Genomic DNA, 144,179 nt, shown 5'->3' on the forward strand with positions numbered 1-144,179 from the left:
AGCAATAGGCATTATTGTTTAGATCCAGAGCCAAATGGGATGAAAGACTCCAGGGTGGCAGATACTGGGAAAGCCTCTGGTGGAAGCATGCTCTCCAAGGAAATTAATGCCACAGTCATTTTGGTTTAGAATCTGCAGCTGGAGTCCAGTTATCCAGATGGGAAGATTCCAGAGCCACAGAAAGGGGAGAGTTCCTTCCCCAAACTGGTGAAGAAAACATGTTGGGAGAAGTCTAGGGAAATAAGCAAGGGGTGAAGTAGGGTCACAATGTTGAATCTATAGGTTGGTGGTCTCAGAAGTTCACCTAGTCTAACTACAGAGTTTGGAGTCTACCACTGGGTCTGTCAGGCTTCCCAGGCTTCCTCTTCAGAGGTAAAGAATCCGCCTACTAATGCAGGTGATGCGGGTTCAATCCTTGGGTCAGGAAGATCCCCTGGAAAATGAAATGGCAACCCACTCCAATATCCTTGCCTTGGAAATCCCACGGACAGAGGAGCCTGGCGGGCTACAGTCCCTGGGGTTGCAAAGAGTCAGACATGACTGAGCGACTAAGCACCCACATGCGAACTGGGTCTGTCATTTAGGGACATCTCTTCTGGCTATTTCCTCCTTGCGAATTCCCCACTGTGGGTGTGGGTGTGGGTGTCGTTTGCCTGGATTCCAAGTGGGGCACCCTGCCTCTCCCTCCTCAACCATTATCATCAACCATGATGCCTGCCTGGCAATGACTTTGAGATTTGGAAAATACTAGGTTGGGGATGGGGTGTTTTGGGAGTGTTTTGAGATTTAAAGAATTGTGGTCTATGCACAGTTGTTATTAATCACTAGAGACGGCTATGCCTGTTTCCTTGCCTGCAAGTTTAAATAAATGCAACATACCATTTTCAAGAAATTATAATAAAGTTGGATTCCCCCAGATGATTTTAGAACACTAGGCAAAGGCTTAATTTCCAATACCAAGCAGAAATGTCCATGACCTGGTGGGTGTCCAGCCCTGTAGAAGTGGGTCAAGGAGGGTGAGAACTGCTGAGCCCCAAGATCTTTGTGTGTGTGGCTGGAGCCAGAAGACACAGTAGAAAGCAATGCAAAACAAAGCTATAAATAAACCTCAAACCTGCCCTGGTTTTGTATTTTTTGGTTGTTTTTGTGGGGTTTTGTTTTGTTTTTGCCTAAAGCCTGCCATTAGCTGTGAGGCAGCGGGACTTGTGTGGGCTGGTGGATTGAATGTCGTGTGTGAAATTCCTCCAGGACCCTCCCTCATCTAGTGCACCAGAGAGTCCTAAGCAATATTAAGGAGTAGGAAAGGTTTGCAGAGAAGCCTAGAGCTTCTTCTGTTTGTTAAGAGTAGCCCGCCCACTGGGGTGAAATCCCACTTGCGCCTCCTCTCCCCATCGCTCTGCCCAACTCATGATCATGTTTCAAAATGAAATTTTTAGAGCGCAGACCACCTTTTGCTTTGCAGCTCATCTGCAGGCATCTGAAGCCCAAGGGGAGAGGTCCTGTTCCCCCTGGAATCTTGCTTCTTGACGGTATCCTCACTGAACGAGGGAAAAAGCAGGTCATAGAGAAAGAGCCCTGTTATCTCCTAGTGTGCACGTTCCTAGTCTGGTGTGGCACTGAATTATTTTGCACCGAAGTCAGATGTTATGGGAGTTCTTTTCTCCTGCAATAAACAAACATAGGGTTGAGGGATATGAGGCCAAGTGCAGCCCAGAATCTGAAAATGATTAGTTAATTGAGGTTGTTTTTCTTTCTTTGAAAAACACCTTTAGGTGAAGGTATTGTTATGGCTGTGATGTTATTTTGCAACTGAATCCCATCTTTTATAATCAGCACATACAGTTTTTTTTGACAAGTTTGGTCATTCACTTAGAGAAAAAAATGAACTCAGTATATGACCTCAAAGGGTTTTCTTTGCCCAGCAATGTGCTGGCAAGTGGTGTTGCCCAGAGTAGGTCGCACCGTGCATAGCTTGTTGACTGAATACACAATCGCATCCAAACGCTGGGGCAATATATCATCTCCTTTGGAGGAGCACAGCAATCTCAGTGATGTTGTGTGAGGCAAGGAACTAGTAGTGGGCCACATTGATGCATATATTCAGCAGCAGGTTAAAATCCCAAGGGAGCATCAATTACCAAGTTAAGTGAAGTTTCTTTTTCAAGCTAAAGATTGCAAAGCAGTGGGATAATGCCACACGCCTTCGAAGGAAACTAGTGTTAATTGATCAACCTGTGGTCCTTGAAACCAAATAAGCCCTGTTCTTATTCTGCCTGAACTTTTCCACGTCTTATCTTGCAGCAGGGAACCTAATTCTAAATCAACCCAAGAGTGTAAGAGAGGGTATGTCATGGGATGGTGCGGCCACATCAGTGGCGCTCCTTCTAGGGACCTAATCCTAACAAGAGGCTTCGTGTAAATCCTCTAACTGCTCTAGTTCAAAATGAGGGATTTGTTTGAGTAATTATCATGCCCCATGCCCTGGACCTCACTTTAAAAATTCTGCTGTGTCGTTCAGCTACTTAGGAAATAACCTTGGAAGCTAAGCTAACTACCCTCCAGTCTGTGCTCTCAAAATGTAGAAATCATAAAAAGTGAGGGCTTGAAATGATTCCGGAGAGCCTCACTTGTTGCAGATGGCTTCTGCTCCAGAGAGAGAAGCGTTTCAGGTGTCCCACGTGGTCCCAGACCCTGCAGGGTCCTTCTCCTCTCACTCGGCCTCGAGCACAGAACACAGATATCCCGTTTGGGAGTGGAGGGGCAGTTGGGGGAGACGGAAGGGGATGTTCTAGGTGAAGGTGTATATCCCCCGCCTCACCCACAGTGGGCAGCCAGCTGAGATGGATGAAGGGACTGTATTTTTCCCTCAGACATCCTCACCTGTCAACAGAATCGCTCACTGTTGGACCATTTAGAGCACAGGCACTGATGTCACCATTGTCCCTATGAAAGAAAGTGAATGTGTCAGTTACTCAATCATGTCCAACTCTGTGCAACCCCATGAACTGTAACCCGCCAGGCTCCTGTGTCCATGGAATTTTCCAGGCAAGAACAGTGGAGTGTGTTGCCATTTCCTTCTCCTGGGGATCTTCCTGACCCAGGGATCGAACCTGGGTCTCCTGCATGGCAGGCAGATTTTTTAGCTTCTGAGCCACCAGGGAAGCCGCTATGCTTACTTTTAATTCCTCAAAACAGTATTGTTTCTCTCTCTTCTAATAAATCTTCAACTGCTTGTATCAATACCTTGTTCCACCCCCATGGATAAGTTGCATAATAAGCAGTTGTTTACAAACCTGTAAGATAAATAATCACACTGTTTCAATGTGATGTATGAGTTTTTAAAGAGGCATTTAGCATGATACGTGTGAGTTTTTTAAATTATAATTTCACTGAAAATAAAATCTGCCTTTCCCTAGATTATATGTACTATCCAATGACTGATAGACTATGAACTTGCTAGATCCCATAGAGTGAGTTTGAGTCTTAACAAAATAAAATACCCATTAAGTGGAAAACTAAACAAGTACATTGAATATGCCTAATGACTCTGGTCTGTGTTATGCTGCAGATTTGACTTGGGAAACCTCATTAAAATATGAAGATGGCTTTTATCACATTAAACCTGAATTTAATTTTGAAACTGAACATAGATCATTTATTAGTATATATAAACAAACTATTTCAAATCCTAAAAGATGATGCTGTTAAAGTGCTGCACTAAATATGCCAGCAAATTTGGAAAACTCAGCAGTGGCCACAGGACTGGAAAAGGTCAGTTTTCATTCCAATTCCAAAGAAAGGCAATGCCAAAGACTGCTCAAACTACCACATAGTTGCACTCATCTCACATGCTAGCAAAGTACTGCTCAAAATTCTCCAAGCCAGGCTTCAACAGTATGTGAACCGAGAACTTCCAGATATTTAAGCTGGATTTAGAAAAGGCAGAGGAGCCAGAGATCAAATTGCCAACATCTGTTGGATAATAGAAAAAGCGAGCGAGTTCCATAAAAACATCTATTTCTGCTTTATTGACTACGCCAAAGCCTTTGACTGTGTGCATCACAATAAACTGTGGAAAATTCTGAAAGAGATGGGAATACCAGACCACCTTACCTGCCTCCTGAGAAATCTACATGCAAGTCAAAAAGCAACAGTTAGAATCAAACATGGGACAGCAGACTGGTTCCAAGTTGGGAAAGGAGTATGTCAAGGCTGTATATTGTCACCCTGCTTATTTAACTTATATGCAGAGTACATCATGAGAAATGCTGGGCTGAATGAAGCACAAGCTGGAATCAAGATTGCTGAGAGGAATATCAATAACCTCAGATATGCATATGACACCACCCTTATGATAGAAAGCTAAGAAGAACTAAAGAGCCTTTTGATAAAAGTGAAAGAGGAGAGTGAAAAAGTTGGCTTAAAACTCAACATTCAAAAAAGTAAGACCATGGCATCTGGTCTCATCACTTCATAACAAATAGATGGGATAAGAGTGGAAACAGTGACAGACTTTATTTCCTTGGGCTCCAAAGTCACTGCAGATGGTGATTGCAGCCATGAAATTAAAAGATTCTTGCTCCTTGGAAGAAAAGTTATGACCAACCTAGACAACATATTAATAAGAAGAGACATTACTTTGCCAACAAAGATCTGTCTAGTCGAAGCTATGGTTTTCCAGTTGTCATGTATGGATGTGAGAGTTGGACTGTAAAGTAAGCTGAGCACCGAAGAATTGATGCTTTTGAACTGTGGTGTTGAAGAAGACTCTTGAGAGTCCTTTGGACTGCAAGGAGATCCAACCAGTCCATCCTAAAGGAAATCACTCCTGAATATTCATTGGAAGGACTGGTGCTGAAGCTGAAACTCCATTACTTTGGCCACCTGATGAGAACTGACTCATTGGAAAAGACCCTGATGCTGGGAAAGATTGAAGGCAGGAGGAGGAGGGGACAATAGTGGATGAGATGGTTGGATGGCATCACCGACTCCATGGACATGAATTTGAGCAAGCTCCGGGAGTTGGTGATGGACAGGGAAGCCTAGTGTGCTGCAGTCCATGGGGTCGCAAAGAGTCAGACGTGACTGAGTGGCTGAACTAACTGATAAACAAAGGGAAAACTGAGATATAGTTTGTAACTCTATCCAACTATCCTGATTAGGAAGGGATGGAATGTTCTGCAGGTGATGAGCTGGTGTATTTTGTTCTACTTGATATTCCCCGCCCCGTATGACTCTAGTAGATTTGGATCATCAGCCTAAGCCACAGGCCAGCGAGATATCTGGGACCCACGACCAGATAGTTGGGCACCCCTTCAGCAAAACCTAAACTCATCAGGCACTGCCTTAATCTGCAGCCAGTCACATGGGTGCAATGGTAGTCCTGCTTTTGGAAACCCATCTCAATGAAACAGAAAAGCTAAGGACCAGTTTACACTTGGGATATTTAAAAGGACATCCAGCGTTTTTTAAACAGCAGGAAGTGAAGCAAGGAAAAAAGTCATGGTGTTGGGGTGTCTGCCTACCAAGTTGGTGACACCCTTATGTCTGAAACAGTGTGAGCTCGAGGACGTGGTCCCTGTGGTCCTCATTTGTACCGTGAAGTTACAGGGACAGCTGAGAAACTCAGCAGACACTAGCGGGGCATGACCGATCCTTCTTGGTTTGTGATTGTTTGGTAGAGGCTCCATCTTAGCCGTAGGAGACTCATTCCATCTTCTTTGGACAGCTAAGGTATGAGCAGTCTCTTGCTCTCATTCTCATCTCTCAACTTTACTTTATTGTGGCTTATAATGGACTCTACTCCTTCTGGGCAAAGAGAATTTCTTAGCTTCTATGGAGGTAAAATGCACTCTCCATAAAAGTTGTCCTTGAAGGAGGAATGTCAGTGATGCCCAGTTCCTCGGGCAATATTTAACTTCTTTTGCAATGATCAGTCAGCCATAGCTTTACCTGTGGTAACCAGTAATTTAGAATAAGAAGCTCCCATTTAGGCAGTATGAGATTTGGTTTGTGCTCACGTCTGGTTCCTCTCCATGTGGGGGATATGTCGCTATCTGAACATAGGAAAATTAATGTAGTCTAGAGCCACATTTTACATTTACTCAAATATTTATTTGAACTCATAAAAAGTTTATTGATATAATTTAGAAGGTGAAGAACTCAAATACATTCCAAATATTGACTAAAATAGTGTGGGAAGTAGCTTAGAGAACTTTCTATCAAGATCACTGTTATGCATATCGTTGTATCCTTCTCCATGAAATCATATCCCTTCTCAAAACCACACCCTCCAAGTGGTAAATTCTGGAGCTGATTTGCTCTGCAAGTTGCCAAATGTGAAGATAAAGTAAGTAGTGCAGCCAGCTAGAAGGAAGAGATATAAATGTACAAACAGGACATTTCTGCTAGAGTCTTAGGCATTCAGGAGGTACATGATCTTCATACAAATATATAAAACTTTTTAGTGAGCCATTTTTGTTTGAATCCATTCTCTTACTCTTCAATTCTTCACATCAAGTCTGCAAAGGAAAAAGAAAAGGAACTGTTAATGCCTGTGAGATATTTTTAGGGACAGCTTGTGAATCAATATGATAGGGACAGGTCAAAATTGAGAACCTCATTTTCACTTGAAAGCTTTACCTCTTGAGTCCGTGAAGGTAAAGTGAACTATGAATAGAAGCTGTGACCATCAGTTCTGGCTCTAGGGATCTGAGTGACTCCAAACTAAATGAAGATGACTTCCTTCTGAAGCCCTAGAGTATAAAGTCAGCATTAGATCCATCCTCATTGCCCTGTAACTTTTTAGTTTCCTATCATCGTGAGGAGGATGGGATTCCTCATGCCTGAGCTTGGCCACGTGACTTGCTTCAGTCAAGAGAATGACACAGAAGTGCGCTGGTTCTGAGCCTGCGCCTTGAGAGGGATCACATGTTTTGATTTGCTCTCTTGCACATCTGCCTTTGCCACCAGGAGGGTGTGCCCAGGCCCTCCTGCTGGTCCCCAGTGAAGGACGGGCAGCATGTGGAGCACAGCCCCCAGCTCACACTGATACCCAGCCTAGGTCAGTTGAGCCACAAACACATGAGCCAGAGTAATAAATGCTTTTGTTTTAGGCCAGGGGTCCCCAAGCCCCAGGATTTAATGCCTGATGAGCCTGACGTGGAGCTGATGTAATAATAATTGAAATAAAGTGCATAATCGTTTGCACTTGAATCATCCCCAAACCTTCCCCCGCACCCCTGATCTGTGGGAAAATTCTCTTCCATGAAACTGCTCCGTGGTGCCAGAAAGGTGGGGGACCTCTGGTTTAAGCCATTAGATTTGGAGATGGTTGGTGATGCAGCCATAGCTAACTGATACAATGCCCTTTCTCTTTTTTTTTTTTTTTTTTCTTTTTCTTTTTTTTTTTATTTTTCAGTGGGTTTTGTCATACATTGATGTGAATCAGTCATAGAGTTACACGTATTCCCCATCCCGATCCCCCCTCCCACCTCCCTCTCCACCCGACTCCTCTGGGTCTTCCCAGCCCACCAGGCCCGAGCACTTGACTCATGCCTCCCACCTGGGCTGGTGGTCTGTTTCACCACAGATAATACACATGCTGTTCTCTCGAAATGCCCTTTCTCTTTAAAGGCACTTGCAGTGCCAGGATGGTTGAACATTATTCACCCCTTTGTTTTCCATTATTCTTTGCTGCCATTTCTTGCATGTTTCACTTATGTGGATAGGCTGAATCTTTTCTAAAAAATAGAATCTTTATAGTTTTATTTTGTTGTTTTTTTTTTTTTGTTTGTTTGTTTTTTTGCCAGTGGCTGTGGGAGGATCACCCCACTCCTACTACACCTGCTGTGGCAGTCACTATGGCTTGGTTCTCTCCGTGTCCATTCACAATCCCCTTCTCCTTTGCTTTTCTCTGCTACAAACACTGGTGGCCAAATACTCCCTTTCCCCGTCTCTCTTACAGCTTGGGGCAGCTGTGGAACCCAGCTGTGGCCAGTGAACCCCGAGGAGAATTCTGCAGCGGAGGTCTTTTAGAAAGCTTTGCTTTCCTGTGTATTTCTATAGAGATGACAGAGCCTGTGGCATCATTTTAACATTTATGTAGTGTGGCTGTGATGCAGGTTGTATTATACTCATTGTTGGGATGAAACACCTAGAAGTTCAAAGAGCCAAGTGAGTAGCTCAAAGTCTCACAGCTGTTAAAGAGAAAAGCTGGGATTTGAATTCCAGTGTCCTGGCTCTGGGCCCCTTCCACTCCCTTAAAGGGAAGGTTTGGATGGTTCTTGAACTGGAGGGGAAGGTAGGAACACGTCATTGACTACAGAACTGAAAACGGTACTCCCACTGGCTCCTGTATTTTTTATTATAGCATTTATTTCCTTTTCATAGAAATTCAGTTTTCAGTGTAGGTCACTCACCAGGAGAAAACAAAATGCTTCCTCTTTCCCAGTCCATGATTTCCTGGCTGAAATGTACTTTGTTGACCAGCAGCTTCCCAGTTTCACCTGGGGCCCCCATGCCAGTCTGGGTCTCCCTTGCACACCCTGCACTGAGTTTGTTGCCACTTACTGCTCACATAACACGATTCAAGCCTTCAGGCCTCTCCCTCTTAACTGAAGTTAAGTGGCTAATAACTTAACTGAAGTCCTCCCACTCCCGCATGGCTCTCCACGTCAGAGGTTGCATTGCAGTGAGTTGCCTATACATCCTCTCTCTCCCCTCATCTCATTCCCGCCATAGCCGTCCTGCAGGCTGTGACCTTCTGAAGGACATGTCTTTCCATACCCTTCCCTGTCCTGGTACCTGACACAGAGCGGAAGCCTAGGGACCGGCAAGTTGGAGCACTGGAGGGCTGAGAGCAGGAGAAGAAGTGGCATTGGAATGCCTGCCAGGCAGCGGGAGTGAGCGAGGGGCCACAGAGGCGGGACATCAGCAGTGCTGACGGGCTGCAGTGCGTCCCCACTCTGCTCACACCTGTCCTGGGCCCCAGTCAGAGCTGCGTCATGGCCGGTGTGTGCCCAAGCCGTGTTACTGCTGTGGTCACTGTGCTCGGCGACATACGGCCGGTCTCTCTGGCCAAGGGAGAGGCCTGTCACAAGCTGCCCTTGAAACCAAGGCATTCATTCCTTGAGCTTCTCTGAGCAGCATGGAAAAGGTGATGATTCATAGCAAATTGTCACCGAAGCTTGTTCTATGAGGTGACATTTCTCTCCAACAAGTGTCCAGACTATAAAACCTCATCTGCAGCTGTTTCTGTGACAGGCTTAAGGTGGACTTTGACCCCCACACATCTGTCTCACAGGGCTAGAATTATAGCTATCCTGAGAAACAGGAAGAGCCATTTGCAGCGACCCTTCAGCAACTGTTTTCTTAAAAGCCCTAAGGTGCCCCTCATGACTGGGTTCAGCTTGTGGACATCTCTGACTTTAAGACAGTTCTGGAAACATAAGGAAACCTTGACGCAGTTTGCCCAGACCACTGTGGCCACTGAGATTTAAGAAAAGCAAACTGTACTTCATAAGGGGATGCAGGAATCACTGACTTGACACATCTCATCTCATCTTCATCTCATCTACAAAGTGAGCCCGGGTCTTCCTTGTAGAAGGAGCTGGCAGGAGGCAGCAGATGGAGCAGAAGAGTCACTGGAGTTGCCATTCTACAGACCACCCTACCCTCCCTCAGATTCTGCTCTACTTCCCCAGCCCCAGTAGAGTCTGAGATGGCCCAGCGGCCCTGGACATAGGACATTGCTGATGGCCAAGGTCACAATGGTCCTTCCAAGAGTGCAGGGCCCCCAGAGGACCAGTGTCTCCATCCTTGGCCTGGTGGGATGCCGAGTGTTCTCAGAATGCCTTTATGTGACCAGAATCCAAGAATTCAGAGACCTGGGTCAGGGCTCACATTTAAAGTTGAGAACAATGGGAAGGGATCCAGAGCTAAAATTGCCCCTTCTGTAAAGCACACTTGTTTGTCGGGGTGCTGGAATGCAAGGGTGTTGGGCGATATCCCGGGCCACACCGCTTTGCTGCCTAGACAACAGCTGTCAGCTATTCTCCTGTGTCCTGTTCCCCTGTCAGGGACATGGGTGAGAACGATGGGGAATGCAAGGCCCCCTGTGGGAAATGTCACTCTCCAGCTACCCGGCATCCCTTTTCTACCCTAAGCAAAAAACGTTCACATTGAGAAAGGCACACCTTGGCTGTGGCAGGGGTGATACCCCAGACAGCTCCCATGTGTCACTCTAAGTCCAGGCTGAGGGCATGTGATGTTTACGCCTTGCCATGACCCATTTATAGCCGTGTTACTCATACTTGCCACGGTCCCACATACATCATTTAGGAAATGGAGTCCACTCAACACTACTCTGCATTTGGTTCCTTACCCAGACACCTGGGGGCGGTGCAATGATAACTTCCTCCTGCGTGGTGCTAAATCATAGAGCCATAAACACAGTGACACTCAAATGTCGTCAAGAGAAAGGCCGTGCCTCATGTTCCATCCAGTTCCACATGGAGTGGCCGACCAGGCTCCCAGAGCACACTGGTTGAAGCTTTGGAGTTTGTTAGAGGGCATTGGTGGAGTCCTCTAGAGTTTGCAAAGCACGTTCATGTGCATTGCCCCACGTGACCATCATGACCACACAGAGATGAAGGCGGTGCCAGCTACAAACACAACTCTTAGCGCACCTCCACACCAAGGTCAGGGACAAAGGAAGCACGCTGTGTGAAACTGCGCCAGCGTCACTCCAAACCCAGAACTTTATTTTATCTCCGACCAGCCACTCATAAAGTAAAAGAAACAAAACTCTAGGTAGAAACTTTTAAAACTTTTTCCTTAAGCTGCAAAATAGCCACACCAATTGGCTTTGGTACATCATGAAGCCTTTGGTGGCTAAGGTAAAAACTGAAATGTTCCTACTAATTACTAGTTTAAAAAAAGGGAGATGAGAAAGACACAAAGAGCAGGACATTTGAGGATTTGGGGGGTATAATTCTATACCTAAAATCCAAAGTCAAGCAGTGTTACATGCTGGGTGTGAAGAATTTGAGTGACGCTAAGAAGGCAAATTGCATGTCCAGGTCAAATTCATTAAAAATAAGTTTAAAAAGGTTTGTTTTTTTTTAAATCCTATTGTATTGAGAGTTTGTTGTCTTTGATATCAAGTCAGGAACCGGCAGCTGAGATGATATTGAACTTATTTGTAGAGATCTTTGTGAAATCAGGGGCATAATCCAAGACTAGTTACCACTGGTGGCTCCTGGCTTTGCCGTCAGTGTCTCCATCTGTCAGAGCACAGACCTCCCTGTTTCTAAAGAGGCCACAGATTTTACTGGAAAAACACTGGCCCAAGACTTCCTAGTAGAGCAGGGATTAGTAACGCACAGAGGAAGACACAGTGATGAAAAAACCGAGTAGGCTGCTGTCTTAAGAGGTTCTCAAGTTTCCAAAGATGGCAAAACCTTCTATGTTGTTTAGACCTGAGCATTTGAGACCTAGGGACAATGGCACTTTCATCAGAAATACCCAGTATCCTCTTTGAACTGTCTGGCATGGTCTCTGGCAGGCAGAGGTCCTGGGACATCCAAATGGAAAAGCAATTTCTTGACATAGAGTGAACAGAACATGTGAAACAAATGTAGGCCTCCCTCACTGTCTCCAGTAAAGCATCCTGGGAAGCACACTGTCATGGAGATCCCCTTAGAGCTCACTGACACTTTGTTTTGTTTGTTTTTACAGTAACGATGGTAGCTCACGGTCCATAGTCTTAGTATTAAATAAAAACCTGGATATTGGTACACCATCAAGCAAAGGTATAGCTATAAAGTTTTGCAATCTTCCAAAATAGTAAACCTATTTTCAAAGATGAATGAAACTTGAGTTTTCTTATTCATCCTCATTTTAGAAATTAGGAAATTAAAATCCAGAGGGCTTGAATCACTTGTCCAAGGTTACACAGCTAGTTAATGGCTGGTCCAAGATTAAATGCTTATCTGGAGCTCCTAGCCCCTACAATCAGTCTGTACGTGTTGATGGTATTAGAGGCACCTCAAATGAATAGCTGATATGTATAAGTGTACTTGTAGTGTAAAAATAATTTGACTTAACATTCTGGTATTTGTCCTAATGAATACCTAATTTTCAATTTAAAAAATATTTTTGCCTACTCTGAATGTAGTACTGTTAATATTTTCATAGAGTAAAATGCACAAATCTTAAGTGAACAACTTAATGAATTTTTTCCATATGTATATACCCATGTGTGGCTTTTATTTTTGCATAGCTCTTAATACTACCATATATGCTAGTATATCATTAAGGTTTTCTTCGTTTGAGAAATACTAGTTCCAAGAGACAATAAAGCAAGTTTCACCTTTGAAAGAAAGGGAAGGAAGGGAAAAAAATTTCCATGGTCAGAAAAATTGAGATTACTGGATCAAGCACAGATAAACCATTTTCTTAGCATTAGGGTGCCTTGGAACTTTAAATGTACAAATATATATTGTGTATATTGGGTGTGAAGACGATATCATGTAGCATTTCAGAATTTGATTACTGAATCATTTGTCCAGTTTTCTACTGTTTGTATTCTTTTTTTAATTTATCATTCATTATATCATAGATGGTGGCTTCCCTGTGGCTCAGACACTAAAAAATCTGCCTGCAATGCAGGAGACCCAGGTTTGATCCCTGGGTTGGGAAGATCCCCAGGAGAAGGGAATGGCAACCCACTCCAATATTCTTGCCTGGGGAATCCCATGGACACAGGAGCCTGGCAGGCTACAGTCCATGGGATTGCAAAGAGTCTGACACGACTGAGCGACTGACACTTTCACTTTCACATCACAGATAGTATGTGTACTGTTCCATCAGGTGGGTATACAAGGGCTGACTTAACCATATTGGACACTTAGGTTCTTAATGAATTTTGCTATCATAAGTAAACAAAACTTTTGCCACATATTCTCTTTAGGATGGCTTCCATCAAGGTCTAATTGGGTTGGAGGACATAATAATCCACAATGGCTGGAACTTTCTTCATTTACTAAGGTCCACACCCTCATCATCTAGGCTGGCCTAGCACTTGTTCTACAGAAGACTATCTGTTGAAGGAATGAACAAGCCCCTGTTTCATGATCATTTTCCCATTAATTTTTGTGAATATTACAAGTAACTTTTTTCATTGAATATCCCTTTAATTACTAAGGAGACTCATTTTCTCATGGATTCTCTATTAATTCTGGATCTGCTTTTGTGAATTGTGAGTTCAGTTCCTTTATTTATCTATTAAGGGAGTAATATTTTGCTTCCCAATTTGCATGGGCTCTTTATACAATTGTACATTTCATGGGAAACAGTTTTCTTGATAGTGTTTGCCATTTAATGTTTGGGTTTTCTTTTTCAAGTACAGAATTGTTTTTTAGTTAGCAAGATTTTGAGGGATGTTTTGGTGACTCTTCTTTAAAAAGCTCTCTGAGCAAGCTTAAATTAATGCCTTCATTCCCTCCCCCCACCCCGAATCATTCCAACCATTACTTTTAAAGTTATAGTCAAATCCTACCTTTTGAAGTCATCATTAAAGGTCCTTAATTTATCACCTTAAAAGTGACAAGAGGTCAAAAACGGATGTTCATGAGAAGAAAAGCATTTCTTTGGAGATACGGGGTCTTATTTAGAAGCTTTGGTAAATCACTCCCAAAGTTGGGGAGGGATGAATTTCTTTAAATCCCCCAGGAGAAGAGCTCAAATTTGGCTGTACATTGGAATCACCTGGGGAATTATTAAAAATTCCAAGGTCCAGGCTGTCCCACAGCAATGACATAAGCATCTCTGGGGGTGGGATCTCCTGGGCCTCTGATGTGCAGCCAAGGTTGAGAACTGCTGGCCTAGAAGCACTTCTCAGATGTTAATGTCCAGAGGAAGCACTTGAGGATCCTGTTAAGTTGCAGATTCTGACTCAGGAAACCTGGGTGGGTGCCAGGGGCTGTCTATTTCTAGCATCCTCACAGGGGATGCTGTTGCTGTTGGTCCATGGAGCACACTTTGAGAATCAAGGGTTTTATGCAGTAGTTCTCAGTGAAAGGGATGGCATTTTGCCCCCGGGGGACTTTTGGCACTATTTGAAGACATTTTTGGCTATTACAACCAGGAGGAGGGAGTGTCACTGACATCTAGTGGGTAGAGGGATGTGCTAAAAAGCCTGCAGGGCCCAGGACAATCCCCATTCCAAAGAGTTATCTGGCCCAAATGTCAATAGTGTTGAATGTGAGAAACCATACTCTAGAGAGAGCTGTTTCTGTGACAGAAAATGATCCCAAACCTGAGCTGGAAGACTGTATGCTCTGGTGGAGTGAGTGGTCCCTTCTAGGAAGCATTTCTGATAAAACCTATGAGTGATTTTCTTCTGATCAACTTTAATGAGATTAAGAGCCCCCTCTGGGAGATGAGATTTACCTGCCTCTCTAGCTTAGCCTTGTGACAGAGCTTAAAGATCACCTGTACCCAGTGTAACAATGTTATCTAACCACACTTGTTTCTATTCCAAGTTTTTGAACTGGCTCTTTGAAGCCTCTTTAAGCAACTTTGAAATAAAGCTTTGACATGAGCTGGCAATGAATTCATCAGAGAAATTGCTTCAAAACCCTTCACCTTGGCAGCCTCCAGGCTACTTGCTGGGTGAACCTTGTCTCTAAATTCAACTGTTTACCAAGTGCCTACTGTGAAGACACTGTAGTGCAGACTCTGCTTTCAGGTCCCAGCCATCCTGCTTTCTAGCTGTGTCACCTTGGGCAAGTGTTCTTCTCAAGTACAGGAAAGTAACAGTTTTATACTCGTAGAGTGGTTGTGAGGATAACATATTAAAGCATTCAGCAGAGTGCTTCCCACATAGTAAATGCTCAATAAATGTGTACTGTTACTATTATTCTGAGCTGAAGACCCAAAAAAGCTTATAAATCAACACATCCCCTGCCTTGCTCCTTCACTAAGCAAGATGAAGTCTCTGTCATCTTGGCATCAAGCTCTTTGTGGTGCTGATGGTCGGTGGAGGTCTAAATGAGTGGAGAGGAGTATTGGAAGCAGTGAACTGAGTTGAAATTACAGGAAAATAAAAAGGACCGGGGCAATTAGTGGACTCTGGGGAAAGAATGAAGAGAGAGTCTGTGAAAAAGTTTCCTAGAGAAGGAATCATAGACTAATAATGGGTCAAGAATTTTTAGGTCACTTTACAATGTTAATCTTAGGTGAAGGTTTGCATTCCTTTTTGAGGCCACTTCTGGTGATCAATTTATGTTTCTTTTGGAGGAGACTGTACTTAAACGGTATTAAAGGAGGAAACCAGATGCCTGACTTTATCTTGGTTACATTATATGCCAGAAAATGTATTAGGTAGGCACTGTGGACACACCAATGGGTAGGTTATACCCCTTCATGGCACTGATCATCTAGAAGGAAAATCAGATAATAAAATGAGTGATGGCAGTCCATTCCTCCATGGTGCAGCCATGAGGGGACCAAGACAGAAAACTGTACATGCTTTATCAGTTTAAGGGGTTATGGAAAGGCTTTTCCCAAATCGTATTTAAACTGAGACCTGAATGATGGGTAAGAGTTAGCCTGCCCATGGGAAGGGAAAGAGAGAGAAATTGGAAAATAATACGCTGAGGATGTATAAAAGCCTAGACTCAGCATGGCACCTCCATGAGCTGACTTGGAGCAAGGGATGCCCCGGGTGGGCAGAAATGCCTGTTGGGAGGTCTTGGTGAGCCTGAGTCAGTGTAGGCCCTGCGAGCGGTAGGTCACTAAGGGCTGTTTGTCAGGATGACCTGTTTATCGCTTTTGTGTTTTTACTTTTTAAAATAATCCTGTTTGCTGCAGGGCTCTGGTGATGAAAAACCAGGGAGAAAGGCTTTAGGGAATGAAAGGCACAGGTCACTCTGAGAGCTGTGGGCCATTAATGCTCTGATTGCTCAGGGAGGTCACGTGCGTGGCAGCAACAAGCATGGTGGGTGAATGGAGTTCGCAAACCTTCTTTCAAGGTGACAACAAGGGTCAGACATCTAAGAAACTCACGGCGCTTGTCCAAGGACTCTTGCTGAGGATTTAGAAAGGCGGCCCAGTGAAAGCCCAGGGGCTCCCCACTGAAGCATCTCCGCTCCAGTCTCCAGCAGGGGCTTAGGAAGGTTCCCAAGGGCCTCCCCCTTTACTCAGAGAACAAAATATGAGACAAATCACAAATGACCACAGACTGCCGGACAGGCTCCCACCTGTCAATGCCCCAGTAGTTTGTGGGCTAGGAAGAATCTGAGCTTAAATAAAGCAGAAATGGACAGTCTTCCGATCTCATGGCTTAATTTATTGAACAGGAAATAACCCTTAGGAGGGAAACGGACCTGTTCCTAATGATTTAACCATTAATACAGCCCTGCTATAAATGGAACTCAGAAGAAAAGGTGGCTTGTCAGAGGGTGAAAGAGTAGACCCCATTAGACAAAATAGGTCAGGCAGAGAGAAAGTCGTCCTGTGTCCTGACTAGTTATGTTGATCTGACATGACAGGCCTTGTTGTTTTTTAACTGTTCGAAAAGGGAGAGAGATTATAGAAGCGGTTTCTTTCTGGTTGCCGTCCTTTTTAGAAGATGGCTGTTTCAAAGAGGATCCTGAAAACAAAAGAGCTGATAGCATTTATCGCAGTTCTGAGTTTTGTGCTTAAAAACGTGTGTATGTCTGTGTGTGTGTGTGTGTGTGTGTGTGTTTTCAGAAACAAATTTTTACAGAAGAAAAATTCTGTGCTTCTTCTAGGGAGTCTTCTCTGGTTGATCACTGCCTTTCATCTTGGATTAATGAGACAGTAACTCCTAAGGAGGATCACCCTTCCATCAGTCTGATTTCTGGTGTTACTCTCTGCTTTTTTCTTGTTTTTGTTTTCACCCTCCCAAATCGAAAGAGAATAGGAACACGATCACAATATGAGAACAAACCGAGGAGAGGGGGCAGTACACAAGCTGATTTGTCCCTTCAACCTTGACTTTTTAGCTTATTTCTGAATCTGCCCTACCTAAGAGTTTCTGCTTTCTCCTCCCTCCATTTGGAGCGCCTCCTCCCTAATGACTCAGGGAAGTGAAGAGAAACCTTCCCCTAGTGCTCAGAGTTTGTGCTTTGCTTGTATGTTATCTGGTTTATGAAAGCGTCTGCTGTTAAAAACATCAGGGAAACTGGCTTCACATTTGGAAGTAAGCTTTCTAATATCCCCAAAGATAAACAACATTTGGTGTTTTAAATAAATATAAGAAATTGTGAATGATGGGGATCAGTAGGGTTGAAAGAAAAGCAAACACTGAGATGTTAAGGCTAGTGACGTTGGACAAAACCTCACTTCTCCAGACCTCAGGTCTGTCAAATGTTAAAAAAAGAAAAGAGGGGTAGGGGTTAGGTTGCTGGGGTAGGCATCCTCCCAGGTGACCCCTCAGTGAGTCTTGCCACCTGGTATTCATATACCCTTGTCCAGCACGGAGTAGGGCTGACTTGTGTAATCAGTAGCATATTACAGAAATGACAGGGTGTGACTTCCAAGACTGGGTCTTAAAAATCACTGCAGCTTCCACCTTGCTCTCTTTTGGATCATTGGGTCTGAGGGAAGCCCGCTGCCATGTTGTGAGGGCACTCAAGCAGCCCAATGGTACCAAGACCTCCTGATAACCGTCAGCCTCAATCAGCCAGTGGTAAGAGTACACCATCTTAAAAGAGGATCTTCTAGTCTTAGTCAAGGGTTTAGATGACTACAGTCCCAGCCAATATGTTGACTGCAACATCATCAGGGATGCCAGAACCACACAGCTCAGCCACTTGTGAACTCCTGACCCACAGAAACTCTGAGATAGTATTATTGCTTTAAGCTGCTAGGTTTGGGGTAATTTGTTATACAGCTGCTGCTGCTGCTGCCAAGTTGCTTCAGTCGTTCAGTCTGTGTGACCCCGTAGATGGCAGCCCACCAGGCTCCGCTGTCCCTGGGATTCTCCAGGCAAGAACACTGGAGTGGGTTGCCATTTCCTTCTCCAATGCATGCATGCATGTTTAGTCACTTCAGTCATGTCCGACTCTGTGCAACCCTATGGACTGTAGCCCACCAGGCTCCTCCGTCCACAGAATTCTCTAGGCAAGAATACTGGAGTGGGTTGCCATTTCCTTCTCCATGTTATGCAACAATATAAAACTAATACAGTTGCCTTGGGCCAAGTCCAGCTCTTATATTTTATATGTCAGTGAGTAGGGGTTATTAACAAGAATCTCAAAGTTGGCATTTTGTTTATCTCAAAAACCAGATCCTAGCTGCAGGATAAGACCATATTGCTTTGGGCATTTCTAAAAAGGCTAACAGCCAGTCTCTAAAGACTTGCCATCCTAAGAACTCATGGATTCCCTTTTCTGGAAGCAGGCCAACACAGCCGGCTGGCCTTGAACCAAAGCTTACAGTGCCATAGTTCAGCAAGCAGCAATTAGTCCTTAGCACATCATACAAAAAACATACCCCACTTACATTGTGTTTACATCTAGACACTCACCTTCTTAAAACAAACTTCAGTGGAATGGGGAATTACTTGGGCTCTGCTCTTAATGAGTCATTCCAAAGGGTGCAACTGGAGGAAAACAGCACCCCTAGCAGTTTTTAGTCTGAGATGAATTGGGAGAGGGGTTCAAAGTTGCTGAGTTAATAGTTAAACTCAAGTGACTCTCCAGGGCGTGGGACATATCTGGAAAGCAGGCCCTTTGCATCGGCCTGGACCTTGGTTAGACTGAGAGACATTGATGGCACCCTTACCTGTGATGATATGACTCCATGTGTCTTGGAATAGACACACAGCGCTAACAAGGCATATCGAACACTCACTAGTGGGAACTACCGCATCTTCAGCCCCTTCTAAACCCAACATGGCTATTGTTCTGAACTCACGCGATAGGCTGGATACCTCAGTATCTCTTCCCCATGCCCTGGGGAAGTTGTGGCTCACCACGGATCACCCTCTGAATAAATGGATATAGATGCTGCATGGCTTTCCAACAATGTGTGGCTATTTTCCACATTTAGGAGACTTTCACCGCAACCATCTTCACATTCAACAAAAGAAATACTTTTCCGAACAAGACATATTTCAGTTTGGTTTGTCCATGGAGGATCTGAGAAACATTCTCTAACCCAGTCCTTCTGATGCAAGTTGCATGTTAGAATCACCTGGGGGTCTTGTGAAGCATACCCCTCCCTCATTGATTGGGATGGGGCTTAGGCAGGTCCAGGTGATCCTAGTGTGCTGTCAGCACTGAGGATGGTCTAACTGTACCCAGCAACTTGCTGCTGCCTGACCCCAAAACTAAAGTAACTAGAATAAAAATAAGTCAGTTGTTCAGAAACTAGCTTCAGTTCTTATGTCATAATGTTTGAGAAAAGCTATACAGCTGCCCATCAATCAGCCAGGTAGCTGGGATCCTGGGCCTGTTTTGTATTGGACTTGAAAGATGTTCAAATTTAGAACATCTTCTGTGTTTTATTCTCACTGCCTGGACATCCATAGCAGTATGCTTGAATGAAGATGATCATACCTGGCTTTTTGGTCTCTGCATATACTTGAAATTTGGCAAGACCTTCCTTAGAATATTTCTATAGAGATTGGAAAAGTGACTCCCCTTATTTCTTGCCAGCACCGCATTCAGAGATCTCTGTATTATTTGTTACAACTGCACGCAAGTCTAAGATTATCTCAAAATTTAGAGTTTAAATTGAAAATCAGATAATGGGCTACATTTGTCCCCTGGACCCTGGTTTGCCAACCCTTGGACTATAGCAGGCTTAGAACTTAAGAGTTACAGAAATGAATATTGTATCAATGAGATTAAGTGACTGGTAGGTAAGTTGATGCCACGAACAGAATTCCTCATGCTTTATGATTATCTCTCGTAATTTACACAGTGTATTCCACCCCAGTGGAACTTACTCTGTCTGCCACATGGAGAATCAGTCTGGAACAATGGTTAGGAGTCAGACAGCTTGCATTTGAATTCTGGCTGCCCCACTCTCTAGCTGTGCCACCTTAGACAAGTTATGTAGCTTCTCTGTGCCTCAGTTTCCTCACCTGTAAAATGCAGCTCTTATGTATAGTAACTCATTTAAGAATTACGAGGTAGAGTACTTGGGGCAGTGCCTGACCCTTGGAAGCACTATTGTAAGGAATAATGACTGTTGCTTCATCAACGCATCATGTTATCTGAATTTCAGCAAGGAAATGTGGCCAAGTTGCTTTCTGTACCTTTGGATACTAGCTATAAAACTGTGGACCAGATAATGGAATAGTTAGGGAATTTGGAATGTCCAGACCTAAACAATCTAGATTCATGGCTCTAGGTCAGTGGTTCTCAAAGTGTGGCCCCCAGACCACCAGCAGCAGCAGCCCATGGGAACATATTAGAAATACAAATTCTGAGGCCCACCCCAGACCTACAGAATCAGAAAGTCTGGAGGTGGGGTCCAGCATTCTAAGTTTCAGGAAGCCCTCCAGATGCTGCTGATGTTTGAAAAAGTTTGAGAACCACTGCTCTAGGCCATTCTGAAGAGTTTCTGTTGCCAAAGTGCACAGGATGCTGTCCTTGGTGCTGCCTCGTCCCCACTGTCCTCAAGATCTCAGTTAAATATAAGGACGAGGTTGCTTCTCAGATTGGCAGATCAGACACTCAAAGTCAGCCTGGAGAAACAACTACACTAGTGGATGCTGGAATGTGGACCTGAAATGGTCTCAGTTGGTTGGAAGTGCCAGCCAAAATTCGCAGTTGTTTTGATTTTTAATAGAGTTTTATTTTTACCTTGGAGAAGGCAATGGCACCCCACTCCAGTACTCTTGCCTGGAAAATCCCCTGGACAGAGGAGCCTGGTAGGCTACAGTCCATGGGGTTGCTAAGAGTCGGACACGACTGAGCGACTTCACTTTCACTTTCACATTTTTACCTAACACAAATTTCTAACTCAAATTTCTTTGAGTTAGGCTAGGCATTTGAACTCCTACATGTCCAGTGAGGTTGTCAGCAGTGATGTGGGCATCCGGGCACTGTATTTCTAGTTAGCATCGTGGCCAAGATTGCACGATTGTGGCAGGTTGCCCCTGAGTACAGGACTGAAGCCTTGCCCATCACCTCTTGGCATTTTATGACTTCATCACCTAGTGAGGAAGGGTATCACCCAGGAGAAAACAGAATCTACAGTTAGTTATGAAGGAATGGCAGTGAGATGGTGAGGTGGTTCAGGGGTCATTCTGATGCAGCTTCATATGCCATCTGTTCTGGTTTCTGGGCATTATCAGCTGTTTTGTCTTATCCAGGCCATGTGATCTTCCCATGCACTGGGACTCCCTGCCAGCCAGGGGCTCTAAGACCAGCTCAGTTGGTGGTGTAGCCTAGTCCTGGCGATGGAAGCAGGTCTATAATTGGCCCTTAATTGGATTGGATTTGGCTCAGAATGACTCCCAGGCTCTCTGTCCCCTGACAGATAACCAGCAGTGAATGTTGTATATAATCCTGTAGGGAATCTGGGATGCCATTTCTTGGCTGTTGCTGACAATGGAGAGCTTTCCAGAAGAGTTGACCTTCAGGATGATGATCTGGGAGTATCTTAAACAGAAGTTTTCCCCAGGTCCATTTTTTTGCCACCTGGTCTTTCTTAAATTAAGACATCCCAACCTGATTTTCAAATTCCAGAATCAAATATATGTGTGTGCATTGTATACACACACACACACACACACACATACATGGAAATGATACAGTATGTTTTAATTAGGCAGCAAGAAAACAGTAAACAGAAATGGAAATTGAGATAGTACTTTTCCTTTGAAACATATCTATAGATATAAGTGGGTAACTTAATCCTAGCTCTCTTTCTCTGTCCATGAGAAAAGTCCCTCTGGGTATAGGCAGAGCCATCATCTGTCCTGTTCTGGCCCATTGCATGGGTTGTAACTAACCCCACCCACCCCCGGCACCTGCTGCACCCTGAATGGTGGTCCTACTTTTTTTATATATTTGAAATGAAAAGTACTATCTCAACCCATGCAATGGACCATAACAGGACAGATAATGGTTCTGCCTATACCCAGAGCTTTTCTCACTGACAGAGAAAAAGAGCTAGGATTAAGTTACCCACTTATATCTATGACAGAGTTAACTACACTTAATCAAAAATTAGTCTTAAACTCTCTTGATGATACATCCCACAGTCTTCTACCCTGAGTGAAGCTGGAAGTCACATAAGAGTGAACTGCAAATTCAATTCCTGCCCTGTCTGTCTCATGGAACTGTTGTGAGCCTCAGAAGAGAATAAACACAGAAGTAGGCTGGAATTTTTAAAATCAAGTACAAGAACTTGTTAATATTATTACTGCAAGTAGCTTCCAGTTCAAAGATGGGATTTAAAACTTGCCATAAAACTCCAAATGAGCCTTTATTTCCTCATTTCCTGGTTCTTGACACCCCCTAAATTAGCCATTTCATAGAGTCTCCAAACTGCCATGTTATGTGGCAGTTGTATTTAGTACTGACTGCCTACGTGTTTCACTCTTATTGCAAAGCAGAAATGATTCAGTTGTCAAATTTAGTATCATCAGAAAGAGGGAGAAAACACCCCTGGAGAATACTAAGAGGAGGAGATTGGATGTGAATGGGGCATAAGCCAGGAGAGGATGTCCTAGAGAAGACACAGGGCCGCTTCTGGATGTTTAGATCAACATGAATCTTGTTTTAGTTTCTGGACCAGACTTCAATAGTATACAGTCTGTGTACAAAAGATTACCAAAAAGATGAGATGCCTCTGTTTTTGACCATCAAGCGCATTCAAAATGCTCAGTAAAATGATGTCTGAAATGCATTGTTTCCCTTTCCCTTGACAGTAAGAGAATGGCAGCTTGACTTAAATATTTCTTAAACTGATTTTCTTCAGAGAAAGATTGGAAATACAAACTGGACATATTTGGTAGTTAAAAGTGGCCGAGGAGGGTGTGGAAATCCCTTGAAGTCTCCAAAAATCAAATGAAAGTGCTCAAATGAAATGTGTGTAATTTTACAGGCTTTGGAAACAGTAGCTGCTGCAGGTTTTGAAAAATGGGACTGCAGTGCCTCCTTCAGGAGAAAGATGGTACTTGCAGATTAGAGATCATCTCAGGAGGTCAGTGAGACACAAGTCCTCCCAGGGGCTTACAAGGGCCTCGGTGAGCTCAGATTAGTCACAAACAATTAATGGGGTTTCTTTTTCAGTGAGCTTTTTCATATTCCCTGGGGAAATATGCAGAACTCCTCTTTAGAGAGTATTTCATGTAAAAACCAACCAACCAACACTTGGCCTTGGAGGAAAGGGAGGGGGAGCAGAGGGCATGGGCAATTTGTGGGGGCAAAAAAGGGAATGACATTTTCGGGATGCTGATTTGTGCCGGGTGCCCAATCTGAGTCAACTCACTCTCTTTATGTTTGCCTCTCATGATCGAGATAATCACTCCTATTTATAGACGTGGCTCCGAATGGTCAGGAACTTGCCCAAGGTCACAGACTTACTCCGTGACACAGCAGGAATGTGAGTGTGAAGCACAAATGTGTCCCACTCTATCCAGCACGTCCAGTGCTCAGTGTCTTAAATTAAGTCCCTTCTCATGGTAGCATGCTGTCATAATAATAGCTGCTACTGTGTACGCACTCTGTATGCAACCTAGTGTCTCTCGGCCTCAACACTCCTGAAGTTTCTTGTGGGGGGGTGTTTGGTGGCATCCCTGGTCTCTACCCACTAGATGGCAATGGTACCCACCCTGTATTGTGACATCCAAAAAAGTCTCCAAACATTGCTCAGTGACCTTTAGGGTGGTGAGAAAACTTGCCCCTATGAGATAGGTATTACTCTCATTTTTCAGAAAAAGAAACCGTGATGAGACAAATCACAGATCAAGAGAATAGCAAAGCCAGGGCATGAACCTGTGCCTGCAGCACCTCTAAAGCATCTGCTCTTCAACCTTCTTTCAATAGAATATCTGTTTTCTAACATCCTGTCTGGAATCTCTGTCACTTGTATTCAAAGGCCACGACTTGTTTCTTTCTTCCTTCTGCAGCCATTATGTGTTAAAGTCCACTTTTACATTCGTACCCAACTAGACTGGGAGTCCCTCAGGGGACATTGTCTTTTATCACCTACCATTAGTGTCATAGTGCCTGGCATATAGTAGATGCTCAAATGTTCACTTACTAAAGGAGTGAATTCATTCCAATCCTTTAATCCTTCCCTCCCATTCAAATCCAGCTCATGGTATTAATGTGCTTTATGAAGAAAAAGGTTAATTTGGCTAAAGTAAATTCCAGGTAACCTATATACAGATGATTCAGAAATGAAAATTAGCTTCAATCTGAATAAATGGATGTTTGAACACGCAGAATTGAATAACCTTGTTTAGTAAGGTTTCAGGATCTGTTGCCTCCGGAACAAAAGGGCAGCCATGACTCCTATCATTTGTATCTAAAATCAGGGGTCAGGCAAAAGCAAGGCAGAAAAATGTGTATTATGTGTTGAGGATTCAGTTGTGCCTCTGACACTTCAAGGCAGGTCTTCTGGGGTGGAAAGAAGTGCCACTGTCCTTTCTAGAGGCTTCCAGTGACTTCTGGGTGATAAGAAAGGCTTGCTTTCTGCTGTTTTCCTAGCAGTCAAGATGAAATTGTTCTGAGCTGCCTTTGTGCCACCTGCCTAGTCAAAAGCGACTCCAATCTGTCTGCAGCTTAATAGAAATGTCCCTCGGTGAGAAGCCAATTGACTGACCTGCCTGGGATTAAAGCAGCCACCACCTCGCCCTACACATAAAGCTCTAAACCGGAGGGTGTGGACTGATCAGTCCCCGGGCAGGGAGAGGAGGCGCGAAGTACAAGTTAAATGTACAGGTCTCGATATGCTCGTCGTGACTCCTTCTCCTTCTCAAATGCCACAACGTGTCGGGGGAGTTAAAGCGAGCAGCGTTGTCACGATGCAGCCAAGCCTGATGAGACAGCCCGGAATTCACTTCCCCAGTTTTCTGCGTGGGCTGCACACAGCGTGAGAAGGAATGAGAGAGAAAGGGCCTCATGGGTAGGAGACTGCCTCTTGATGACACACAGATGCCTGCCAAGCCCTCGCTCAGCCCAGGAGCAAAGGCGGGCTCTGCAAAGGCCTGGCCTTCCTCGGACTGGCCGCAGCTTTGTCAGCACTGGGCCAGGGCCACAGCCTCCCAGGCACAGCCCCTACCACCCCTCTCCTTCCTCCTCCCCTCCTCCCTTCCTTTCCTTTCGCCTCCTTGGCCTTTCTCTCACGCTTGCTCTGATATTTACAGACATTAAGGAACCCTTCCTGTTTTCCACAACCCTTAAAGAGAGCAAACAATTCATGCTTCCAGGCAATATTCTGCCCATTCACCTGACCCCGGCTAGACTCCCTGATCCGTATTTGAATCCCCAAAGCTGATATCCTCAGCACCTGGTGCAGGCTTTATGCTCAATAAATGCTTGTTGACTGACTGACTGAATTCATGCATGAATGGATGGATGAACAAGCAAACAAATGAATGAATAAATAAACCAACATGTCAAAGTTGTGGTGTCACCTCTTTGTGTAGATGACAGTTTCTGCAGCCTTTTTAAGCCTTTGCTTGTTCTTCCTGCAACCTAACACAGTGAAATAGTGGCAAAACCCAGAAGACCACAACTAAAAGAACATTTTTAAAGAATGCAGTGGGTGCTAGTGATTAAAAGAACTGGCTATGGAGTGTGATATCTGACCTCTGTGACTTACAAGCTGTAGGACTTTGGTCAAGTTATACAAACCATCACAGCCTTCTTCCCCCCACATAAATGAAACGGGCATCACAGCATATACTCTGTATAGTCAGCACAAGGAGGAAGGAAATAATGTATGTGAAGTACAGGACACAGTGTCAGGCATATCACGAGTATATAATAAATGCAATGATGACAATAAAAATGATGACACTGATGTTAGTGCTGGTGATTACTAATGCTTAATGCTTAGCATTCATATTTTAAAAGACTTGATGAGCTGCTGAGATAACCTACTGCTTTCTGATACATCTGAGAGGAAAAAGTAACGTACCCAAAATGGTCGTGTTTAAGGCCAAATACTGTAATTCAGGAATATGCCATGTATACCATAAATATACTTAGTTTATCAATTAACAAAAGAATCATATTTAAGAATGCTTGATGCCTAAGTCTCTGATTAATGTGAATTGATTATAAATATTGGGCCATTAATTACTATTCTCTTTTTATTAATGTTTTCATTTCTGTAAAATGCATTGCATTGATTGCTTGGAAAAGAATGTTTGCAAGATGGTCCTGACGTCAGTCTTTGAAGTAGATCAAGCAGGGTTACTGACACTCAGCACAACTAACGTTTAAGATTGGATAATTCTTTGTTGGGGAGCGGGGCTGTCCTGAGCATCGTGGAACATTGGCCAGCATCCCTGGCATGTCCCCACTAGATGACAGTGGCAGCCCATACCTCTCTGAAGTTGTGACCAATCAGACTCTCTCTAGACGCTGCTCTCTATCCTCAGAACCACTGGAGATAGAGTAATGAGTTCCATTGCACTGGGAGTAGGGCAAGTGCCAGTGGTAACTGTCCTTTAGCCCAAGGAAATCTACATGCCAGATTACAAGGGTCTACAAAATTGGGTCCTGAGTCACCTCTGCCTTCTAGCGAGCTGGCCAGAGCAGATGTGCCAGATCTCAGGGCTCAGATCTGTTTTCACCAATTCCAAATCCCTCCCGAGAATCCACACATTAGGCTTTCCAGATCTCTGTTTTAATAGAAAACCATCCAGGTAGCTTCTGTGTGTTTGCTGTAGAGAGGCTCTTAAAGCAACTGTCACGATCAGCTCAAAGGCTCCTCACGTTCACCCTCAAGAGTACTTTACACCCACACAGGCTGTAACAGGGTCTAGAACAAAAGCTTTACCAGGCAGTTTAACAAATGAATAAAACTTTGCAGTTTGGAACCATTGCAAACTCATCTTTATCCTAAGCAATTGGGGAGCAGGAAAAAAAAAAAAGAGCATCACAAATCAAAAGAAATGTGGCTCCACTAGAGAGTGAAAAATCTCAGCATAAAACTATTTCCTTCAAACAAAGTGAATAGAGCATCTGTAATTGGGTCAAAGCAGGGAACATTTCAAAATTGAGGACAAAAAATTTCCAGCAAACCACAGAGAAGACATTTGGAGAAGTTGTTAGGTTTGTTTTTGTTTTTGTTTTAAGTATCATTCTATGTAAAACAATAAATCAGTCCTCTGTCTTCTGGCAGAGGAAAAAGGTTATGAAACCATGATTAAGTCAGACTATGAAAAATAAATCATCTTAATTCCAAAAGCTACAAGCACCACAAAATATTTTTATGATAGAAAAAGACAGATACTATACAATCTCACTTATATGTAGAACCTAAAACATACATTCTCATAGAAAAAGAGGTCAGACATGTTGTTACCAGAGGCAGAAGGTGGAAGGAATAATTAGAGGAAGGTGGCCAAAGGTACAAATTATCGGCTATAAGATAAATATTGGACCGGCCAAAATTTTCATTTGGATTTTTCTGTAACGTCTTATGAAAAAACCTGGACAACGTTTTTGGCAAACCCAATAAATACTAGAGATATAACATACAACATGATGACGATAATTAACAGTGCTGTATGGTATTTAGGAAAGTTGTTAAGAGAGTAAATTGTGAGGTCTCATCACAAGGAGAAAAAATGGTTTTTTTTTTTGTCTTCTTTATTTTCATCATATCTGTATGAGATAATGTGAGCTGAGCCTATTTCTATATCATTTTGCAATATATGTAAATCAAACCATAAAGATGTATGCCTTAAACTTGGCCAGTGATGTATGTCAATTTTTTCTCAGTAAAACTGGAAAAACATTCTTTTGAGAAAATGTGAAGTGGGAAAAGATTCAAAACCATACATATGCTATGAATGATGCTACTTGAGAAAAAAAATTGAAGGAAAACTAGTTCCCATTTATGTATAATTACCCCATCCCAGTTGCTGTGTCTGGATATGCTTTTTAAAATACACCTTCCTAATCCTTCACATCTCCCTAATCCTAAACCCTATGAGGATGGTGCCATTTTCTGCTTTTTATGAAACCAGGAAATAGAGACACAGAGCTCAAAGTTGCAAAAGTAGAAGGTAGTTACCCCAAATCCCATATTGTTAGCAGCTTTAGTTATATTGTATCTCCTATGTAAACCCAGGGGGAAAACTGGAAGGGAAGATATCAATGTGAGTACTATGCTGAATGATAATTTTTTTGGTGAGTACTTTTTATTTCCAAGCTTCTATTATGTTGTGACAGTGTTTATACAAATAGATTTTTTAAATGTATTACATTTTATCATTTGAAATGGCTGATATTTCCATTCAGACATCAGTTGAATAATCTGCCATTTATGTTGATATGGGGTAAGCTTACTCTAAGATGATAAAGGGCATGGTTCTCAAATATGGAGCTGCTAGTATTGATTTGATTGGCTGGTCATTAATTTGAGATCTTTGTTCTTTTTTTTTTTTTAATTAGTTGGAAGCTAATTACTTCACAACATTGCAGTGAGTTTTGTCATACATTGACATGAATCAGCCATAGAGTTACACGTATTCCCCATCCCGGTCCCCCCTCCCACCTCCCTCTCCACCCGATTCCTCTGGGTCTTCCCAGTGCCCCAGGCCCGAGCACTTGTCTCATGCATCTCACCTGGGCTGGTGATCTGTTTCACCATAGATAATATACATGCTGTTCTTTTGAAACATCCCACCCTCACCTTCTCCCACAGAGTTCAAAAGTCTGTTCTGTACTTCTGTGTCTCTTTTTCTGTTTTGCATATAGGGTTATCGTTACCATCTTTCTAAATTCCATATATATGTGTTAGTATGCTTTAATGTTCTTTATCTTTCTGGCTTACTTCACTCTGTATAATGGGCTCCAGTTTCATCCATCTCAATAGAACTGATTCAAATGAATTCTTTTTAACGGCTGAGTAATATTCCATGGTGTATATGTACCACAGCTTCCTTATCCATTCATCTGCTGATGGGCATCTAGGTTGCTCCCATGTCCTGGCTATTATAAACAGTGCTGCGATGAACATTGGGGTGCACATGTCTCTTTCAGATCTGGTTTCCTCGGTGTGTATGCCCAGAAGTGGTATTGCTGGATCGAGATCTTTGTTCTTTTTTTAATGTAGGCATTTACAGCTATTAAATGTAATAGCTCTGATTCGAAGAGCTGACTCATTTGAAAAGACCCTGATGTTGGGAAAGATTGAAGGCAAGAGAAGAGGACGACAGAGGATGAGATGGTTAGATGGCATTACCGACTCAATGGACATGAGTTTGGGTAAACTCTGGGAGTTGGTGATGGACAAGGAGGCTTGATGTACTGCGGTTCATGGGGTCACAAACAGTCAGACATGACTGAGCGACTGAACTGAACTGAACAGCTATTAATTTCCTCTAAACACTGCTTTTGCTGCATGCCACAGTTTGGTGTCTGTTATTTTCATTATCAATTGTCTCAAAGTGTTTTCTAATTTCTCTTGTGATTTCTTCTTTGACTCATTGGTTATTTAAGAGTGTGTTGTTTAAGTTGTACACCTTGTGAATGTCCCAAATTTCCTTCTGTTATTGACTTCTAATTTCATTCCACTGTAGTCTGAGAACATATTTGCCATGATCTCAGTCCTTTCAAATTTACTGATAGTTGTTTTATGGCCTAACATGAAACAAGTCCTGGACATTATGCCATATGTGTGCCTGAAAAGAATATGTACTCTGATGTTGAGGGGGGTGTTCCACTAGTTAGTTTATAGCGTTACTCACATCTTCTATTTCTGCTATAGACTGAATGTCTGTGTCCTCTTGCCCCAAAGTCATATTTTGAAGCATAATCCACTGTATGATATTAGGAGGTGGGGGCTTTGGGAGGTGAAAAAAGTCATGAGGGTGGAGCCCTCATGAATGGAATTAGTGCCCTTATGAAAGAAACCACAGAAAGCTTCCTTGCCCCTTCTACTGTGTGAGAACGCAGGGAGATGGCCATCTGTGAAACAGGAAGCAATTTCTCACCAGATACCACATCTGCTTGTGCCTTGATCTTTGACTTCCCACCCTCTAGAACTGTGAGAAATGAATTTCTATTGTTTATAAAGCACCCAGCCTATGGTATTCTTATATACCGGCCCAAACAAACTGACACAATTTCCTTGTTGATCTTCTGTCTAGTTGTTCTATCCATTGTTGAAAGTAGAGTACTGAAGTTGCATGCTGTTATTGTTCAGTTGTCTACTTCTCCCTTCAATTCTGTTAGTTTTTGTTTCATGTATTTTGTGGGTCTGTTGTTAGGTGCTAAACACACTTCATCAAGTGTCTGAGTACATCAATTTGCCCTTCTGCCAACACTCTCAGAATTAGCCTTTGAATCAGCAAGAATAATTGTGATATGTAATGCTTAACATTTAGGAGTAATGAACGCCTTATGTTCTCCTCCATCAGAGATGGCATCTTTCCGGATGACTGGTTGGTGAATATGTCTTATCTGGACATAGATGTTCTTTGAAAAATAAATACAAAGAACTCTTGAAAATTAAATTATTTTCTTCTGGATTTACATATTTTTCTCCCCCTTTGAGGAAAACGAGCCAATCTTGACATTTTTCCTAATTTTTTTTCAGTTTCCCAGAGGAATAAAATTATAATCAATAAACTAAAGTCAAATTTCTGAGACCTTTACTGATTGTGGACAACAATATTACGTTCAGTCCTTGACAGAAAAGTTAGTCTTACTTTTAAGTAGTAATCTCCCAGAGAGTGCACAGACCTGGAAGGTCTGTAAGAACACATTTCTACAGACTTGCTGTGGTCAGGGCACCAGTAATGAGGCATGTATGCTCAAGATGTATCCAGTGTGCCCCGGCCTTTGAAAAGCTATATCCTAGCATAATAAGATTTAAAAAAATAAAATGAATAGTTTGATAAGGATTGTGACAGCATAAACAGGTGATACCAGAGTTGGGACAAAGTGCTGAATGGAGAAGACGTGCCTCCCCAACAGGGCATGATAATGGCTCTTTTCAAAACTCTAGAATCAAGGCTGGTTGGTCAATGTTGGGTACAGCATAGAGACTAACTTGACACCACGGGGCTGCACGTGGGTGTGCAGGAGTTACAGATCATTCCAATTGACTCCCACTCACTGCCCTACAGCAGTGTTTCTTAAAGTATGGTTCGATGCCCGCTGGGTGACTTTGAAAGACTCCCTGATTCCCAAATGCAAGTGCTTCCCTCAGTTCAGGCCAACTTCCCAAGTGGCTCAGACGGTAAAGAGTCTGCCTACAGTGAGGGAGACCAGAGTTTGATCCCTGGGTCGGGAAGATGCCCTAGAGAAGGGAATGGCAGCCCACTGCAGTATTCTTGCCTGGAGAATCCCCTGGATGGAGGAGCCTGGCGGGCTATAGCCCATGGGGTCGCAAAGAGCCAGACACGACTGAGTGACTTCACTTTCTTTCTTTCTTTCTCTCAGTTCTCACAGGAAAATGGAGATTCATTCCATAGACTTTCAGTTATATGCATGGCCAAAAACTAAGCGGGTTATTAAGAATCACTAAAATTTTGCATTTTTCTAAAACCCTGGTTTTGTCTGCTGTCATCAGAACTGGCTGTCGCACACCACATGGCCATGCTACAATGTCCAACAGAGACGAGGAGTTCCTGCCACTTCAGAAGGACAATTTCTTTCTAGTGCTTCATGGCTCCCAGGGCTTTCAATTGCTGCTATCTTTGTGTTCATTAACATAATTGTAGAACTCTTCTTAGGGTTTATCTTTGTTAATCTTTCTTTTCCTAATTGCTACATTGCTGCTACTTTGATACTTATTTTGTTCCTCTCTAATTCTTTGTTATCACTGAGTTCTTTAACTGCTGGAAAAAGAGAAGAGATGATGTGGGTGGGCTGTAGGACCTTGTTTTGCTCTGCCCTGAAAGTCTAAGAAGTATTGCCCTAGAAGAACTCTTTTGTCTCAGCAGGCTGGCCCACTAATGATGCTCTGGACAACCCCTACACTCAAGAAATTATCTCTGAGCCTCTGTTTAAATCGTTCCATTCCCACCACCTCCTTTCAGTTGTCCCTGATGCCAAATCATTGTGAGTCTCTCCCTCTCGTGAGTCATAACCTCGCTTTGCTCTACTGACTACTAGTCATAGGGGGTCATAAAGCCACCGGATATCTTGAATCACTGAGAGGCTATCTAATTCTTGAATTGTTACCTATCTTTTGAAGTATTTTGTATTTATCTTTCCATTAAAATAAAAGTATCCTGAGAGTACTGACCAAGTTTGACATCTATAGATCTTGTAGAGCAGAATGAAGTGCCCACAGTACAGAAGCTAGTTACAGAGGTTCTTTACTGGGCTCCTGTGGTCTGATCTGAGGGTTGGGAAGGAGCAGAAGTGGACACAGAGTCTATTGGACAACAGCCCTCAGCAATCCTCCAGGTTCCCAGACCCCTATTCGTGAAGTCTGAGGTGGCATCTGCTTCAGCTACAGACAGAAGGCTGACAGTGGCTTTTGACAGTGGACATGGGGTTGGAGATTCCTGATCATGCAACAAACAAGCAGGCATGTGAGCATGAGAGGGCCCTTGGTTTTCAGGCATAGCTGCTGCTCCTTTCTCTTCATCTAACTCCTAGGCTTGCTTAAATCGCTTTCTGGCCACCTTGAATAGCAGCCAGGAAACTCCTGAGATGTACAGAAATGAATATCTGCCTTCCCCTGCCCCAGTCTGTTCCAGTGCGGGTTAGGGCCCCATTTGGGATTCTCCTGTCTTTCTTGGCCTTGACTCAGTATGTGTTGTCCCTTTGTTGCCTGGTTCTGGTTTCTGAGGAGGTTCAGGCCCTAAGTCCTTTGCCATAAGCTGTGATTACTGATCTCTAAATGGCTAGTCACTGGCCTTTATGATTCTTATCCTAAGTGTTTTTTTTAATCAATATTCATGAATAATTCTAGCCATGACACAGGACATGGAAAGAGTCTGAAATCTCACTTAAAAGAAATGCTGATCTTAGCTAGAAGGAGGTGCTCCTCTGTCTTATGTCTAGAATATTATAATAGTTATACCCTAGACTTTGAGCCTTGTGGTTTTCATAGCTTGGCTGTTGTTGTTTTAGTTACTGAGTTGTGTCCAACCCTTTGCGACCCCATGAACTGTAGCCCACCAGGCTCCTCTGTCCATGGGGTTTCCCAGGCAAGAATACTAGTGTGGGTTGCCATTTCCTTCTCTGTGGGATCTTCCAGACCTAAGGATCAAGCCCTTATCTCCTGTAGTGGTAGGCAGATTCTTTACCACTGAGCCACCTGGGAGCCCTCATAGTTTGGTACTGTGGACTTACTCAGTTTTCAGACAATGACCTGTTAGATTAAATCACTGAACAATAATACACAGTGAGGGTAGGTGATGAAGGGGTGGCCCAAAAAGGAGGAAATCAAATCCAACCAGTGAGGAGCTAGATGATGGCTGGTCCAGGGTATTTACTTCTTATGATTCCAGCGAATCAATCAATGTTAAGAAATCCTCTCCCTCCGTGACCATAAACCATGACCATGGAAGTCTCAAAATCTGACAGATTTGCAGAAGAATTGATGAGTCAAAATCAAAACAGCCTACTACCTCTCCTACAAAAATAAAGATCACTCCTTGGCTCAAAACAGTGACTGTCTTCATCAGGGATTCAGATCAACTACCTGGACAGTTTCAGTTTTTATATTCCTAGACAAGTGGGCTTCTCTGAGTGATTTTGCATTATTAGAAATTGTTCAGGAGGGAAGAATCATTAAATCTTCTCTGAGATAATGAAGTAACAAAAAAATGTATCCTGGCTATTGTGGTATGGTTTTGATATTTTATTGAGTTGCTATTGTTCTCCATTACCGTAACCACAGATTCAAGGCTACAGAATCAATCTCACTACTGAATAACACCGCAGGATCCTCTCTGAACTAATTTTAAAACACATTCGTTTGAATCTTCAAAACCAAATTCTTCTGCAACTGGAACTGGGGTTAAATTTAGGTCGACAAGAATTTCATAAAAGCAAAAAACCCTTTAAAGTTTGCATTAAAAATTCACGTGTCTAACTGAACAGCCTTAGTTGGGTGATGATAATAAGTATTACCAAAAGTTCGTTTCACTTCTGGGGGCTTTCTCACAAGAAACTTCTGTTGCTTCATCCCAGACATATTGGAATATTTTATCTCAGCTTGGCAATGGAAGCAGTATTGAGTAAAATGACACTCAGTCATCAGTTCATTTCATCCTGTCGTAGTGAATACCGAGTGTGTATGGCTTCAGATCAGTTCCTGCTTATGTCACTTTCTCCTCATCCAGGTTCCTGGATTTACTGTATGGTCATAGAATCTGTTGTGTTTTGTTCTCACTCCTTTATTCTTTCATATAACTATGCTGAAAACACTGGATACTGTTCTGTTCTTTTGACTTGAAACAGCTCCTCTCTCTCCACTATAAAGGAACCTTATCAGCAGAAGTTACTTGTAAATGCCCTGGTAAGTCAGCATCAGTGAGACACAGTAGCATTGCCATCATCACGTGCGGGACTGTCTCACTAAGAAGGTGACTAGGAAAGGGAAGGCAGGCAAACATCCTCAGTGGCCGTCTGACTGGTCTGGGAATAAGACAGGCCTCAAAGCTTGGTTTACATACCAGAAAACCTTTGTGCCAGAAGCACTGGTCTAACGTGAGAGTGCCAATACTTAGTAAACACTTCTGGAATTCCAGATTTCTTCCGTGGGAGGGTTTCATAAACCATTTTTATAGTGGTCTTTTTGAGACAAAGGAAATAGGTTTTCACTCACTTTTTTCTTCCAACTACTGTTCAGCTTTGGGGACATACTTCAGTTCACTTTTAATGTTCTGGATCTCCGATAGGTTGACCGCAGGTCCTGGAAGTTTCTTAGCTCCTGGAATTGGCTTCTTCTCCTCTTCCAAAGCGGGAGGAGCACCCTAAAGAAAAAATAAAAAGAGAAAGATTTAGCTCACTGAAGAAGACATATGGTCTCTCTGGGTCATGGACATGAAGCTGAAAAAAATTAAAGCAAAAATAACATCAGTGTAATTCTAGCAGACTGACTTTTTCTTGTGCTGTTGTGATCCCCTCAGAGTTTCAAGAAGATCTCGTGCAATTTATAGAGGAATAAAGCTGGAAGAAAAACACAAGTAATTTCCCCATGACTTAGAAAATACGAGAGTACTGTGTCTGATACAGTGTCTGATAACTCATAAAAATTACCACTAGTGAAAAGGATTTATGTTTCCAAGAGAAGCGTCTTACAAAACCAAATTTTATCTAGTGGGAAAGAAACCACCTTGCTGGGGAAAATTGAAGGCAGAAGGAAAAAAGGCAACAGAGGATGAGATGGTTGGATGGCATCACCAATTCAATGTATGTGAACTTGCACAAACTCTGGGAGATGCTGAGGGACAGAAAGCCCGGTGTGCTGCAGTCCATGGGCTCGTGAAGAGTCAGACAGGACTGAGCAACTGAGCGACAGCGAAGAATCCACCTGCCAATGCGGGAGACACAATAGACTCAGATTCAGTCACTGGGTCAGAAGATCCCTTGGAGTAGGAAATGGCAACCCACTCCAGTAATTCTTGCCTGGAGAATCTCATGGATAGAGGAGCCTGGTGGGCTACAATCCATAGGTTCGCAAAGAGTCAGACACAGCTGAGCCACTGAGCATACAGGCACACACACACACACACACACACACACACGTCATAATATCAGAAGATGCTTGAAAGGCAGAGTTTGTAGACTGTTAGTACACAGTCACCTCTAACAATGACTTGGTCCAGGAGTTTTCTGTTTTTTTTTTTGGGGGGGGGGGCACATTGGCTGCCAGCCTTTGTTCCAATGATGTTTCTGGGGTACAGAAACAAACTGAAACTGACATAAGCAAAACCTCTTTACATCTGGATGGGAGAGGATGCAGTGGCAGAGGAGGGCTCTCCCCTCCTACTTTGGAAAGTATTTTACATTTTCTGTTTTTCTGTTGTGGCTTTAGATCAGGAGCAAATTCTATACTTGTTTTGGTGGCTCCTCCAACTACTGGTAGGGCTTCCCTGATAGCTCACTTAGTAAAGAATCCACCAGCAATGCAGGAGACCCCAGTTCGATTCCTGGGTTGGGAAGATTGACTGGAGAAGGGATAGGCTACCCACTCCAGTATTCTTGGGCTTCCCTTGTGGCTCAGCTGGTAAAGAATCAGCCTGCAATGTGGGAGACCTGGGCTCGATCCCTGGGATGGGAAGATCCCCTGGAGAAGGGAAAGACTACCCACTCCAGTATTCTGGCCTGGAGAATTCCATGGACTGTATAATCTATGGGGTCGCGAAGAATTGGACACGACTGTGTGACGTTCACTTTCACCAGTTACTGGTACAGAAGCTCACAGGCACACTTGTGGATAGCTGTTTAGCTGATTAATCCCGAAAATGTCCCATCGTGACAAATCTATGCCTCTTTGTACATACACCAAACATACAGATTAACAGGGGCTGTGAAGCAGTAAGATCCATTGCTGCTCGTCGCTCCTAGGACCCCGACCAAGTAGTGCAGGTGGTTGCTGGTTAGCTCCTTCCTCCTATTTGCTAGCGGTGAGGTGCCTAGTCTCCGGGGCCCTGGACTGGAGGTGTTGGAGGAACATTTGATCTCTGTGGCAGCCACGAGAGCACGCCTCTCGGATCAGTTTCCTGCAGGGAGGATAATTGAATGACAGCCCCAGCTGCTTTGCCCTGAGACCCGCCCATCACCGTGCTGAGGTCACACTTCCCACGGCTGCTCATGGCCAATTGCTGAGCGTCATAGGATCCGAAGGCGGGCTTGCTTCTGGGAGACCTGGGCCTCCTCTGGGAAGGACTCGAGAATTTTCCTGAGAACAGCACTGTTGCCTAGGTCACTTCAGCCCCACTCTCCGCCCCACGAATCTTCATCTGCATCACGGTCTCAAGTTTCTCACGACCGTCTCATGTTTCCTGACAAGTGTTTTCCCCAGTAAATATTTTGCCCGTCAAATCTCCTCTTTGGGTCTGCTTCTTGGAGGACCAGACTAACACAGGCTCTCTGTGAGCCTGGCAGAGCTCCACCTGCTGGGCCAGCAACTGAGTGAACCGGTTCAGTTATGGGGAAAAGAATAAGAAAGTGCATGCTTGTCTCAGGTTCCAGCCCTGCGCCGTACGTGTGCCAGCCACGGATCCACAAGTGTGCCAGTCCTGTAACTCGGGTAGTAAAGCCCATGCTGCACTTTAGCCCCCATCGGGCTCCTACATCTGGTTCTCGAATGGTCTGAACCCTAAAGGGAAAGAGAAGAAAGCTTCCCAGACTTCAGCCACTTACGTGGTGCATGTACAGAAACGCTTTTAAATTGTTTATTTAAAGGGCTGAGTAGAAATATAAAATAGTGAGGTGCTTGTCTTCTCCTATAGGCTAGTGGTTTTTCCTCTGGTCATTTTTTTGGATTCTGGCACAGTGCTAATGAAATAGCTAACGTTTCACCCATACGAAATGATAGAGTCATGCAACATCAACTCTACCTTTGTAAATACCTGCAGAATGTTGTTTCCCCGAGTCTTTGGACAGAGCCATAGGCTCAGCTTCCTTGTATCCTTTGCACACATCCATCATTTATAAATGCAGATTTAGAAGCAGTAGATAAAACTGTTAAAGCTCCACCTGGAGGACAAGGTATTCTGAAACCTTCTTCCTTAGGCTTTTGAAAAGAACTTTTTAACAAGACTGTAAGGTGTTCTTTTTAGAAAATATATGTGTAGTGGTGAGATGAAAAATGTCTCCTCACTTATAAACATTCCCATGGTTGTTAGGTGGATAGAGCTTAATACAGAAGCATGAAGGAGAAAAATATTTCTAATTCCTTCTGTTAAGTTCTCAGATGAGTCACACTTTCTAATTTCAAAATGTGCTATATTACCACAATTAACACCTAAAGCCGATGTGTTCAGTTATGTGTCTGGGTGCAAAGATTTATTGTGTGAACATACACAGTTAAAGGATGAAAATATTGGACATTAGGCATTTTCCTGTAAATTTATTAAAACCTCAGTGCACTGTGATTTTTATTTATCAAGGTAAAACTTTTAGCTCTTGATTTGGTAGGCTCACAAACAATGGAAAGTTATAAGTGGATATATTTAAGAAGTAGGTTTTAAGACACTGACTCAGGAAGGGGTTAGTAGTGGAAGTTGAATCTTCTCTCATCTTTTAAAAAATAATGCGAGTCAGATTCCATTTTTTTCTATGAATTTGTTATCATAAGAATTATAATACATTAAGGCATGAACAGGCAGGGTCCAGATGGCGCCATTTGGCTGAGTACGCTCTCTTTTCTTTCGTAAGTAGATATTTGAATTGAGAAAGAACATGGAAGACATTCTTTGGTTTTAGATAAAACTTGAGAGACAGCTTATCAACCTCCATGCCAGTCCCAGTTTCAGGAATGGCTATTGTCAAACAGAAATGTCCCTTTTGGGGGTAACAGAGTATTTGTAAAATCAAGCAAAATGATGAACCATCTTCCAGCTATCTCACCTTCCTCTTCCTCTTTACTGCCAGATGCCCTAACTGAGTTTTCCCCTAAATTCTCTTCTGTACAACACTACAGTCGGATGTGCTCATTACGCTCAACCACTGAAGACCGAATAATAACGGCAAGCACACTACTAACACATTGAAGCCTCACGTCAATCTTCAATCCACAACCATTATTATCCCTGCTCTGCAGTTGAGGAAACTGAGGCACAAGACTGGGGGGAGGGGTAAGAAACTTGCCCATGGCCTCACAGCTAGAAAGTAGTGAGACCAGAATTCAATAGTGTGTCTGCATCTTGTAAAGAGACCAGGTGGAGGGGGAAATAATGAACAGAAAATCCCAATATGCTACTTTGTGGCTTGATAATGATGGAATTTGAGTCAAAAGTAAGATTTGGGAGACAGAGTAGGGGCTTGTCAGTATCCTTCAGATCACTTTAATCAAGCAGCTGCATTGTCTTAGGCAAAAGACCAGCCCAGCTTCTTAAGATCTGGTTGTAAAGCTTCTGTGTCAGGCACACGCCAAGCTCTGGCTTCCTGCTAGGGTCCCTCCTCTTCTTTACATCTGAGGTGGTGGCAGGATTGAGATGGGGGAGTTCCTGGCTGTGACCGAGGTGGCCTGTTCTGTTCAGGGATAGTATATTATGCCCTCGACTTTAGACAGTAGTTATCTTAATGCAAAGCTAGGCAATGAATCCCAAATCTAAGAAAGTGAGCAATTCCAAGGCTTTAAACTGGATAGTAGTAGAAAAAGCGGGGCTGTACAGGCTAGTTGAATTCAGATTCCATCATCCCATTCAAACTATGTGACAAAAGGTGGCTCGGGCCTTGTAGCCAAGCCAAGCACCTAACTGTTCCCCTGCAATACTGTTTTCATGAGACCCTTACTCCAATGTTCAGCCCAGATACCACCCCTCCCGAAGATCCCACAAGCTCTTACAATAAGGGATACCACCCTTCGCCAGCCTCCCGATCCATGAGCCCCACGAAAAAGATGTAGCTCAACTCAGGAAACATTCCTGGGGTCTCCGGATCTCTGTGGATACCTCGCTCCCTCTATCCCACAAAGCATGTCAGTTGGTCATTTGTTTATATGGTTGGTCATAAAATAGGTTTTCACAACCCAGGCTGTTATCAGGCTTTAGCTATTTCGGAATGTGCTGGAACCATCAGACTGGATACAAGGCAAGAGTAAAAGCAGATTTCCTAACTGGGACACTCATGTGGAGAGAGTACCAGCTGTAAAGGAGTGAGGGCCATGTCTACCACAGAGGAAGATGAGGGGCAAGCCTCCAAAACAGTCATATCAGTCAATTTAGTGAGAAAAGAGAGTCAAGCTACCTTACAACTGATCGCCAGACACAGTGACAGACACAGCTTAGGAGGAAGCACAGGAAGAAAACCGAATTAATTAAGAAATTAAGAAAAACGGATGAATGGAGATGTGGGAAGAATGCCTTTCTACCCTCCCTTCCACCTCCCTGGGCTATTTTCTTACAACATGCAAAATAATAGGCCCAGGAGTCCTTCATAAAAATTGGATAATTCAGCCAGTCAGTGAACAGTCATTTACTGAATACCTGCTAGGTTATGCCATATCCATTGTATCACTGACTCTTTCCTCAGAGACCCTTGGAGAAATGCGGGGGATCGTATTTTGCAAACAGAGGTTCAAAAGGAGAGTTCACAATCATAAGCATTAGCAGCAGCAGAGCTCGAAATTATCTACCATTAAATCAGAGTAGGGCTGGATTTTTTCAGCTTTTATGTTCAAAATGTTACTCATCAAGGGTGACTGAAATTCCAGAACTTAGTGATGTCACTCAAAGATTCTATCTCCTTTCAAAAATTATCTTTCTCTTTATAGGGGGCTGGAACCACTAACTTAGGACCACATCAGTAATTATTTATGAGAAAGAAAAAGGTTAAATGCAGGATAACCAAAGTTTTATTAAGAAATTTTGAAATGCTGATTCTTTTGGACCAAATACTAAAAAGGTCACCTACAAAAGTTTAAAGAAGTCTTTTCATTTTTTAAAAAATAAAATACAGTTTTCAGTGTTCTGTGACTTTATTTATTGCTCCAAGACCTTAACTTTTTTTCAGACTCAGACCTTCCAAGTTTCATCAGTAGAGTCACAATTGAGGAAAGATATAAACATTTGGATGGGGAACTATTCTCTATTATTTGTACCCATGATGCATTTTAGCCTCCATTTTAGAAGACTGCGTATTTGAATTTGGAGGAAAGGTAAAGAATTGGAGGGGGGGGGAAGTACAGAAATTGATAGACTCCTTTGCAAATTTCTTTTTTCAAAGGAAGTATCCAGGGATTGGGGCTTTCTGTTTGAATCCACAAGTAATTTAATGTGCTTATTACCTGCATTCCCATTGGGGTTCATCGCTCATCAGAAGCTGTACTAAGTGTATCCTGCTCAATTCAGTAAAAGCTTTGGAGTGAAAACTTACCAAGCTCGTGACTACTACTGAACCAAGAGCATCTGAGAGGTTCCACTTCCCCCTACATATACACATACACAGACACACACACACACACAAGCAGACACACAAGCTGACATACACAATGAATAAATAAACTAGATGCCAAACTCAGCATCTTCAAGTACCTGGGCCAGGCACTTAGAGTCAGCTGAAGGGAAGTGAGGGGCAGTGTGTTTCAGTGGCGGACTCCTCCTCCTCCTGGAAAGTGGCCCTCGCCTTGCCCCTGGGCCCTGGCTAGTCAGGATATTGGAGGAGAAAGATGGTACTGAGTTGCCAGCTCAATTTTCCTCACCTCCTCCATTTCCGGAGTACATTCTTTTCTTCTGGGGGGTTGCCCAGCTCCTGGCCGAAAGGCTCCCATTGGGATATTGATATTTGCCTAAAAGAGAAAGCAGGGAAGATTTCGCTTAAGAGAAATAAGAAACGGCAATAACATTCTGAGACGGTAATCATTGTCAGGCAAAACAAATCTGAAAAGTACATCTTTAAAGCTTTTCACCTCCAGAAAATTGCTATAATGACAGTACAAAAATATGCAAAGGATAATTTGACTTCCATTTATTCCACATTTGTGGTACTCATCCTTAGGTCTGTGCAGTGATTTCATAGCTCCCTACTGGCTGAAAGAATTGGAAGACAGTTTGTTCTGGCTGTTGCCCTCCTGTGGTGCTTAATATTTTCTGCTCTCTGGGATGAGGAAGGAACACATAATTCTAGGAGAGGAGGCAATGGCATTTGCACAAACCATCCCACACCTTAGTCCTCCTTCAGCTGCCTTCAGATTTACCACAGGAGGAGGGCAATGACACCTCCTAAACCACCTCCTCCTTCCCATAACGTCCTATGGCTATTCTCACACTTCCTTAGGTCTCTGTAATTGACACTCTTTTACCTTCTCCCTGACACACCACTGTGTGGATCATGAGGAAAGTCCTGGAAAGTCAAGTTCATTGGTATCACAGTTCATAGATTCTTCTCCTTCAAGATGACATACTAATTTCCATCCATTAGTAAAAATAAAATACCTTCTAGAACACACTAAATATGCTAAACATTAAATTATGTAAGGAAAATAAATGACTCAGTAATTCAGACTTGGGAAAAAGAATATGTAAATTTGAATTTTGTGCATATTTCATCTGTTATCAAAAGGCAAGAATGTTTAATGTAGACCAAAAACATCTTTACCCAGGAGTATCACTCATATAAAACAAGCATTAAGACTCTTCTTTAAGGCAGAATGTATTTTTTTCCACTTGAGATAAAAGTGTTGCCTTATGAGTAATTGGATATGTGGGCTTGAAAAATTGAAGTTGCACTTTGATGTTATGAATGAAAATGATGCCTGAGCAAAGGGACCAAAATATTTTGTTACCTTATGATTCAATTTAGACAATTTTGGTACCACAGCAAACAGAGTCATTAGGAAGTGTGGTATTTGAAACTACCTGATATGAGTTCTGTTGCCAGGGAAATGTTTAACTCAAGACACAGAAAGTATCCAATGTCCATGTTCATGCAACATGGAGGATCTGTATTCTGTTCTGTGTGACTTTTTCCACATAGAGGCTTTACAACTTTCTTCCCTACTAGAATAAGGATGATCCCACAGAAAAGAAACAGATTAAAAGTGTTTGTGGTACATATCCAGGGAGGTCCATCACCTTTCCTAGGGCAAAAACATGCCAAGAAATATTTGGAGTCAGTATGTATCAAATATGTTCAAATATAATCACAACACAATTTTAGAGGGAAGCATTTTGCAAATACTAAGGCTGAGCCTTCTATGCTATTTCTCTGATTACTGGAAACATCGGGTGACCTTAAGAGGGAGGAGGGGGAGCATAAGACAAGGGGGAAAGTATGTCTTATATGGTGGCAAATATGGTAGCATACTTCATGAATTCCAAAATGCACCTCTTTTAATATCTCTGAAATCAGAGTGCCTTACAGGCAATGGTATCTTAATTTTTAATAGGTGCATTGGTTTTATTTCTTAGCAAGACATAAAATACTGGTGTTTTACAATAGACAGTGTCTTAGATTGGTTGAAATATCATTATGGTCCTGAAATAAGATCAAAACAATGTAAACAAGACTCACTGCGAATGATATATATTGAACCAATAACTTTCCATTACTATAGTTTGGGTGAAACAGGGGAAAAGTTGATATAGGGGTTATTTGGAAAAAAGTTAACTGGCTAAAAGTTTAATTAGATCACCACCATCCTTACCCATTTATTAAGCATCTACAGAGGGCATATTCCTAATAGGAAGTTCAAGTTAGCATATTGTTTCTGAAATATAAGATTAGTAAGCTAACCCATTTAATCAAGTGTGTATACTCTACGGTAGGTTGTGGTTTTCAGTAACGGAACATGTAAAAATCATCCAGGATAATGCATTTAGTAAAGCACATGGTCAGGAAATGCCACCTTTTCTTGCTCAAAGGTTGATTTTAGCAATGCATGTGGCCTCTCCATGGTCCATGGGTGGCCTATGGTAGTAAAAAAGAGCTCACTGCTAGGAGTGGCTACAGCTACTCTCTGCTTGGAAAAGTGACAACTGCTCTGAGTCACATCTTTCCCATTTGTTTAATATGAATATTAGGCTTCATTGATAGTGAAAGAAAGTGAAGTCGTTCAGTCATGTCCAACTCTTTCAACCCGGTGGACTGTAGCCCACCAGGCTCCTCCGTCCATGGGATTTTCCAGGCAAGAGTACTGGAGTGGGTTGCCATTTCCTTCCTCAGGAGATCTTCCCAACCCAGGGATTGAACCTGGGTCTCTCGCATTGTAGGCAGACGCTTTACTGTCTGAGCCACTTTTCAAACCTCTTGTTCATGGAAACCTTCTTTTAAGAAAAGCATGGTGAGACTATCTAAAATGCAGACTCAGTGGAGATGGACCTGCTCTGGCCAAGGTGATGGGGCGCCCAGATCCCACCTCCTTCCCCCAAGCCCTGGGCCATGAGCAGTTCCAAGGAACTTGGGGCCCAATCTGACAACCATTGAAAGAGATCATCCTTCAGTGGATGAGTGTTGATGTACATTTAAAGTGTTCACTCTGCCCATGGTTAAGATGTCTGTAATTTACTTTTAACCACTTTAGCATAGACAGTGTGATATTTTATATACACAGATTGATTTAAACTGCAGTTGTAGGGAACTCCATTGCTCTAACTGGGAGTTCATCTTCCTGGGGTGGTTAGGTGATAAAATATCACTAAGACCGCATTCTTCAGACTGCTGCTTCAAGTGTTTTCTGTTAGCCTCATCTCCACCAATGCCTGAGACTTTAATGTTTGCAGAAAAAATAGGTGAGATAATGAAATGAATGTTAGAAATGGCTTCTCTTGATGAAGGTGGAGGAGGTTAAGATATGTAGAGGGGTTAAAATATTTGCGAGAACTTTCCCACACTGCTGAACAGAGTGTAAGAATCTGATGCCTATAGCTTGGCATCTTCAGATTCAGAGCTCAGAAGGATGATCCCCAGATGGGCCTGTCTCCAGCCATTGATAATGAGGAATTCCAGCTTACAGCTGCCAGCCTGGGGCAACAGAATCCCCACAGGAATCTTTTATGCAAACTGGCAGTCACCCAGAGCACTTAAAGGGACAAGAGGTGAGGCTTCATCCAGCTCACAGACAGACTCTGCAGATGGTTTCTGCTTGTTTGCTAACAAATATGTGTTAACAAAGTGGCAGAGTTGGGTTGGGACTAACTTTCACCTTAACCTGGTGGTGATATTGTGGAACAGTGACTGCCTCTCCCCCCACCTCCACCAACTGCCATGTTCACCCCAAACCCCAAGATTTAGCCTAGGTTGTCGCCACACTTTCATCCTTACCACAAACTTCTGAGGTTCAGGCTGTCATCTTCATTTTATTCACAAAGAAACTGAGCCTCACAGAGGTTAGGTGACATACTCAGTGTCACTCAAACAATTCAAAGAAAAGCCAAGATTCCAGATCCACATTCCCTGACCTTAGGGACAGACTTTTTCACTCTATCAAACTCCTCTCCAAAGAGCTCTTTTCACTTGACCAAAGTTAACTCTAACCACTCTCACTTTCTCTAAACCGGCTCTAAAACTGCAAACTCACATCTTGAGAATGGCCTTGGAAAAGGGGCACACAAATGGATAATTCTAGAATAGGTGTCAAAAGAACACTGAAAAATGAGCCATTAATTAACTGGCTTGATGCTTTTTCATCTTTAAGGCGTCACTCAAAAAACCAGGAACCTAAATGGGTTTTTTGACAGGAAATATTGACAGAGATCCACAGCAGCCTATGAACATGACAAGTATCCAGTTGTTAACATACACACAAAGGGAATGTCGACAGAGTGCTTTGTAAATGATTAGAGATGATTCATTAATATAATTGTAGGGCGGTGATATCTGAGTGACAAATTATAGACTAAATTAGAGCCATAGGAAAATTCCTTATAATTTTAATTTCATAGAAATGTATAGACCTCTAGCTCTGTTTTTATTCCATCGGTGGGAGAATTGTGTCATGTTCCCATTTCTTTCAGTGTCCTGCTCTGTTTGAACACAAACAAAAAACCTTCTCAATGATTTGATTTTTCCATCTGCAAATCGAGCATCGTATTTACTACTCAAAATGAGTTTGGAATATGAGCTACATTTTTATGAAAGAGTAAATAAACACAGAAATCAATGACCTTGGGTTGATATATATAAGGTTGGACTTCCTTCTTTATATAGATTCTGCATAAGTGTAAAGGAAGTGGGCTTTTATTTTTCTTTTGTAACACATTCTCTAGCATTTTTTCCGTCCTTGAGATGCATTCATCTTAGATATTTTTAAATATGCCTCTGACGCAGCAGACCCAGTGCATCACTTTCCCAAGCTATACATAATTTGTTACATCCTCAAAGTTGGGAATGGAAAAAATCTACTAGATCATCTTTTGCCAGAATAGGATACAGTTCCCTGATAATAGACCTATCTGATGTGAAATGAATACTACACTTGAGCTCACCAGGTAAAGAAAAGCAGAAAGAATTCCCTGTAAGTTAATTCCACCAGTCCCTTAATTATTTGTATTGTTCTCCTGCTTGGCTCTGGGCTTTGAGCCCGAGAATTCTGGAAACAATATTCCCTCCAAAGCCACTCCTGTGTGACTTACAATGCAATGACATCTTTACCCAGTGGGTTGGGTTCTGATCGCTGCCAGCCACTGAGTACTGACAATCCCACTCCACTTTGCTTTCCAGAGCCATTGTCCTCTGATATCCCCCTCCTTTTGGTCCCCACTCCATTTCTCTTTTTAGTGTTCAGGATTTTGGAGTTTCCTCCCATTGCATATTTGTTTCAGATGACTCCCTATGGGTTCTATCTTTCATTTTCAGAAGTTTCCAGCAGCTCCTGCCAGAATCTATAGCATCCCCCATGCCTTTCTCCCATCCCGCGTGTAGAAGAACCCCTACAGGGTTGCATTTTGCAGTATTTCTTCCTGCGCTTTCCTATTCTTACATCCTAGTCTTTCTCTGAATGGAGCAGGGTATGGCATTTTGAGATTTCTAGCATCTTCACAGAAGAATTTCAGAGAGTTGTGTTTTTCCTATATCTAACTAAAAACTAAGATTTCTTATTTAATATATTAGCCCAGATTAGGAAGACAGACACACACACACACACACACACACCAACTAAAATATATTCAACCTGTTTTAAAATAAAATTCTATATCACTGGAATACATAACTTCTTTGTCTGTAGGGATTCTTGAAATGTGAAATGGCTTCAGAATACACAAAACTTTCCCACTCAACACCATTTTGAGAAACTCCCACTCAGCCCCAGTTCTTCACCCATGATGTTTCATATTGAAAGGTTTTTTTTTCCCCCTCTGTTCTCAACACTTTTTGTTCTCTTCAATAATTTCCTGAGTGACTCAACCGTAGTCTTGTCATCCAGGGAAAAGCAGATTTCAAGAATGTACTGTACAGCTATTAAGATAATGTGTACAATTGGTTGGAGGTAGGTTGTTTCTGATGTACTTGTGAATGTCAACCTCAAAAAATGACATCTTTTAGTCAGGATATGGCTGCTTGCCTCATGTCACCAATATGGAACCCTGGGCAGAGCAGCAAAGATCACCAGCTGGAAGTAGCTCTAGAGTCAAATTGCTCCATTTCAAGTTCTGACTGCACTTCAAAGAAACCAGCATTGGAAATCATAAACAATAGATTACAGTGGTTTACAAAAGAAAGAAACAGTAGATCCAAGGTCAAAAGAAAAATGTGGTAAAAGAAAATTCATTTTTTCTCTTTTACAATTTTAAATAAAATAGTAAAGAAAGATGTGTATCATCATTATTATTTTTAGCTTTCATAAATGTATTTGATTAACTGACAAACCATGGGTGATGATAGTCTCTTCCTTTGTACCAAGGACTGTCATATACCTGAAATCTTTTTTTAAACTGAAAATTGTAAATGGGATTAGAGTCCCTAACACCTGTCTGTAATTATTTTTGTCGGGCTGTTTTCTTCTTCCATGGAGCCCTTATGCCCTGGGCAATGGAGAGTGGAAGAACAATGGTAACAGATGGGGAAAGAAAAGAAGTGCTAAAACTAGGGGCATCAAGATATTCTGTTCTACACATGGATTGGGTGACAATGGAAACTTCCCATGGTAAGAGGCCACACACTAACTAATGATGCAAGGCTTATATAATCATTCCTCTAAATTGTATGATAAAGAAGTTAGGTCTAGTTTCACAAGCAGCTTGATTAAATCAGTTAAGCAGAGCGGTGGGATTCAGTGGCCATGGTCATTTGTATTTCCAGACCACGTTTGTCACTGAGTCACTATACTTTGTACTTTTCACTCCTAGCCAACTTACATGTAAGGTGACTTTAATCAGTGTAAACTGCTAGCTGTTTCTGCTGAAATGCTGACAGCCGTTCTGCATGTCAGCTGAGGGCTTTAAAAGGGAGGCTTCAGCATCTATAAAATGATAATTCTCTCTCAAGTAGCCTTGGTCAGTATGATTACCCTTTAGATGGTCTGCTCCCACTCCTCCACCCTTATTCCGTGTACCGAGGTGGAGATGGTAAGCAGTGAGACTGGACAGTTTTGCAAGGTGGTTCCTGACACGGGCTTTGGGATCAAGCAAGTGGGGTTCAGCTCCTGACTCTTCTACTCACGTGCTGTGTGATCCTGAGTGAGTTCTTTTGCTTCTCCAAACCTTTCATTATAATCCATGGAAATCCCATTGCATTGTGCCAAGTCCATAGTAAACCCAGAAGAAACTGTGACTATTATTATCATCCTAATAATAAACCTTAGAAATTAGTCTCAAGAAGTTCATAGATCATATGGTAGTTCTATTTTTAGTTTTTTGAGGAACCTCCATACTGTCCTTTTAATAATTGAAATATCTGTAATGTTATCCTTTATGGTATCTGTAACAGTCAAGATCAAATTGTGAAAGGTAATAGTTATTGCTATTTTAAGCTAATAGGTTTTTCAGTGTTTTTATGTAGTAATGATTAACCTGTAAGTGTGACTTCCAAACTTAATTTAAGGCAGACTGGCATACAACAAAGGGATATAAGTAAATTCGACCAAAGTGAAAAGTTTGTAGACTGTTAGAGGCTGGACAGAGGCTTACAGGTCATTTAATGCAGCATCATTCCCACCCAGCCCCCATGCCCTTTGCAGCTTATAAGGAACATGGGGGCATGAAGTCACAGAGCACAGCTATGACTGGGACACAGGACTCTTTTCCGTCCAACCATGAAACTCTCAGATCTCGTGGGAAAGGACAATAATACTCCACTCACTTTGATCATCAATGGAGAAAAAGGGCCATTGATGACCCAGAGAACATTGACTCTCAGTGGGCTGGGGCCCCGGGGAGGCCCCGTGATGCCTTCCAAAGGGGGTGTGTTCAGGAGGCAGGGGAAGGACAGGCAGGTGCTGCCAGTGGTCATTGTCACTTGGTCTCATTAGACTCAGTGAACAGATCGCTGATGGGGTTAGATTTCCCGGCAGCTCTAGCTTGCCCCACCACCTGTCACGTCAGATTCTTTCATCTGAAGGTATCAGATCCACCGTGCCTAGTGTGCTGAGGTTACCTTGGTTGCAACTCCACTCCCATCAACAGTGGGGTTTAAGAAGCAGACTACAGAGTACAGAACCAGGGTCAGCAAACGACAGCCCATGGGCCAAATCCACCCTGCCACCTGTTTTTGTAAATAAATTTTCACTGACACACAGCCATCCCCATTCACTTGTATGTTGCCTATGGCTGCCTTTGTGCTGTCCCAGTAGAGCTGAGTAGTGCTACAGAGACCCAGTGATCTGTAAATCTTGAAGTATTCACTATTTGGTCCTTTACCGAAGAGGTGGGCCGACATCTAATCCAGAGCCTTATCAGCTGCTTGGAAGACTAAGGCCCTCTCCAGGCTATGGAAGGATTAACTGATTTCTTCAGGATATTTTTATGCCCCTGGCATAAGTGCGATTTCATTAATACAATTGAAAAGAAATTTAGACTTAGATAGAATCTTCTTATAATTCAAAGGCAGTCTCTTCTTCAATGTGAATGTGAAAGACAACTATCCTTGTCCTCTAAGGGTGGGTCTCATTCTGGCCTCCCTCTTGCTCTGGGGCAGGGAGGAGATGGAAGCAGCTGAAGAGAAAGCAAGGGCATTCCATGCATTACTTGGATAATTAGAAGAGCCATCTCTTAAGGACTATGTGTGCTGTAAACCAGGCACTTGTCATACATTATTTTGTGTATTCATTATAACAATCCTGTTGAGTAGTATGATTGTCCTTATTTTACAGAAGGATAAACTAAGGATGAACTAAGGACACAGAGTGAGTGAATGGCCAGGTAGAGATCTGTAAACTTTTCATTTCATGGTGTCTAAAGCACATAGGTACAGTAATTCAATTACCTATGCCTGACTGCTAGAAGTATGGTTGACAGTGGCTTCAATTTGCTCAGTCCAGACAAAATAGAGATCTAGCCATTACTTCTAGAAGTTTGCACTGAAAAATACTATCCTACAAGATACTCATTTCAAAGGTCCAGTATGTTTAAAAAGTATTGCATATGTCACCACCTCTTGGAAATTACGAAGTCATTAGCAAGTTATGGATTCTGAGAAATCCTACAGTAAGGATCCTATTCAACTTTGCTTAATGCAGTGTTTCCAAACACTTTTTCATGGAACTCTTTAATTAACATCCCATAAAACAACTCTTCTAAAAGACATACATTGGGAACCACATGATTACAATGATGATGAATGATAATAACATCTAATATTTATTGAGCAGTTACAGTAAGCCATGGATTGACCTAGGCATTTACACATATGGATTCATTTAACCCTCGCAACAACCCTATGAGCTCACATGTGATGAATTCCCCACTTGACAGATGAGGAAACCGAGGCACAAAAAGGATGAAATAAGTTGCCCAGTCACATAGTCCTGGAGACCATGAGCCCCTCAAACTCCAGGATCAGGTTTCAATTCATCTTTGCATAGCTGACACTTAGTATGGTGACTGGAACAAAGCATGAGCCCAGAATATGACAGCTGAACTGGATTAGAAATAAGATCCTAGTAAAAAGAAGTGGCTAGAGTGTGTTGAATAGAATATTTAAGATCTTTAGTATTTATACAACGAGGGCACTCCCTCATCAGTTGAGGTTTCTATTTGTTCTGCACAAGACCATACCCTAGATAATGTTCCTACAATAAAGCATTTTGTACTGTGTAACCATTTTCATATTTTATTTAATAGATGCTACTTTAGGTTAATGTGAGATGATAGGAGAATATCAGGCAGTGCAGATCCTATTTAACCACAAGAAATAAAATTTCATTTGAAGCGGCATTAAATTAGGCTTTCTGTCTGCCATAAAATACATTGAAAGAGGTGTTACCACATCCATAAGGAAGTACTGTATCTCCTTTGTTTGTAGAGTAGATGGATTTTTTAAATTTTTATTTTTATTTTTTTAACACAAAAAACATTTTGTATTGGAGTATAGCTGATTAACAGTGTTGTGATAGCTTCAGGTGAACAGGGAAGGGACTCAGACATACTTATACATGTATCCTAGATGGGTTTTTAAAAAATGCAGTATAACAACAGCTATTATGAACAGTCAATGGGAGTTTTTTTTTAAATATTACAGACCTAAAAATATATCAAGGTCAAAATTAATAGACAGAATACTGATGAGTTTTCATTGTAGATTTGAGGGAGGCCAGGAAGCACTAAGGAAGAAAAATCAACACATTTTCAGCTGTAAAAGGAAGAGAAGAAAAGGCAGACTGAGAGACTATGTTTTTATGTTCTGCAAAATAAAAAGGAAATTTTATGTTTAGCACTTCAAGAGCTTAGAATGCAGTGATTAATGGTATTAATTTTTTGTCACTTTAACATAGAGCATAGAGCATTCCTGAATGATTATTATAATAACAAATTGACCCTTAATGAGGGCTTACTGTACTGTTTTAAGCATCTTCTGTGTGCAGCCTAGGAGGTGAGTGCTGTTCCCTTTTTACAGATGTGGAAACAGTATGAAATGGATTAAGGATTCAAGCTCCAGTAATCTCTGGCTTCACAGCACCACTAAGAGCTATACACACTGGGTAACACAGACGGTTCAAAGGCTCAAGGATGCCTATAGGCCTGGGAGGCAAAATGAAGTCCACTACCAGTGTCAGGTACATCAGAGACTCATTAGGTGTACACCAGAGGGCAAACATGGCAATGCAAAGTTGATTCCTGGCTGATAGGCCCTTCCTGGGTGGTTTGTCCTATGACAGATTTTCTTAGGCTATTATACATCTTGCCACTTAAGGACCCCCTCCACTTAAGGCTATGCATTATCATGACAGGTAAAGATACATCCCTCCACCCACTTCCACCACCTGTATGTATTAGGATCCTTCACCTCACAACCTGACCATATACATGTCCCTTCAACATACAGTCAGTTGCTTATGAATAGGTGTATGTGTGATGGTGCATCAGACCCCAAGTATTCAGGAGCTGCCATATGCTCTGCAGTATTCATGAAAGTCCAGGATAAAAAAGTTTAAAAGTTCCATTAGAGAAAGTACAGATAGCTCCAATTTGATGGAAAGAAAAGATGGAATTTTATAATAAAGCATTGTGCCCAGCATCTCAGGGTGGGAGCCATTTGAGAGTTAAACACTGAGCTCTTAAGAGAAATAATAAATTTAGTATTGAGTCAAAACAAATACTAAAAGCTTTCTCTGTAATTGTGTTTGTGCTCCAAAATGCCTGCTTCCCCCTCCCCTTATTGTAGGTAACACTTAAGTCTGTTGAAACAACCGAAGAATTTGTTTGCTGGGAGGGCATGAGGAGACATAATAGAATACAGACTTTAAAAGATAAACACCCAAGCCTTGGGAAGAACACTTGACAAGAAAAGGATGTTTTTCAAGAACCATGTATTCTAAACAGATGAGTCAACAAACTCAATTGGATCTAAAAATGAAAATGGAATTTTAAAATTTCTATCAATGAGCATATCAAAAACTTACACATCAAAAAACATCAAAAACATGTGTACTACGTTTTTGTAGAAGGCCATTTAATTCTCATTCATCAACTTTGAGTCCCTTACAATTATGCATATTTACACAGAAACAGCTTCTCCCTTCTCAGCTGTATATTACCAGCCTTTTTTCTTCCTGAATTGTACCTTATACAAGTCTTTCTTCTCTCTTTGAAGTTGGATGAACTGTGATCATCAGGTGGGTGAACGATCACAGAAAGTCTGATTTATTAAGCAAACAGGCTGGAAGTTGCTGATGCGAACACATAAATGTGTCTACTCACCTGGATGGCTCTGACATTGGAAACTGGCTGTTTCGACATATTGACGCGGTCTTATCCCTAAAAAAACAAGTAAGAAACTGTTAGAGGTGGTGGCATTCAGATTCTCAGGAGTGATAAATTTGAATTTAACTCATGATTCAACTGGGCGATCACCCCTTTCACTGGCCATATATTCTTTCAGTCTCAGTTTCCGGTTACTTAGAGACTCCTTCCTCAGGCCTCAGGGAGAGGGAACACTAGAGCACTGGATAAATCATTCAGGAGGAGAAATGCTGAGATGCCTCGCCCCTGATGCTCCTGATAGGCAATCAGAAACTTGAAAGGCGCTATCATCTCCTTCCCTGCCCTCCTGCCCTCCTGCCCTCCTGCCCAGAACGGCAAAGCAAAGAGGCTGTGGGAATAAAACACCTTTGTCTGGGGCCTCGGAAGCTTTCTGCTTGAAACTGAACTTTTGATCTGAACGGAGTTGTTGCCAGGGCTGTGCAGTCAGCCCATGGGGAGCGCCTCCCCTCCGTCAAACACCCGAGGAGGAACGGCCCGTACTTCGTTCCTATTACTGCGATGCTGTCTGCTCGCTGGGCACATGCCTGTTCCACCCAGAGACCTGGGGGCTGCATCTCCCTGCTCGGTGCGTCCAGAGCCTGGACTCTGTAAACCCGGCAGCTCGCAAGCAAGCTTCACCTCTGTCTTCTTTGCTTTTAATGAAACACTCTCCGGAAGCACATAGGACTTACATGATGGTGTCAGATCCCCGAGGTGTAGCAGTGCTTCCTTCTGAAAGGACCTTTGCTTTCTTTCCGTTGAAGACCTGACTTTGAGCCCAGTGACTAGTGGTCGTGGGATACTGGGGCTCAGGGAGCAGGGAACAGCCCGGCCTTGTACTTGTATTGTTTTAGCTTGGTCTATTAAATATGACAGGGTGAAGTGGTAAAGTTTGAAATTCAGTGAATTAAAAACATGCTGCTTTTTAAACCCAAAACTGTAAACTGGGTTATTTAGCGTTTCCTCAGTTGACTGGTGTCAGTGTGTGGGTTACTGGTGAGTAATTGAACACAGCAGTGTCTGCATTTGCCACAAGTCCAATGTCACCTGGACTATGTCAGTCACCATCTTGAGGCCCATTTCCTCTTCTTTAAATTTTACCTTCTTCACAGTTTGTGGTAAGAATCAAAATGACATAAGGGCCCTGACAATGCCTTGTGAAGTATATAAAGCATGATGCAAGTATTTATTGTTTTATTGCCATTGCTTTTAGCTGGAGACCTTTAGTTCTTTACTGCTATACAGTTTTAATACAGAGTTAAGAATTGCGATAGTGATGCCCCACAACACTTTAGAAATAAAAGATCTGAGAACTCTGAAAAAATCTTCAAAGTGTTAGGCTCTATTATATGAAGTTAAATCATTACATAATTTTTTAAACTCTCGTAAATAGTACATCTAACTATATGGTCTTTGGAATCACATACCTGAAAACAATGTTTTTTGTTGTTTTTTTTTAAGTTCTACCTGAATGTTTTGGTAATATACAGATATAGCCACCATGCATAAGGGTCTAGGTAGAATTATTTTCAATATGGTTAAAAAAATTAAAGAGCTATCACAAGTCGAACAATCAGGAATGCATTTTGCTCTGTGATAGGTTTCAGATAGATTGCTGTCTTTTCTGCAGTGTAAAAAAGTCAATGAAGGATTTTTAATTTTTGGATCTAGGACACAAAGCTCAATTTCAAAAAGAAAAGCTTTGTAGTTTAATATTTAATGTTTCTATTCCTCAAAAGCTATTAGAAGTCACGCAAAGCAATAATTCTCACAGGACTTTAAATATCTCATCCTATAGCATTCTCTATAGGTGTACAATTAAAGTTTAACTATTAAGACTTGAGAACTTTTAAAAATGTATGTCAATTTGAAATGTGGGGATTAGGAACTTCTTTATGTTATTACAATAGCAAGTTGAAATGTGAAAAAAATAAGGCAATGAATGACTGCATTTGTACTGCATGGATTTTTTTTAATTAGACTGATTTTGTTTTTTGCTAAACTGGATTCGTTGTATGTTGTGGACCCCTCAGCCTAACGGATGGTTATTCCTCGGGCCTTGTCTCCAATATAGCTTTGGTATAACCTTATTTGCATACAGATTCCTTCTCAACATATATGTCAGTCTGGGAGAGAGATATCTCTAGAAAGTTGGTCAGATCCCAGTTCTCATTCCTTGCAAACAGGCTAGAAAATGTTCGTGTAAATCAGTTCTGCAGCCCATCCTGCTGTCCTCATTATTCTCAGAGAAATCAGGGCAAAGCACACGGATGAATAAAAATAGACAGTGTTCCCTGGCTCTTTCATGGCCCTGCATTCACCTGCGTTAGGGATGCAGGGTGTAGAATGCACCTTCCTTCTGTTTCTGCATGCTTCATCCTGGGCCCCCAAAAAGAAATCTATGCCTTAGATGTACAGATCCACTCACATCGGGACCACAGCTTTGCATCCAAGGAGATACTCTTTAGAGTACCTCTATTACTGCGTCTCCTAGTTCTGGCTTCAGTTGGAGAACACAGACAGTTTGACCAAGAGTGTATGGACTTTTACAAAGCCTATATTATCATGGAAATGCTTGCCAGCTTAGCACGGTTGAATTTTCCTGGCACTTGTGCAAGTCTGTGGGGATCTTTAATGGTCTATACGCTGAGTCATGAACAGTATTTCTCTGCTGGTATTTGATTGGACAGCATCTAATATCTGACTTCTAAGTAAGACTCTTCCACGTTCTAAACATTTGTCAACATTAATAGCACTAATTTAAGAAGAAGGGAGTCAGAGGAAAATAAATCAATATATGGAGAGAGGGGGCTTTGTTTGTTCTTTTTAAAGGTCAATTAAGTGGCTACAGCTCAGTCTCACAGGGAATTATCTTCTGTCCTGCAGCTAAAAATAATTCCCAAGAAGGGTGCAGAAAGATGTTCAGCTGTCCACACTAACTCTTTATTCAACTCTGCATGAGATGTGCCGAGAGGGAAGAGGCAGTCCGCGTGCCACGTTATCAGCCTCTGGTGCCCACACAGAGAGAAAAGGTGGCTGCCCTCTCCTCTGCTGGGTCTGGGGAACGCTGTGATCGAAGGGGGGCTTTCAGATCGAAGGGGTCTGGAGTATTAACAGCTCTATAAGTTGATACAACTTTATCACTGAGGTCAGCCTGGCACTTAGGGAGAAGAGAAAAGCGTTTTAAACTTGCAATGAGTTAACAGCTCTGGCAATGATTTGTGTTCAGGTAAACCGAAGTTTTTCTCTGCCCTCAGTTCTCCTGATTATTTCTAGGCTTACAGCTTGAGTCGGGTCTGCAGCCGATCGACTGCAACCCTGACCATAAGAATCAAAATGACATAATGACATAATGAATGACAAAATGACATAATTCAGGGTCAGAGTCATCTTAGCTGGACTGTGGAAATTTTCTTCAAGTCACTATCAATGAAAACTACTTTAGTTCAATATTCTTTCAACCTCCCCACCCTCCAAACAATTTAGAAAACAGAAGCAGCAACATCACCAATGGAGAGTGAATTTATAAGGAAGCTACACCCTCTAGTTACAAACCTACAAAGTTAAAAGTAGCCACTTCAAGTTAGGTAGCCAGGGAATTTCTTTCAGAAAACCCGGTTGCCCAAGGTGAGTCCTCCTGCTTACCTGCTTTATGTACTTGTTTTCTGCCTGAGGAAAGTCCCAGGCAGCCAGGTACAAGGATACAAGGCTCCTCAGAGAGCGGAAGGGACGCCGGGTGTCCTCTGAGCTGTGATCTCGGTTCCGATGCTTTTCATGTGGCTGAAATAGCTCAAGCGATCTGTGCTTCACCCGGTACTGAGAGCTGCTCCCGGCTCGGGGCTGGAGGGGAACTCAGTTTAAGGATAAGTGTTAAAGAGAATTCCTGTCATAGTTCACAGTTGTTCTTCCTAAATATAGAGTTTGATACAAGCCATACACTGCCTCCAAAAGGCTTGACCGTGCTGAAAGCAGGGCTCAAATGTCAGCCGGAAGGTGGCTCTGGAATCTTACTGCCCTCCTCATCTTCCAGAAGATGCTGGCTGCGTTTTCTCACAAATTCTGAGGGGGCACAGGCAAGTTTGAAAAGTAGGAAAAGTTTCTATCTTTAGCTTTATTACCCAGAGGCCAGAAGACCGGGAGTATTGAATAAAAAATTGGAAAGAGGCAGCACAAGCACCAAGCAGTGTTTGAGTCCTCGCTTGGTCACTGAGGAGCTGAGAAAGTTGCTTCAGAATCAGCACTCAGTCTGATTACAATGAACTATAAGACACCGTCCTTTTTGTAGGTCAAAAATGGTCACAGACTGACCAACTCGTGTGCTTCCAAGGCCCGGAGTCTCTCTGCTCAACTGCCTCTACTCATGGCAATGACTATAGCCCTACAGCATGTGAGGCAACAGAACAAAACAAAAGAGAAAATATCTATTTTACGTATGATAAAGGCCAGGACCGGGTATCAGACAGGGCACTTTTTAAAGAGAACACTGCCAAATCCTAAAAAATATGCTCATTATTTTTAGCACTTCTTTTCTTTTCTTTCTTTTTCTTTTTTTTTTACTTCTCTAGTCTCTAAAATTACCTTGGAACTTCTCTGGCAGTCCAGTGGTTAAGACTCCACCTTCCAATGCAGGGGGAGTGAGTTCAATCCCTGGTTGGAAAACTAAGGTCCCAAATGCCACAGGGTGCAGCCAAAAATTTTTAAACATAATAACAAAAATAAAATTACCTTTATACAGAATTTCCCTTCAGTAGAAGGATTAAAGTGTGACTCACTTATCATTCATCCATGTATAAGTGAGGGATGTCTGAGTCCATGACAGCACAGTCAACCCACAACCATCTACTGCCTGTCTTCTCATTACATAAGATGAAGAAGCTCCAGTCTGTATGAGCCCCTAAAGTTGCATGCCTGTTCCCTGCAACTGAATGTATTCCAAATACTTGATTTCAGGTCAGTAAAGAGAAAATCAACTTTCCAGTAGCTAAAGAAGTCAGCAGATCATTGTGGATCATCTCAGTTTGGGGCTCACCAACTAACTTCTGTTCATGTGCTGTTTAAAAGAACTGTGTGTTCAAAAGTCAGTTTAGACATCGTACTTTGAGGTTTTGTGGCACCAAAAGTATATTCTTTATACACTGGGGAAGAGATTAGGGTGAAAGTGAAAGTTGCTCAGTCATGTCCAACTCTTTGTGACCCCTTGGACTATATAATCCATGGAATTCTCCAGGCCAGGATACTGAAGTGGGTAGCATTCCTCTTCTCCAGGGGATCTTCCCACCTCAGGGATCGAGCCCAGGTCTCCCACATTGCAGGCTGATTCTTTACCAGCTGAGCCACAAGGGAAGCCCAAGTATACTGGAGTGGGTAGCCTATCCCTTCTCCAGGGGATCTTCCTGACCCAGGAATCAAACCGGGGTCTCCTGCATTGCAGGCAGATTCTTTACCAACTGAGATTTCAGGGAAGCCCATGCTTCCTGAGATTAGGGTAGGCACCTTAATACTTCCCCAGATGTTTGGATGTTCCTCTGCGTTCAGAGCTCTTCCCCAGACGCTAGGTGGCGTCACTCCATGAATGAACAGCAATGAGCCATTTTTGACACCTTGCCCTGCAGTCATCCCATAAATTTTGCCCCCAGTGACCCCTCAGTAGCTCCTCCTGTTGTTGATGTGAAGGAAAGCACTCCTGGCAGCAGTGCCTTGTACACAAGGCTGACCCATCATGGACGTGGCTGCCTCTGTGGAAAGAACCGAGGTAAGCTGCATAATCGGGGCTTCTTTACTCATAAGCGACAGAAACGCAAAGTGAACTAGTGTAAGCCATGAGCAGGCGTGGCAGACACCGTTGATGTCTTTCTCAATATTGCTCTACCCACCTGAGCTCTGCAGCCGTAGACAGTCCTCAGTACACTGTCAACTTCACACCTCAAAAGCCGGGATCTCTCTGCTTCTCTGCATTGGTGCGCTCTCCATCACCACGGCAGGTTGCCTGGGTGTGCTACAGCCATGACCCAGAATTGCCGGGGAGCAGTCACCCCTAGGGACTGACCTCAGCCAATGGAGACGCCAGTTGGTGATAAATGCCCCACCTCCCCATCCTCTGGTGGAATGATGGTGAAGTGTGGTCTAGTTTCCAGAGGTCCCCAGCAGGACTGAGCCCCCATTGCCCACAGCAGCAAGTGACTCGTTCATTATTATGCTCTTATTGGCTTTTTCCTTTCCCTGTCTCACTTCTCCACTCCCTCACTTACGTTCTCTGGGATCACCACCCAAACAGACCACCAAATAGACAAGTCCAAGTCTTTGTCTCCACGTCTAGATTTGAGGCAACCCAAACCAAGACAAGGGGGTTCACTGGGAAAGCTTCATATTGTGACAGGAAGCGCAAAGTGCTTCTTTGGTGCTCATGCTTAGTTGCACCACGGCATGCGGGAAAGGCATGAGGTGCAGGTGGGCCTCAGAAATAACAGAGAAGGAATGTTTGTGCTGAATGTCCTATGCTCCTACTAAACACCAGCACTGTCCTATCCCCACCAGCCCTGGGGAGAAAACAATGAATAAGCATATGTTCCTGCCTTCAGAGCTTACAAGAGAGAGTGGGTGGTGGACAAAGCTGAGTAAACAAGTAAACAAGATAACTCCTGCTAAGTAATATGAAAACCAACAAAAGACTAAAGAAGAAAAACTGGGGCAGAGGGTGAGTGGCGGCTCTGTAATAAGAACTGAGATTGATAGGGAGAGAAAAGAACACTTTAGGCAGAGGAAACTGAATGTGCAAAGGCCCTGAGGTGGGAAAGGATGTTTCCAGAACTCGCAGTAAAACAATGCCGCCTAAACATGAAAAGTGGCATGACATGAGGTGAGAAAGAGGCAGAGGCCGGCAGGGCCTTTGTAGGCCATTTTGGCAACAGGTGCTGGTTTCTTAGTGTAGTAGGAATCCTTGGAAAGTTCTTTTTTTTCTGTTTTTGTTTTTGTTTCGGCTGTACTGGGTCTTCATTGCAGTATGTGGGTTTTTCTTATTGCGTTGCACAGGCTCTCAAATTATGGTGTGCAGGCTTAGTTGCCCTGCAGCATGTGGGCCCTTAGTTCCCCAACCAAGAATCAAATCCACATCCCTGCATTGGAAGGTGGATTCTTAACCATTGGACCACAAGGGAAGCCCCATTGGAAGATTTTAAGCAGTGGAGTTGTTTGGTTTGAGCTTTGATGAGCTCATATCACTGCTATGTGGAGAATAAACTGTAATAGAATAAGCAAGGAAGAGGGGAGAATATTTAAAAGGCTAGAGATGATGGTGGCCTGGAAAAAGGTGTTGGTGATGGAGATAAAGACAAGAAGAGAGGTTCAAAGTGCATTTTAGTAGTGGAGTCAAATGTGTCCTTGCTTATGGATTGGATGTGGGAGGATGGAGAAGAGGAATCCAGGTTTCAGACTTGGATCATGAGGCGGGAAGGAATGTGGTCAGTGGGTGAGGAGTGAAGGTAGCAGCCTCAATAATGAGATCCACATCCAAAGAGCTCGACACAGGGCCTGGCACGTAGCAAGCTCTTAAGATGGGGCATGAAGAATTGAAAGCCATTCTTGACTCAGAGAGAAGTGCTCCAATGGATTGAGGGGGCTGCTTCAAAAACCAGATCACTGCAGGTTGTAGCATGGAGGGTTGAGGTAGCAAGTGGACTCATCTCTTCTAGACCCTTAATGAAGAACAGAGAAAAAGGATAGTGGCTAGGTTTGGAGACTTCCAATATGGAGAAAATTTTTTTCAGCTGTATCTTATTTCAGTCTGAGCAATATTTAAACATGTTTAGAAGCCAAGGTGCAGAGGTTGACAAAGATCAAAAGGAGGTCATTGCCAAGCAAAGAGATGAACTCTTGCCTCTAGAGGTGGGAACAGATGTTCTTCCCACTGAGGAAGCACTAAAGAGGAAGGCTGAGACTGAGAAGTTTGTAAGAGGGTCTGTGCTGTTGGATGGAGGAGGAATGGGGAGAAAGGAGCCCATCTGATGGCAGCCTCAACTTTCCAAAGGTCTTACAGAGGATAGATACCAGGTGTAATGAACAAAAAGCTGAAAGTACTGCTTAGCAGTGTGCAGGGTTCAGATGGGTTTGGAAACCTCACTGCATCAGAGACAGTCATCCATCAACATGGTGAGTGTACTAAAGAACACACATCTCCCGTTGGGCTTCCCCCAGAAGCAGATCTTGAAATCAGCATTAGTGTACAAGTGATTTACTGACTAGGCATTTCAGGACTTCCCTGGCAGTCCGGTGGTTAAGACTTGGCCACCCAATGCAGGGGTGAGGGTTCCATCCCTGGTCGAGGAGCTAAGATCCCATATGCCTCGTGGCCAAAAAAACCCAAAACATAAAAACAGAAAGAGTATTATAACAAATTCAATAAAGACTTTAAAAATGGTCCACATAAAAAAAAAAATCTTTAAGAAAGAAAAAATGTTCCCAGGAAAACTGGGGAACAGAGGAGTGATCTCAAGCCCCACAGAAGGTGTCTTCTGTCTGACCCTTCAGGGGAGTCTGGAGTATAAGTTCCACTGTAAAGCTTTGCTCTAATCCGGGAGAAGGAGTGGGGCTGTCATATTCTTGCACCTGTCTATCATTGGGGAAGGGCTGCCTGGACACACACATTCCCACACAAATTGGCTCTCCTTGTGTGTGGGTGCTCAGTCATGTCTGACTCCTTGCAACTCCATGGACTGTAGCACGCCAGGCTCCTCTGTCCATGGGATTCTCCAGGCAAGGATACCAGAGTGGGTTGCCTTGTCCTTCTCCAGGGGATCTTCCTGACCCAGGGATCAAACCCATGTCTCCTGTGTCTCCTAAATTGCTGGCAAATTCTTTACCACTGAGCCATCGGGGAAGCCCCTGGCTCTCCTTACCAGCTGCTCCAGAAGCCCTAGGGCAGGCCTCCAAAGCAGAGCTAGGATGATGGAAGCAAATGCCCACTGAAGCCAAGAGCAGGCAACAAATCGGGAAAGAGGACCGGAGGGTGTCTGGGCTGAGCTTGGTTATTATGTGCCCCAACCCAGCAGTCCATTATGGAACATAGGCCTCATCAGAGTTGTTCTGAACTACACTGGCATCTTGTCTCTAAAAAGCCTAATTTATTTGGAACAATCTTATAAAGTTATATGATTGCAATGTTGAGCACTTCTGTTTCTTGTTAGTCATTTTCTAATGAGTGTTGAAATAGACAGTTTTTGCAGGGTTTTGGCAGTTTACAGAAGTATTTAGACTTAACATTTTCCTGCATTGTCATAGAAAACCTCTATAAGCTTGCTTTTTTTCAAAAATGAGGTAACTCTAGTCCCTTTGGTGACATATGATAGAGGGGGGATGGTCCTCCTGTAGAGTCTGCAGCAGAAAGAGTAGCCACCTGGCTATGCACCAGAGATCTGGAATGTTACAGAAACATCATTGCTGCCTTTGTGCCCTTGAACACAATTTTTACCCAGCTCGAATTTTAGCCGTGGTCAGGATCTGTAAAACTGGGGAGAATCACAGTGATGTCACATACTATGCAGGACAATTTCCTAGCCCCTTTCCCTCCTGCCCTGCAAAGCTTTTGTTTTTAAATGAGAACCATAAACACAAATGAGACAATACATTTGTAAACATTTGGATCCTCCTAGAGGGAAAGAGAGTAAAACTCTAACTCAAAGCAAGTCATCGAGGCAATGCTGTGAGTTCAGCCAGTGTCTCCTCTTCCTGGCACACAGCGCATGATATTGTCCAGGCTTGCTCACAGTTGCACTGGGGTCATGTGGCCACGTTCTGGCCGGTAGGATGTGGGCCCAATTACTGTAAATCAGTGCTCCTCAAACTGTGGTCCATGCAGGGGTGCCCATTTGCAAACTGTACATTACCACTTTGCAGTGAGTGAATACAGAAATTTAAAAGTAAGCAATTAGGGATTTTGACAGCAATTTGACATTGCCACTGCATCCAAGCAGCATTTCCTTTTTCTAATCATTCATTTTTGTGCAAGTATTGGTCCATGATGGGTTAAACTTTTTTAAAAACTTGATTCTCGAATAGTTTGAGAAGCAATGCTGTGAGCCATTTCAGGCCTCGCCTTTTAAAACATCCCATGCCATCCAGGAAGGTTTCTTCCTCCTCCATAGCAACCTTAAAAGCCACTGGTCCTAGATGTCATCACTACAGGATGCAAAAGGATCACCAGGCGCACACCAGATATGACATGAGTGAGAGAGAAATATTTACTATGTAAAGCTACAGAAATATGGACGTGTTAGTGATACATAACTTAGGATTGTTTGATTTTTAAAAGGAATAATTGCCCTCGTTCTGGAAGTTGGACCAGCTGGGGCTGGGGGACCCACTTTGACAAAGGATGCCCTTTGTCAGGGATGGCTGGAAGGCGGGCTTAGTTGGGACTGTCAACCGGAATATCTACATACAGCCTCCGCAGGGTGGTAGCATCAGGTTAGTTGGCTTCTTAACCTGGAGGTTCGGGGTTCCAAGAACAGGTAATCCAGGGAAAAGAACAGAAGCTGCGTGGCCTTTTATTACCTAACCTTGGAAGTCATATAGCCTCACTCCTGCTGCACTGCTGGCTGAAGCAGTCACAATCCCGTACAGATCAGGGGAAGGAGACATGGACCTCTGTCTCTGCGTGGAAGGATTTCACAAAATTTCAGGTCGTACTTTAAAACTGTGATTATAATTGGGGCTCTGGTTCCAGATATCTTGTATTTCCTTCAAACCACCTGACTCCAAGCCTTCTCCATAGCAGATACTCACTAAGTGTGTGTTGATGATTGTAGAGGGGAAAGCTAGGAAGATTGCTCCTGTTTTGAGGATAACTGAGTCTGTGTTCATGGGAATTTAAGTTCATGGATTCTAAGATGTACTTCTTTCACGTTTTAACATCTCTGAAATTGGCACTTGTTAAAATTTATGGCATCTTATAATGATGTTTATTAGCAGGGCTTTTTCTTTCTAGAGTATGTAAGATAACCATGCATCATCCAACCAGTAGCTTATTAGATGAATTATAGTAAATGTCAAGGACTCAGTATCTACTCAGTGGAGTCTTAGCTAATGAAAAGTAATGAGAGGAAAGGAAATTATGGGGAAATGCCTACTACCTCTGAGATGAAACTGATGAGCAAGCAAAGAAGGCCAGATGGAGAGCCAGCAATCACTGCAGTAAGACATTCCTAATGCTGTAAGGAACCCAAAAGGGCGTCATGTCCAAACTATGCCCAATGGCTGCCCCACCACCACACTTGCTCCTTATCTATCTGGACCCACCCCCTGTGCTGTAACAGAAAATATTAATACCTTGGACAGCGGCCAGCTGAGGTTCAAATTTGGGCTCTGTCATTTCCCTCTCGGAATTCTAATTTCTTCATCTGCAAAATGAAGTGAGCTAGTGGAAATAGAGCACAGGGCTAGGCACATAGTTGATGATGCACCAATGGTATTTTTTTCTTTTCCTGTGATTAACTCTTCCATTATTTCCAACTTGTTTATTTTCTGCAAGTCTTGAGATAATCCTCTTTATTACTTTGTAGACCATGAGTCTTTGATTTACTAAAACTATTGAGAATATTCTCACAATATTTAAGATCCTAATCCCAGGTCTGAAGAATCAGACAAAATAGCTCTGTATTAACCTTAGAAATATTGCCATCAAGTCACCCACAGCCTGACCTCCCATCCTTCCTGGAGGTTTTCACAGCTGTCTCATTAAGTCATTCAAAGTAGTACAGCCACTATGGAAAACAGTGTGGAGATTTCTTAAAAAACTGGAAATAGAACTGCCATATGACCCAGCAATACCACTTCTGGGCATACACACTGAGGAATCTAGATCTGAAAGAGACACGTGCACCCCAATGTTCATCGCAGCACTGTTTATAATAGCCAGGACATGGAAACAACCTAGATGCCCATCAGCAGATGAATGGATAAGGAAGCTATGGTACATATACACCATGGAATATTACTCAGCCGTTAAAAAGAATTCATTTGAATCAGTTCTAATGAGATGGATGAAACTGGAGCCCATTATACAGAGTGAGGTGAGCCAGAAAGATAAAGAACATTACAGTATACTAACACATATATACGGAATTTAGAAAGATGGTAACGATGGCCCTATATGCAGGGCAGAAGAAGAGACACAGAAGTACAGAACAGACTTTTGAACTCTGTGGGAGAAGGGGAGGGTGGGAAGTTTCGAAAGAACAGCATGTATCAAGTGCTCGGGCCTGTTGGACTGGGAAGATCCAGAGGAATCGGGTGGAGAGGGAGGTGGGATGGGAGACCGGGATGGGGAATTCGTGTAACTCTATGGCTGATTCACATCAATGTATAACAAAACCCACTGAAAAATAAAAAAATTAAAAAAAAAAAAAAGTCATTCAAAGTAAGGGGGAAAGAACATATAAAAGAGGCTCCTAGTTCAAAGGAAGAAAGCCTAAATTCACTCATGTATTCATTCAGCCTAACAGCAAATATTTTTGAGCATCTACCATGCACCTCAAACTGCACTAAGCCATGAAAATACATGAAACATGCATAGAACCCATCCATATAGAGTTCACAGTCTGTGAAGGAGACTGATATTAAATACAAAATCATTACAAAGGGGATGGATGCATGCAAGGTAGAGAAACCTAATTTAGTTGGGGAATCAGGTTTAGGTATGATTATTAAAAGCAGACCCACAGAGAACTTGTGGGCAGGTAGTTAATTCGGGAAGCAGTCCTTAGGAACAGGAACAAGGGAGTGGGGAGAGTGAGATAGAAAGACTTTTGTAAAAGCCAATGAAGGATGCCATAGTGGGCAATTTGCCTTTGTGGGCAACTGAGGTTGAGTCTTTCTGGGGACCCTGCAAGAAACTATATAGAACACACCTCAGAGTTATCTTACCAGAGGACAGGGAGCCCTGATGTTTACCCACTGGGCTGCCCCCAGAACATTAACACACATACACTCACTTCTGAGTTTCATCAATATCAGGGGTTCTCAACCTGGAACTACTGACATTTGAGGCCAAATCATTCTTTTCTCTTAATTCAAATATAGCTGTTACAGTGTTATGTTAATTACTGCCTTACAACAGAGTGGTTCAATTATATATATATATAATACATTCTTTTTTAAAGTATTCTTTTCCATTATGGTTTATCATAGGATATTGAGTATAGTTCTGTGTTATACAGTAGGACCTATTGTTTATCCATTCTGTATATAAAAGCTTACATCTGCTAACCCCAATCTCTCACTCCATCCCTCCACTAAACCCCTTCCTCTTGCCACCACCAGTCTCTTCTCTATGCCATGATTATGGAATCATGGTTTCATAGATAGGTACATTTGTGTCATATTTTATATTCCACATATGAGTGATATCATATGGTATTTGTATTTCTGTATGGCTTACTTCACATAGTTTGATAATCTCTGGACCCATCCATGTTGCTACGAATCGCATTATTTCATTCTTTTTGTATTTTTTATTTTTAATTACTTTATATTTTGTTCTTTTTAATGACTGAGTAGCATTCCATTGTATATATGTACCACATCTTTATCCATTCATCTGTTGACAGACATTTAGGATGTTTCCATATCTTGGCTATTGTGAATAGCACTGCTATGAACATTGGGGTGTGTGTATATTTTTGAACTATAGTTTGATTTGGATATTTGCCCAGGAAAGGGATTGCTAAATCATATGGTAATTCTATTTTTAGTTTTCTGAGGAAACTCCAAGCTGTTTTCCACAATGGCTGTACCAGCTTACATTCCCACCATCAATGTAGGAGGGTTCCCTTTTCTCCATACCCTCTCCAGCATTTGTTATTTGTAGACTTTTTAATGATGGCCATTCTGACTAGTATGAGGTGGTGCCTCATCATAGTTTTGATTTGCATTTCTTTAGTAATTAGTGATGTTGAGCATCTTTTTGTGTGCCTATTGGCTACCTGTATTTCTTCTTTGGAGAAATGTCTGTTTAGGTCTTTTGCCCATTTTTCAATTGGATTTTTTGTTTGTTGATATTGAGCTGTATGAACTATTGTTTATTTTGGAGATTAATCCCTTATCAGTTGCTTTTTTTGCGAATATTTTCTCCCATTCTATAGGTTGTTTTTTCCTTTTGTTTATGATTTCCTTTGCTGTGCAAAAGTTTATATGTCTGATTAGGTCTCATTTGTTTATTTTTGGTTTTATTTTCACTGTTCTAGGAGATGGATCCAAAAAGATATTGCTGCAATTTATGTCAAAGAATGATCTGCCTATTTCCCTCCAAGAGTTTTGTACTATCTGGCTTTACATTTAGGTCTTTAATCCATTTTGAATTTATTTTTGTGTATGGTGTTAGAGAGTATTCTAATTTCCTTTTCTTACATGTAGCTGTCCAGTTTTCCCAGCACCACTTATTGAAGAAGTCCTGGCTGTGATCCCAATTTGGGGTGTCACCATTGTGAAAATGATGGGCTTTGCAGGTGGCTCAGTAATAATCTGCCTGCCAGTGCAGGAGATGTGGGTTTGATCCCTGGGTCGGGAAGATCCCCTGGAGAAGGAAATGGCAACCCACTCCAGTATTCTTGCCTGGGAAATCCCATGGATAGACGAGCCTGGCGGACTGCATTCATGGGGTCACGAAAGAATCGGACACGACTGAGCGACTAAACAACATTGTGGAGATAGTATTTAAAACCAGGGTTCAGATGAGGCCTCCTAGAGAGGGAGTGTAACTAGAGCAGAGATGAGGTCAAAAGGCTGAGCTCTGGAACACAACATTTAGAAGTCAAGGAGAAACTCAGGATGGAGTGGGACAGGGACAGCTAGTGTTTCATAGTGTTTCTCAGAGTTTCCCTGTTGCAAGATGAAAAGAGTTCGGTGAACTCTTTTGTGGTGATGGTAGCTCAACAATGTGAATGGACTTAATGCCACTGAACTGTATCTCTATAAATGGTCAGGAAGGTCAATTTTGTTCTGTGTGTTTTACCACAACTTTTTTAAAAAGAGGGAGATAAACAGGTCCAAGAACCCAAATGAAAGAAGTGTTTCCAGAAGGCAGGAGGGAGCAACCAGGTCAAAACACTGCTGAGAAACCAAGAGTTAACCAATAGTTTTGGCAACGTGGTAATCTTGAGAGAGCAGAGCAGGTGGCAGCAAACGCTTGCTTGAACTCGGCTCGGAGACAGCATGGGGGATGAGGAAGGCAAGATGGACAGGGTAGCTAACTTTTCAGGTGGCAGAAAAATGAGGCCAGTGGCTGGAAGTGGTCACAGGAAGGACTCTTATTTTAAGAGTATTTAACATATTTCAGGGCTGAGACTGGAATGACCCCACAGAGGGGGAAACATCGATGAGGCAGGAAAGAGAGGGGGCACTTGTCACTAAGTCAGAGCAGCCGCGAGTGGTGGGGATCCGATTTACGGAGACAGCATGGGAGCAGGGGCAGCTGACGGGTGTGACCAGACCAGGAGAAGCCTGTGGGCGCAGAGGTGAGCAGGATGGACCACCTGCCATGGGGAGGGTAAGGATGTGCTCTTCTGATTGAGAATAATCTTTCGGTGAAATAAGAAGCATGATTGGCAGCTGACAGTAAAATGTAAGGAAGAAGTTTTGGAGTTTTGAGAAGGTTTAAAATAGCCCTCTCAGACAGGGAGAGGGTATTTCTTGGAAATGTAGTAGGACTGGGAGGCAGCTCTTGAGGTCAAATTAAGGTTTTGGGTCATAAATTTCAAGTGAGACCAGGATAAATTTTCATCTGAATATATATTAGTTTTATTGTTAATAAGCTCCTAATATGTTTCTTCAGTTTTTATGTCCTCTCTCATTCATTTATTATATATAAGAATTTTTAAAGTATTTCTAAGAAATTAAGAGCATGTTTTAATACAAACACAAGCCACCAAAATATATCAATCATGAACCTGTAGGTACTGACAACTTTTTGTCAAAATATAGAGAGCCGAGAATATTATAAATACAAGAGAAAGAAAGCTTTGACAGAACACCTCTTTGGAATTTGGAAAACCACCTACTTTAAACTGGATATAAAAGGTTGTAATATTACAGTGTTTAAACTTGATTGAATATATAGATGTACATACATATGTGATTATATATGTATAATATGTAATACATGATATATATGTATGACATATAATACAAGATGTATAATATATGTGTATATATATATATACCTACACACACATAAATTTTTAATTCAGCATCCATTTCTTACTGTCACAAAATATTTACAGAAGTGCTTAAGGCCCTATGAGACAAAGAAAACATTAAATCTCCAAATTTAGAAATTACATATTCTACAATCTCTGACCTAAATGCTGAAAAGCTATAAATTAACAATACAAAGAAAGAACTGTTAGGAAGATAAATAGTAAAATACTCTTCTAAGGAATTCCCTGGCAGTCCAACTGTTAGGACTCCGTGTTTTCACTGTGTAGGGTGCAGGTTCAATCCCTGATTTGGGATCTAAGATCCTGCAAGCTGTGTGGTACAGTCAAAAAAAAAAAAATAAAAATAAAAAGCTCTTCTAAATAACTCAAGGGCCAAAGAAAATAATCAAAATTACAATTATGACCCCATTATAAATTAACCACAGTGAAAACAGTGTGCACTCAGAGGAAAATTCTAAGCCCTGAAACTACCTTTTAATTGGAGACAGTGCAATATAGCGCGACCATGTTTTTCAATTTACTACAAAGGCAAAAAAAAAAAAAATAGAAAGGCCTAGAGAGGTACCTAAGGAAATTGCTACAGTACATATCTTCTCTTTTAGATCATGCTTTTAAGATCCAATTTATCAAGCTGAAATATGTCCTGCTTAGAAATAAATGACTTGAACTGGAAGCTCACAGCAGTCACAACTTGATCCAAAAATGATCACTAACATCTCATCCTGCCCACCTCTTGCATCTCAGAGGTGTGGTCAGACCAAAAAAGCATCCTGCCTTGCTTTCAAGGTCAAGGCAATAGGAGAATAAGGGACTCTGTCTTTTCCTTCTCTGTCTACTGTGCCCAAATGAATAGTCCTTTTTTCCTTTTTATGTGTGTGTAGTGATGGATGCTTGGTTAGGTTCATCTGCACAGGCAGGTTAGATACGAGGAGGAAAAGCCTTTGGCCCCACCCTAAGGCTTTAGGTTAACTGAAACGTCCTTTGGAACATGTATAAATACGTTCCAGCTTAAATATGGAAGATTACAAAAGTGTACAAGGGTCAAAGAAACAGCTGTTTGGAAAGGTAAAGGGCATCACTGAGACAGGGAAAATGAAGTAGGCAGACAAACACCGCGTGTGCATTGAGGTGACAGAAAATGCACTAAGTTGATTCAACATACATCGCCGGGCACCAGAGAATGAGATATGAAACATGTCCTCAAGGGACTCATAGCTGATAGAGACTCTCATGCAGTGGGTGCTTTCCTCCTCAGGGCTGGGAGAAGAGTTGAAATCTAGTGTGATCCAAATGAAAAAATGTATATAGAATTATTTGAAAGATTATAAAGCACTGAATTCTATGGTATGATTTTCACTATTTATTACTTGATGAAAATGGTCTCACTAATGATTGATATATAGCAGGAATTAGCAAACTATGCCCTGCTTCCTATGTTTATAAAGTTTTATTGGACCACAGCCACACCTGTTCATTACATATTGTCCATGGCTGCTTTTCCCCTGCAAAGGCAGAGTGGAGTAGTTTTCATAGAAATGACACAGTTCAAATTTGCTATCTGTCCTTTACAGCAGAAGTGTGCATCTTCTGTTATATAGTGTTATTCAAGTGTTCCCTGGGTCACTCAGTTCTCCTGAGTCATCTTCCTTTTCCCTGTGGAGAATAACTATTTTCATGTATAAAAATAGGCACCCTCATTCAAAAAATACTTTAAAATCATGTGAAAAGCATGATGGTATATTCTCAACTGTTAGTTATATTACTATATAAATATAATGTACATTATACAACATGATTAACACAAATTATAATTTTTATTGTTTTGTATTTTACTAAATTATTAGAAAAATAATTTTGCTTTTATTCCTGAAAAAGTATATTCTGCAGTTTGGTAACTTGTGCATTTCTAGTCTTTTAAAAAGGAAAGCTTTTTTCCCTTCAGTTGTGACAGTCTGCTTTGTATAAGAAATCATTGCTTTGTGTTAAGGTGGCTTGCTTTATTCTGTTTTATTATTGCCAAGCAACCTCATCTTAAATCCCAAAGTTCTAACTTCTTTTAATAGACATAGAGGTATTATCTGAGTTCCAAGAATTTATATTAAGCTCTTACAAAATGTATTATGAATGTAGCCCACACAAACACTGAAATATAACTCTGGGACAGCTGCATTAGACCCAAGGTTGGTTTCAGCTATCATTTAATCTTTGAATATAATAAATATCCAGCAGTGACAAACCCTTGGAGAAACTAAGATTTTAATTGGCTTGGATTAATCCCACATAGGCATTTGTGATCATCAGAAACCTGCAGCCACAGCCGTGGGACCTGACCAAGATGGCAGCGTGAACTCACTTCTTCCCTGCCAAGTATTATTTCATATATACTCTCAAAATCATCACTCCATCTAAAACCAACAGATTTACTATCTTTTTTTCGTTTGGTTTTGGTATTGGCCGTAATGAGTGGCATGCAGAATCTTAGTTCCCTTACTGGAAATCAAACCCATGCCCCCTGCAGGGGAAGCGCAGTATCCTAACCACTGGACTACCAGGGGAGTCCCTGGGTTTGCTACCTTTTAACATCTGAATAAGGTTTTAAGAAGAAAAAAAGCCTTTGGTTTATTTGAACTAAACCTTAGGAAATCATTTCTGAGGCTCTGAAGAAATAAGAACTAGGCAAGCATTAGTTTTGAAAACCTAAAAGATAGTCATACTTAATATTCAGTCTTCGTTATTGCCAGTTGGACACATCACCCCCCCCCCCAGTCCCTAATTTCTCTTCTAATAGTTTCTTCTAGTCACCATTCATTGAGTCATTTTGAAAGTGTTAAGTCACCTGTTGTTGAAGGCTGATATTGTCCCAAAATAGAAGTGGAGAAGCAGCCTAGGCCAAGAAAGGCCTTAGAGTGAAACATACGTTAGCAGAATATTCTGGAAAATAGGCCAAAAAAAGGAAGAATCCTGTTTGATTAGAGAAAAGTGATCAAAAGATTCTTGGTGATTCTGAATATATTTTATGTCCACATTTAATCTGAAGAGAAGTATTTACCCACTAGCCATCTACTTCTGGGCATAGCCAGGCTTTAAACCCACAATTGGCAGTTTTCCCATTAGTAGATGTTATGGATATACTGTGTGTCCCCCAAAATTCGTTGAGGGAATTACATCCCCCAAAGTATGGTGAGGTATTAACCCCCAGCACTTCAGAATGTGACCTCATTTGGAAATAGGGTTGTTGTAGAAGTAATCAGTGAAGAAATGAGGACATAATGGAGTTGGGTGGGCCTCTAACCCAATATGACTGGTGTTCTTATACAAAGGGGAGATGTGGGCACAGACATGCATACAGGGAAAACGCCAGGTGACTATGAAGGTCATGTGAAGATGCATCCTGGGAATGTATCTACAAGCCCAGGAAAACCACATTTTGCCAGCAAACCACCAGAAGCTAGAGGAGAGGCATGGAACAGATTCTCCCCCAGAACCAACTCTGCCCACACCATGATCTGGACACTTCTAGTCTCTAGAACTATGAGATAATAAATTTCTGTTTAAGCCAGGGGTCCCCAACCTCTGGAATCTGATGCTTGATGAGCTGAGGTGAGACTGATATAATAATAATAGAAATAAAGTACACAATCAATGTAATGCACTTGAATCATCCCAAAACCATCCCCCTCATCCCAGTCTGTGGAAAAATTGTCTCCCATGAAACTTGCTCCTGGTGCTTAAGCCATCCAGTTTGTGGTGCTTTGTTATGGCAGCCCTAGGAAACTAATACAGTAGCATCTGTATCAAATTCTCGGTCAGCATCTACACACCTATAACAGTACCACTGTGCGTCACAGGGCATCTCTCTAGGCCCATTCCTTCTGTAGACCACTCTGAAGAAAACTAGTCAGCTCTACATAGACTATTGTTCCTCTATATGATAACATTCAGTTCACATTTTCATTCCTCTACTAAAGCAGCTATTTCCCAGCTTTATCAATTTTTCACTTCTGGTTTCCAAATTAAAGTTCTTTGGTAAGTATAAAATGCTACATATGTTCTTTCGTTACCCCTCATTGGATTAAAATACACAATATCTATAAAAAGATGTTAGTTTCAAAATACAAATAACCATAATACTTATCGAATGTTTTTCTCATTCAGGATATGCACAATTACCTCTAATATATGATCTCAATTTGTTTCATTGTTTTTCTCTTGATGAACACTTAATATGCAAGGACCCATCACATCTTTGTATTTGAGTTTGTTCCACTAAACCAAAAAAATCTCAAATGTGAATTATTTACATTCTTACTTAAAACATAAGTTGAAGGTAATAAAAGAAGCCTAACGAAAGTAAAATAGTCAACTTTGTGAGATAAAGGGATTTGGCAACTTTGACTATGATTTAATCCATAAGCCATGAGTAAAGTGGGAAAGAATGTACACATAATATGACTAAAACATAACTAATGTCTTCTGTATTGAGTGTGTTAAGTGTTTTAGTGACATCACTTATTCCACTGTGCAATCTAATAAGTAGTACTAGTATTTCCCCCATTTTATAAATGTAGAAACTGAGACACCAAGAAATTAGGTTAATAGCTCAGGGTCACAGAGCTAGTCATTGGTGGAGCAAGAGTGATACTTAGGCAGCCTGACTCCAGTCTCCACGCTAACCCCTCTCTGAATCAGCCTCTCAACATCCTGGCACATTTTGTTCTTCTTCTGCATGCTAGAAGTGGAACCAAAAAAACCCATAGTCACTTAAAGACACTGAGTGTTCAAGAGTTGAGGAAGTTGATTTTTAATGCTCTTAGAAACACTTAATGATCATCTTTTCTAACAGATCCATCATCTTTTAAAATAGTTACAGCAGTTGAGAGGTAGGAGTTACTTGCTTTAAAGATGGAGAGCTCATAAGGAAAGATTCTGTGTGTACTTCACATTAATAAGGTCAGATACTGAGGAAATCTGTGACATGCGTAGGAAAGACTTGATTTTCAAGGCAACTGACAAGCTTTTAGGCAAAAGTACTGATTGTACAAAAAGAGATGAACCCCTGTCCCAAAACCAGGGCAAAATTGTGAAGCCAGTGAAACCCAGGGTCTGTGTCATGATGCCTCTTGTTTTGTGCTCCTATCTTCAATAAAACCAACCTTAGGAGTTGAGAGAGAGATGGAGGGAGGAAGGGAGGGAGGTGAGGAATCCTAGTGTGGGTTCCCAGGATGCAGAACCTGAGGCAGGGATTCTTGTTCATGTGGTTTTGGTGAGAGTGCTCTGGGGAGAAGGGACATGATAGGAAGGGGTCAATGTGGTCTCAACTGGAGACCAGCTTTAGCTGCAGTGGAAAGCTCTGGAGTACAAACGGCACAATACCAATAAAGCGTCAGCGTTGTCACCCCTACTTTTTTTCCTAGGAGGTTGGGGGCAGGAGAAGCTACTGTTGGGCCAAGAGCAACTCTTTGGAGACGGGGTCCCCAACACTCACTGCAGCTGGAAGACTCGGGCACCGACCAGTAAAGGAGATCTGCAAGGGACACCAACAGCACCCACTAGGCTTGGAGAGGTTGTCCTACAACGAGTGTCTTTTCAGTGGTCATTTCCCCCAAGAATCCTTCCCCGAACCTCTGCTGTGGGTCTGAGAGAATGCCCCATTTTTTTTTTGTCTGCTCTCATGCAACACAACCACACTTTCATGCATTTTCCTTTGACTCTAGCAAACAAGCAGTCTTCTCATGATACAATTATTGGACTTCTACAGCTAATGCCAAAACTGGAAGGAGGGCTAGCTGTCTCCCATATATCAAAGATACCCTTCTAGCCACTGGCATGATAATTTGACTCCGTCTTTCCCTCTATCTTTTGTTAGTCAGCTTTCTACAGTGGCCTGCCTCCACCTCTGTTATTTTTTTCCCCTCCAACTTCTCTGTTCTCTTTCTGACTCCATCTGAGGCTGTCGGCACAGTCTATCATGGGCTTCCAGTTTCTAACATTGCCCAGGCTTGTCTTCAGAATGACAGGCCACAAAGATGGGGCTTTGGGCTAAAGACCTTTCAAACAGGCAGCCATGGTTTGATCTGTTGTGTATATTGGCCTTCTTCTTGAGCTATTGTTTGAAGATGGGGCTCAGTGACTTTACAGAGTTTCAAACACACTGGTGTCTACCACAGCTGCATCTACAGTATTTTATTTGAGGAAGCTGAGTCCTTCTATAGACCAAAGATTCTGATATTTGTGCCTTGGATCCCTTTGCATCTAGTAAAGCCATTGAGTCCCTTCTCAGAATGTTTTTAGTGCAAAAAATAAAATACATAGTACTATAAATCTAACCAATTATATTAAAATACAGGTATAAAAATAGTTAAAATCAATCTGTGGTATAATAATATTTGTGTTTGTTTATTAGCACATTAAAAACTGAAGTCTAGAAGTAGTTCTGTTAACTCTCATAATTCCCAAGTGATGAGCATAAATGATATGGCAACATGATAACATCCTGGAAAATATCTGTTCCATTGGTGATAAAGTTACAGATCAATGCCTCATATCACCATGGTTCACTGCCTATATTCATAATTGAAATCGATGCTAAATTTCAGTTAGAGGATAGTGAAAAGAAAAGTATAAGTCCTTAAGCCCCCTGAATGAACTCCAGGTTAAGAAGCCCTGGTGAACATAGAGTTTAGAAAATAGGTATCATGCCATTCTTCAGTTCAGTTCAGTCACTCAGTCATGTCCGACTTTTGCGACCCCGAGGACTGCAGCACGCCAGGCTTCCCTGTCCATCAACATTTCCAAGAGCTTGCTCAAACTCATGTCCATCGAGTCGGTGATGCCATCCAACCATCTATCCTCTGTCATCCCCTTCTCCTCCCGCCTTCAGTCTTTCCCAGCATCAGGGTCTTTTCCAGGAGTCAGTTCTTCCCATCAGGTGGCCAGAATATGGAGTTTCAGCTTCAGCATCAGCCCTTCCAATGAATATTCAGGACTGATTTTCTTTAGGATTGACTAGTTTGATCTCCTTGCAGCCCAAGGGACTCTCAGGAGTCTTCTCCAACACCACAGTTCAAAAGCATCATTGCTTTGGTGCTCAGCTTTCTTTATGGTCCAACTCTCACATCCATACATGACTACTGGAAAAACCATAGCTTTGACTAGACGGATCTTTGTTGGCAAAGTAATGAGTAATTTCTCTGCTTTTTAATATGCTGTCTAGGTTGGTCATAACCTTCCTTCCAAGGAGCAAGCATCTTTTAGTTTCATGGCTGCAGTCACCATCTGCATTGATTTTGGAGCCCAAGAAAATAAAGTCTCACTGTTTCCATTATTTCCCATCTATTTGCCATGAAGTGGTGGGACCGGACGTCACGATCTTAATTTTCTGAATGTTGAATTTTAAGTTTGCCCTTCTCACAAACTGTTAAATAACTCGTACAAACACATACACACACAACAAAAATGACACGTTTGTGCCACATTCCTTGAAGTTGAATGTCATGACTTGGCTCCCAGGAAGCCCCAGTGGCCCCTGCTTCTTTCCGGGTCCAAGATCATCTATCTCACGGTCCTTGGTAACAGGGTCAGACGCTAGACAGATGCCCAGAAACTCCTTGAAAAGTAAAAATAAAGCATTTTAGGGAACATTTACACCTAAACTCCCCACAAATTTGTAATATGAAAGTTCAGCAGTAGAAAATCACTTGCCCAACACACTGCGAGCTATGTGGTTTGCAAGATGTTAATTGCAGTTGGCACTTCTGAGGCTGGTGTGAGATGTGTTGGCCTTCATCTCCCAATGTTTCTGACCTACTTTCTTCCTGACCACCCCACTAGAAAAAAGAAGAAGGAAAAAACTGAATTTGCTCTAAGTGTTTTCCTGAGGACTTTTAATTAAAATATTTTGATGGATAATGTGCTTTCATAAAAATTTTAATGGAAGTTGTCTTTAGAGCTCATATTTTATGTCAGCGGGCAGTTATGACCTAGATTGAACAAAATTTAGGCCTGACTCATTTTTCTATTAATATAGTGATAATCCCCCATGAATATTCATATTTTCTCCATTCTTAATGTTTTTATGTATCTCCCTTAGATGAAACCACTTAAAATTTCCATTTTATCATACAGGAAATAAACACAGTAGATTTCAAACAGGTAATGCAAACTCTGGGGCTTCCTTCATGGCACAGTGGTTAAAAAAAAAAAATTCGTCTGCAATGCAGGAGACATGGGTTCAATCCCTGGGTTGGTAAGATCCCCTGGAGGAGGAAATGGCAACCCACTCCAGTATTCTTGCCTGGGAAATTCTATGGACAGAGGAGCCTAGAGGGCTACAGTCCATAGGGTCACAGAGAGTCAGACATGACTTAGTGACTAAACAACATAAATGTAAACTTTACCAAACTTGGGTTAGTTTATTTCATTGATTTTTGTGTAAATGTGTTTTAATTCTCAAGTGAAACTCCAGTCAAATGAGTCCCAATCCTTGAAGACCATTTTATACATCAAATTCTTTCTTCCCACTCCATAAGGTCTTTCTTCCTCCAGCAAAAGGATTTTTATTCCATCCTTTACTGATCAGATGTTCTAAACTTCAATCTATTTGTTTAACAAATATTTTACTAAGATGTTCTCTCTAATGGGCAGTGAACTAGACCTGGGGATCCAATAATAAACAAGATGTTTTCTGATCCCTGAGGGCCTCATAGTGAGGAAGACAGATAAGGCTAACCAGACTGGTGGTACAATAGAGGCAGGAAATGAAAGCAGTAGAGGTACTGAGGAATTTATCATCAATCTGTTTAAGAGATTAAGATGAAACTTCAAAAAGAGAATGATTTTTTTTTAATTGGGTCCTGAAAGATGAGTAGGAGTTTTCCAAGTGGAGAAGCCTGGAAAAAAACTCTCTAGGTTTTAGTTATAGAATTTTTCAGAAAGCAAAATTAATTAAAAATTTGAAAAGTAAACCTAAATATTGAGAAGATGAAATACATCCTTGAGCCTATCTTATACCCAGAAGTTTGTACCTCCCACTCCCTTATCCCTATTTTGCCTCTCCCCCCTCCACACTGGTAACCACTAGTTTCTTCTCTGTATCTGTGGGCCTGTTTCTTTTTTGTTATATTAACTAGTCTGCTGTATTTTTAGATTCCACGTATAAGTGATATCATACAGTATTTGTCTTTCTCTCTCTGACTTATTTCCTTTGGCATAATACCCCAAGTCTATTCATATTGTTGCAAATGGCAAAATTTCATTCATTTTTATAGCTGAGTAGTATTTCATTGTGTGTGTGTGTATGATATATATACATATATATCATATATACATGCAACATGTATGTCACGTACCATATCACATCTTATTCATTCATCTATTGATGGATACTTAGGTGGTCTTCATATTTTGGCAATTGTAAATAACGCTGCTATGAGCATTGGTGTTCATGCATCTTTTCGAGTTAGTGTTTTTGCTTTTTCTCAGATATGTGTACCCAGGAGTGGAGTTGCTGGATCGTATGGTAGTTCTATTTTTAGTTTTTTAAGGACCCACCATACTGTTTTCCACAGTAACTGCACCAATTTACATTCCCACAAACAGTGTAGGTGTGCGTGTGTGCTAAGTCGCTTCAGTTGTGCCTGACTCTGTGTGACCCCGTGGACTGCAGCCCACCTGGCTCCTCTGTCCATGGGATTCTCCAGGCAAGAATACTGGAGTGGGTTGCCATGCCGTCCTCCAGGGGATCTTCCCAACCCAGGGATCAAACCCGCATCTCTTATGTCACCTGCCCTGACAGTCGGGCTCTATAACACTAGTGCCACCTGGGGTTCCCTTTTCTCCACGTCCTCGTCAGCATTTGCTATTTGTGTTGTTTTTGATGATAGCCCCTCTGACAGGTGTGAGGTGACGTCTCCTTGTGGTTTTGATTTGCATTCCCTGATGATTAGCAATCTGAGCGTCATTTCATGTCTGTTGGCTGCTGGCATTTCCTTTTTGAAAAAATGTCTATTCAGCTCTTCTGCCCATTTTTAAATCACGTTGTTTGTTTTTTTGATGTTGAGTTATATGACTTGTTTATATATGTTTGATATTAACCCCTCATCGGTCACATCATCTGGATCTGTATAACTCCAGAAGGCTTTGGCATTACACTGGGTTTTCCTTTTAAATGTGTAAGTATGCTGAGGCTGGCCTTGGGGTAGTCTAGTTTTAGGGGAAAAAAACAATTTTTATAAACATTTGATCTACAGGATTTGCAAGAGAAATGAACAGAACCAATGTGCCAAAGAGACCATATGGCTAACTCTGGGGATTCTGACTACCTCATTGGGGACAAATCCAATAGACCACATGACATTTATCATGATCTCTATTGTCCTGATTTGGAATGGGAATTAATTTCCTCTTTGACTTTGGACAAACTTTTAGGAAAATAATGACATAGGCCAATGTTTGTTGAGGACAGGGTTGGCAGGGAGACTCAGGATGGAAATAGATTGAGGATCAGTTCCAAAAATCATCACTGAATGAGCCAAGGGTTCTTACTTTAATGAACAGCGTAGAAATAAACATTTCAACAAACACACTTCCCCCAAATTTCATGTCCTCGAAGAGGAGAATGAAAATTAGTGGCACATATAATATATTAGCAATCCCCCCCCAACAAAGAAATCACAGCAAATTTAAAACCAGAAGAAAAATCAAGTTAACTTTTGTTCTTTGGTTATTCTTCGTGTGTATTATTAGATTACCATTCTAAAGACAATTGGTGGTGAACAACACTGTACACTGTAATGAAAAGAATTGGACTTTGAAGTCAAACACACCTGGATATGAATCTCAGGTTACTAGGGGTGTTCTCTGCTGCCTACTTCATCAGGTGGGATACAAGGATTAAGTGAGAAATAGAATTACAGAGCATGTGCCTGGTACCTAGAAATTGCTCAGTCAAATTAACCAGCAGTCACAGTAGTAGCAGTGGTAATAGTAATATTCATATTATTTAATAACCTTTCTGAATGTCACTTTCTTCATTGGTAAAGACAGAAAAATAATACCCACCTTGTAAGTGTTTTGAGAATAAATTTGCAAATGAAATAACTTGTTTAAAATACTTAAGCCAGTGTCTGGCTCAGTGGAGGTATTCAATTAATATAGTTGCTATTATTAGTGTGTTATTGTTTGCCCAATACCCCATAACTTTCCCTCACTGATCCCTATCCCCACTCACTGGACATGTCCTCAAAATCACATCCACTACTCCAGTGGACCATAGTTATCACTCTACCCTGGTTCATGTGACATGCAATTAGAAATGTTTATCATTGGATAGGAACATTGATTTGATTTGGTCCTTACTGTAAGTTCTCTCTCCCTGATTTTTTTAATATTTATTTATTTGGCTGCACTAGATTTAGTTGTGGCACACAGGCTCTTTAGCTGTGGCACGCAGGATCTAGTTCCCTGACTAGGAATCAAACCCCGGGCCCTCGGCATTGGGAGTGCTGAATCTTAGCCATTGGACCACCAGGAAAGTCCCTGCACCAGGTCTTAGTTGCAGTACATGAGATCTTTGATCATTAGTTTTAGCATGCGAACTCTTAGTTGCAGCACATGGGATTTAGTTCCGTGACCAGGGATCAAACCTGGGCCTCCTGCATTGGGAACAAAGGGTCTTAGCCACTGGACCACCAGGGAAGTCCCTTCCCCTGTTTCCTTTGGCACTCTTTTCCCCACTGGCACTCTTTAACCATTACCAACCTCTTTAGTGCACTGCTTAAATACAAGTATTTTTATCTGAGGAAAGGAAGCAGAATCATTGCTTAAGACAAAGTCCTCCAGGCAGTTGCATTAGGAGATCGTGATGTGGTGAAATCTCTGTTCTAAACAAGCTGTTCAAGCATTGAAACATGTATACTATCAAGGGTGAAACAGATCACCAGCCCAGGTTGGATGCATGAGACAAGTGTTCGGGCCTGGTGCACTGGGAAGACCCAGAGGAATCGGGTGGAGAGGGAGGTGGGAGGGGGGATCGGGATGGGGAATACATGTAACTCCATGGCTGATTCATGTCAGTGTATGACAAAACCCACTACAATATTGTAAAGTAATTAGCCTCCAACTAATAAAAATAAATGAAAAATTAAAAAATAAAAAAGCTGTTCAGTCTTTTGCTTGGACAATGGAAGGAGCAGCACCAGGACACATGAAATGGGGGTGAACCAAAATCTTGGTCCTGAAAAACATAGGTTGTGCCAAGTGGTACCAGGTGGATGGTGAAAAACAGAGATTGCTTCTTATTTTGGAGCTTATTTATCAACCCCAGGTAATCTCCAATTTGTTGAAGGGGACCTTTAATCTCTGAAGTAGAACAAAACCCAGCTTTGATTAAAAACCTTTATTATGAATTTATGAAGCATCTAAATGTACAAAGTAAATTTCCTGAGAAAGTAAATTGTGCAGAGAAATCTGGCTCATGATAACATATCCAAGAACAGAAGAAAAAAGTCATTTCCTGTTCCACTCAGGTTGCTAAGTTACTTTTCCATTTACCTTAAATTTCCTCTTGCTTTATGTTGTTTCAAATAAGCAATGAATGTAGAAGAAACATAACTTTAAAAAATTAATTGTTAAATCCTATAGGACTGACACTCCCATGTTTCACTTCCTGTCTTGTGTCCCAATGAAGCCCAACTATGAAATGATGTATACAGCATGATTCAATCAACTCACTTAAAACAATTTTTTATTAATCTTTTTGTGAATGGTGAACTAGCTCATGTTTCTTGTAGAATGTAAAAGTTGCCAAAGATGAAAGAAAAATCACTCATAGCCCCAGTAGAGAAATAAATACTCTTAGCATGTTGGTGAAGTTTGCTCCTGTACATCTATGCATTTGATGTTGTATTAATCAGAATCATAGTATACATACATATTGTTTTGTGGTCACATTTTAAAGTCATTCAATGCTTTTTTCAACTTGAACTTTACTGGCTGCATAGTATTCCATCAAATGGCTCATTTAGTTAGTCAATCTCATTTGGTTAGCCATTTGTTTTAGTTGTTTCTAGATATTTGTGCTATTTTAACACTTCACGTGGGAATTCCCTGGCAGTCCAGTGGTTAGGACTCTGTGCGTTCACTGCTGAGGGAAGTCAAGTGGTGCAGCCAAAAAAAACATTTTGGGAAACATTTTGTACATACATTTGGGCATGACTATTTATTTATTTCTCTAAGGTAAATTTCTAATAGGGGAGTTTCTGTGAAAATGGTATGTTTACTTTTTAAAGGATTGTTTTAAAGTTGCATTTTTTACTTTGTAGAACCTACCACAAGTATAACTAAATGACCATTCTTAGAATTATTTTTCAAATGACCGACTTCTCAAATAGTTCTAACAGTTTGGCCTCCAATCTATATCTGTCTGTCTTTCATACTTGAAAGAAGTGTGAAAATCTTTTTATCAAGAACACATGTCTTTCTTTGTACTTTGGGTAGTACAGTAGCTATAACCATATGCCATGAATCAAAGTGTTCAGTAAAGTCCTGTATATGTGCACACCTAACACGGATGTTGCCTACAGCCCATAACTTCTACAAGGGCAGGCATCTCCCATCTGCTTACCTCTGTGTCTGTAGACACAGCATAGCATCTGGCACATAGAAGAAGCTCAAAATTTACTTTGGCTTTTTTGTTTGTTTTTGTTATTTTTAATTGGAATATAATTGCTTTGCAATGTTGTGTTAGTTTGTAGAGGTCCAAGAGGGAAGGGATATATGTATACATATAAAAATTACTTCTTGAATAAATGAATGAAGGATATCTGGTAAGGATTACATCAATTTACATTCCCACCAATAATGAGAACAGCTCTCATAACATATCAGTTAACCTTTAGGCAAAAATTCTATATATTCCATAAATGCTCAGTAGTTTAATAAATATATTTTAATAGCTTAAGTAAACAAAACTATCTAAAGGAGTCATTCTCACCAACGTTAAAAGCATATGATGTTAATTTACCTACTTTATATGTAAATGACCACTAGAAATTTGAAGTAAGCCACTTAGGTAATTTTAAATTTCTTAGTAGCCACCATAAATAAAAAGAACTGGGTGAAATTAATTTTAATATATTTTATTTAATCTAGTAAAATATTTTTAATTTCAGTGTATATAAATATTAAAAAGTATTATAATTTTACACTCTTTTTCATAGTAAGTCTTCAAAATCCAGTGTGTTTTGCATTTAGAGCACCTCACAATTCAGACACTCAATTTTCATCAGAAATACTTGACCTGTGTTTAGATTTCATAACATTTACAGCTGGTCCATACTCAAAGGTGTTCCTTTGATTTTTTTGTGAGGTGGGAATACTCACACACGAATTGTTCCAAATATCCTACAAAGTTTACCAATAAATGAATCAAGTATAAGTTTTTAAATTTGAATTCAAATAAAATTCAGTTCCTCACTGGCACTAATCATGATTCAAATGCTCAGTAGGCTCACATGGCTCATGGTTGCTATATTGGATAATATTGCAGAGACCAGCTTTTTCACTGAGTATCTTTTGTATGGCCTATTTAACAAGTTATTGCATAAATTAGACCTTATTACCCCTATTTTCAGATGAGGACATGGAGGTTCTGAGAAGTTATCACTTACATTAGATAATGCAGTTCGGAATTCGTTAAGACTCAAATCTAGGCATTTAGATCCCAGAGGCTAAATCCTTCTCCCTATCCCGTTAGCTGGAAAAAAAAACAAAACAGCAAAATGGAACATCTGTGTTAGGTGTGCAAATATCTGGCAGTTTCCTAGACACTTTGCTTCCATGGCATATGGTTATGGCTACCATGTTGCCCAAATTAAAAACACAGACACATGGTTTTGACAAAAGATTCTTGCACTTCTTTCAGGTGTAAAAGACAGTGAGAGAAACATCGTTTGGAAACCAAAATGTTGGAATTTGAGGACATTCCAGTAGTTTATAGTAGTAGTTTCTAACTTCTTTCAAGCAACAGAACCCTTTTGTCCCTGAGATCTTGGATAGAACCCCAATATATAAAATCAATGAAAGTGAGGCTTCTCTATTAAATCATAGGTGAGGGAGTTCCCACTCCACATCCCCCTCTGCTGTCCCCTCCCCTCACCGTAGAAGTCCCTGAGATAATGCTCCAAAGCCCCACACCCCACCTTCTAAGTAAAGCTAAAACCCCCTGAGCATTATATGTAAAATAAACACAAGAAGACTCAGAAAAGTAGAGAGAAGTCAGAAAAGCTAGAGAGTTTGGACCCTGAAGAAAAACATGGTGGTGAGTTCTTGGTTTTTTGGCCTTTTGATTTCACCTCAAATATTCCAGTCCAGGTACTGCAGAATCTGGCAAACTGGAAACACCAATGGGCACAGACCCAAAAAAGCCCCCCAAAAACCTTCCCTCTTTAGCCAAAGGACCATAAAAGAGACATTCTAGAAAGACAGAAAACTTCAACAATGGCCATTTGTCTCCAGGTAAACTCCAGAGAAAGACTGCAGCCACCACCACCATCTTCATCAGCAAAGGGAAGTCTGGGAAACCCGTATTTGCACACTCTCCAGGTAGTCACAAGGCGCTGAAAGCTCTCCAAAAGGGTGTTATCAGGGGTGACCAAGTAAGGAGCTGGGACCTTCGTCTCTTCCAGGCCGAAGATGGTTCACCCACCTCCTGGTGTCAGCAGGGACCACATGGGAAACCTAGACTTCCATTCCCACCTGGAAGGAAGGCGGAACCCCTCCTCTCTCCCACTGGAGTGAGGTCAGAGGCGGCCTAGCAGAGAGTCCAGACTTTTGCCACCATTCAGTGGTAACAAGGCCTCCCACCCATGTTGTCAGTGGAAGCTTTGTGGGGAGCAATAGAGGCACTCCTGTTCCTCTTAGCCAGAGTAGTTCACAGAGGCCCAGTAAGGAAGGAACCTGAACTCCCACCTCAACCCTGCAGTAATGAGAAGCCCTCCCTGCGCAGGTGTCAATGCAGGCCAGTGGAGAACATGGATTTCTACCCATGCCTAGCAGTAAGAAGACAGGACACACACCCCTCCTCCCTGCTAGAGTGATGTCAAAAGAAGTCAGCTAAAACAGTAGCCTTAAATAAGATCCAGTATCTCATAACATAATATCAAATATGTCCAGGTTTCAACCAAATATCACATGTCATATCAAGAACTGGAAAAGCTCAACTTGAGTGACAAAAGACATTAACAGACACCATCACTGGGATGATACAGATGTTAGAATTATCTGTCAAGGATTTTAAAGCAGCCATCATAAAAATGCTTCAGTGGGCAATGATGAACACACTTAAAACAAATGAAAAATCAGAAAGTCTCAGCAAAATAATATAAGGTATAAAGAATCTAATGGAAATTTTACAAGTGAAAATACAATAGGCAAAAATAAAAATTAAATGAATGAGCTCAACTGCAGAATGCAGAGGATGGACAAGAGAACTGGTGAACTGAAAGACAGAACAATAAAGATTACCCAATCTCAACAACAGAGTAGACTGAAAAAAAAAAAAAAATGAACAGAACCTCAGAGACCTGTGGGACTGTAACAAATAATCTAACATCTGTGTCATCAAAGTCCCAAAATGACAGGAGAAAGAGGGTCAGGCCTAAAAAGTATTTGAAGAAATAATGGCTAAAATGTTTCCAAATTTGGCAAGTGACACAAAAAGATTCAAGAAGCTGAGCAGATCCCAAATGGGATACACCTAAGCGATTTCACACTAAGATATGTCATCATTGGGAATTCCCTGGTGGTCTAGTAGTTAGGACTCCTCGCTTTCACTGCTGAGGGCCTGGGTTTGATATCTGGTTGGGGACCTAAGATCCCACATGCTGCCCAGGATGGCCAAGGCAAAAAAAAAAAAAAAAGAACAGTAAAAGATAAATCATCGTCAAACTCTTGAAAGCAGTGAGAGAGAAACAACACATTACCTATAGAGGAAAACAATTCAAATGACAGCAGATTTCTCATAGGGAACTAAGGAGGTTGGAAGGACATGACATAAAATTTCTCAAGTAATAAGGAAAAAAAAGAACTGCCAACCAGGATTCTACATCCAGTAAAAATAACCTTTAATAATAAAAAACATAATAAAGACATTCTCAGATGAAGGAAAATACAAGGGAATCTGTCACGAGCAGACCTATGCTAAAATAATGGCTAAAGGAAATTCTCTAAACAGAAAGGAAATGCTAAAAGAAGAGAATCTTGGAACATCAGAGAAGAAGAAAGAATAATGGAGAGAATCAAAACATGGGTAAGTGCAACAGACTTTCCTTCTTGAAGTTTTCTAAATTATGTTTGACAGTTGAAGCAAAAATTATAATACCACCTGGAAGAGTTTTCAATGTATGTATAGGAAATGTTTAAGACAATTATATTATCCATGTGAGAGGATAAAGGAACATAAAAGGAAGTTGGATTTGTATACTTCACTTGTACTGGTAAGATGCTCAAAGTAGTAGATAGTGACAAGTTATGTACATGTAATATAGTAATGAGCAACCATTTATTCAGAGAGAGAGACTCAGAAACAATAAATCAAATAAACAGAAACTAATCTTGAAAACACAAATAAATAAAAATGGAATTCTAAAAAATGTTCAAGTAGGAAGACAGGAGAAAAAAAAAGCAAACAGAAAACAAAGAAAAACAGTGACAACTTCTTTCAAGAATGTAGAGACGAGACTTCTTCCCTGGTGGTCCATTGACTGGGTCCCTGCGCTCCCAATGCAGGGGGCCCAGGTTCCATCCTTGGTCAGGGAACTAGATCCACATGCCAGAGCAAAGATCCCACCACAACTAAGACCCAGTGCAGCCAAATAAAAAAATTAATAAGTAAATAAAAGGAATTTAAAAGAAAAGAATGTAGAGTAACTGGATCTCTCTCTTAAATTTTTGGTGGGAATGTAAAATGGTACAGCCACCCTGCAAAATAGTTTCACAGTTTCTTAAAAAACTAAACATCTACTTACCTTATGACCCAGCAGTCTTACTCCTGGGCATCTATCATAGAGCAATGAAAACTTATTACCGCACAAAAACATATGTAACTGTATTAGTAACAGTCCAAAACTGGAATCAACCAAGATGTTCTATTATAACTGAATGATTAAACAAACTGTGCTACATCCATACCATGGAATCCCACTCAGCAATAGAAAGGAACTATTGATATTACACAGCAATTTGGATGCATCTAAAGAACACCACACTGAGTGAAAAGCGCAATCTCAAAAGGCCACAGACTGTATGATTAAATTTTTGTAACATTATCAACATGACAGAAGTATAGAGACAGAGCTAATTAGTGATTGTGAAAGGTTAGGGCTAGTTAGGATAGAACTTTAAAGGAATAGCATGAGGGAAATATTTGTGGTGATGGAACATTTCTGTATCTTGATTGTGGTTCCTTCCATCAATCATTATTTCAAAATAAAGTCTTTTTGAATGGTCAGACTGAACTGTATCAAATGTGAATAAGAAGGTTAGAGCAACTGGAACTTTCATTTACTGCTGACAGGAGTACAAACTGACAGAGTCACTATGGAAAACACTTTGACCATACCTACTGAATCCAAATGTGTGTGTATATGTATGTATAGCCAAAAGGTACACACACATACCCACACACCCCTTTCGATTTGGCAACTCTACTCTTTGTTATATACTCAAGTGAAATGTCCACCAAAAGACCCATAAAAGAACGTTCATGGTGCTTTCATTCATAACATTCAAAACCTAGAAACAACTCGAATATCCATGACCATTAAAGTGGATGAGTAAATTGAGGTGTATTCATACAGTGGAAACGAGACAGCCATGGAAAGAACTGAGGACTGCTTCACACAACCACGCAGAGGAACCATAGAGACATTTTGTTGAGCAAAAGAAGCCAGACACAAAAGAACACACACATATTGTGTGATTCTGTTTGTGTAAAAGGCAAGAACTGACAAAACCAACCATTAGAAGTGATAGAGGTCAGAATACTGATGATCTCCGAAGAGGAGTGTGGTTACTGACTGGGAAAGGGCATGAAGGCGCCTTCTAGGGCTCGGGATATACTCTGTATTTTACTCTGGGTGGTGTCTCTGGGCACGTATACCTACGTAAAAACTCATCAGGCTGTACCTTAAGATGAGAGCACTTTACTGTATGTAGGGAAAATCTCAATAAAAAGCAAAAAAAAAAAAGGACTAAAAACTAAAAAAAAGACAAACCAAGCTGGTACTGAGAGACTGTGCACTGTCTGGGCATGGCGTATGAGGGACACAGATACACCTTCTTGCCTGTTGGGGCCTTTGGCATGGAATGCCCTTCTCACCTCCACTGCCTCTCTTGGTTGCAGCATTTCAGCTCCAAATCTGGAGTCCCTGGCTCTCCAGTCCAGGCCATGGTTATGTTATACTCTACGTTTACTTACCTCAGTTAAGGAAGTGATCGAACCTTGAGTGAATATCTGTTTACAAACATTTGCAGGGAATAATGCAGCACAGTGCTTATGCATGGGCTGTGAAACCGGATTACATTGCCTGGATTTGAACTTCTGCTCCATCGCTTATTCAGCCTACTTTGGGCAAGACCTTCAGCTCTGTGGCTCTTCAGTTTCCTCCCCACAGGGTTATGATATCCAGTAAAGTCTAAATTAAAGTTAGGTAAGATAGAGACTTTCCTGATGGTCCAGTGGCTAGGACTCTGCACCCCCAATTCAGGGGTCCCAAGTTCGATCCCTAGTCAGGGAACTAGGTCCCACATTGCCCCAACTAAGAGTTCACATGTCACAACTAAACATCCCACATGCCACAAATGAGACCTGGTGCAGCCAAATAAATAAAGTTACTTATTTACACAAGATAATATGCTAGGGTCTGATACTTGAGAGCAAGCAGCAAATCTGATTCATTCCTGGGTCCTAAATACTTACTACAGTGCTTGCCACACAGCAAATGATGGTAGAGCCTAATGGTTAAAAAAAAAAGGGGGGAGGTTTCTGGAGCCACAGAGACTCAGGTGTTCAAAACCCAGCTCTCCCACTTACCAGCTGTGTGGCTTTGGGCGCACAACTTAACCTCTCTGATGTCAGCTCCCTTGTTCATACAATGAGAGAATTGAGTGTCGGTTCATAGACTTAGCACCATGCTGATGCATAGTAGAAACTCAGAAGTGTGGGCCGAAAGATAAATATCTGTTTAACAGACTTGAACTGCAAAGGGGTTGCAGTTGAATCTACAAAGTGGACAACTGTGCTTCTCTGAGTAATCCGAGCCTAAAGGTTCCATGGAGCTTAGGAGGAAATATTTGCCCCCAGAGTATACATTATGGCTGAAACTTATGATGTACTCTTGGGGGAAGGTAAACTTCTTCTACTTCAGACTCCACCTCTGAAGGGAGAGATGCGAGCTGCTCTCACTGGTGAGTCCGAGGGAGGGGAAGGAAAAGCTGTCCTTTTCATACCCTTCTCCTGGATAAAGGCATACTCGTGTGGAAGCTGGTAGGTGGCACTGGGCCCACTGAGGGGTATTGATTTGTTCTTTCCAGGAAGAAATGCACATTAGTCATTTTTAATAGGCTGTCTTGTTCTGTAAGGCAACTCCTGTGACTTTGAAATAACTCGTTTGTGTGGTTTAGGCATTGGCTGCTTTGGAGGGGAGGTGTGCTGTTTTGATTAAGCGGGTACACAGAAGAGCTCTGTTCTCACTGCCGTGATTAATGGAGGAAGTGTCCTTTGTCCTGCTCTCCACCCGCTCCCCCCAGGCGCTCATGGTGCGCAGTCTCCCCAGAGCTCATTATGACCACTAACTTGTTCTGTAGCACTGTCTTCTCTCGTATGGTCAAACGTGTCATTCTACAGAGTAGTTTGAAAAGTTCTGTCCAATATCACTTCACCTGGCACTGATCACTTCTCCAAACATTTCTCGTCACTGTTTTATTTTGCCCTCACAGCAACAACCCGGTGAGGTAACAGACAGACCTATTTCACTGCCAAGAAAACTAAGGCACAGGCGGTAGAAAATGGAAGACCAAAAGAATAGGAGTTAGCCAGTCTGAAGAAGACGGGGCTGCAGGGGCCTTTAGAACTGAATTAATCATTTAATTAATTAGTTAAGTAATACTATGCAGAAGATGGTGTTTTTTTCTACTAAGAACAAGATAAGAAAAAAATAGATACATTGAAACACTGGGCATCTAAGTCAGATACCGAAGAATGTTTTCCCAAAATATTCTAGCACAACTTTATGGATAGGGATTCTAATAAGTTGTGCTAAATATAATTTCCTTCTGTGTTCATGAGTTTATTCATGAAATGCCTCTATAAATATCTCTTGCATGCATCTTAACTGCAAGACACACTGTGGAAATGGAAAAATGAAGAAACATGTGACCTCAAGAAGTTTACCATAGAGTAAAAGGAGATTTTAAGGTACACAAAGAAAACAGAATATGGAAAGTAACTTTAGGGTTTCAGAGGAGAAGGAAGACTGTGGGAGCAGCAGGCGATCCCAGGGAGGGTTTCATGAAAGGCGTCTCTGAGCCTAGAGGAGTTCAGATTTGCACAAGTGGGGAGGGTGTGAGACCCCACCAAAGCAGGCGCTGTGTGTACTTAGTCGCTCAGTTGTGTCCGACTCTTTGCGACCCTGTAGACTGCAGCCCACCAGGCTCCTCTGTCCGTGGGGATTCTCCAGGCAGGACTACGGGAGTGGGTTGCCATGCCCCCCTCCAGGGGATCTTCCAGACCCAGGGATCAAACCCAAGTCTCCTGCATTACAGGCAGATTCTTTCTCGTCTGAGCCACCAAAGCAGGGGGCTGACCTAAATAAACACATCAGAGGTCAGAAAGCACAGGACTTTCTCCAAGTGTCAGAACGACCAGCTGAGCTTGTTACTATTGAGGCCTATTTTAACAGTGCTTGAGGGGAGGAAAAGGAACAAAATTCTCTCATAACATAGGTTCTCTCTGCTTGGGTTCTGCATTGTGCAAATTCAGTGCAGTGTTAGTCTGCTTTCTGGAAGCATTGGTCCTATTCTCTTTCACAGAAACACAGCAGAGGAAACTTTCCTAATCATATCTGGATGCTATTTTTAGTATAAATTAGTCCAACGAAGACTTCCAGGTTAGGCCCGATGGGGCTTTGCATCTTCTGACCCCAGAAATAATTTGGTCTAGAAGGCCACACCAAGAACTGCTTGGGGTTTCCAACCCAGCAGATTTTGTACCGTCCACAATTTGTGTAGCCTCGCTGGGTAGGCCTGAATGTGGCTAGCTCTACAGTTCTGGACTAAGAGCTCACATCCCTCCGCCTCCCTTCCAGGATGTGTCCTAGGCAGCTGTTATCCTGGCTGTCTTCACAAGATGACCTGTCCTACCGTTGCCCCTGCTCTGGGGATAAACCTGGAGATGAGTGTGAACTCCCTTCCCAGCAACCCATGGGACAGGGGATTAGGATGCCACCTGGCTTGTGCAATCATGGAATTACTGACCGTAGTGGCCTGGAATGGCCTTGGCAGTTATTTTTAAGCCAAGTAGTTAAGAGTAAGTCATCACCTAAAATTTAAGATGTGTGTTTCTCGGACTCCTAGCAGACAACATTGCTCAGTACATATCTTTACCCTTGGGTGCGACCTATAATAAAGCTGCAATGTTCTGTAACAGTTACTCATATCATAGTCCAGGGTGTTGGATCCTCTTGAGCTTTGAGTTGTTCACTTTGATCTCCAAAAGGGAAGTGCTTCAAGATACTTTCCCACTGGGAGGCTTGGGTCAGGATTGGCCCTTATCCAGATACCATCCCTCACAAACCAGGAGCCATCAGGTTTTTCTCTGCATCAGCAGAAGGGATAGAGAAGGCTTCCTAGCTTGGGGGAATGCCCAGAGGATCAAGGCTTGCTGGTTTCCAGGGCCCAGAATGCTCCATGGATAGACAGTAGGACCCCCGCCCCTTACTCTTCCTGCCACTTGCTTCCCATGGATTTCCTGACCCTTTACTACATGGCTACCCTGTGACCCTCTGCCTCTCGCCCTCCTGGCTGCTCAGTCTCCCCATCCATCTACTCTGTTCTGCCCTCCCCAAGCTCCTGCCATCTTTCTGCAAACAGACAGTTTACCTGGCTCCTGCTTCTGGCTTCACTGTGGGCCTGACTGCATCTCACAACCTTATAGGAGAACCACAGGGTCTGTCTCTTGCAACCCTTTCTTCTCCTTGCACTTGGCTATGACCCTTGCCATGGCCCTCTGAGATGCAGCTATGGGTCCTTGTTTCAGCAAACCTTTACTGCCTGTGTTGGTTCTACGGACACCCTATCCACATGTAAAAACCATGTAACTCAGCAGTCCCACTCCTAGGTATATATCCAAAAGAACTGAAAGCAGAGGCTCAGATCTCTGTACACAGATACTCATAGCAGCGCTACTCGTAACAGCCAAAAGGTGGGAACAACCCAAGTGTCTACCGACAGATGCGCGTAGAAACAATATATGGTCTGTCCAGACAATGGGACATTATTCAGCCATAAGAAGGAACGAAGTTCTGGGCTTCCCTGGTGGCTCAGTGGTAAGGAATCTGCCTGCCAATGCAAGAGACATGGGTTTGATCCCTGCTCCTGGAAGATTCCATATGCCACAGAGCAGCTAGGGCCGTGTACCACAACTACTGAACCTGCACACCTAGAGCCCGTGCTCTGCAACAAGAGAGGCCACCACCACGAGAAGCTCACGCGCCACAACTGGAGAGTAGCCGCAGCTCGCCACAACTAAAGAAAAGCCTGCGCAGCAATGAAAACCCAGTACAGCCAAAAACAAATAAAGCAAATGAAGTTCTGACGCATGCTGCAGTGTGGATGAACCTTGAAAATATTATGCTAAGTGAAAGAAGTCAGACACAAAAGGACCAGTGTTGTATGATTCCACTTACATAAAGTATCTAGACTAGGCAAATCCATAGAAAGCAGAGCAGAGGTTACCAGGGGCTGAAGGGAGGGAGGGATGAGAAGCAGTAGTTTAATGGGTACAGAGTTTATATTGGGGATGATGAAAAACTTGGGGTATAGTTAATGGCAATGGGTACACAGCATTGTGGAAATAATTAATGCCATTGAATTGCACACTTACCAATGACTGACATGGCAAATATTATGTTATATATAAACACAATTTTTATAACCATATTAAAAAAAAAAAAAAGGCAGTCTCCATCACCAGCACAGCATGAGTTACCGCAAGTGGGCTTTCTCCTTTTGGTGCCCTGCACCCACTTTGCCTCTCAGTATATCTGTGGACAGTAGCTGGCACATGCAAATGCTCAGATATTCAAAACAGATGAGCTTACATAAGGATAGAATTGACTCTCCACTAAAGGCTTTGCCATTTCCAGCAGAGCTTATTCAGCAGGACTGCCATGGCCTTGCAGAATTACAAAGACAGATCTACCCATAAGCAAAAGAGTCAGGGCCTGCGTTTAAGACAGAAGAGAGAAGCAGCAGAGTACTTTGAAAAAGGAATAAGGCACCTTGCAGATGCCAAAACGTGGGAACACAGAGCTCATGCCTCCGCCCGCCCCCATTCCTCAGGCTTCTTTCTTAGATCAGCACAGTTGTAGGAGAAACTTCATCCGCAAACAGCCATTCTGTCCCTGGCACTGTGCTTCCCCAAGAAGGCAGTGTCTGGAATTTGTCCAAGAGCAAAATGGATTTTTAGGGATCAAAGACTTAATTCACATGAAAAGCAAGGTTTTTACAGCTGGGAAGAATTACTGTTTAGTGCCTCACCCCCCCTCCCTCCTTTCTATAATTTATTTCTGGTGTGTTAGAAAACCCTGGGGGAAAATTCATACGATTTTTAAAAAATTAAGATGGGCTCCAGTGAAATTTTCATTATATTCACCAAACCTCAAGTTTAGAAAGACACTGTGAGTACTTATGGAAATATGCATTAATGTTCTAAATAATTTCTTTAAAGTGTACTCTGTAATTTTTATTGTGTCTCCAAGTTTAAAATTCACTTCCTAAAATATGTAAATAGCAGTATCAGGGAAAGGATCACCGCTCTATTTTATACAGGGAAATAGAAGCCCAGAAAGGAGCAGTAGCAGCTGACTTTGGTTTGTTTGTGGGAGAGACCGGACTAGAGCCAACACCTCTTCAATCTTGAAATCCAGGCCTCTTTTTCCAAAATATCACGCTGAACAGATGCAGTGCAGGGACCGAGATCAGGTTTCTTGACCAAGGTCAAAATGACGTCAGCAGCAGCAAGAGAAATTCTAAAGAGTGAGGCCCCTAGAACTCACATTTTCAGCACTGAGAAGAGCAGTTTCTGGGCCTTAACCTTCCAGGCGGTGTGAGTCGCAGCCAGTATGAGCCCCGCTGTCGGCCCTGTTGGGAGGTCACCTTAACCAAAGGGCTATCAGGGAGGCCTGCAAAAGGCAGAATTGGGCGAGGCTAGGACCAAGGGCAATGGCACCCCACTCCAGTACTCTTGTCTGGAAAATCCCATAGACGGCAGAGCCTGGTAGGCTACGGTCCATGGCGTCAGGAAGAGTCGGACACGACTGAGCGACTTCACTTTCACTTTTCACTTTCATGCATTGTAGAAGGAAATGGCAACCCACTCCAGTGTTCTTGCCTGGAGAATCCCAGGGACGGGGGAGCCTGGTGGGCTGCCGTCTATGGGGTCACATAGAGTCGGACATGACTGGAGTGACTTAGCAGCAGCAGCAGGACCAATAGAGCTGACCTTGCCTTGGGTGACCTGTAGTTCATTGACAGTGTTCCAAATAATAGCAAAGCCTTGGGTCTACAAGGACAACACTGAACGGGTGTGATTCAGTAAATGGGATGCCATGGTGAGATTCTCTAGCCTGAGTCTCCACCTGAGTGCTGGCAAGTGAGATATCCTTGGGTCTTGGCCAGTGGCTGAGGATAGTCTACTCCAGCACCTTGGAGAGAGGGAAATGCAAGAGCTGGGAAGGCTCTGCCCCTTCAAACAAGGGCTTGAATTGGGGTCAAAAGTGGTGCAAATCAGGAGAAAAGAAGTAGTTCAGGTACATAAACTAGACACACAGGTTAAGAGTTACGATATCATTTGAACATGCTTTGGGTTATAAGTGACAGATAAACAGCTAACGGCAGCTTAAACCTTAAGAGCATCTGTTGTTTAAAAAATAAAGAGTCCAGAGATAAGTAGTCCAGGATTTGTTCAACGTCTCAACACAAACATAGATATTTCAGGTTTTTTCCATCCTTCCACTCTACTATTCCTCTGCCTATTGGCTTTCTCGCCCTTGGATTGCTGTCTAATGGTCACAAAATGGCAAAATGGTCACCACAGCTATAAGTATCATATCTTCACATGACTGCCCTTGAAGGCAGAAAGCAGGAGAAAATATTTCTCCAGAGAGTTCTGCTTATGTCTCCTTGGCCAGAGCTGTGTCACATGACTACCTGCAAGGACACGTGGTATTTAATCTTGCATTACTACAGTGTGAGGTTGGCAAAGGAAAAAGATGAATGGTTATCGGGTTACCAACCAACAGTGTCTCCCATCGTGTGGCAAGGAGGCTGCAGCTTGCAGGAACACGGTCCCCCAACACAGCAGCATCCCGGAGACCAGGCATGGGCAACTAGACCAAGTCCAGATGCCCATTTCCAACAACAGTGGGGCTTCTAAAACTCTTTAGATGACTAAGGGACTGTGTGGGACTAACACTGTTTGTTTTTTGTTTTTTTTTTTTTGCTGTCCCGGATCTTAGTTGCAGCATTTGGGCTCTTAGTTGTGGCATTCAGGATTTCGTTCCCAGACCTGGGATCAGACCTGAACCTGCAGCATGGGGAGTGGACCACCAGAAGTCCCTGGCTGAGGGTCTTTAGCACAGACAAATGTTTTTGGAACAATCCTTTTAACCTAAAACTGTGTGCGTGAAATACTCCTCCCTTTGTGTGAGAAATAATGGTGAAGTCCATCACCATGCCCTTTTGGGAGCTTAGCTGCTGCCACCAGTTCACTGCCCATCTTTGCATCAATGTCAGGAACTCCTGCCCTGGCTCTGCTCAGGTCAGGGGGGCATTACCATGCAGAGGCTGCCAAGCCCTACCCAGCAACGAAATTCTGTGAAACTTCCCCCTAAATTGCTGGTCTCCTCAGGCACCCCTGGGAAGGCCAGGGCCTCGAATTAGTTCCTGTGATAGGCTGTCTAGGTGTCTTGGCAACTGAATGTCCTGATAAACCAGACAGACCCTCTCCTGAAAGATTCGATTCCAACTCACAGCAGCTGTCCCCAGAGTCCATGACAGCGAACCAGTGACAGCTGACCCTTAGGTAACATTTACTGGGAGCCAGGAACAGCATGTTCTATGGCCTTTCTATGCCCACACTCGTGTAATCCTCGTAACAATCCTGTGAGTAGGTACTGCTCTCATCCCACCCATTTTATACACAAGGGAACTGAGACACAGAGAGGTTAAGAAACTTTCTCAAGGTCACCCAGCTAATAAATGGCAGAGATAGGTTTTGAAATAGGGCAGCCTGATCCCAAAACCCTTGCTCTTCACCACTACCCTGCCTCTTACCATGTAAACTTTGCAGTCCTTTGATCCAAGCATCGCAAAAATGTAGCTCACAGCGGCAGTAGGAAGCACATGGATGCCGAAGGAATGCCAGGCACTGTCATTCATTCTGTCATTGGTCCCCAGGGTCTGGTGCTTTTCCCCAGTGCTGTGGTGGTAGGTCGTGGTGGCACCCATCAGGCACTGAGGACTACTCCATCTAGACCGCAACACGCTGTGTTCCTAAGAAGCCTAAGTGGGCAAAGTCTAATCCAAATATTTGTCAAAAGAGCAGTCCCCATGGCTGGGTTGCTCTGGGCCAGGCAAGATCAGACATGGCATATGTTAGAATGGAGTTGTCACTTAGGTTATCCTGAACATTCCCACATAATGGAGTCTTTGTGAACTTCTGACAATGCATAAATAAAACATCTTGTTTCTCATGCGGTGACTTCAGACAGATTTTATGGCTGCCTGCCGAATGCTGACATGAAATACCTTTTGTCTCAACTACTGAAGTCATGAGGTATCAATCTTTGAAACACAAAGCCTGCTCCTATCTGTTTTAATTGCTTTGTGCCTTTCTTGTCCATGAAGCACTAAATACAAAATTCATTTTTATGCATGTAGATTTCCTTCAGGGCTCCTTTTAAAGGTTACTCATGACTTCATAAAATATAAAATTTGAGTTAAAATATGAGGTCTGTTTAATGATTTAGAGTTTTCAGACTGTAATAATCAAAGTGAATCACCCTCTGACTTTAGCAACACTTTTAGGTAACTCAGCCTCTGACGAGGGGAATATCAAAATTCTAATAGCTCGAAAACAGTATTTCACCTAAATCTGGTGTTTGGGATTTGCTTCTGGATGATGTGTGAATCATGGGACAGGTATACAATATTTTCAGCCAAAGGGTGGCTCTCTAATGACCTAATCCAATTCTGGGGCCACCATTACCTCACCTTAAGCTGTTTCACTTTAATGACACATGGTCAGTGACATTAATGACATAATGTGATAAATAATAACCAATGAATAACCCAAATCAATCTCTTTGATACAATTAAATTTGATTATAAAAAATAAGCTATATAGAATGAAGACTTTGTTTTGCACTGCTAAGATGGAAATTGCAACTTAAATATTTAGGATACAATCCAATAGCCACCACCTTAAATTTTCCTTCTGCCCCTGTTTAGGAATGAGGAATGGCCTCCTGTGAGAGGTTGGGCCATATGGAATGGGACCAGGTAGGGAAGAATTTCCTAAGGCTCAAGGACAAAGCTAAGTCTCAAGATTGGCCCTTCACAAAAGTATGAAGTTAGGAAATTTCACCATCTGCACCACCCCCCAAATCCCTTTCTTGGCCTGGCCCTTCTCCTCACTTCCTCCCCCACTTGCTTCTGTCCAGTGGAGGAAGGGATGTTCAGGGAAGGCCTCAAGGTCACTGTCTCTTTCCTAAACTCCTGGCTCTGATGTTTCAGTTAACCAGGTCGATTAGATCCATTCAGATGTAACCCAGACTCATAGGAGGTGAATTGTAGCTGCATTCCAAATTAATAACTTATAGTGCAAGTGTACTGATAGTTTCCAGGCAGACCGATGGATAAGACATTGCCTCTCTTGCAAGATAGCCCACTTATAAGGCAATAGAAATTCAGGAATGGCTAAGTTAGCCTGTGATAACCACTTCAAAACTTCAGTGGCTGACAGCCAGCAAAGGGTATGTCTGCTCACACCACACATCGAACACAGCTCTGCTCCATGTCATATTCACTCAGGCTGTTGAGGTAAAAAAGGAAAACAGGGTTCACAAACCACAGGCGAGGGATACTGAAGAGAGAGAAAAAAAGAAGTATTTGGTGGGGGGATAGCAATATAATCTATGGAAAAAGCTCCAATACTTTGGCCACCTGATACAAAGGGCTAACTCGTTAGCAAAGACTCTGATTCTGGAAAGGCTGACAGCAGGAGGAGAAGGGGACAACAGAGGATGAGATGGTAGGATGGCATCACCAACTCAATGGACATGAGTCTGAGCAAGCTCTGGGAGTTGGTGATGGACAGGGAAGCCTGGCGTGCTGCAGTCCATGGGGTTGCAAAAAGTTGGACACAACTGAGTGACTGAACTAAATATAATCTACCACAAATACATGGAATTATAGAAAGGATTCCACTTCTAGCTTTGCTGCATAACCAATTCTTGACCTTGGCCAAGTCACTTCACCTCTCTGAGCTTCATTTTTACAATCAGGACAATAGGGGACTGAATTCCATGACTCTCAAAGTACCTTCCAGCTTAGAGACCAGAGGTTCACGATGGCTAGGATAGGGATCCACTCACCAGCCAGAGCCTGAAGCGCATCACCAAAACTTTTCTCTAAAGACTCTAAATCTCTTCGGACTCTGTTTGGGCTATAAAAAGCCTGCCATCTCCACTCGGTTTCCATATCTGAACTCAGAACACAGATGATTCAAGTGACTCTGTCCTCATTTCTCCCAAGGAGAACTGGTAAGTACCATTCTAGATGCACAGAAAAGAACATGGAATGAACACCCATAACGCCCCTGGCTCTAATCCTCTCTTGCAACTCTCTTATAACTGTTACCTGGGTCTGTTTTGTGGCTTTGAGGGAACTCAGGTCTCTCCAAACTTTGTGACAAGTTCAGTACTGTCCCAAAATGTCTGCAGATCCCTAGGAGCTCATGATTTTCTGTGTTTCCTGACCACTTCTCAGTAAGATTTCCAGCTCTTGCTGAATCTCACTCACACATTTCTTCCTGTTCTGTTTTCTCGTCTCAGTCCAAGAGGTAAATACAACCCCTTATCCTTCATGCTGTTGAGGGAAATCAGCTATGCCAAAAGCTAAAGAACTCTGTCATGTGTCTCAAAAGTTAAAAACCGAAGTAACAAGAGATCCTAATGCTTTGTTCCTTCAACATTTAATTCCTCTGTTCTTCTGAGTGACTACTGTAATTCTTTTTAAGTAGTCACCTGAATATTTTTCCAGGTGAACATTCATTCTACTTACTTTGATTCCCTTTGTTTCCAAATGTATTCTTGAATTGCTTTTCAAAGTCATCTCTATTCATTTATGAATACAAGAGTCTCCATTTCCTATGGATCCCAACACAATTTCTGGAAAGGAGTGGGAGGGGCGGAGTGGGCATCTTGAATTTTGTACTCATAATAAGAGTAATGGTAAAACTGATGTTAAGAACTCAGGCAAATTAACCTTTGGCTCTGGCTTGGGACCTGCTCTCCTCCTTTCTTCTCACATAGATATTTTTTTTAGTAAATGTCAAATGTTCCTATTTCAAAAATTTCTGAGTCTCTGGTCTCATTGCGACATTAGTTTCAACAGAAAGCATTCCCCAAAGGCCTAAATTTACAGCAAATACCAAGTACTAGATGACCTTGTTCTGAAAGTCATAGCCCCCCCCCCCTCAGGAATTTCTCAGGCATCCAGCCTGCTTCCTGATTGCCTGTTCACCCCGCTCTCGTTCTCAGCCTCACACTCACTCTAGTCCTTGCTTAGTTGCTCCCTTGCTTTCTCACTCTCTACTTCCCCTTCTCTCTCCTGTCTTCACTCACTCTGGGAATTCCTATCCATTTCCATATAGGCAATTTTGTCTATATCTTTGTTGTCTCCTTTCACTCACTGTCCACGTGCTTTATCTTCCATCTCCCAGGCAGCCTATCAAAGGACTTAGACCCTTCCCTAAACTCTGGTAGCAGCTAATATAATCGAAATTTCATCCTCCTGTGCTAGCTTAAAAGGAATCATTTGGTAGAAGTACAAATGCTCCTGCTAGGATAGGTTTGAGCAACCTTTGTAACTGTGTCACCAGATTTCCTATCAGTGACCTTAGTTTCCCAGTATCTGGGAACTAGGCTTCCTGTCTGTCCTGTTTCTCTCTTGCAGCAAACACACTCTCCAAAACCCAGGGGCTTAAATAACCACTTCTTTCTCTTTCACCAATCCCTTAGTGGACTGAGCTCAGCGGGATGGTTCTCCTGCTCCACATAATGTCACATAGGATTGCAGTCATCTAGGGGCCCAAGAGGTCTGAAACATTCAAGATGTCTCATTCATGAGGCTTGCAGTAACTACTGGCTGTCCACTGGGATCTCAGTTGGGGCTCTTGACCAGCAAACCTGAGTTCTCCTTTACATGGCTTACTCATGTGCCTCGGACTTCTCACAGCATAGTGACTGGGTTATGAGAAGGGAGTGTCTCAAGAGTGAGCAACTTCAGAAGCAGAAGCTTAACTGCCAGTTCTTTTAATGACTGGGCTCAGAATTCCAAGAAGGTCAGCATAAAGTGAGTTGAAAGGCCAGCCAAGATTCACAGGGAGGGGAAATAAGTTATGCCTTTGATATGAAGAGTGGCATGTGCATAGAGAGAAGGAATTACTGGGGCCATCTTGGGAGACTAGCTAGCTTCGTGCTGACCTCCCCAATATCTGCTGTCAGATCACTGTGATAACTCGATATTGGGAAATCTTCTAATTATTCATACAGGCATACCATACTGACATTTTGGATCTTGGGCTATCCAAAGATAATCATATTCCACTAGTCCTTTCCATGTAAACCAACTTTTTGGCTTGAAATTTTCTTCATAAAGCTCCTAGAATATTTTTTCTGCTTCTGTTAATTTTAGACCCTGACTATACTGTTTAGTATCCAGTCTGAAAATAGAGCCCAGGTCAGTTGTTTTAACAGGAAAAATTTAATATACGGGTTTCATAAAGCAGGTGTCAGAGGGTTGGAAAAGCCAAAGGGGAACACTGACATGAGACAAAGAATAACTGCAAGAAGCAGGTACCGGCCTTGGGACTAAGGAAGCAAAGGAAAGAAGTCAGAGTTGTTGGAGCCTCGAAGCTCAGAGAAAGGACCCCATGGAGCTGAGACCCAGACCCTGGAGGGGCGAGCTGCTCGGCTGGTGCTGGTGCCTCAGAGGTGTGAGAAGACAGCCTCGTCGAACTGAGGAGAGGATGACGAACTGGCTCCAGGAGGATTATAAACAACCTGGAAAGTGGAACCAATTGGTGCTGGAAGCCATGGCTACTGATAAAGCATAGTAGCTGGCTAATGCCAGACACAGACGGCACTGTCCCTTCTCTGTCTCCCAGCTTGGCAGTCTCTCTCCAGTGCCCCTTTGGGCAGAGCCCAGTGCTGACAGCTGGCAAAGCACACATGTTTGTGGGATCCCCAGCCACCCTAGCATCACCAAGAAGAGTTTGGAGTTGTGAAACAATGGCTTAATAACCTGCATACTGCGTCACACTGAGTGGTAGCAGTTTTACTGAGTTATATTCTTTTGATGAATATATTTATAATATCACTTATGGGGATTAGTGCAGGGCGAGCACAGAAATTGCTAAATCTGTGAGTGAAAACATACTTTAATGTACACTCCAGGGGCAGTTAGTGAACATCGAAGGGCTCTAGTCAGTAATCCACCCTCAGCAGGTAGCTACGCAAACATGGCCATCTGAATTTGCCCTGGGGCTTTTATATTAACCGAAGGAGTGTTGAAAGAATTTCCCAGTGGTCAAATGAGAGATGTTCAAGATATGTGATGGGCTGGAAAAACTGCATGGGGCTCATAACTCTTAAGTAGTGAAAGAACAAGAATCTAGCATACCCAGCAGCCTAACATGTGGGCACAGCATTCTGGTGTCCTGCTGCCTTCAGAAAGAACAGTGGGGCCTGTTCTGACTAAAAGACCTACTCACCGGTCTTCAGAATAGTGCCGAGTCCACTCTGGATTAAACCTTTGAGGCCAGGTGCTTGTAGGAATAACTAGGGAACTGACAGTAAGGTCAACTCATATAACTGGCTGCCTGTTGGGGACTGTTGGCTCTAAGTACTTGTGTATTTGGCAGAATTGGGTCTGCAACGTGCTTTGACAGTGATCTTCTGTCTGCTTGCTGGGGAGGAGATCCAGGAGGCTCATGTATCTCTGATCACTAAGTCTTTTCCCATATTAACTCAAGAACCTGGTGATGTCTGAGAAGCCACACTGGCATAGATTGATTTACAAGGGCTCAAAGAATGCTAGGGAGAGAAGCTCAAGGAGAGGTCATATGTAGGGGGCTGAGTCAGAACCGCATAGGCAGCAGATCACCCATCCATGTACACACTCCTTCCAGGGCTTCTCCCCGGAACCTCAGAACTGTGTGTGTTCAGAAGTCATTTCCTCACCCTATAGATGATGATCCTCCAGGACTCCAGATCCAGAACAGGCCCTTCCCTCCAGCCTGCTCTCCCTCACCTAGGCCCTGCCCTGCTGGGCTTCTCTCTCTGGCCACCAGATCAATTCTCGTCTCCGCTTGGCGTGTTTGGTGTCCTGTGGGTGAGGAGGTGGGCAGAGTTCTCCAAGGCCATCATTAAGCAGCAATGCTGAGAATTTCACGGTAACCTTTGAAATAATTGGGAGATGATGAGTCACAGCACAAAGGATGGGAGATATTGTACATTTATTGTTGTTTAGATGCTCATTCATGTCCGACTCTTTGCAACCCAATGGACTGTAGCCCACCAGGCTCCTCTGTCCTTGGAGTTTTCCAGGCAAGAATCCTGGAGTGGATTGCCATTTCCTTCTCCAGGAGATCCTCCCAACCCAGGGATGAAACCTGGCTCTCCTGCGTCTCCTGCATTGCAGACACATTCTTTACCACTGAGCCACCAGGGTTAGGAAGAGGCTAATCATACAATCTAGAGGGTCTCCACATCCCTGCTTCTGCATATAAAGTGAATTTTCCAAAGTCTCTTCATAACCATCTCCCACCAACCCCCCCAACACAAACACAAACACACACACTCTTCCCAAAGGGATTACTGATCTCATTTGAGAAATAATCAATTCTGTGTTGCCAATCATGCCCAGAAAAACCAGCCCGTGTTTTTAAAGGATCAGGTCTTATGTAAGAAATTCAGAAAATAAAAAATCAATAAATGCATGAGTCAATATCATGCCCCAGGATGATTTGGGCTTTTGGGAAAAACAGAAGCAGTTTGGCACCTTTGGTTGTGATTTCTGTTCTACTGTTTGGCTGGGATGGGAATTTTCCAACACATTCGTGCAGTTCATTAAATATGTTATTGTTTTGGCTTATGTTTCTCTTTCAATTTAGGAACTCAGCTCTTAGAAAACATTTGCCTGAAATGAGTCCAAGTAGTTTAGGCCTCAGAAGCAAATCCATTTTGACTAATAAAAGACTAATTTTCTAAATAAGCAAGATGGTTTCTCTTAAATGAGAATCTAATTGTGAAATCCTATATCCTTAAATCTAGCAAATTACTACCAGAGATGCTTCTAAGCCTATGCAACTTGGATCAGATTTCTCATCATCAGAAAAAGGAATAATTTCTCTATCATCAGAATTTGAAATGAGCTTCAAGAACATGGGCCTCAGCTGGCAATTACCTCTTGAAGTAAACAAATCCATATGCTGGGACCCTGGAAGATTTGGGTTTTCTCCATGACTTTTCCCAACCCCTCTATGCACACCCCTACCCTCCCACCCCACACTACCCTCCAACCAATCACTTTCAAATCCTTAATCAGCCTTCCTGCCTGCTCTTTATTGAGGACTAGGAGTGGCTCCTGTCTTTAATTAAATTTTCTTCCTCAAATTCCGAAGACAAAACAATACTGTTCAAATTTTCATGCAGAGCAGCTAGTCAGGTGTGACTAATAGACCCTCCCAGCTCTCAAGCCAGACAATATAAATTGACACCCTCTAAAAAGGAAAATTAGCAAGGAACATCTGGGTCTCTTCACTCAGAAATTCATCAATTAAGAATTAGTCTCCTGGCTATAAACAAAAAACTTGGAGCAGTGTATCTCACAAAGGCAGATCCTACCACTCCCTCCTAAGGGAAATGCCTTTGTCCCTGGACACCCAGTCAGCCACCAGAGCTGATCAGTATTCCAGCTGCATCCTCTGAATTGTTGCAAACAGTATCAGCCCAGTTCCGTCTTTTTTTATTACAGCCACAGGGTAAAGCCTCTCTTCAAACTACCAGGATAACCTGTAGGCTGTCTTGCAATGTAACGTGTGGACAAAAGTCTAACAAAGGGGGGATATGTGTGATGAAAATAAACAGCACAGAGGACTTTGAAAAATACAAAGGCTTTGCACATTTTTCATTGCCATGAGTCTTCCAGACACACATATATATACTAGAGTTTTCAAACTATATTATTACGAGAAGATCCTCAAACCAAATTGCATTCTTGGTTGGTTGTCCTCACTTATGTATACATTCGTTAAGTATTAGGTCGGCCAAAAAGTTTGTTAGGGTTTTTCTGTAAGCTGTTACAGAAAACCCCAAACGAACATTTTGGCCAACCCAATAAAAACAAAATGAGTACTCTCTATATGGAAGGCACTAATGATGTTAGGTGCTGGGAATGGTGAAATAGAGTCACAGTTTGCAACCTCATGAAGGTCACACATAGCCTATGAGGGAAGATGGTCAATTAAATTTAAATAAAAACAATGCCTGTGCTAAAGGCTCTGATAAAATCAAGTGTTAGAGCTTTGGCAATGCATAGAGACAGCAACTAATTCATTCCTATAGGAGCTGACATTTACATTGATGTCTGGGAGAGGCAGATACCTTTGGAGTAAATAGGGGCGGAAAGATAGACGTGGGGAAGGGAGAAAGAAGAGTGTGTCAGAACAAGGCAGGAACATGGAAGAAGGCTTGAAAGTGAGAGATAGTATATCCTATAATTGGACCTGAAAGATGGTCAGGCAAATAGAGTGAGAAGAATACAGTGAAGGAGATAGAGAGGTTGCAAGAGAAGAAAGTGAAAAAGTAAGAAAAAAATTGTGAAGGGATTTGGGCTTGACCCTGAAGTCAAGGAAAAGTAGGATTAGTTGTTATTCTCAGTTCTTCACTCCATTCATATTACAGAAATGACCATGGCTTCACAGTAGGCAGAGTGTACATCTCTGCCTTTGGGTTTAACAATGTGACTCATTTTGGCCAATGGAAATTTGGCAGAGAAGGCCAGAGGAAGCTTGAAGGGAGCTCATTCAATTCGACTCCCCCTCCTGCGGCCCTGAGGTCTGCTATGAAAAGGATATGCTTTATGTAGTTGCTGCCCCTTCAGCCTGGGCCTTAGGATGACAGATACCTGATAAACTAGACCTAAATCCAACTAGAAGTCTGGGGTCCTACCCAGTTGAATGTAGCCTTGGCCAGTGGAACTACCACCAACCTACAGACCTGAGAACGTGAAAACAGTATTTCTTTTGGTAAGTCATTGAGACTTGGGATTGTTATATGGCAAAAACTGACTAAAATAGAAAACAGTGGCACAATTTTCTAGAGGGGAGTGACATGGTCATAGTTATAATTTAGAATACTCCCTGGCTCCATTATACAGAACAGACTAAAGGAGAGAGGGCCGGTTAGAAGAGGTGGAGAGACCAGTTGGGAGATGGTTTTGTTAATCTAGAGAGAAATGATGGTGGCCTTGCCTAGGGTGTCAGCGGGAAGGAATAGAGAGAAGCGCTGATAGCTGTTTGGTATTCCTTTAGTGCAGTGTTCTTGTTTTGTGAGGTTTTTTTCTTTCTAACATAAAACCTATTTTCCTCTAAGACCAAGATAAGCATAATCTCTCTAAGACATTAGAACTCAGCAGCCTGTTTAGCAGTTCAGCTTCACTTGTTCATTCAGGTATCTATTCTACTGGCATTTGTTGAATGCCTGCTGTGTGGCAGAATAGTAAGATATGACATCCCTGCCATGCCAACGCCCACAGTACAGGAAGGCAAGACAGACATATAAACAAGTAGTTGCAATAATATGTTGGAAGTACTATAATCAAAGTTAGAGTAAAACCTACAGAAACGGGACTTCCTTGGTGGTCCAGTGGTTAAGAATCCGCCTCCCAATGAAGGGGATGTGGGTACGATCCCTGGTCAGGGAACTAAGATCCCACATGCTGCAGGGCAACTAAGCCCACACATCACAACTAGAGAAGCCTGTGGGCCACAACCAGAGAGAAGCCCATGCACCGCAATGAAGATCCAGCACAGCTAAAAACCAACAATAAAAAACCCTACAGGAACGTAGAGGGCAGTCCTTTATTAATGTTCCTGGAGTCATTTATATTCATTCATGTGGGCAGGGGGGTTTGTCTCTTGAATTCACTAATATATCTCAGATACCTAAAAGAATATGCCTGGCACCCATATTTAGCAGATGATTAATAAATATTTGGTTTTTGTGCTTAGTTTCCCAACTTTGGCTCAAGTTCACCCTCCCATCTCTTTCTAGTCTGGACTACCTCAGAGAGCACTCCTGGGAGCCCAGGTGGTGATCAACAGTTTTAAGTAACAAAGAGAGTGTGGGAGGAAGACTGAGAAGACATCACATTGGGCCACCAGGAAACTGCTACTGACTTTAAATTTTTTTCAATTGATTTATTTGCTGTGCCAGGTCTTAGTTGTATCACATGAGGTCCTTCCTTGCAGGGCACAGCCTCTAGTCGTGGCGCTCCGGCTCAGTAGTTGCTGCACGTGGAACCCGTTGCTGCTTGGCATGTGGCATCTTAGTTCCCCAACAGGGATCAAGCCCGCATCCCCCCACATTGCAAGGCAGAGTCTTAACCAGTGGACCACCAGGAGAGTCCCTGCTGTTGACTTTTGAGGCAGAGTTTTGATAGAGTGCTGGGATAAGCAACCACACTTCAAGTGTCCCCATCCTTCTTGTGGTTTTAAGTTCTCCATCAGTAGGGCTCAGCATACTCGCCATATGAACTGTAGATGCTGGAAGGAACGTACACAGCTGAGAAGGGCTAGGAGGATGGTTACTACCTTGATGAATCCACCCTGGTCTAAGTCTGGCTCTTTGTTGTTACCGTCTGTGAACTTTCTCTCAGAGATCCCAATTCACACAAACCACAAGGGACAAAATCATACATACAAATATGCATCATGATTAATTTTTGTTGAGAAATAATAACTATTTTGTGGACTTGTTTATTCTTAACTGTCTGATCAGTATACTTTTTCCTTTAAAACAAGCTACATGGTGTGTCTATTTATCAGAAGGTGGCCTGAGGTATATGGAATTAGAGCAAAGAAAGAGAGTTTATCTTTTTTTTAATTTTCTTTGGAAAAAATTTATTTATTTATTTATTTTTCCATTTATTTTTATTAGTTGGAGGCTAATTACTTTACAATATTGTAGTGGTTTTTGTCATACATTGACATGAATCAGCCATGGATTTACATGTATTCCCCATAGTTTAAATGTTAAAATACAATTAGGTTTTCCTAACCTGATTTAATTTCATGGTTTGAAGTGTCAGGCATCTTGAGGGTATTTACTGGAACTTCCATAACTAAAGGTGTACTGAGCGTACACAGGCTATGGCTGGCCCGAAGGCACTCTGCGCTACTCATCCTGAACACTGCTAGCCAGAAAGAGCTTGGTGATGTAGGGTGCTTCATTTAGTCAGTTTTAGAGAATGTCTCCTCAGGACAGTGTATAGAAAGGCACTGCCCATATCTCTCTGCTCACCCTGTTTTTTCTAGGGCTCCATTGCTGGCCACCCTTGTTTCATTTTTTTAATGTATTTATTTTTCATTGAAGGATAACTGTTCTACAATACTGTGTGGGTTTCTGCCATACATCAACTTAAATCAACCACAGGTATACATACGTCCCCTCCCTCCACCCTTGTTTCTGATTCACACTTGGGTCTCTCTGAAGCCTCTGTAGGGAATTCACTACATCAAGGCCCTGCGGCCTTCCCACGTGGGATGCTTCAATACAAAAGAGTAGAATAGGTAGAGAAAATTTGTTTAAAGGAAAAAACAGCAAGTGAAGTAGTGCTAAATAAATGAAAATTTTTCTGGCTCTTCTCATAAAGCTGGATGTAGTACTATAAAGCTGGCACACTAATTTTTTTAATTTGTTTATTTATCTATTGCCTGTGCTCCCTCAGATCCTTATAGCTTATGGAGGCTGCCTTTTCCAAGTGGGTTCAAAGGTGTACCCCTGATCCAGGAATTTGCTTCCTGGGATGAGAGTTAACAGGAGACTCTATTTCACATCCTGGCCCCAGCACATAATTGAGTTACTGCCTTGTTTGAGGTTTTGCTTACAGGGAATACTTTTTTGCTGTTTCTCTTGAACTTTGGAGTTGACCCAGATTAGGGGCTGGCCTTCAACCATTACCTGTAGATACTACCAGGCCAAGTAGCCAGTACCTCCATGGGAATATGAGTTCATAGGCCAAAATAACCAGATATCTGAAGAAGACAGATACCTCAGAAGAAAAATGACAAAAAGGAAACCAATGCCCAAGGTCATGCAGTGCACCCCGGCCTCAGGTACTCCCACTCCAACTTTGCAATCCCATGGACTGCAGCACACCAGGCTTCTCGGTCTTTCACTATCTCCCAGAGTTTGCTCAAATTCATGTCCACTGAGTCAGTGGTACCATCCAACCATCTCATCCTCTGTCACCCTCTTCTCCTTCTGCCTTTCATCTTTCCCAGCATCAGGGTCATTTCCAATGAGTCGGCTCTTCACATCGGGTGGCCAAAGTATTGGAGCTTCAACTTCAGCGTCAATCCATCCCATGGATATTCAGGGTTGATCTCCTTTAGGATGGGCTGATTGGATCTCCTTGCTGTCCAAGGGACTCTCAAGAGTCTTCTCCAGCACCAAGTCTAACAGTATGGTGAATTCAACTCAGCTTCTGTTCAACTGTTGAGAGATTGTTGTTTCACACAGCTCTCAACATGCTGCATTCTGATTGAAGAACTATTCACAGGATGGAAAATCAGTTCCAAAACACGTCAATTGTTATGGATAATAGAACAAAGATGGTAAAGGCTCAGTGATTTAGGAATCATAAGCATACAATGTCTTGTTCACATACCCTTCAGTAATGTAATCCAAAAGCAATTATAACTGTCTGTAAGCAGAAAGATAGTGGGCCACTACATCATACTTCAGTCAAAGACAAAAATACATGCTGTCCAAAGGTTTTAGAATAACTTTGTCATATATTTAACAAGATGTTTTAAAGAAGATGGAATAGCAGCTACTATATGTGTAAAGCCATCTAGAGCAAAACCAAAATAACACACTTTTTAGGTGAAAACAATGTATCTTATTAAAACTGCTTGCAGAGAAAATACTTTCTGGAATCTGAGGCAGTTCAGTTCAGTCACTCAGCCGTTTCTGACTCTTTGCAACCCCATGGACTGCAGCATGCCAGGCTTCCCTGTCCATCGCCAGCTCCTGGAGTCTACTCAAACTCAAGTCCATTGAGTCGGTGATGCCATCCAACCATCTCATCCTCTGTCGTCCCCTTCTCCTCCCGCCTTCAATCTTTCCCAGCATCAGGGTCTTTTCCAATGAGTCAGTTCTTCGCATCAGGTGGCCAAAGTATTGGAGTTTCAGCTTCAGCATCAGTCCTTCCAATGAATATTCAGAACTGATCTCCTTTAGGACTGACTGGTTGGCTCCACTTGCAGTCCAAGGGACTCTCAAGAGTCTTCTCCAACACCACAGTTCAAAAGCATCAATTCTTCGGTGCTCAGCTTTCTTTATGGTCCAACTCTCACATCCATACATGACTACTGGAAAAAACATAGCTTTGACTAGACAGACCTTTGTTGGAAAAGTAATGTCTCTGCTTTTAATAGGCTGTCTAGGTTGGTCATAACTTTTCTTCCAAAGAGCAAGCATCTTTTAATTTCATGACTGCACTCACCACCTGCAGTGATTTTGGAACCCAAGAAAATAATGTCTCTCACTCTTTCCACTGTTTTCCCATCTATTTGCCATTAAGTGATGGGACCAAATGCCATGATCTTAGTTTTCTGAATGTTGAGTTTTAAGCCAACTTTTTCACTCTTCTCTTTCACTTTCATCAAGAGGCTCTTAAGTTCTTCTTCACTTTCTGCCATAAGGGTGGTGTCATCTGCATATCTGAGGTTATTGATATTTCTCCCAGCAATCTTGATTCCAGCTTGTGCTTCATCCAACACGGCATTTCTCATAATGTACTCTGCATATAAGTTAAATAAGCAGGGTGACAATATACAGCCTTGATGTACCCCTCTCCCAATTTAGAACCAGTCTGTTGTTCCATGTCCAGTTCTAACTGTTGCTTCTTGACCTGCTTACAGATTTCTCAGGAGGCAGGTCAGGTGGTCTGGTATTCTCATCTCTTGAAGAATTTTCCACAGTTTGTTGTGATCCACACAGTCAAAGACTTTGGCATAGTCAATAAGGCAGAAGTAGATGTTTTTCTGGAACTCTCTGGCTTTTTTGATGATCTAACAAATGTTGGCAATTTGATTTCTGATTCCTCTGCCTTTTCTAAATCCAGCTCGAACATCTGGAAATTCATGGTTCACACACTGTTTAAGCCTGACTTGGAGAATTTTGAACATTATTTTGCTAGCATGTGAGATGAGTGCAATTGTGCGGTAGTTTGAACATTCTTTGGTATTGCCTTTCTTTGGGATTGGAATGAAAACTGACCTTTTCCAGGAACCTGAGGCAGAAGTAATCAAATTGATGTTTTCAGGGTACAAGTATTTCTTACATGGTAGTGATTGAAAAGATTCTCTTATTCTACTCCAGGAAGATGCTGATATTAGTCTACATGAAACAAAACTGAAACACAGATGGAAGAACTCAGATGACTGGTTTATTGAAAGCCAATTGTATGAAAGAGAGCATCTACTTATGTGGTGGATGACACTCATGTTTACTTCCAGGTATATTCTTCTCTACTTCTAGGTATACAGAGGATTATACTCCTTCTGCCCTTTAAGTGAGACACAGCTACTTGACTACTTTAGGTTAATAAAACAGAAATGGAAGTAATGTGTGCATGTCTGGTCATAGCATTTTTTGCATGTCTGGTCATAGAATTTTTCTGTCAGTGATAAACACTCTAGTCCTCTTTCTCTGCTGCATTAAATCCTAAGCCTCACTTTGAGAACTGGGCATGATAAAATGGAATCTGCATCAGTCTACCAATTCATGTTGGATATATAGCACAAACAAAAAATAAATCTTTGTCATTTTAAGTCAATGGGATTTTAGGGCTGGTTTCCCAAGCTTATTCTGACTGATATAAGTTAGTGTCATAAATGTAGAGTATAATGACCCAAGAAGTTGATGAGAAATAAATATTACATTGATGAGAAATAAATATTCCTGCAGGGAATGTCAAACTCTAAAAATCTGAATACTTATATTTTTAACAACAAAATTGTAGTATTTTAAAATTAGTATTATCTAATATTTATAGTTCATGTTGATCCTGGTATCTCAGAAGTTTATTATATGATAGTGATACTCTGCTTCAGCCAAATACTGATTTTTAACATGTAGCTGTTTTTTTCAGGGGCGTGGGATCAAATCCATGCCCCTTGCAGTGGAAGTGTGGCATCTTAACCACTGGACAGTCATGGAAGTCCCTAATATGTAGCTATTTTCCATTCAGTCAAAATGTATACCTGGTGCCCCTCTAAAAATATATGCTATATAAAATGATGTGAATAAAAGCCTGACTGTGCATTCTTTAAGATAGTTACTTGACAGAAACCTGAAACTATTTGTAAAGTAGATCACATTTATTCTAAGGAAGAATACCTTGATCTTTTGGAATACAGATGTTTTTTACTGCCACCTTGCATCCTCTATCTTGTCTTTTCTGCTGCCACCAGCTACCTTCCATGACTGATAAATTCCAGAAACCAGCAGGATTCTATTCAGTGTTTTGTTTTGACTGCTGGATCCCTAATGTGAACATCAAGTCAGTTGAATAAGTAAAAATTTAGGTTGGGAACAGAAAAACACAATCAACTCATTTCCTACATACTCTGGGTAATCAGATAGCCACAAAGTATCTGGTTTTCTTCCCAGCAAGTGGTCCAGACAAGGCTTCAGGCTAACAAAAGAGAAGCATTTTAATTCTTAATTTTCTCATCATAGGAAAAAACAGTTAAAAACTACAGTCATTATAAAGGAGCAAACAAAAGTCAGTTCAAATACAATGATGTAGCAGTAGTCTTAGTGTAGTTTTAAGCTTCAATAACTTCAGAAGTACAAACTCTATGAACTTACACATAACATCACTTGAAAAATAAAATTATTTAAATTTCTTTCATGTTTCTTTGATCTCAGAAATTTTTGAACAGTAAATATAATTCAGTTTTTTGTTTCAGTCCATGGACTAAAAAATTTAAAATTATTCAAAATTCTCCAAATTAAATAACTGTAAAAGAAATATAAATTTTCAAGTGATGCTTTTTCAAGTTTGTAGCATTTATACTTCTGAAATTATCAAAACCTAAAACTGCATAAAGACTTTTGGGATACCTGTACATGGAAAACGGTGACATCACAGGGTGCTTGAATATAAACTTTTATAATTATACCCAACTTTGTTCAAAATAAATTGAAACATTTTATAACAATATATATGCAACAAGATGTAAAACTGAATCATAAGGTTTCTTGAAGCTTGAAAGAAATGGTGCTAAATTATTAAAACTTTAGGAAAAGTATGAGAGAGTGAGGCAAATGAGTAGCAGTATCTCTCATACAGGTTTCTTGTATTCACTATATTTTTACTTTGCAAGAGGCTGAGGGGGCATTTTTATTTGGGATACTTATTCTTAAGACAGTATTCTCAATATTTCGGTATTAGTATTACTATTGCTGCTGATGCTTTTCCAGAGAGCTAAAACAAGTTTAACTTTTAAAGGCTTGGGCATTAGGAGAATGCAAAAACAAAACAAAACAAAACAAAACAAAACCACTCCATAAATATTAGTTTTCCTTCCTATTAGAAATCATCTAGTTGACTGGTTCTCAATCTTGCCTGCAAAGTAGAATGGCCTGTTTAAAAAATACTGAGGCTTGAGTCCCATTCTGAGATTCTGATTCAATTGGTCTAAGCTACAGAATGGGCATCAGGAGTTTTTTAAGTTCCTTGGTGATCCTAATGTTACAGCCAAGGTTGAGAACCACTGCTCCAGGCCAATATATAATCAAGTACATGTCAACATACAAAAATATGTAAGGGTGTTTAGAACTTTTTTTTTTAACGTAGCACCAATCTCAAATTTTATAATGGAAAAGGTTGAGAAATGAACCTAAAGCTCAAAAATATGTTGAACAAAATAAGCCGGACACAAAAGAGTACTTATTGTATGATTCTATTAACACAAAGTTTTTAAAAAGAAAACGAGGGGTAGGAATGGGCGGAGGAGGAGTGGATTAACTGGGAAGCAAGCGAAGAAAATTCCCGAGATGGAAACGTTCTCTATTTTGATTAGGATACACAGATATATAGTTATCAAAACTCATCGAAACAGTTGAAATCTGTATTGTGTTTTCGCTATGTGTAAATAACGTTTCAATAAAAAAGAACAATTGAACATAATTAATTTAAATCTGAATATCTAAGACAGTCTGAGTGGCGGAGACGATTATTAATTTCGGATGACCCCAAACTCTCACTAGATTAAAAGGAACTACACAGCCCGGACCAGAACCAGAGAGAATGGAGATCAGACAGCAGGGAGGGCCAAAGACTAAGAAATCGCTAGAGGGCTGGAAGCCGTAGGCTAGTTGATGCCTAGACTGCGGCGCCCAAGTGTCCCGCGAAAATAAGCCCCCGTGCACTTTTCCGGTGCGATCATTGCGGGCCGAATGTGCCACCAGAAGGATCCGGAGGGAAACGAGGCCACTACGAGAAAGGCACCCGCGGCAGCTTGGTTCCTGCGTAGGTGCTGGGGCTGTAGGCGCCGCGAGGTCAGTTGGTTGCAGCTCGCAGGGAGGACGCCGGCGATCGCCTTCCCTGCGCTGCCCCCGCCGCTGTCATGATTCCGGTATCGCTGGTGGTAGTGGTGGTGGGCGGCTGGACTGCCGTCTACCTGACCGACTTGGTGTTGAAGGTGAGGGCCTCGGGCCTAAGCCCCAAGCCCGCGATGCCCAGGGTCAGGGCGCGGGACCCGAGGTCTTTCCCCCTGCCCTGTGCCTCCCGGAATGGAAGCCGTGCGGCCGGCGTCCACTTGCGGCCTTCCGCGTGGCCGGTGGAGTAAATGAAGCATGGCTGGCTGCGGGAGGGGAGTGGCGACCTGCACAGCAGCCGCAGTCGCATTGCGGGGCTCCGTAGGCCCCGCAGCCTTCGGGTCCTGCCCGGGAGGCGCCGGTAGTGGGCTCGGGAGGGCTCGCCAAACCCCACGACACTGCACCTGGGAGGAAAATAAAATGCCTGAGAAAGGCAGTTTGCCCTTGTTGTCTTTAAAGTCGCGACTCTCCAGAGAGTCTGGTATTGGAATGAATCTAAATCAAGGTGTGATTGACATCAGTGGTTTCAGACTTTAAAATGCGTACGATCGTCAGCAGTTCCGGTTAAAAAGCACATTCTGATTCAGCAGATCTAGGCCGGGGGCCTAAGATTCTGCATTTCTAACCAGTTCCTAACTGCTGCCACTGCCGCTAGTTAACTGACCGCACTTAAAAGTAGCGAGGATTTAGATAACTAAATTCTAACTACTCGAATTCTAATTTGAATCTTAGACGCCGTTTCTTCACGCTAGCCCCCCCCCCCCTTAATACCCGTCCCCCTCCACCGCCACAGACCGTTCGTACGCAGCCCATTCTTAAGTTCCTTGGGTAACGGATATTAACAATTGTCGGACCACAGGCTTCAGGCAGCTTTTTGAAGTTGCATATTGGGGGTGGGGGTATTGTATGCGAGGAATAAAATCATGTAACTTCTCTTAATATTTAATGAAAGTTCCAATTATGACTAGTTCAAACCTTCATGTTATGAATACCGTTTTAAATAGGATGCTGTAGTTTAGTGTGTGTGTTTTAAGTTTAATGTTAGAATGAAATGATACTTAATGTTACTTTGTTGCATTTAAACTTGTGTGTTAGCCGCTCAGTTACGTCTGACTTCTGTAGCCCGCCAGGCTCCACTGTCCATGAAATTCCCCAGGCAAGAATACTGGAGTGAGTAGCCATTCCCTTCTCTAGGGGATTGTCCCCACCAAGGGGTCAAACCTGAGTCTCCCGCATTGCAGGTAGACTCTTTGCCATTTGAGCCACCAGGGAAACAAAACTTGCAAAGTGAAAAGAATACAATAGAATCCTTAGAGAAAGGGCTGGACTTTGCCCCTTCCTAACCACTGTGACCTTGGGCAAATTCTCTCTGTTCCTCCATTTCTTCATCTTTAAAATAGGTGCAATAGTTGTAAAGACCTCCTGATATTGTAGAGAGGATTATGTTATTCATCCACATAGAACCCATTGCCACTCAAGCTGAGATTCAAGGACTGGCAGCACTTGCATCATCTGGGAGTTGGTCAGAAATGTAGACTCTCAGGCCTCATTCCTGACCTGCAGAATCAAAATCTGCATCCTCATAAGATCCCCAGGTGCTTCCTCTGCACACACTTGGCATAGTGCTTAGCATGTCATAAGCAGTAATACATGCCAGTGCTTATTTATTTATTTACACAGTGATTTTGTTGTTTGGAAAAAACAAACCCACATGATTTCATGTTGCATATGTGACAGAAATCCAAAATAAAAGTAATTTTTTCAAACCTTTATAGTCTAGTCCAATGTATGAGGTGATCAGGATGTCACTTGAAGTTCAGTAACAGCCCTTTTATTTTCTTTGCTTTCCACTTCTTTAATTCTCCATAAGGCATCACTAGTATACTATCATACATGAACATGTATGTATGTGTGTGTGTGTGTGTGTGTGTGTGTGTGTGTGTGTGTGTATATATATTTGCTTTTTTAAAAAAAGTACAAATGTTCTTCTCTCAGTAACAGCCCTTAACTCCCTAAGAGAGCATTGTTCTTTGAGCAGAAGACCTAACTCTCATTCAAAGTATCTGCCTGAGGAATGGAGAAATCTTGGGTTTTAGGAGCCTGCCCCCTTAGCTTCTCTGCTCCCAGCTTGGTCTGCTGTTCTACCCATAGTTTGTCTAGGATTTCTTCAGTAGACACCTGGAGGGGTATGTCACTCTCCTTTTCCAAGTCCTAGAAAATAAACAGGTTTAAAACTTCACCTGAAGATTGAGAGCAGAGAACATTATGGATCCAAAGGCACACAGATACCTATATTCACACTCAGATCATATTTTATGACTGATAAGACTGAAATATCCTCCTAGAGACAGAAATTTCTCAAATGGATGGGCATCTATAAGACAAAATACTTATCATACTTACTGTAACAGATAAAAGTCAGTGACAGTGTATATAAAGCAGCCTTATATTGTCCAAAATCCTACATTACTCAATGACTTCAAACTTTCCTAATGATAAAACTGTTGGTTGAGCTGCATATAAGCAGCTTTCTCCCCAACCCCAAACAATGTTAAGGAGTTACTGAGATAAGGTGACTTTAGATAAATTTTGTATTTTTACATGGTCAAATCCAGACTAAATTCTTAGGGTTGTTGCTCAAAAGAGTATAGAAAGCACTGATTTCAAATAACCTGTCCCCTCTCTTGGATTGGCTGGGGGTCTTTTTTAATTATAACACAAGACCTCTTGCTGTGTAACAAGGCTTTTAGACCTGTGCTGTCCTGTGCGGTAGCCATTAACTACATGTGGTCATCTCGCATTTGAAATGGGGCTAGTCGGAACTGAGATGTGGTCTTAAGTATAAAGTTGACACTGAATTTCAAGGGCTTAGTGCATAAGTAAGTTAGAAAACAAATAGAATGTGAAATACTTCAATAATTATATTGATTATATTTTGAATGATAATATCTTGGTTATTTTTAGTTAAAAGCACTTTTAAAATAATCTGTTTCTATTTGCCTTTTAAATTTTCTTGGCTACTGGAAAATTTAAAATTGCACATGTGACTTGCACTTGTAGCTCACATTATATTTCTTTTGGACAATGCTGTTCTAAGCAAACATTTTTTGCCCATGGGCCGTAGTTTGCCAGACCCTGACCTCAGCAGACCAGCTAGTCCAAGACTTATACTTTAATATCCTGAAAAAATAGATAAATGTAAAGCTTTAAAAGTTATAAACATTTGATTAGTCACTATCTTGCTTTCCTGTAGAAAATACTTCTTTTTTTAAATTTTCTTAAACATTATAAATTGTTCTTCAAATTGAGTGATGTGGAACTTTTCTTTCTCTCTCAGTCATCTGTATATTTTAAGCATTCTTATGAAGACTGGCTGGAAAACAACGGATTGAGCATCTCCCCTTTTCACATAAGATGGCAGACTGCTGTTTTCAATCGTGCCTTTTATAGTTGGGGACGGCGGAAAGCAAGGATACTTTACCAGTGGTATTCTTCATTTTCTCTTTTTTGGTTTAGATTAGTAATTGTGATCCTGATAAATACATATTAAATGAACTGTTTCCATCCTTTTCAGTTTACTGAGTTTTAAAATTGACCATGTAAAAACTTTCTGGCTTTATATAAATTTATGGGATTGCATCATCATGCTTTGCATACATTCACAGTCAAGATTCTCTGTCTTGATCTGGATGGTGGATACATGGGTGTACATATGTAAAAATTCAGTGAGCTGTACGCTTCCGACTTACACATTTTACCATGGAAGTTAGACATCAATGGAAAGGCAAAACGTATATGGAGCATTTTCCACCAGGAAAAGAGAATTCTCTCCTCCATCATCACACATAGAAACAAGGGTTGTGGGAGTAATAGGCCTCCCATAAGTCTGCAGGCTTTCCTCTGTGCTTCTTCTGAGATACCCATCCAGAGGAAGGATATTTAAAATATTTATCCTACGGTAAGGCCAACGCCAGCCAGATTGCAGCAGCAGGGCCCTGGGCTCCCTGGCTATGCTAGGCCTATCCCTTTAATTTAAAATATTTTAAAAATCATAGTTTATAATGTTTATGGTTAGGAGACTTATAATGCTCTCCGGGACACCGTAGAGACAGTTTCTGTAGCTGAAGAATTTTTAGTATGGGAGTAGAGGGCCTTTGTCTAAATTCCTTTTTGTTAAAAATTTAGCTCCAGCTGGAGTAAAGCTAAATATCAATAATGAGGTCATCAAAAACCAGAAAATGCAACAGCAAATCAAAGCAGACAAAACAGAAATAATAAAGAGCAGAAATCAGTGAAATAGAAGTATACAGTAGAGAAAATCAACAAAACCAAAAGCTGATTCTTTGAAAAGATTAGTAAAATCGATAAACCCGTACCATAACTGATCAACAAAAAATGAAAACAACCAAAAATCAGAATTGGAGGAAGAAATATTACTATAGATTCTGAGACTCATTTATTTATTTTGACTGTTCTACACAACTTGTAGAATTTTATTAATAGTTCCCCAAGCAGAGTTTGAACCCAGGCCCTTAGCAATGACAGCATGAAGTGAGACTCATTTTGAAAGATAAAGCTATTGTGAGCAATTCTATACATATACATTTGACAATTTAAATGAAATGGACAAGTTCCTTGAAAAAACACAGCTTATCAAAAAGTTAGAAAATGTAATAGATTATCCCCAACTATAGAAGAATGACTTGTAATTATTAGCAGTAGAAGAAACTGTTCTTAAGTTTTACCACATTACTATTTAAGCCCATGACAAAATTCAACTAAAATAAAATCCAAACAGTAGAATTGGTAGATGAAAAAGAATGGATTTCTAAATGTCAAAGAGCTTTCATAACTATGTGAGAATAAGATCAAAACAATGCTATGTAAATGGGAAAAAAAATATGAATGGAAACAAACTTTTTTATTGGGAACAACATTCAGCCTCTTCAGTTATGTGCCATGCTGTGCCTGCTCAGTCGTGTCCCCAACTCATTGTGACCCCGTGGACTGTAGGCCATCAGGCTCCTCTGTCCATGGGGATTCTGCAGACAAGAACACTGGAGTGGGTTGCCATTCCCTTCTCTATGGGATCTTCCTGACCAAGGGATTGACTCCACGTCTCTTGTATGACAGGTGGAATTTTTACCACTGAGCCACCAGGGAAGCCCCCTTCAGTTATGAGAGAATTGTAAATTAGAACTGCTTAAAGAGCCAAGTACCTGTGCTTCAGTCAAGTATCTGAAGTTCAGGTAGGAAAAAGAAGCAAGAGTTATTGACATTTTTAGACATTGTTTTGAAGCTATGAAATGTTAACATATTTTTATGTTAACATATTTTTTAGTTAGGCTGGTTAACATATTTTTTAGTCTGTGGATTGTGAGGGATTGTACATTTATATAATTTTTTTCCTCTTGACAGGTTCAATTTTGGAATGGTGTTTGGTGTAATTGCCATGTTCAGCTCTTTTTTTCTTCTGGGAAAAACGCTGATACAGACTTTAGGCCAAATGATGGCTGACTCTTCTTATTCCTCCTCCTCTTCTCATTCTTCCTCCTCTTCCTCTTCTTCTTCCTCCTCTTCCTCCTCCTCTTCCTCACTTCACAATGAACAGGTGCTCCAAGTTGTGGTAAGTGCCTTATTACTGCTCTAAGTAGCTTTGTTGAAACATAGATATAATGTATTTCTTCTGGATAGCATAATTCCTATTCATAATATAAATGTGAAAATATATCAAAAGTCTTACAATCTCTCAAATTAGTTGCTTAAACAAAATCATTAGTAAGAATATAGCAAAAAACTGTTGTAATATGTAGTAGTAGGAGGAAGAATAGGAATAGTAATAATAGAACAAATGAACTACCACCAAGACTGTGAACAATTGCACAAGTATTAGGTTTAATTCATGTTTTTTTTCCAGTGCAGATTTGTTTTTTTTTAATTGAAATATAATTGCCATACAATAATATTTAAGTTACAGATGTACAATACAGTGATTCACAATTTTTAAAAGTTGTAATCCATTTATAGTTATAAAATATCAACTGTATTCCCTGTGTTGTAAATTGTATCCTTGTAGCTTATTTTATACCTAGTTAGTAATTCATGTTGTCTTCTTGAAGTGTTGAATAATTATTACTGTCAAGGAGTAAGCATACTGATTTAAAGTCTCTTTAATGTAGAAATAAATTGCATCTTACTCCTATATGAAGTGTTCCCCTTTATTCTTCATGACTTTCAGACTGTAAGCAACAATATCCTTTTAATTAAAGGTAAAAGACCTTTTGAATGATCACTGTGATTTCTTGATGTGAAGAATATGCTGAGTTGTACTTCTTTGACTGTAAGCTACTTATAATTCCCACTTTAAAGAACATGTGTAGACCTATACCCTATCAATTCATGTTTCCAGAGTTTGAAAGGGTACTTTACCACCAAATACCTTTTATCTAAAATTTTTTTCGTTAACAATTTTCATTTCCTTGAATCATGGATGTTACATTTTTAATGAAACAGACTGTTAGTGACTTTTTAAAATTGAAGTATAGTTGATTTACAATATTGTGTGAGTTTCAGGTGTACAGCATAGTGATTCAGTATTTTATTCTTAGAGCAATCTAGGGATAAATATTGTTGTTATCCCTGATTCACAGATGAGAAAACCGAGGCACAGAGCTGTTGAGTCACTTGCCTGTGGTTACAGCTAGTAAATGATGGGTCCATCACTCACCCACCACTGACTTTAAGAAAGACCAATAATCTCTCAAGGAACTATAAAGTAACTTTGACCTGTATCTAAGAAATACATGGTGGAAGGTAGAAGTTATAGGAGCTAAGATGGGATATAGAGGCAGGGTCTTGTTTATGAAGGGACATTCTAAGAAGTTTTGATTTGATCTGTATATAAGAAGTCTATGCAAAATGGACTGGAGTAGGGTTTCACTGAAGATGAGGAGACCATTTGAGAGGGCATTCGGAATAATTCATGTTAGAAGTTACAAAGATCTAAACTAAATTAATGGTAAGAAGAATGAAGGGCTGGATTCAAGGGATCTTCTGGAGTGGAGTTCTCAGACCTCAGTGATTAAGTGAATGTGAAGCTGGAGGGAGAAGGAGTTGAGGATGACTCTCAGGCTACATGATTGGTAATTGTTTGCCAAGGAAGAGAATAGTAGAGAAAGAAGCAAGCTTAGAGGAAATATGATCACTGGCCTGTGATTGTTAGGATTAGAATAGGAATAGGTTTTTGTTTTCTTTGACTTTTTAGTTTTATTTTAGTTTAACGAGTTTTTTGGGGGAGGGGTGTTTGTTTCAAGAGACATTTATTCATCATCATAATCAGACTATTAGATTTGGCAATCAACAGCATGGGTACAAAAAACTACGTTAAAACCCTTTGTTGAAATGCTTTACACTTCCCACAGAATAGAAACTAAAATAGCCTATTGTGCAATTAGTCACAAATACAGTCCTCGAGGTTTTTTTGCCCATACACATGAGCATTGTCTAAAACATGTCTTCTCCGAATCAGCAGGGCCCTGCCACCACTGTGCTTGACTGAGTTTACAAATCTGTTGTAACTTGTAGCTTCCTGGTCACTTCTCTGACTCTCGTTTCCTGCTAAGCTTTGTTTCCTGGCAGTAATTAAAACCTCCCACTCCCATAGCTACTGCTGCTGCCAGAACCACCATAGCCACCTTGGTTTCATGGTTTGGCAAATTATTGGCCTCTACCACCATAGGGGCCAGAACTTCTGCCTCCAAAGTTTCCTCCTTCATGGGTCCAAACTTGGAAGATTGATTGCTGTAATTGCCAGAATCATTGTAGCTTCTGCCACCTCCAAATTGCTTCCATCATTACCAAATCCATTATAGCCATTCTCACAGCCACCATATCCACCACCACCACGGCTGCCACTGAAGCCACCTGAACCACTGACATTTCCTCCACGACCAAAGTTGACATTCCCACCAAAACCACCTCCATGACTACCACCAAAGTTTCCAGAACCACTTCCACCTCTTTGGCTGGATGAAGCACTAACCATCTCTTGCTTAGATATGGTTTTCCTTATTTTACAGTTGTAGACATTCACAGTGTGGTATTTCTGAATGACAGTCTTGTCTATGGAGTCATGGTCATCAAAGGTTACAGAAGGCGTTCTTTTTGCTGTTGCCTCAGTCATTTTTTTCCCCCATATTGTTCAAAATAACATGTTAGGCGCTGTTTTCATTATCTTCTTTAATGCCACCAACAAAAATCTTTTTCACAGTTAAGTGGGTGCCAGGTCTTTGAGTATCTTCTCTTGAGACAGCCCTCTTTGGTTCCACAACTCTTCCATCCACCTTGTGCGGTCTTGCATTCATAATCGAATCCACCCCCTCCACTGTGGTGTATGTGACAAACCCAAAGTCTTTGGAGTGCTTCGTGTTTGGATCCCTCCTTACCACACAGTCTGAGTGTACTCCAAAGCTCAGAATGGCTCCTCAGACTCACATTGGTTGTTTCAAAACTCAGACCTCTGATGAAGAGCTTCCACAGGCTCTGGGCTCTTTGGTAGACTCCAACTTAGACTTGACTGTAGTGGAAGAGACTTCAGTGATGCTTACGTGTCATCATCCACAGGCACAAAGAAACTAACAAGCTTTTTAAATTAATTTTTTATTTGATAAATTTGACCTATTACAATTTGTAAATTTAAGGTGTACAGCATATTACTTTCATACATTTATTTATTGTAATACTGCCATTGGAGCAATATCTATCAGATTATATTATTATAGTATAGTATTATTGATTTTAGTCTTTATACTGTGCATTAGATCTCTATGGCTTATTTGCTACTCGTTACAACTTTGTACCCTTAAACGCTCATTCTTATCAGCACCCCCTATCTTCTGGTAATCACCGTTTTACACTCTTCTTTTTTTAACAGATTGGACTTTTTTAGATTCCATATGTAAGTGATACCATTTAGTACTTGTTTTTCTCTGACTTATCTCACTTAGCATCATGTAGTCAAGGTCTATCCATGTTGCTGCAAATGGCAGGATAGCTTCCTTTCTCATACATGATTAATATTCTATTGTGTATGTATATTACTACATTGTTTTCATCCCTGCATCTATTGATGGTCATTTGGGTCATTTCCATAATCTTTGCTATTATGATAAACATCAATTCAGTTCAGTCACTTGGTAGTGTCTGATTCTTTGTGACCCCGTGGACTGCAGCACGCCAGGCTCCCTGCCTATCACCAACTCCCAGAGTTTACTCAAAGTCATATCCATTGAGTCTGTGATGCCATCCAACCATCTCTTCCTCTGTCGTCCCCTTCTCCTCCCACCTTCAATCTTTCCCAGCATCAGGGTCTTTTCAAATGAGTCAGTCCTTCACATCAGGTGGCCAAAGTGATAAACAAAGTGATAAACATAGATATGCATATACCTCGTCAAAATATTTTCATTTTCTTTGGGTGTATACCCAGAAGTAGAATTGATTGATCATATGTTAGATCTATTTTAATTTTTTGAGGAACCTCCATATTGTTTTCCATAGTGGTTGGACTAATTTATATTTCCACCAACAGTGCATTAGGGTTCATTTTTCACCACATTCTTGCCAAAACATGTGTTGTCTCTTCTTTCTTTTTTTTAAAATTTATTTGGCTGTGCTAGTTCTTACGTGAGGCATGCAGGATCTTAGTTTCTGCTTGCGGGATCTAGTTCCCTGATCAGGCGTCAAACCCAGAACTCCTGCACTGGGAGCACCAGGGAAATCCCTCTTCTCTGCTGATGATAGCCATTCTAACAGGTGTGAGGTGTTATCTCACTGTGGTTTTGATTGGCATGTCCCTGATGATTAGTAATTTTGAACATTTTCTCATTGGCCTTTTGGCCATTTTGCTATCTTCTTTGGAACTAGTACTTCTGCTCATTTTTTAATCAGATTGTTGGGGAAAGGGTTGTTTGTTAGTAAGTTTTGTTAGTTGTTTGTATATTTTGGATATTAACCCCTTATCCAGTACATGGTTTGCAGAAATTTTCTCACATTCTGTAGGCTGCCATTGATTGTTTCTTTTACTATGCAGGAGCTTTTGAGTTTAACATAATCTCGTTTGTTGATTTATACTTTTATTGTTTGTGCTTTTGGTGTCATGTCCAAAAAAGTCATTGCCTGAATGGCAAATTGTTATTTAGAGAAGAAATTATTTCTTTTGTTTTCTTTTCCACTTATTCATAGAGCTCACAAGGTATTGACTCTGTTAGGAGAACCATGCTTTGGAGCCATTAAGAAATCCACTGCCCTCTGTGTATCTATGTGGCATGTTTTTGTTTAGGTTTGTTATATCTCCTGACTTTGATATGAGTGCTTGTAGCTTAAAGGACTAACTTTCTGTTTATTCTGTAATTATCTATGGCCTAATTCAGTATTAATTCCCCAAAACCTGGCATTCTGTGTTATTGGGAGATCAGTATTCTGGTACATCTAATGCCCTGTGTGATCATGGCTGAGACAGATGGGCAGTCAAGTACCATTGCCAGTAAATAAGACCTACCATCTGTTGATATAGTCACATACTCAAATCCTTACCTTATTTCATTATTAAATCCATTGACATAGTAAGGAAAAGGAATCAATATCCTATTAGATCAAGCCTACTGATTTATTTGAAATAAAGGTAAGATAACCTGAACAATTTATGATATAGAGGAAACGTATGAGAATCTTAAGTACATCAATTTAAAGAGGTATCAGAGATAAGGAAACTATAAGTCTGAATAGACAGATACCTGGCAACAGGGGAAAGGAGCAGATATGTAGAAAAAGGTACACTGATGATGGCCTTGGAGTACACAATGAAGCAGGGCAAAGGCTAATAGAGTTGTGCCAAGAGAACGCACTGGTCATAGCAAACACCCTCTTCCAACAACACAAGAGAAGACTCTACACATGGACATCACCAGATGGTCAACACCGAAATCAGACTGATTATATTCTTTGCATCCAAAGATGGAGAAGCTCTATACAGTCAGCAAAAACAAGACCAGGAGCTGACTGTGGCTCAGATCATGAACTCCTTATTGCCAAATTCAGACTTAAACTGAAGAAAGTAGGGAAAACCACTAGACCATTCAGGTATGACCTAAATCAAATCCCTTACGATTATACAGTAGAAGTGACAAACAGATTCAAGGGATTAGATCTGATAGACAGAGTGCCTGAAGAACTATGGACGGAGGTTCATGACATTGTGCAGTTGGCAGTGATCAAGACCATCCCCAAGAAAAATAAAGGCAAAATGGTTGTCTGAGGAGGCCTTACAAATAGCTGAGAAAAGAAGAGAAGTGAAAGGCAAAGAAAAAAGGGAAAGATACACCCATTGGAATGCAGAATTCCAAAGAATAGAAAAGAGAGATAAGAAAGCCTTCCTCAGTGATCAGTGCAAAGAAATAGAGGAAAATAATAGAATGGGAAAGACTAGTGATCTCTTCAAGAAACTTAGAGATACCAAGAGAACTTTTCATGCAAAGATGGGCACAATCAAGGACAGAAATGGTATGGACTTAAAAGAAGCAGAATATATTAAGAAGAGTTGTCAAGAATATACAGAAGAACTATTCAAAAAAGATCTTCACAACCCAGATAATCATGATGGTGTGATCACTCACCCAGAGCCAGACATCCTGGAATGCAGAGTCAAGTGGGCCTTAGGAACCATCACTACGAACAAAGCTAGTGGAGGTGATGGAATTTAGCTGAGCTATTCCACACCCTAAAAGATGATGCTGTGAAAGTGCTACACTCAATATGCCAGCAAGTTTGGAAAACTCAGCAGTGGCCTCAGGACTGGAAAAGGTCAGTTTTCATTCCAATCCCAAAGAAAAGCAGTGCCAAAGAATGCTCAAACTACCGCACAATTGCACTCATCTCACACGCTAGCAAAGGAATGCTCAAAATTCTCCAATCCCGGCTTCAATAGTATGTGAACCGAGAACTTCCAGATATTCAAGCTGGATTTAGAAAAGGCAGAGGAACCAAAGATCAAATTGCCAACATCCATTGGATCATCGAAAAAGCAAGAGAGTTCCAGATAAACATCTACTTCTGCTCCCTTGAGTACGCCAAAGCCTTTGACTGTATGGATCACAACAAACTGGAAAATTCTTAAAGAGATGGAAATACAAGACCAACTGATCTGCCTCCTGAGAAATCTGTATGCAGGTCAAGAAGCAACAGTTAGAACTGGACATGGAACAACAGACTGGTTCCAAATTGGGAAAGGAGTACATCAGGGCTGTATATTGTCACCCTGCTTATTTAACTTATATGCAGAGTACATCATGAGAAATGCCGTGTTGGATGAAGCACAAGCTGGAATCAAGATTGCTGGGAGAAATAACAATAACCTCAGATATGCAGATGACACCACCCTTATGGCAGAAAGCAAAGAGGAACTAAAGAACCTCTTGATGAAAGTGAAAGAGGAGAGTGAAAAACTGACTTAAAACTCAACATTCAGAAAACTAAGATTGTGGCATCTGGTTCCAACACTTCATGGCAAGTAGATGGGGAAACAATGAAAACAGTGAGAAACTTTCTTTCTTTGGGCTCCAAAATCACTGGAGATGGTGACTGCAGCCATGAAAGTAAAAGACGCTTGCTCCTTGGAAGGAAAGTTTGACCAACCCAGACAGCATATTAAAAAGCAGAGACATTACGTTGCCAACAAAGGTCCGTCTAGTCAAAGCTATCATTTTTCCAGTGGTCATGTATGGATGTGAGAGTTGGGCTATAAAGAAAGCTGAGCACTGAAGAATTGATGCTTTTGAACAGTGGTGTTGGAGAAGACTCTTGAGAGTCCCTTGGACAGCAAGGAGATCAAACCAGTCCATCCTAAAGGAAATCAGTCCTGAATATTCATTGGAAGGACTGATGCTGAAGCTGAAACTCCAATACTTTGGCCACCTGATGCGAAGAACTGACTCGTGAAAAGACTGATGTTGGGAAAGATTGAAAGCAGGAAGAGAAGGGGACAACAGAGGATGAGATGGTTGGTGGCATCATCGACTCAATGGACATGAGTCTGAGTAAAATCTGGGAGTTGGTGACAAACAGGGAGGCCTGGATTGCTGCAGTCCATGGGGTTGCAAAGAGTCGTTCAAGACTGAGCGACTGAACTGAGCTGATATTCTTCAAGAGAGTTGCTTAATAGGGTCTGAGTAGAGAGAAGTTCAGATAATGAGCATCATAAAAATGTACATATCCTCGGACCATTTACTTCCACCTCTGGGACTCTAGGTTAAGGAAATACTTCCAAATTATAGAAAAAGTATTGTTTATCAAGGTTTTTATCCTAACCTTTATGAAGAATTGGAAACAACCACAATACATAATTGAGGATTGCTTAAATTATGGCACTGTCATTCAGGGTAATTTTATGAGTACATTAAAAATGATGACTATGAAAGCCAGTTTCTTAACTAGAGAAAGGATTTGTCTACGGCCATACCACCCTGAACGTGCCCGATCTCGTCTGATCTCGGAAGCTAAGCAGGGTCGGGCCTGGTTAGTACTTGGATGGGAGAAAGGACTCTTAGACTCAATGAATTTAGAAAGCAGTCCAAGCAACATGGTTTGAATCTCTTCGTCAGTTACTAAAAAAGGCTTCAAAGTGAAATCTGTTTGTTATACACAAAAAGAAATTGTAATTGAATTAAAATTAAACTGTGAAATTAAAAAAGACCTTGAAAGGAGAAAAAGCAGGTTTCTATTTATAGGAACACAGAATGAGAAAGACATGCATAAAATTAGAGGCAAAACCATGACTATTGATATATTTTATGTATAAAAAACCAAAAGTACTCTGTATAAAGGGCTCCAGTTTCATCCACCTCATTAGAACTGATTCAAATGAATTCTTTTTAATGGCTGAGTAATATTCCATGGTGTATATGTACCACAGCTTCCTTATCCATTCATCTGCTGATGGTGAAACAGATCACCAGCCCAGGTTGGATGCATGAGACAAGTGCTCGGGGCTGGTGCACTGGGAAGACCCAGAGGGATGGGGTGGGGAGGGAGGTGGGAGGGGGGATCAGGATGGGGAATACATGTAAATCCATGACTGATTCATGTCAATGTATGGCAAAAACCACTACAATATTGTAATTAGCCTCCAACTAATAAAAATAAATGGGAAAAAAAAATAAAGCCTAAGCAATATAAAAAAAAAACCCAAAAACAAAATAGAGACAAAAACTTGGGACTACATCTGTGGCATGAATCACATAGAACAGATGACTGATATTTTAAGTGATCTTACAGTCAATAAGAAAACACAATACTCTAAGGAGAAAAAAAAAATGGACAAGTCAGGAGTAGGCTACTCACAAAAGATCTCCTAGTGGTCAAAAAGTAGGGGAATGGGTGTTCAGCTTAATAATCATCAAAGAAATAGAAATAAAACAATGGGATGCTTTTTATTCCTCTGAAATTGCAGATTTGAATAAAATGAGTTTGCCCAAGGTTATGGAAGGGTCTGCTTTTGGAGAGTAGTTTGATCTGTGTCAAAATTTTTTAAGTATAATTGTTTTTATTACCCTCTCTGTTAGGCATGATGTAAACGGTAGACAAGGATTATCTCTTGGAATCCTCAGAATCACCCTTTTAGGTACCTTTTAAGTAAATAACATGGTCATTTCCATATTAATGATGTAGAAATTGAAGTGTTGGAGGAATAACCCAAACTTCTTCAAGGTTCCTTATATAGTATAATGGAGCCAGAACATCAGACACACCTGATATGTCCCCAGAGTGTGAACCAACCATGCTTGTCTAACAGTTTATCCCCTAGATATTTGTGTATCTGAGACCAAATATGTTTATCACCATATTTTGTAAGAGCAGAAACCTTTCAAAACAATTGAAATGCCCAACAGTCTATGGAATACAATGCAGGTATTAAAAATCATATTGAACAGAAAATATTCATGGGAAAATATTTGTAATACTATTAAGTGAAAGGGGCAGATTTCAAAACCATGTTTATAATAAAAATATAGTTTTTAAAGACAGAGAAGTTCTTTTGCTGAAGGAGAAGTCAGCAAAAACAAGACCGGGAACTGACTGTGGCTCAGGTAATTTTCTCAGTCAGCGCCAAAGAATTGATGCTTTTGAACTGTGGTGTTGGAGAAGACTCTTGAGAGTCCCTTGGACAGCAAGGAGATCAAACCAGTCAATCCTAAAGGAAATCAGTCCTGAATATTCATTGGAAGGACTGATTCTGAAGCTGAAACTCCAATACTTTGGCCACCTGATGTGAAGAACTGACTCACTGGAAAAGACCCTGATGCTGGGAAAGATTGAAGGTGGGAGAAGAAGGGGACAACAGAGGATGAGATGGTTGGATGGGATCACTGACTCAATGGACATGAGCTTGGGTAAACTCTGGGAGTTGATGATGGACAGGGAAGCCTGGCGTGCCGCAGTCCATGGGGTCACAAAGACTCAGACACGACTGGGCGACTGAACTGAACTGAACTGACTGATGTTCCAAATGCCTTTCTTTTCTGCATTAAACCTCAATTTTAATATATTTATGTGTCATTTTGATAGTGCTTTTCTCACCAATGTACTAGACAAACTGATGAAATAGAAAAAAATGAAGGGCATGGTGCTCCCACACCAATAAGGCACTTTTATTATGCTGCCTTTAATGATCAACTCTCATATAACTTGATAGTAGTAAAATGAAACTGACTTAAGAGTAGGTGGGGACTTCCTGTATCACTCACATAAGTACTTGAAACCTTGCAGTAACACTTTGGCAGAAGGACTGGGAATTGTAACAAGAATTCCCACATTGGGATTCCAGCCCTTAAGGATGAATCAGCTGCTGACTCCTTCACTGTCCCTCTGACTTTCCTGGCACTTTGCCAGGTTCCCTAATTCTTTCCCATGGTAAAGAGTTTGGGAAGATAATGTTTCAATTTTTTAATCTGGTGTTTCCTATTCTCTTTAGATTGATGTGCTTAGTTAAAAAAAAAAAAAGCTGGTGTTTTTATTGTTATTGTGATGGAAATGGAGAAGTGAACCATCAGTGTTTATATTACTTTTAGCTTACCGAACATTGGATTTGAAAGTTTAGATTTTAGTACAGAGTGAACATCCAGGTCTTTTGGTGCCCAAGTGTGTATTTGTCATTGTTTCTATGAACAGGTTCCTGGCATTAATTTACCTGTCAACCAACTGACCTATTTCTTCGCTGCAGTCCTCATTAGCGGCGTTGTACATGAAATTGGACATGGAATAGCAGCTATTAGGTAATGATATTTCCCTCTTTCTCTATATATATACGGGATGCAAAAAAAGCGTTTCATTTAGAAGGACTTATTACTAAAATCTGGGACTTCCCAGGTGGTGCTAATGGTAAAGAACCCACCTGCCAATGCAGGAGAAATAATAGGCGCAGGTTTGATCCCTGGGTTGGGAAGATCCTCTGGAGTAGGAAAAGGCAACCCACTCCAGTATTCTTGGCTGGAGAATTCCATGGACAGAGGAGCCTGACGTGCTACAGTCCATGGGGTCGCAAAGAGTCAGGCATGACTGAAGCAACTTATCACACACACATTACTAAAATCTGCTACATTTGATACTTTTTCTTTCTGTGACTACTGCCCAGTGCATATCCACCATTATTTAAGTTACCTTCTCTTTTGTAGACATTAATATATTGATGAATATGCTTAGTTAATTGTGCACATCTATAATCTGGGTCTTTCTATCCTTTGTCCTTTGCCAGCATGGTTATATCCTCATGGTGCATCACTATTTTCATCCAATCCCGAAACCTAATCTTTATATTCATCATTGGATCAGAATGATAACCACTGAAGTCAAATCCCATCCACCTGACTTCTTAGTACTTACTTTGGCTCATCATCTGAAATACTTTCCTGCTTCTACTCATGGCCTCTGCTGCCAACAGCAAGAACACTGAAAGCTCTGGGTCTGTTGACAAATATCATAGCCTGTCTAGAAAACCGAGTGGGAAAAGATAAGGGAGGATGAGGCCGGGAACTTGCTTCAAGTATCATGCCCTGTTTCTGTCTTGACTCTCCAAGTGTATCACTGTAATTATACCTGAGCATTTTAAAGTCTCCTTAATGTGTGAAATCATGATAGGGGAGAGAGTGAGTCACAACTCCCCTTTATTCCCAATAATGAACACACATACTGATGGGAATGTGTTTCATCATTTGGGTGTGTGGACCACATAAAAAGTTTTAAAGGAGAAGATTTAATCATTTCTTATTACTTTCCAGTTGCTTATGAAAAGAGTCTGTTGACTCTCATCTTGACAGAGAGTCTTGACCCTCATCTTGACAGAGCATATACTGTTACACAGGTGTGCCATGTAGTGGTTTAAATGGGTGGCTAGTTTTTTTTCTCTCTTTTATCTTTGCTTCCTCTTCTTTAGCTCTGTAGATTTTAGGGTTTTACATAGAAAAGCATTGTTATTAACAGTTTAGTAATTCATAATATGTTTGTGAAATAGTATGGGTAATTTTTTATAAAATCCCAGTTGCTGAGAAAAAGTGAATTTTACAGTCATCTTAAGATATTTAATGCTAGGTGACAGCACAAAATATTTAGATGATGCTTTTTTCAGAGTAGCTGTGTGGTCTTATGAGGCTTTTTAATGTAATTCCATTTTTAGAGAATGACTTGATAAAAAAGTAGTTCTCTTGAGGACAATTTGAGCATTATGTATTTTAAAATGTACTTAAAATTAATTCAGCAAGAATACATTTAGATAAAATGCCATCTTTACAATAGCTAAGACAAATATAAATATTTAAATTATTTATTAATACTTGAATTCTATTTTCTACCATCTCCTTCCCTGAAAATAATTCAGACTAAACCGTAAAAATGTTTTTTTTTCAGTTTCTCATAGAAATACTATTGCTTTGTATTTGTGACTAATTTTAAGTTATTTGCTCAGCGCATTGGTTTCTAAAAATTTTGAAGTTATAAGTCTATTTCAGAATGCCCTGTTTTACAAAACATAATTTCACTGATAACTAAATCTGTATGCTATTTTAAAATTATGATATACATGTATATCATATATAATTCTTTGTCCAGAGAGACTTGTATTTTAAACAAGAATTTGAATTACATTGGGGAGTTTTATGATAACATGCATTATTAATTTGAAAAATGTGATACTAGTAGTAAATTCCTTTTTCTTATGTGATTTCCTAGGGAACAAGTTCGATTTAATGGCTTTGGGATTTTTCTCTTCATTATTTATCCTGGAGCATTTGTTGATCTGTTCACCACTCATTTGCAACTTATATCACCAGTCCAGCAGCTAAGGATATTTTGTGCAGGTAAAAGATTTAAATTTCTTTATGTATCTGTGTGTTATTAGTGGTTTTATGGAAAGTACACACATCACAAATGAAAATATCTCACTTTCTGGTTGATAAACTCAGATTATAAGACTTTTAGTTTGAAGTAGTAGAACAAAATAATTTATATTCCAGTTTTTTTCCCCATTTTTTAACATGAATTATTTTTAAAAGATTGAAAGTAAAATGAGCAGAACATACCATGAAAATATGGCTAAAGCATTGAATCAGACATGTTCAGTTCAGTCGCTCAGTCATGCCTGTCTCTTTGTGACCCCGTGAACCGCAGCACGCTAGGCCTCCCTGTCCATCACCAACTCCTGGAGTCCACCCAAACCCATTTCCATTGAGTCTGTGATGCCAGCCAACCATCTCATCCGAAGTAGACATAGGAAGTCACTAAATAATCATAAGGAGTATAATCCATGATGAAAATGTAATCATGAGTCTTACTGAATAAAGTAACAAATCATCAAAACAAAAATAGAAAAAAGTACCAGGAAAACACAAATGTAATAAAGGAGGTTTGTCTCTCAACAAATGGAAGTTATGTATGAAAAAGTCTTATCGTTGAAGCTCTGATTACTAAGATAAAAGTCAATAGTTATGTCAGTTTATTTTCAAGTGCCTAGGAAACTAATAAAAATTGGCCAGTTAAATTCAAAATCATAATTGCAGTATTTTTTAAAATGCTAATGAAGTAATGTGCAAAGTTTTGCTAAAATGAAAAGCCACTACCTTAGGCAATTATGAAATAAGAAATGAAAGTAAATCGTTAAGCAGTCAACTAAAGAAATGAGAAAAGAACTATGAAATAGGTAAGAATTGATGTAATTAGTATAGATAGATAGATACAGTCAGTCAGTCGTGTCCAACTCTTTGCGACCCCATGGACTGTAGCCTGCCAGGCTCCTCTGCCATGGAATTCTCCAGGCAAGAATACTGCATCAGTTCAGTTCAGTCGCTCAGTTGTGTCCAATTCTTTGTGACCCCAAGGACTGCAGCACGCCAGGCTTTCCTGCCCATCACCAACTCCCGGAGCCTGCTTAAACTCATGTCCATCAAGTCAGTGACGCCATCCAACCATCTCATCCTCTGTCGTCCCCTTCTCCTCCTGCCTTCAATCTTTCCCAGTATCAAGGTCTTTTCCAATAAGTCAGTTCTTCGAATGAGGTTGCCAAAGTATTGGAGTTTCAGTTTCAGCATCAGTCCTTCCAGTGAATATTCAGTACTGATTTTCTTTAGGATGAACTGGTTTAATCTCCTTGCAATTCAAGGAGCAAGCATCTTTTTTTTTTTAATTTGTAATTTTTTTTTCCATTTATTTTTATTAGTTGGAGGCTAATTACTTACAATATTAGTAGTACAGCCGCTATGGAGAACAGTGTGGAGATTTCTTAAAAAACTGGAAATAGAACTGCCGTATGACCCAGCAATCCCACTTCTGGGCATACACACCGAGGAAACCAGATCTGAAAGAGACACGTGCACCCCAATGTTCATCGCAGCACTGTTTATAATAGCCAGGACATGGAAGCAACCTAGATGCCCATCAGCAGACGAATGGATAAAGAAGCTGTGGTACATATACACCATGGAATATTACTCAGCCATTAAAAAGAATTCATTTGAATCAGTTCTAATGAGATGGATGAAACTGGAGCCCATTATACAGAGTGAAGTAAGCCAGAAAGATAAAGACCATTACAGTATACTAACACATATATATGGAATTTAGAAAGATGGTAATGATAACCCTATATGCAAACATCTTCTAATTTCATGGCTGCAGTCACCATCTGCAGTGATTTTGGAGCCCAGGAAAATAAAGTCTGTCACTGTTTGAATTGTTTCCCCATCTATTTGCCATGAAGTGATGGAACCAAGGGACTCTCAAGAGTCTTCTCCAACACAACAGTTCAAAAGCATCCATTCTTCCGTGCTCAGCTTTCTTTATGGTCCAACTCTCACATCCATACATGACTACTGGAAAAACCATAGCTTTGACCAGATGGACCATTGTCTGCTAAGAATAGTGCCGTGGGTAGCCATTCCCTTCTCCTGGGGATCTTCCCAACCCAGGGATCAAACCTGGGTCTCTTGCATTGCAGGCAGATTCTTTACCATCTGAGTCACTAGGGAAGCCCCGTAATCAGTATGAAAATACACAAAAAGTGTAATAAATTAGAAAAAAACTTTTAAATTCAAGAGTTCTTGGAAGAACAAAAAAAGATTAAGCAGTGGAGAAAACATTTATAGACAGAATTAGCAGTCAGATTGGGGAATGACAACTGATACAGAGAAATTTTAAACAATTATAAAAGTGTTCTTTGTTCATCTCTGCAAAAATTTTTCACAAACCTGGAAAATTATTTTTTAATAGCCTAAATTAACCCCAGCAGAGATAGAAAAAAAAAATTATAAATAGGATATTTACCACAGAAGAAATTAAGGAAGTTGAAGAATGGTCCTGAAAGTTCAATATGTAGAATTATTTCAAATCTTGAAGAAAAGATTTTTCTTTTTAATTCCAATTTAGCATAAACTTTCCAGGTTACATATAGAAGAAAACCAAGAATTTTTTTAAAGTCAGTGTACTAACACTGCTGTATCCTGTAAAGCACACAGAAAAATTCTATAGACAATTGGAGTATCTAAACAACACAAAGATGGCTTAACATTAGGAAATGTTATATGTGAATGTGGTAAACACTGATTACCCTTAAGGGAAAAATATCACCTTAGGAGATATTGAAATGGGTATTTAATAAAATTCAATATCCATTAATGCTTAAAAAACAAAAATCTTTAGTAACAGTGGCAATAGTTGGATATTTACTAATGGTATAAAACTTAGAAGCATTTCTGTTAAAGCACTGGTCCCTAACCTTTTGGGAACCAGGGACCAGTTTTGTGGAAGACAAAAACCAGGGGTTGAGCGGTGGATATGGTTCAAATGGTAATGCAGGTGATGAACCAGTGCTAGTCTATGGCCCAGCACCTTGTATTAAAGGAAAAGACAGGCATTCCCACTATCACTGATACTGTTAAATGGCCTATAAATGTGGGTCAGTGCAATTAAATTAAAAAAAGCATAAATATTAGAAAAGGATAGGTCTTGTCCTCCTCCCCCCCACCCCCGCCATATTCATACAGGTGGTGGTGGGGTAGAAGGGGAGTGACAATTAAAATCAGTGAAAATGAAACAGAAAAAATTATGCAGAGCCTGGTTGCTATATTCAAAAGAAACACTAGCTTAGCATGCTAAGCAGCGCGGGTGTCGGGGCGGGAGGGATGGCGCATGTGCGAGCGTACAACTGTGGGCACGTACTGGACTGTGAGCACGTACAACTGTGGCGCCTCAGCTTAGACGCGCATGTGCAAGGTGCCCAAAAGCGCATGCGCGCTGCCCACCCAAGAGCACTTGCGCCTCTTCCGCATCGTGCTCCACAACCGCGAACACCTTCGTGCGAAGCTCGCGGTTTTCTCCTTTCGGCTTTTTTTTTCCACGGCTTTTTGGTCACCTATCCGCTGATTAGTAGCCTCTGAAGAGCCCTCAGCCATGGACCGCCACGAGTCATTCTACAACACAGACGACCTGGAGTTGTATCCAGAGGTTGTGGGGCTGCCGCAAGTGCGGGTGGAGCCCGTCACTGAGGAGACGCCCACTGAGGAGACAGCCTCTGTGGCGACCGTGGGAATGGAGCCGACCAAGGAATACGAGGATGTCACCGGCAATTGGTTCCACGGTGGTCACCACTATCCACCTCTGATTGCGCTGCAGCCTCTTTTTACAAGCGGCCCAGCCCAAGAGAACCACAACCAAGAAATAATGGTACAGACGCAGGAGGAGGTGGTGCCCAGCTGCGAGCCCGAAAGCCTTCAGGCCAACGACCAGGTTTTCATCCCAGGCCTCGACGTCGACTTCTTCCAGCAGACCTTGGCTTCTCTGTCAGGCTCCACATCTTCCTCAGCCAGCAACGGCACCCAGAAGCCCAGCGGCCATGACAAGAAACCCGACGGTAAGAACGGTTACCCGGGCGGTGAGGCGATGGCGGGAAGCAGCTCTGAGGCAGACCAAAAGAAGTGGGCGCAGAAGCAGGTGCAGATCCAAACCCTAGAGGGTCAGTTCTCTGTCACCATGTGGTCCGCAGCCAATAAGAAAGACCCTGAGACTGGACAGACTGAGAACTCAGTTCCTGATTATTCAGAGTACTTGACGGGTAAGAAGCTGCCCCCTGGGGGAATTCCTGGCATTGATCTCTCAGATCCCAAACAACTGGCCGAATTTACTAAAATGAGACCTAAAAAACCCAAAGATGATGTGCCGAGAACAGTAGCTTGCCCTAACACAGGCTGCTTGAAGATGTTCAGGGATAACGCTGCTTTGAGAAAACATATGCACACCCATGGCCCCAGAGTTCACGTCTGTGCGGAATGTGGCAGAGCTTTTGTTGAGGGCTCAAAATTGAAGCGCCACCAACTGGTGCATACCGGAGAGAAGCCGTTTCAGTGCACCTTTGAAGGCTGCGGAAAACGCTTTTCCCTAGATTTCAACCTGCGCACACACGTGCGAATCCATACCGGAGATAGGCCCTACGTGTGCCCTTTCGATTGTTGTAATAGAAGGTTTGCTCAGTCAACTAACCTGAAATCTCATATCTTAACACATGTTAAGAATAAAAATAGCCAATAAAAAGAAGGGAAGACTCTTCTCAGGCTCAGAAAGCATCTTCCAGTTGTGTAATTGAAAATGAATATGCCTCTCTTTCGTATAAGAAACCTTCTAGAAGAGAATTTTGTAACTGACTCCAGTATATCTTGATTTAGTAAAAAGAAAATTAAAAGGTTTAAAAAAAAAGACCAAAAAAAAGACAAAGAAAAAAAGACAAAAAAAAGTAGTTCTTCGTATAACATTGTTAGTAAATTTTGTCTTGTTCTATAGTTTCATCTTGTTCTCGAATACCATTTGAAAAATACGATTTTGTAATGCTTGTTCATGAATCTCACATCAAAAGACTGTTCTTTAAAAAAAAAAAAAAGACTGTTCTTTATCCACCTCTGATAAAAATGGGACTTTTCACATTCCTTTAAAAATGAAGTTTTGCCTATTGTTTCAATTTTTAAAGTTCTGTATTTTCTAAATGTTCATGTTTATACTTTTAAGAATATGTTTAGTAGTTCTAAAAAAAAGAATATGCTTAGTAGTTCTGTGTATGGTTTTTCTGAAAGTAGATAACTTTGCTTGCAGGTTTTCTTTAAAGAGTGAACAGTTACATGTATATATAACGTTTTACTGTTTAAAAAAACTTATATAGGTTTTATTTGCTGTCTTAATTTTGGTTGTATTCTTTGACGTTAATACATTTTACATAACTGTTTTAACTGCGTTGAATTAGTAGTTTTGAATAGTAGATAAGTTGTAGTAGTCGATTTAAACCTGTTTTAGTCTTTTTGCTTCTCCCCCAACCCCAAATGCTGCCAGGTGCTGTTGTTTAGTCCTTTCTTTGCCTGTTCACTTAGGGAGTGGTGCTCAGCTGTGGAATATATTGTGTATGTATTGACTTTTAACATTTGGTACGTAAATCCTTTATAATAGACAAAGCAAAAAATAAAACACCTGTTCTAAAGAAAAAAACTTGTCTTTATAAATATTGTAGCTAGAAAATAGAGAAAATGGGGAAGGTGGTAGTGGCATCTGGTGGGTGGGTAGAGGCCAAGGTTGCTGCTAAACATTTTACAATGCACAGGTCATTCCCCACAACAGAGAATTATCTGGCCCAAAGTGCCAGTAGTGCCACTGTTGAGAAACCTTGCTCCAGAGAAAGTAAAAGCGGTAACAAAAATTCATTTGGTGCACTGAAAAGCAAATCATTAATGAACAAGAGGTTGTTTAAATAAAGGAAATAAAGGTACCCACATTGCAACTTAGCCATCACTGGCCAGTCTGAAATCTAGCAGGGTGGTCTGGTACCAGCTGCATCCCTGATAAGAGATAGGAGGCTCCCCAGAGGGTCAAAGAATCAGTGCCCCTCTGAGTGTTGTTTGGATGAGAAGAGCCAGGGTTGTATGGTGGGGTCATCCTGATAAAGAAGAGGTAGGGTACAACATTTAGGCAGTTCTGTTGGACTGTACCATTGTGAGTAGTTGAGGAGAAAGCTGAATATAGCACATGGTAGTGGTAGCCAATCTAATCAGTGGGGATGGATTTTGTGAAATTGTTGTGGGACTAGTAACAGGGTGTGGGGTGGTGGGAGGGGTGGAATAGCTGTTATTCCTAAATTAGTTTCACTAGAGTAAATTCCAGTGGGTCAAAGAATCAGAGGGTTTTTTTTTTTTTTTTTGGTCTTAATTTTGTTTTTTAAATGATGCTATGAAAGCAATACAAGAGAACACAGATCTTCTACAATCTTGAACTGGGAAAAATTGAATACAAAGGAGCCATTTGACCACACCAAAATTTAAAATATATGCATAAGCAAAACTATATAGCCAAACAAACTGGAGGAAATGATCAAAATACCTCATATAGAAGACCAAATTCCTCAATGTATGTATTACAAATAATAATACATATAAATTAGTTTTTAAAAAATTCAAAAAATGCAAACTGACAATGGATAAAAGTAAGCAATTCTCAGACAAAAATATAACCATTTAATAACCATGAAAAATGTACAAACTCATTCATATTTAAAGAGATAGAAATCAAGACAAAGATTTTACTTTTCACCCGGCAGATGGCAGTCTAAAATTATGATAGCGCCCAGGCTGGCGACAGGCGGAAGAGTGAGAACGCCGGCCGGGGCCGTCGGCTTGTAGAGCCATGAACCGGGCAGGGGCGGGCGCTCGCCAGCGGGCACGAGTGTCCCGCCTCCTCTCCTTCAGCGCGACCCACCGCCTCCGCATCTAATCTCTTAGTAATGAAGAAAACTTGAAATTATTTGGGAAGTGCAACCACCCAAATGGCCATGGGCACAATTATAAAGTTGTGACAGTACATGGAGAGATTGATCCTGTTACAGGAATGGTTATGAATTTTACTGACCTCAAGGAGTATATGGAGGAGGCGATTATGAAGCCCCTTGATCATAAGAATCTGGATCTAGATGTGCCGTATTTTGCAGACATTGTAAGCACAACAGAAAATGTAGCCGTATATATCTGGGAAAACCTCCAGAAATTTCTTCCTGTGGGAGTTCTTTATAAAGTAAAAGTATATGAAACCGACAATAATATTGTAGTTTATAAAGGAGAATAACTCTTAGAGATTAATTTCCATCCATATTTGAAGATCTTTATCCCCTTGAACAATTAAGAAATGATCACCTAACTGTTGTACTTCCACATTGTGTTCTGGAATCATTGTGAGTGAGTCCTGTTCTAGACTCAAATCTAATTTAAAACCAAGTTTGTAATGTATTCTGAGTATCATTTAAAGAGTCATTCATCCCCTGCGCAAGGATGATACGCAAATTCGTGAAGCGTTCCATATTTTTTAAAAATAAATAAATAGTCGTTCGTCTATAGATTAAAATCACTTCAGCAAAAAGTAAAATAAAATAAAATTATGATAGCATCCAGTGTTGTTTAGAGGGTGGGGAAACATGACAATTATAAGAATATAATGCAGACTTGGAGGTTAACTTTAATGCATATATTTTTGACCCAACAATTCCATTTTTGTATAATTGTCCATACCCTCAGAGATGTGATCTTAATCAGATGCATAACATCATGAGCAAAGCTGTTGCAACACTATGAAAAAGTTAAGACAGCCTAAGTGATCATTAGTAGGGAACTTTATTAATAAGTCAATATATTATTTAAAAAATAGATCACTCTGTAGTGGATATAAGGAATAGGTTAGATATGAATGTGCAGATAAGGGAAAAGTCAAAAGTATATAAATGAAAAAGCAAAATACAGTTTCAGATAAATAGCTTGATACCATTGGTGTTTTTAAAAGATCTTTCTGTGTATAAAACAGGATTGTTTACCCAATTATGTCTTGGACTAGAAGAACATCTTACAATGTCATGGTACATGAAATATATATTATTAGCTAGAAATCTGGCTGCTGTAATACCTAAAAATAACAGCGACTTAAACACTCATAAAACATTAGAAATGTAAGTAGGTCAGTGCTGATAATGCTAATTCTATGATCTGGAGGACTGAAGTGCTTTCTGTCTTAGCTTTATGATTTCCAGCGTGCAGCTTCTATGTCGTAGACTCAAGTTTAGCTCCATTATAGCTACATTCCAGCCAGTAAGACAGTCCCTGTCACCTCTGCTCACATCCTTTTGCTGAAGTACAGTCATATGGCCACAGTCCCCTTAGATCTGGGCGATGTGTTTTAAGTTACATTTCTATCATTACAGACACTGGTGCTGTCAGCCCCCTAGGGATGTTTGGAATGTGTGGGGTGGGGGACATTGATTCGTTGTCTCGGTGACATATATATGATATATATCCTGTGTTGTAAGGGGCAAGACCTGCACACCTAAGAAACACACTGCCCAGAGAGCTGGTATTTCCTCCACCCTGCCCCATAAGAAAAACTGTACTAGAGAGGAAGGATTTGCATGGGAGGGGCTGTTATCTGGTGGTATGCTAGTGAATGTTTAGCATATAGCCCTGGAGGAAAGGGTGGAGAGCTCTGATAAACCAGCATTTGCTCATGTCTGTGGTATAAATACTCCCACTATGGCCAATTTGAAGGCACCAACTTGAGGTTCCTGGCGGAGGAATTGGTTAAAGAGGCCCAGTCAGCTGTGGCAAGCTGGTAGGAGCAGGCTCCAGCACAACACTCAATTCACCTAACTATCTCTATAGAGATGGAGGAGATAGTTTATAGTCTTGATGTAAGATACATACCCCAGTTCAGCAAGAATCATAACTTTTATTTGATAGCTCTGAAGTTCCTTTCAAAGATCACAAGTATGTTTAAATGAATACATAACATTTTCTGAAAAATAAAGCTATGGTAAGTAGAAGATACTCTATTTACTATATACACATACACACCCCTTTATGTATATAATAAATGTATATATATTGAGAGAGAATGTAGACTCTAATAGTGTTAAATCATATTAGCATGTGGCCTTCCTAGTGTTGTATTAACATAGTCATTTTAGATTTCATTATTTGAAATGAAAGAAGCCTGTAACTTAACATGTCTTCTGTACTAATAAATTGACCTGTCTGCCTCACAGCTTCTTCTGGTGACTTTCCTAATATATCAGAATGCCTAGGTGTGATGAAATGCAACTACCCTGCCCCTGGTTTGAACTTACTCTTTTTGTTCCCTCTTTTCAGGTATCTGGCATAATTTCATCCTTGCACTCCTGGGTATTTTAGCTCTTATTCTCCTTCCTGTAATTCTCTTGCCGTTTTACTACACTGGAGTTGGGGTACTTATCACTGAAGTTGCTGAGGTAAATGATAAGATTGTCTAGGGTATTCCACCAGATTTTGTGAAGTAGCATTTTATTTCAGGGGTTTTATTCAAATTCCTCTCATGTACAGAATGTTTAGTTTTTCCTAACGAAATTACTGTAATCCTTTCAAATGGAAGAAATAGTTTTGTGAAACACACTGGCTCTTTTAAAATACTGAAAATTGTTTCTGTTCTGAGTTACAAGGATGATATCAAGATTTTCTACCTGTAATTTGTTGATAAAATGCATCATTTACCTTTACTGTTTGTTTTATAATTGTGCTCTTGAGTCAAGTGTCTTTACTCCCAAGAAGTAAGAAAGATGAAACCTAAGCTAGCCAGCCAGGACATTTCATGGGAGTTTTAAGTTATTAATGTCTTCAACTCTGTCTTTCACTCCCTTAGACTACTGTGATGGTATCAAGTCTTCTCTTCACATTGTGGGAAGAGAAAAATTACCTTTGTGAGCAACTGACTCACATCCTGATATACTCACTGTGCTGACAATACTGTCTGCATATTTGAGACTGTGTTTAGATAAGGACTTGTCTTGTCATTTTCTCCCTTGGTGATATAGGAAAATGAAGGCATTCTGGTAACCACTTTCACAAAAAATTTTAATTAGCAGCTTGGGAAAAACTGTCATTTTAATCTTTAATCTTAACTGTTGGTGAGTGAGGTTTGTTTGTTTTTTCAGTTGCAAAAAATTCAAAATCTTAGTGAAATATGAAAAGTATAATTGTTGGGTTTTATTTTGTTATTTTTCTAGGACTATACATAATGAACTCAAAGCTGGATTATTTTTGCATTATTCGAAACTTTCTGCTTAATTCAGTGTCTTTATTATTTGCTCAGATTAATCATAGCTTGTCTTCACACATTTTCTGATTTGGTTCTGCCCTCTTACCAAGGACTCACCTGCAATTGGACCCAGAGGCCTTTTTGTGGGAGACCTTGTCACCCATCTACAGGATTGTCCTGTTACCAATGTACAAGACTGGAATGAGTGTCTGGATACCATCACCTATGAGCCCCAAATTGGTTACTGTATAAGTGCATCAACTTTGCAGCAGTTAAGCTTCCCAGTTAGAGGTATGTATATTTTCTCAGTATGATATAATTCAGGACTATAAGCAGCAGTCCTTGCCATTCGTTAATTCTTATATCATGTATATAGATTTATTTTGTTCTAACTTCCTTAAAACAAATCAGTAAAGTAGTAGGCCTAAATGAGTAAACATCCTTCTTGGTAATTTAGATAATAATATGTATATTTTGTCTATTATATTTTGTTGTTGAACTTCTATCGAATTTCATCTTTGATTTTCAGGACTCTAGGATCTAATTCTTTCAGCATTTAGGTAACACTTGTGTTTAGTCAGCATTCAAGCTCAAACATAACCAATTAACTGAATTCCAGTAATTAAATACCCTTATGCTATGTGGATTGTGGCATGTCCAAAGCTATTTGGGATAGGGTTTTTTCGTGTGGCAGGTGTC

General features: G+C 41.3%; 3 protein-coding genes and 2 pseudogenes across 4 annotated transcripts in view; 3 read left to right on the forward strand and 2 right to left on the reverse strand.

Annotated features, from left to right (window-relative positions):
* Nucleotides 1-6,092: 6,092 nt before the first annotated feature.
* SMPX (small muscle protein X-linked) lies at nucleotides 6,093-57,004 on the reverse strand. Its single transcript, XM_065916502.1, has 5 exons — nucleotides 56,798-57,004; nucleotides 53,111-53,167; nucleotides 41,521-41,607; nucleotides 34,975-35,122; nucleotides 6,093-6,521 (listed from the first exon to the last, which is right to left on the reverse strand). Exons 2-4 carry the CDS (start codon nucleotides 53,147-53,149, stop codon nucleotides 34,988-34,990), a joined length of 261 nt encoding a protein of 86 aa, XP_065772574.1. The 5' UTR covers nucleotides 53,150-53,167; nucleotides 56,798-57,004; the 3' UTR covers nucleotides 6,093-6,521; nucleotides 34,975-34,987.
* A 57,600-nt stretch (nucleotides 57,005-114,604) lies between these two features.
* Nucleotides 114,605-144,179, forward strand: part of MBTPS2 (membrane bound transcription factor peptidase, site 2) — a 52,223-nt gene continuing 22,648 nt past the window's right edge. Inside the window, exons 1-7 of one of the 2 annotated variants that reach the window (XM_065916521.1) lie at nucleotides 114,605-114,919; nucleotides 118,153-118,301; nucleotides 120,234-120,441; nucleotides 131,034-131,137; nucleotides 133,086-133,213; nucleotides 142,559-142,677; nucleotides 143,591-143,771. In XM_065916521.1, coding sequence (XP_065772593.1) covers nucleotides 114,845-114,919; nucleotides 118,153-118,301; nucleotides 120,234-120,441; nucleotides 131,034-131,137; nucleotides 133,086-133,213; nucleotides 142,559-142,677; nucleotides 143,591-143,771 — 964 coding nt within the window. In that variant the 5' untranslated portion in view covers nucleotides 114,605-114,844. Of the gene's footprint in view, nucleotides 114,920-118,152; nucleotides 118,302-119,948; nucleotides 120,065-120,233; nucleotides 120,442-131,033; nucleotides 131,138-133,085; nucleotides 133,214-142,558; nucleotides 142,678-143,590; nucleotides 143,772-144,179 lie in introns of those variants that run through there. The other variant, XM_065916522.1, reaches the window with a different exon arrangement.
* On the reverse strand, nucleotides 122,532-124,879 carry LOC136153797 (heterogeneous nuclear ribonucleoprotein A1-like; annotated as a pseudogene).
* YY2 (YY2 transcription factor) lies at nucleotides 134,310-138,872 on the forward strand. Its single transcript, XM_065916523.1, has one exon. The coding sequence runs from the start codon at nucleotides 136,797-136,799 to the stop codon at nucleotides 137,928-137,930; it is 1,134 nt and encodes a 377-aa protein (XP_065772595.1). The 5' UTR covers nucleotides 134,310-136,796; the 3' UTR covers nucleotides 137,931-138,872.
* LOC136154196 (6-pyruvoyl tetrahydrobiopterin synthase pseudogene) lies at nucleotides 140,061-140,661 on the forward strand (annotated as a pseudogene).

This window comes from Muntiacus reevesi, chromosome X (genome assembly GCF_963930625.1).
Source record: "Muntiacus reevesi chromosome X, mMunRee1.1, whole genome shotgun sequence".
NCBI classification, from domain to species: domain Eukaryota; kingdom Metazoa; phylum Chordata; class Mammalia; order Artiodactyla; family Cervidae; genus Muntiacus; species Muntiacus reevesi.

Coding starts and splice junctions, on each gene's coding strand:
- YY2 (XM_065916523.1), top strand. CDS start 136,797: ATGGACCGCCACGAGTCATTCTACAACACAGACGACCTGGAGTTGTAT.
- SMPX (XM_065916502.1), bottom strand. CDS start 53,149: ATGTCGAAACAGCCAGTTTCCAATGTCAGAGCCATCCAG. Junction 41,608..53,110: donor CCAATGTCAGAGCCATCCAG/GTGAGTAGACAC, acceptor TTTCTCTTTTAG/GCAAATATCAATATCCCAAT. Junction 35,123..41,520: donor GTACTCCGGAAATGGAGGAG/GTGAGGAAAATT, acceptor TTTTTTCTTTAG/GGTGCTCCTCCCGCTTTGGA.